This window comes from Manihot esculenta, chromosome 5 (genome assembly GCF_001659605.2).
Source record: "Manihot esculenta cultivar AM560-2 chromosome 5, M.esculenta_v8, whole genome shotgun sequence".
Taxonomy (NCBI): domain Eukaryota; kingdom Viridiplantae; phylum Streptophyta; class Magnoliopsida; order Malpighiales; family Euphorbiaceae; genus Manihot; species Manihot esculenta.
This window is the reverse complement of record NC_035165.2, coordinates 18324333-18468511: the sequence shown is the minus strand read 5'-3', so window position 1 is coordinate 18468511 and position 144179 is coordinate 18324333. Positions and strand designations below refer to the sequence as shown.

The 144179-nt window shown below is 29.7% G+C and overlaps 1 protein-coding gene across 1 annotated transcript; it reads left to right on the top strand.

The window, feature by feature from the left end:
* Window positions 1-33257: 33257 nt before the first annotated feature.
* On the top strand, window positions 33258-106152 carry LOC122723694 (glycine-rich protein 1-like). Its single transcript, XM_043956790.1, has 4 exons — window positions 33258-33477; window positions 34303-34443; window positions 97833-97961; window positions 106004-106152. The coding sequence occupies exons 1-4, from the start codon at window positions 33258-33260 to the stop codon at window positions 106150-106152; spliced, it is 639 nt and encodes a 212-aa protein (XP_043812725.1).
* Window positions 106153-144179: the final 38027 nt, after the last annotated feature.

The window sequence follows — 144179 nt, the reverse complement described above, 5'->3', positions numbered from 1 at the left end:
AAATCCATGGGAAATAATCAGAAAATATTATCCTGAGAACTGGTATTTCGCGCCAAAAGATCTTTTAAAACCCCAAGATTATTATAATAGTATTTTGGAAGAAACTGGTTCAGTTAAAATAAAACATAATTTTGATAAAAACCATAAAGAGATTATAGCATATTCTTCTATTCAAATAAAAAGGGTTATACATCCAAAAGATTGGCCAACCTCAAATCTATATGCTGCATTGACATTTAAAAATTTTAAAAAATATTGTACTTCATATAATTATTTTGATTATATTGATGCATGGACAAATATTTTCAGTATTCAAAATCTAACTACAACTCATTCGTGGTTAATATTTGGTTTTATTTCCCTTTTCTCTTCTATTTCTACCTCATTTTTTTTAAATTTTTTCTATCTTTTTTAACTGAGTACCTATACATATTAAACTTGCATTACTAAAATTATTTTGCTCTATAACCTTCTTATCTGTACTATTTTCTTTAGCTATCTTATATGGTGCACAAATTATTTCGTTATCTCCATGCATTATTTTACTAATCGTTTTAGGTGGAAAATCACTCTGAATTACTTTATCATTTACAATCCATTCTGGTCTTTTATCTCTTACAGTTATTAGATTTATACTTTTTGTCTTTCTTAACTCAAACCACTCAAAAACTTTTATTTTTCCTATTTTACTAACATTTCAAGATTTAACTTGTTATAATTGTGGAAAGAAATGACATACATCTAAATTTTGTATTGCTTTAATGACCTCCAGTGATTGGCTTAATTCTTCGATCCATAAAAAAAAGGACATACATCTAAATTTTGTAGTTTTAATAAAAAATAAAATGAATTAGGTTTAGAAGAAGTGGTAAATAAAATTCAAGAATTATATATAGATTTAGAATCTTCATAATTAGAAATAATAGAGAGTGAGAATCAGATAGATGAGTTAGGAACTAGTTTCTGAATAATCCCCACCATTTTATTTTGTGCTTTTTTACTATCACTGGAATATTTAATTCTGTAATATATTGAAAATCGAAATACCACTCGTATACCCAAGGAATAAAATGGTTTATACAAAAATACATTAAAGGAGGGATTTACTTTTCATTTTGGGCTGGCTTATAATTACTTTTAAAATACTGATATACATGAAGTACTTCCTGAGATAAAATATCTTCAGTAATACCTCTATACTGCCACCATTTTACTTCCTGAGATAAAATATCTTCAGTAATACCTCTATACTGCCACCATTTTAAAAACCAATTTGGAAATCGGGTGGTTGTTTTAATGCTATATTGGTCAAAATATATTAACCACGAATGAGTTGTGGTCGGATTTTGAATACTGAAAATATTTGTCCATGCATCAATATAATCAAAATAATTATATGAAGTACAATACTTTTTAAAATTTTTAAATATCAATGCAGTATATAGATTTGAGGCTGGCCAATCTTTTGGATGGATAACCCTTTTTATTTGAATAGAAGAATATGCTATAATCTCTTTATGATTTTTATCAAAATTATATTTTATTTTAATTGAACCAGTTTCTTCCAAAATACTATTATAATAATCCTAAGTTTTAAAATATCTTTTGGCACAAAATACAAGTTCTCAGGATAATATTTTCTGATTATTTCCCATGGATTTATATCATTAAAACCGTTTTCAACTTCAATTTCAAATTCTGAATTATGCTTTAAAAACCATTTATAAATACCAGTACTATACCCATAGGAAGATTGGATTTTTGGCAAACCCACAGCTAATTCATATTTGAAAATTTTGAAAGAATCCATATTTGAAAATTTTGAAAGAATCCATATTTGAAAATTTTGAAAGAATCCATATTTGAAAATTTTGAAAGAAGTATGTTTTGGGTATGCCAACTGAACCCGTTTTAGCCATTGTGGTAGGCGTCATAGGATATAACAGGCAATGACCGCAACATAATTCAAGATTTTTAAAATGGATCCTTTTTTGTGTAAATCGGCAAGTACAGTTAAATCATATGATTCAGAGTCCTTAGAAATTAAAAGGGTAATAAATAAAAATGAATTAATATTAGAAGATTTTGTTAAAGTCATAGATGAATGGGAAATTCCTAAGGTAGATAAGGAATATATTTATAAAATTCCAAAGTTAAATATTTTTAAAACAGATTATGTTATAAAAACAGAAGAAAGAGATTTTTAGTTAATTAAACCTTTTGAGAAAATAACTCTTTTATCAGAAAAAAACATTAAGTCATCATAGAAGTAAAAAGTATAAGTATATTCATATAGGATTAATTCAGGTAGGAATAAAACCTTTAACCCGAGAAGGATTAAATACTAGTATTTTAGCAGTAGTTAGAGATGCAAGATTTTTAAATTTTAATGATCCTTTATTAGGATCTATTGTGACTAGTTTAAGTGAAGGACCAATATCTTTTGAAGTTTATCCAGATACGACAATCTCTTTAAATGATTTAAATATTTTAGATAGTATAGTTTTAGAAATAAAAACTCATAATTATAAAATGAAGCAAGGATCTATCTCAATAGCATTAATATATAAAATTCATTATAAAGCTATGAATTCAGCATTTGGGACTAAATATAAATTACAGCCTAAGAAAGGAGAAACAAAATTTTTACAGACAGATTTGACTAAAACAAATACAGTAATTCCTAAGACCATTCAGTGGAAGGATATAGCATTACCAGATGAGTGGATTTTAGAAGGTATAGTACCTCCACCAGAACAAGAAAAAGTAAAACCAAATACAAATTTGAGTAAGATAGAGCAGTTTGTAGATGGTAAAGTCTCATTAAAGTTTAATAGAAGTGCAATTAGTAGATATACAGGATCATCATCTTCAGTAATAACAGAAGATGTAGGAAGAGTGTCAAATATACCATCAGTAATATATGCAACTGATAGAGCCAAATTTAGACCCATTTTCCATATTAATATTTATGTTAATTTACACATTTTCTACCTAATTTTGTGGTTTTAACCTTATTTTGCAGAAAATGGAGTAAAATGGTAATTTGGCAAAAATGGCCTTAAATCTGCCCAAAAGAGAGCAAAATTGCACAAGCATGGTTTGCCCAAATTGTTTGCCCAAACCAAAGTTGAAGCTGAAATGGAAGAGGAACAATCTGCTGTTTGACCAGACTGTTTGCCCAAACAGACTGGGCAAACAGACCAGCCAAGGCATAAACTTGTTTGCCCAAACAACCCGGGCAAACAGCACCAGCAACCAGCAGACAGTAAATTGCGGGAAAATCAAAATTCAAATGCTCAAGAAGTGTTTTTCCTCCCAAACACGTGTGGACAGCTCAGCAAACCCTAGAGACACCTCAGCACTCAATCCCACATATTTAGGAAGACAAATCTCATCAAAATACAATTATCTTCCAAGAATTCAACTCCAATTGGGAAAAGGAGTCCCAACTCAACAAGGAAACCCTAGGGCAGCCTCTTCAGCTATAAAAGGGCATGCAAACCAGCAGATCAATCATCTTTGGATCATCATACATCCTCGGCAGAAGCTGCACCAGCAGCCGCACCACACCAGCAGGCCAATTGGCCCTTTTTCTCCTTCTTTTTGCTTTCTTTCTTTTCTTTTTGTGTTAGTTTCAGCCATGAGTGGCTGAAACCCTTTTTCTAGTTGAAGAATAAGGTGAAACTTTGGTTGTTTATGGATTGGGAGATCTGAACCTTCATGTTATTCTTTTATTAATCAGTATTTATGCAATTTTGTGCTTAATTTATTGTTGCTTTGTTGTTTTGATCAAATTGGCCACTTGATTCTTGATTGCAAAGTAATTCTTTGTTAGTTTGGATAGTTTGAAGTCCGTAATTGCTTGAATTATTCAAACACAAGTAACCCTTGGTGTAAAAACCTAGGAAATTGCATAATCTAGCAATATCAACATACGTTTGGGTAGCTAGAATTAGGTCTCTCTTTTTCTTAATGCAATTAACAGTTGTTAGATGCCAAAGGCCCAAGGACGTTCCTTGGCAACTTGTTGATTAGTGATTAATTAGAGGACGTTCCCTAATCAATCTATGCTTAAGGAGGGATATGGTTGGTGAGAAGCGTCTTCCACCTCCATAACTAATTTATTGAGTTAAATAAGAGAATATAAGTTTCAATGATCAATCCTAACAACTAAAGTGGATCCAACTCTTCAACTAGGACTTTCTCATTATTGAATTTCTCTACTTTAATTATTTGCTTTTCTCTATTGCTTTCAATATTAGTTTAGTTTATCAAACCTCAAAACCCCCATTTTACTTTTATTGTTTGTTTCTTTACTTGGTCTTGACAAGGAAAATAAGTAAGTATCAATTCCCTATGGATTCGACCCTATTGCCACTATCTGCAAGTTTATTGTTGATTATTTAATAGGTTTATTTTTTACGGCTTCGACAATCGCTTATCAAAAATTGGCGCCGTTGCCGGGGACTTGATTTAACTTATTTGTTTTTCTTTCATGATCAGATCTGGACTCAAGAAATTGATTCATGGATGAGGTAAGTATATCTATTCTCACTGCCCGACTTTCTGAACTAACCTCCGTTGTGAGAAGTTATGTCATAGGTCAAGCTCAACAACTTCAGCAGTCTCGGCCATGTGGGATTTGCGCATATGTAGGACACCCAACTGATCAATGTCCTACACTTTATGAGGATTACCAACAAGTACATGCCTTTGGAGGATTCATTAGCCAGCCAAGACATGATCCCTACCTTGATACCTACAATCCATGTTGGAGGGACCACCCGAATTATGACTATGCAAGGGCTAACTACTACCAAAACTATCAAGCCTAAGCAACACCTCAAAACTCCTATATGGAACTTGAAGAGATGGTGAGGAGGTTGGAAATTTCTGGGCAAAAACTCCAACAGCAAGTGGATCAAGCGGTCAACTCAGTGAACGCACACATATTAAGAAAAGAGGAAGATCTTCAAGATCTATGGGATGATGACGAAGGTTCCCAAGAAACAGACCGAGCTGCTGAATCTAGCTGCAAAATTGTTGAATCAGCCGCTGTCCAAACAACACTTGTTGAAGCTCCTGCCATCAAAGAGACAACAATACATACTGCTGATGCTGAAAATATTGCAGCACCTGCTGTAAAAAATTCAGACTCTGCTGCTGTCCAAAAATCAGCAGCTACTGAAATTGCCCCAACCGAGCCTGAACCTGCTGAAACTTCCACAATTACACCATAAATTGCTGAACCCGCTGCTGTCCATAAATCAACAATTGCAGAAATTGCCCCAACTGAACCTGAAGTTACTGCACTTGCTGAACCAGCAATATACATCACAATACCAGCATCTACCAAAGCACAGTTTGCAACCCCAGCTGCTGTCCAAAAACCAGCAACTGCTGTGTTTGCCCAAACAGCACAGCCCACTACTGTGTCTGCCCAAACACCTGCTGATGTGGATCAAAATGGTGTACTAACCAATGATTTTTGTAGGGAGGACAGCCAAGAAGATGAAAGAAGCCAAGTAGAGCTGAAACGGACAGCAATGAACTGCTGCATGCAGAGGACAGATTGTTGTTTGCCCAAACAGCCTGGGCAAACAAGCAGACAGGAGGCAGAACAGGCAGATTACTGTTTGCCCAAACAGCCAGCAAAGGCAGAACAGGCAATCCTCTGTTTGCCCAAACAGGTTCAGCAGCCAACTAAGACAGAATGCAGACTGGCCAAGTCAATCCAGCAAGAAGAACTCTGTTTGCCCAAACCAGTTGGGCAAACAGCTCCAGCAGAACACTGTTCACCTGAAAAACCAGCAGAAGAAAAGAAGGTAGAATCTTGTTTGCCCGAACAGCAGCCAGCAAAGGAGCATGAGGAAAGTTGCTGTTTGCCCAAACAGCAGGGAGAAGGAGAATCCAGCTTTTCCAAACAGCAAACCAAGGCAGAATCTTGTTTGCCCAAACAAGCTATGCAGATTGTACAAGAAGATTGTTGTTTGCCCAAACAGCAAGATAAGGTATAATTTGTTTTGTCCGAATTCAAATTGCAGCCACATATGGAGAAATATGAATTGGAGTTCGAAGTACTGCCCAATCATCTCAAATATGCACACATAAGGACTAGAGGCACACCTCATCTGAAAGAGAAGAAGCTAATCATGTTACTTTATGAGTACATGAAAGAAATAGGATGGGTTGTGACCAAATCAAAAGGCACGCTACACTTTTTACTTAATGCAGTTGGAACCATTTTCCCTCCTCCAATTACTTGAGCCTTGATCAAGTCAAGAAAGTCTAGCCCGCGACTTTAAACTAAGGCGCTACTGGGAGGCAACCCAGCGGAGACATGCCCAATCAAGGAAGATTTTCCAGACGAAAAAAAAAAAACAGAGATATGTGACTGTTTGCCCAAACAGCATGGGCAAACAACCAGAGATGCAGGAACCAGAGGAGTTAACCCACTTCCAGATTTTAGCTGTTTTGTAGGTAAAGGCTGGATGACCAAACTGTTTGCCCAAACACACTGGGCAAACTGCAGAGAAGACTACCAGGGCACACTGTTTGCCCACACAAGCTGGGCAAACACCTACAGCAGATCGGCAGCAGCCCACATCAGTAGACCAACCAGCAGACAGTCCACCACCAGCCAGTAGGCCAACCACAAGCGCAACAGTACACCAGACCAGTACATCCTGCCACCTGCACACAGAAATACCTGACGCATCCAGCTGTTTGCCCAAACAGAACTGGGCAAACAACCACACCAGGGAAGTATCAGTTTTTCACTTGAACTTTAATTTTTCCATACATTGAGGACAATGCATGAGTTAGGTGTGGGGGTGCATATCTCTGAATTTTGATGCTTCATGCATACTTTTTGATTCCTCTTAATTTCTTTTAAGCTTTAATTTTCAATTAGTACACATTAGGTTGAATTTTTTTTCATTTTTAGTTATTTTTGCTTTCAACTCACACACATTCACATAGCCACAGTCTTTTCTTTTTACTGTTTTGATATGCTTTACTCAAACACACAGGCTATGGTGAATGAGTTTTCTTCTCATGACCCCATTGATGTGATGACCCTTTAAACCTAAGTTGAATCAATTGTAGTGAGTTGTATTCATTTTTGGAAATTTCCTTTTGAATTGAATCTTTGAGCTTGTCATGGTGAAAAATATATTGATGACCCTCATTAGAGAGAATAAATCGAAAGTTGTGTGAATGAACTAAATATGACTTATTTTGGCAATTGGTGTTGATTTGCCCCAATCATTGAGAAAAAGAAAAAAAAAATTCAGTAAAGGCAAAGACCTCAAAAGCACAAAGTAAAAACTGTTCCAATGGTCAAAGACTATGAACAGAGCTAGTAGCCACTTGGACAAGTGACCAACTGAGTAACTGGGGGTGGGTATCACAAATATGTACCTTCACGTCAAAAGGTTGGTGACTTTTCCAAGCAAGAATAAAAGTGCAAAAGCTGAATAAAAGAGTAAAGTGCTTCAAGAAAAGGGCAAATCACTCTGAAAGCTAGAAAGAGTCTAAAAATAAACAAATATGTGCATGATATATCTCTTGAGGAAAATAAATACTAACCATGCTAGGTAAAGGGAGACAAGGAAAAGAGGAAAGTAACCTTGGTGCATACACTCTTCACTACAATGCTTCAAAGTAGGAGTCTAGGGTATGAGCTTAAGTGGAAATAAGGATCAAGTAGTAAGAAAGCTTATTTGACTAAGTCTATTTGCTTGAGGACAAGCAAAGGGTTAGGTGTGGGGGTATTTGATAGAGCCAAATTTAGACCCATTTTCCATATTAATATTTATGTTAATTTACACATTTTCTACCTAATTTTGTGGTTTTAACCTTATTTTGCAGAAAATGGAGTAAAATGGTAATTTGGCAAAAATGGCCTTAAATCTGCCCAAATGAGAGCAAAATTGCACAAGCATGGTTTGCCCAAATTGTTTGCCCAAACCAAAGTTGAAGCTGAAATGGAAGAGGAACAATCTGCTGTTTGACCAGACTGTTTGCCCAAACAGACTGGGCAAACAGACCAGCCAAGGCAGAAACTTGTTTGCCCAAACAACCCGGGCAAACAGCACCAGCAACCAGCAGACAGTAAATTGCGGGAAAATCAAAATTCAAATGCTCAAGAAGTGTTTTTCCTCCCAAACACGTGTGGACAGCTCAGCAAACCCTAGAGACACCTCAGCACTCAATCCCACATATTTAGGAAGACAAATCTCATCAAAATACAATTATCTTCCAAGAATTCAACTCCAATTGGGAAAAGGAGTCCCAACTCAACAAGGAAACCCTAGGGCAGCCTCTTCAGCTATAAAAGGGCATGCAAACCAGCAGATCAATCATCTTTGGATCATCTTTGGATCATCATACATCCTCGGCAGAAGCTACACCAGCAGCCGCACCACACCAGCAGGCCAATTGGCCCTTTTTCTCCTTCTTTTTGCTTTCTTTCTTTTCTTTTTGTGTTAGTTTCAGCCATGAGTGGCTGAAACCCTTTTTCTAGTTGAAGAATAAGGTGAAACTTTGGTTGTTTATGGATTGGGAGATCTGAACCTTCATGTTATTCTTTTATTAATCAGTATTTATGCAATTTTGTGCTTAATTTATTGTTGCTTTGTTGTTTTGATCAAATTGGCCACTTGATTCTTGATTGCAAAGTAATTCTTTGTTAGTTTGGATAGTTTGAAGTCCGTAATTGCTTGAATTATTCAAACACAAGTAACCCTTGGTGTAAAAACCTAGGAAATTGCATAATCTAGCAATATCAACATACGTTTGGGTAGCTAGAATTAGGTCTCTCTTTTTCTTAATGCAATTAACAGTTGTTAGATGCCAAAGGCCCAAGGACGTTCCTTGGCAACTTGTTGATTAGTGATTAATTAGAGGACGTTCCCTAATCAATCTATGCTTAAGGAGGGATATGGTTGGTGAGAAGCGTCTTCCACCTCCATAACTAATTTATTGAGTTAAATAAGAGAATATAAGTTTCAATGATCAATCCTAACAACTAAAGTGGATCCAACTCTTCAACTAGGCCTTTCTCATTATTGAATTTCTCTACTTTAATTATTTGCTTTTCTCTATTGCTTTCAATATTAGTTTAGTTTATCAAACCTCAAAACCCCCATTTTACTTTTATTGTTTGTTTCTTTACTTGATCTTGACAAGAAAAATAAGTAAGTATCAATTCCCTGTGGATTCGACCCTATTGCCACTATCTGCAAGTTTATTGTTGATTATTTAATAGGTTTATTTTTTACGGCTTCGACAACCGCTTATCAGCAACCTATAGAGAAGATGAACCTGAACCTGTAATCCAGACTATAGTAAAACCCAGGTTTTCAACATCAGATATTCCTGATAGACACCTTAAAATGAAAGGAGTAAATTATAGTTCATCAGTCCCCAAGCAGTATATAATCCGGTAGAAAATTATTTAAATCAGCAGGTTGAGATGGCACCATCATGACCATCAGCATGTGCTATAACAGAAAATATAAATAATATAAATAGGGAATTGAATGTTCTTAGTAAAGAAAGGATTGAAAAGAAATTTCTAAAAGAAATAACAAAAACGAAAAATTTAAGAAAACTAAATACAATTTTTAAAGAAAATAATTTTGAAAAACTAAAAGAGGAATATTTTGAATAAGTTAGTAAAATAGGAAAAATAAAATTTTTTGAGTGGTTTGAGTTAAGAAAGACAAAAAGTATAAATCTAATAACCGTAAGAGATAAAAGACCAGAATGGATTGTAAATTATAAAGTAATTCAGAGTGGTTTTCCACCTAAAATGATTAGTAAAATAATGCATGGAGATAACGAAATAATTTGTGCACCATATAAGATAGCTAAAGAAAATGATACAGATAAGAAGGTTATAGAGCAGAATAATTTTAGTAATGTAAGTTTAATATGTATAGGTACTCAGTTAAAAAAGATAGAAGAAATTTTTAAAAAGGATGTAGAAATAGAAGAGAAAAGGGAAATAAAACCACATATTTTTAAGCCTTATCAGATATCTAGCTCGAGTCAGAAAGAATTAAAAAATAATAAAAATAAATTTTACAGAGTTTAAAAGATCAGTTAAGTAAAATAGAATCTTCAGAGTCTACTAAAAATGTAGCTCCAGAAACACCCCAGTCTAGAAATATAAATGTAATAGAAGAGGAATCAAAATCTGAAACCAAGCAAAGTCAGCCAAAATCAGAAGATATAAAGCAATTTGAAATAAATCCTATATCACATAGAGAAATAGTAAGTAGAGCACCAGATCTAGGATTATTAGATAAACCAAATAATACTTCTCAGTTTAAGTATAATGCTTCAACAGTTTATGAATGAAATATAGATGGATTGTCTGAATATAATATTTTAAGTTTATTACAACAGATAACTATGGCAGCTAATGCATATAAAACACAGTCTTTTGCTTCAGATAGCGCCATAGCTAAAATAATTATAGCAGTTTTTAATGGACAGCTAAAAGGATGGTGGGATTACCGTTTAACGGATATGCAGCAATTAGAAATTTTAAACTCAGTCCAAGTAAATAGTGAAGGTGAACCCATATATAATGAATTGAGAGAAACTATTCAGGATGCGGTATCCACATTAATTTTAACAATTTCTTTACATTTTATAGGAGACCCATCACACTTAAAGGATAAAAATGTTGAACTATTAAGTAATTTAAGATGTAAAAAATTAAGTGATTTTCAATATTATAAGACTACATTTTTAACTAGATTAATGTTAAGAGAGGACTCAAATCAGGATTTTTGGAAAGAAAAGTTTCTAGCAAGACTTACTTATTTCTTAGGAGAGAAAGTTACGAATAATATAAAACAACATTTTGAAAACCTAATACCTTATAATAAATTAACATATGGACAATTAGTAAGTATAATTCAAAAGGAAGGTTTGCAGATTTGTCATGATTTAAAACTACAGATAACATTAAAATATGAGATGCATAAGACTAAATAGGAATTAGGATCTTTTTGTAAGCAGTTTGATTATGGAATAGCCCAGGATAAAAAATTGTAATGGTCAGTACTCTAAATCTAAACCAAGAAAATATTATAAGAGAGATCAGAATTACAAGAAAAAATATATAGCAAAACCCAGTAAAGAAGAATATTATAGAAAGAAAAGTTATAAACCTTATAAAAAATATAGGAAGAAAGCCCCAATGAATAAAGTTCAGAATAAAAAATCATTTCAAGATTTAACTTGTTATAATTGTGGAAAAAAAAGACATAAATATAAATTTTGTAGGTTTAATAAAAAATTTAATGAATTAGGTTTAGAAGAAGAAGTGGTAGATAAAATTCAAGAATTATATATAGATTCAGAATCTTCAGAATCAGAAATAACCGAGAGTGAGAATCAGATAGATGAGTTAGGAACTAGTTCGTCAGAAAAATCAATAAATGTTTTGACAAAGGAATAAAGTTCATTATTATAATTAATAAATAATATAGAGGATAGTACTACAAAAGAAAAATCTCTTAAAAAAATAATCAAAAGTTTTGATGAAGCAGAAGAAGTTAAAAATTCTATTCCTAAAATAGAGAAACAAACTTATGATTTAACTAAAATATTAGGTAAAAATAAAAAACCTAAAGAGACAGTATCTATAGAAGATTTGCAAAAAGAAATCAGGATAATAAACACTGAAGTAAAAGACTTAAAGCATCAGCTTCAGAATGATTAAAAAATGATAAAATTTTTAGAAGAACAATTAATTTCTGAATCATCCTCCTCATCAGAAGAAGCAGAAGAGGAAGGAAATGAACATAGTAAAATAAGTGAATTAGAAAGTGAAGAAGTAGATAATAATTTTATACTATTACTACAAGAAATAATTTCTAGAAAATATTTAGTAAAATTAACAATTAAGTTATCAGAAGATTTTAAAATAGATACTATAGCATTGTTTGATACAGGAGCATATTTAAATTGCATAAAGTCAAGTTTGGTACCTAAGAGATTTTGGCAAGAAACTAAAAAAAAATTAAAAATGGCGAATAGGACTAATTTAAATATTCTAGGAAAGACAGAGGCCGTAATAGTAAATCAAGATTTAGAAATAAGAATTGTATTTTTATTATCTCAATAGATAAATCACATGGTAATATTAGAAACCCCGTTTATAAACCTAACAACACCTTATTCAGTAAAAGATGACTGTATAGGAATTAAAATGAAAAATAAAAAGGTTAAAATAGATTTTACAGAGAAACCTAAAATAAAAAATCTAAATTTAATAAAAGCACATTCCATTTGGACGAAGAAAATAAATTCAATAATAAAATCTATAATAGAGGATTTAAAAGATTTAAAGAATAATGTACATTTAACTAGGATTAAAAATCAATTAGGAAGTGAAATTATAAAGGCTAGAATAGAAAAATTTAAAAATTATATGGAAAAAGAATTATGTGCTGAGCACCCCAATACTTTTTGGAATAGGAAACAACATATAGTGGACCTACCTTATAAAGAAAATTTTGATGAAAAAACAATTTCTACTAAGGCAAGACCAATTCAAATGAGTCCGGAATAAATTGAACATTGTAAAAAAAAATCAAAGAATTAGAAGACAAGAAGTTAATAAGTAAATCTAGGACCCCCTTGGTCCTGTGCAGCATTCTATGTTAATAAAAATGCATAAATAGAAAGAGGGACACCTAGGTTAGTTATAATTTATAAACCATTAAATACAACATTAAAATGGATTAGGTATCCTATCCCTAATAAAAGAGATCTTTTGAATAGATTATTTAATGCAAATACTTTTAGTAAGTTTGATATGAAGTCAGGATATTGGCAAATTCAAATTCATCCTAAAGATATATATAAAACGGCATTTACAGTTTCTTTTTAGTAGTACTATCCTCTATATTATTTATTAATTCTAATAATGAACTTTGTTCCTTTGTCAAAACATTTACTGATTTTTCTAACGAACTAGTTCCTAACTCATCTATCTGATTCTCACTCTCTGTTATTTCTAATTCTGAAGATTCTGAATCTATATATAATTCTTGAATTTTATTTACCACATCTTCTTCTAAACTTAATTCATTTAATTTTTTTATTAAACCTACAAAATTTAGATGTATATCCTTTCTTTCCACAATTATAACAAGTTAAATCTTGAAATGATTTTTTATTCTGAACTTTATTCATTAGGGCTTTCTTCCTATATTTTTTATAAGGTTTATTTTTTTTCATAATATTCTTCTTTACTGGGTTTTGCTATATATTTTTTCTTGTAATCCTGATCTCTCTTATAATATTTTCTTGGTTTAGATTTCGAGCACTGACCATTACAATTTTTATCCTAGGCTATTCCATAATCAAACTGCTTACAAAAATATCCTAATTCCTGTTTAGTCTTATGCATCTCATATTTTAAAGTTCTCTGTAATTTTAAATCGTGACAAATCTGCAAACCTTCCTTTTGAATTATATTTACTAATTGTCCATATATTAACTTATTATAAGGTATTGGATTTTCAAAATGTTGTTTTATATATGGATTCACGTTCTCTCCTCAGAAATAAGGAAGTCTTGCTAGAAACTTTTCTTTCCAAAAATCTTGATTTAAGTCTTCTCTTAATATTAATCTAGTTAAAAATGTAGTCTTATAATACTGAAAATCACTTAATTTTTTACATTTTAAAATACTTAATAGTTCAGGATTTTTATCCATTAAGTGCGATGGGTCTCCTATAAAATGTAAAGAATTGTAAAATTAATGTGGATACCGCATCCTGGATAGTTTCTCCTAATTCATTATATATGAATTCACGTTCACTATTTACTTGGACTGAGTTTAAAATTTCTAATTGCTGCATATCCATTAAGTGGTAATCCCACCATCATTTTAATTGTCCTGTAAAACATGCTATAATTATTTCAGCTATCGCCCTATCTGAAGCAAAAGACTGGATTTTATACTCATTAGCTGTCATAGTCATCTGTGTTAATAAACTTAAAATATTATATTCAGACAATCCATCTATATTCCATTCATAAACTATTGAAGCATTATACTTAAACGGAGAAGTATTATTTGGTTTATCTAATAATCCTAGATCTGGTGCTCTACTTACTATTTCTCTATGTGATACAGGATTTATTTCAAATTGTTTTATATCTTCTGATTCTGGCTGACTTTGCTCAGTTTCAGATTCTGATTCCTCTTCTATTACATTTATATTTCTAGACTGGGGTGTTTCTGGAGCTACATTTTTAGTAGACTCTGAATATTCTATTTTACTTAACTGATCCTTTAAACTCTGTAAAAATTCATTTTTATTATTTTTTAATTATTTCTAACTCGAGCTAGATATCTGATAAGGCTTAAAAATAAGTGGTTTTATTTCCCTTTTCTCTTCTATTTCTACCTCCTTTTTAAAAAAATTTTCCATCTTTTTTAACTAAGTACCTATACATATTAAACTTGCATTACTAAAATTATTCTGCTCTATAACCTTCTTATTTGTATCATTTTCTTTAGTTATATTATATGGTGCACAAATTATTTCGTTATCTCCATGCATTATTTTACTAATCATTTTAGGTGGAAAATCACTCTGAATTACTTTATCATTTACAATCCATTCTGGTCTTTTATCTCTTACAGTTATTGGATTTATACTTTTTGTCTTTCTTAACTCAAACCACTCAAAAAATTTTATTTTTCCTATTTTACTAACATATTCAAAATATTCCTCTTTTAGTTTTTCAAAATTATTTTCTTTAACAATTTTATTTAATTTTCTTAAATTTTTCATCTTTTTTATTTCTTTTAGAAATTTCTTTTCAATCTTTTCTTTACTAAGAACATTTAATTCCCTATTTATATTATTTATATTTTCTGTTCTAGCTGATGCTGATGGTGATGATGGTGATGAAGGTGCTATCTCAACCTGTTGATTTAAATAATTTTCTATCAGATTATATACTGCTTGGGGGACTGATGAACTATAATCTACTCCTTTCATTTTAAGGTGTCTATCAAGAATATCTGATGTTGAAAACCTGAGTTTTACTATAGTTTGGATTATAGGTTTAGGTTCATCTCTCTATAGGTTGCATATATTACTGATGGTATATTTGATACTCTTCCAATATCTTATGTTACTACTGAAGATGATGATCATGTATCTCTACTACTTGCACTTCTATTAAACTTTAATGAGACTTTACCATCTTCAAACTGCTCTATCTTACTCAAATTTGTATTTGGTTTTACCTTTTCTTGTTTTGGTGGAGGTACTATACCTTCTAAAATCCACTAATCTGGTAATACTATATCCTTCCACTAAATGGTCTTAAGAATCACTGTATTTGTTTTAGTCAAATCTGTCTATAAAAATCTTGTTTCTCCCTTCTTAGGCTGTAGTTTATATTTAGTCCCAAATGCTGAATTCATAGCTTTATAATGAATTTTATATATTAATGCTATCGGGGTAGATCCTCTCTTCATTTTATAATTATGGGTTTATATTTCTAAAACTATACTATATAAAATATTTAAATTATTTAAAGAGATTATCATATTTGGATAAACTTCAAAAGATATTGGTCCTTCACTTAAACTAGTCTCAATAGATCCTAATAAAGAATCATTAAAATTTAAAAATCCTGCATCTCTAACTACTGCTAAAATACTAGTATTTAATCCTTCTCGAGTTAAAGGTTTTATTCCTACCTGAATTAATCCTATATGAATATACTTATACTTTTTACTTCTATGATGACTTAATGTTTTTTATGATAAAAGAGTTACTTTCTCAGAAGGTTTACTTAACTGAAAATCTCTTTCTTCTGTTTTTATGACATAATCTGTTTTAAAAATATTTAACTTTGGAATTTTATAAATCTGCTCCTTATCTACCTTAGGAATTTCCCATTCATCTATGGCTTTAACAAAATCTTTTAATATTAATTCATTTTTATTTATTACCCTTTTAATTTATGAGGACTCTGAATCATCTGATTTAACTGTACTTGCCGATTTACACAAAAAAATATTTATTTTAGAAATCTTGAATTATGTCGCGGTCACTGCCTGTTATACCCTATGACGCCTACCACAATGGCTAAAACTGGTTCAGTTGGCATACCCAAAACATACTTCTTTTAAAAATTTCAAATATGGATTCTTTCTTAAGGTGCATATCATTCTACCAAAAGCTTAAGTTGCTAGTAGAGGTGCTACCAACAAACACATAGGATCATACAACAATAGAGATTCAAGTTATAATATAAGGAAATAAAATAAATTTAACATGAGAAATAATATTATGGCCTTAACATGTCATTGGCCTTAATGGAATGAGTAATATTTCTGGCCTCTCAGGGTCATTGGCCTTTATGCTATATAATAAATTTAACAAATAAACAATAAATTCAACAAATAAACAATAAATTCAACAAATAAACAAACAAACAGTCTTTCTGATGTGGAAGATCAGGCTAAGCTGCATCCACAGAGCATCCTTAAGCAAACAACAAGTTTTAATTTGTATGGTGGGATCCCCAGAATTAAGTCAGAGTGTGGAGGAAGAAGAGAAAGGTGCCGTTAACACAGACTTACAAAGTAACAAAATATAAACAAAATAAATGATTTAATGAAATAACTTACTTTATACAAAACTTGAAACCTTTTGAGGAAATGTGAAGATAGAGAAAATACAGAGAGAGAGTTTATTGGAGTGAATATAGATCTGTGCCTTCACAAGGGGAGAGGCTCCATTTTATAGAAAAAATTCGAATTATTTCTTCACGGATTTACTGTTTCTTCACGCGTCTTTTACTGTTCATGAATAGTAATCTGTCTGCTTCTTTTTACTGTAGATGAATAGTTTGTCTGCCACTTCTGCTCCTTTTTACTATTGATGAATAGTTTGTCTGCCACTTCTCCTTTTTAATATTTCTGTCTTTACTCTGACTCTGATGATAAGGACGAAGATGAGGTGTCCTTTTTCTTGACTTTCTTCTTCAGCTTTTCTTTCTTTTCCTTTTTTACTTTTGCTTTCTATTTATCTTTTCTTTTTCCTGTTTTACTTTTGATTTTTATCGGTAGAAGAACACCATAGCAGTCGTCTTTATTGCTATCGCAGTATGAAGATGTCAGATTTTTACTGGAGGATGACCTGCTGGATGAGGTTGTCGACTCCGTTTTCGAACTGGACTGTTTCTTTCTTCTGCTGAGTGCCTTCTTTGATGCTTTTTTACCAGAGGGTTTCTTTGAAGATTCTTTACTGGAAGTTTGCTTTATCTCTTCCTTTTTTTACTGATTCTCCTGAAGCAAGATGATTGAACATTTGCTGACAAATCATTTTACATTTTTCGAGTGTTTTAGCTGCTACTAACAAGGCCTGACATTGGGCTTTCTGGGCACCAAATGAAGGTTCTCCTTGCAATGTTAATTTACTAGCATAAGAGACAGTTGGAAACTGGGCTCTCTTGATTATCCAATTGTTTACAACTTCTTCCGTGGTAGAGTTTCTGAATGATCCCCACCATTTTATTTTGTGCTTTTTTACTATCACTGGAATATTTAATTCTGTTATATATTGAAAATCGAAATACCACTGGTATACCCAAGGAATAAAAAAGTTTATAAAAAAATATATTAAATGGATATATTTTTCATTTTGGGCTGCCTTATAATTATTTTTAAAATACTGATATACATGAAGTACTTCCTGAGATAAAATATCTTCAGTAATACCTCTATACTGCCACCATTTTAAAAACCAATTTGTAAACCTGGTGGTTGTTTTAATGCTATGTCGGTCAAAATATATTAACCACGAATGAGTTGTGGTCGGATTTTTAATACTGAAAATATTTGTCCATGCATCAATATAATCAAAATAACTATATGAAGTACGATACTTTTTTAAATTTTTAAATGTCAATGCAGTATATAGATTTGAGGTTGGCCAATCTTTTGGATGGATAACCCTTTTTATTTGAATAGAAGAATATGCTATAATCTCTTTATGATTTTTATCAAAATTATGTTTTATTCTAACTGAACCAGTTTCTTCCAAAATACTATTATAATAATCCTGAGGTTTTAAAAGATCTTTTGGCGCGAAATACCAGTTCTCAAGATAATATTTTTCTGATTATTTCCCATGGATTTATATCATTAAAACCGTTTTCAACTTCAATTTCAAATTATGAATTATGCTTTAAAAACCATTTATAAATACCAGTACTATATCCATAGGAAGATTGGATTTTTGGCAAATCCACAGCCTTCAACGGATTTGATGAGTCTTTACTGTCTACCGTTTAAGACAGACTAGTCGTACCATAAATAGGTACGATCGCTTTAGTTTTAAAAATCATACCTGAGTCTCCCGAGGAAGACGCCATATTTTGTATTGCTTTAATGACCTCCGGTGATTGGCTTAATTCTTCAATCCATTTCTTTAAGTCTAATGGGCTTTTATCTTTGGTTTTGAGGGTTTTACTGAGGTCTTCTGAGTGGTCTGAAAGAGCTTTAGGGATGGAACTTGAACTGGATTTTACTTCTTTCTGCTTATTCTCCTTTCTCCCCATTTTTCTGTAAGAATTCTCTTGTCAAAAAATCTGGTATATTATTACTATTACCTTTAATATACTCAATATCAAAATAAAAAATACTTAAAAGTGCTTGCCATCTAGCAAAGATTTGTTTAGAGACAAGGTTTTTAACATCTTTTTTCAAAATATCTTTTGTTGATTTACAGTCGATTCTTACAAAAAACTTTTAATTTAATAAATCAGACTGGAATTTATTTATGCATATGACAATACTTAAAATTTCTTTTTTAATAGTCGAATTATTTGACTGGGCTGAATTCCAATGACCTGAAGTAAACTGGATTATCCTCTCTTTATCATCTATTATTTGTTTTAAGACTCCTCCATATCCTACGTCTGACGCATCTATTTCTACAATTTTAAAAGCTGTTGGATTAGGGAGATATAAACATGGGATTTCTTTTACATATAATTTTATATGTTTTATAACATTTGTATGCTCAGTAGTCCATGGACTTGCATTTTTCTTTAACCTATCATGGAGAGGCTTGATTATTCTGTTTAGATTTGGATAGAAATCAATAACATAATTTAAACATCCTAAAAATTTTTGTAACTGGGTTTTATTAGTTATCTCATCTGGAAAATTATCTCCAAAAACCATTGTTCTTTCTATAGGCTGAATAATTCCTTACTCTATATAATGTCCTAAAAATCTAACTTTAATTTGAAATAAATTCATTTTAGTTTTACTTAACGCTAGACCATTCTTTTTTATGACCATACAAAAAGATTTTAGTTGTTTAAAATGCTCTTCAATATTTTGACTAAATATTAAAACATCATCTATATAAACAATACAAAATTTTGAATGAGGATTAAAAATATCATTCATTATTCTTTGAAATTCTGAGGGTGCATTTTTTAATCCAAAAGGCATTACATTCCACTCATATTGCCCAAAGGGAACTGTAAATGCCGTTTTATATCTATCTTTAGGATGAATTTGAATTTGTCAATATCCTGACTTCATATCAAACTTACTAAAAATATTTGCATTAAATAATCTATTCAAAAGATCTCTTTTATTAGGTATAGGATACCTAATCCATTTTAATGCTGTATTTAATGGTTTATAATTTATAACTAACCTAGGTGTCCCTCTTTCTATTTCTACATTTTTATTAACATAGAAGGCTGTAAAGGACCAAGGGCTCCAAAATTTACTTATTAACTTCTTGTCTTCTAATTCTTTGATTTCTTTTTTACAATATTCAATTAATTATGGACTCATTTAAATTGGTCTTGGCTTAGTAGAAATTGTTTTTCCATCAAAATTTTCTTCATAATGTAGGTCTACTATATGCTGTTTCCTATTCCAAAAAGCATTGGGGTGCTCAGCGCATAATTCTTTTTCCATATAATTTTTTAATTTTTCTATTCTAGCCTTTATAATTTCACTTTCTATTTGAGTTTTAATCCTAGTTAAATGTACATTATTCTTTAAATCTTTTAAATCCTCTGTTATAGATATTATTATTAAATTTATTTCCATCGTCCTAATGGAATGTGTTTTTATTAAATTCAGATTTTTTGTTTTAGGTTTCTCTGTAAAATCCATTTTAACCTTTTTATTTTTCATTTTAATTTCTATACAGTCATCTTTTACTGAATAAGGTGTTATTAGATTTATAAACGGGGTTCCAAATATTACCATGTGATTTATCTATTGAGATAATAAAAATACAGTGCTTATTTCTAAATCTTGATTTACTATTATTGCCTCTGTCTTTCCTAGAATATTTAAATTAGTCTTATTTGCGTTTTTAATTTTTCTTTAGTTTCCTGCCAAAATCTCTTAGGTACCAAACTTGACTTTATGCAATTTAAATCTGTTCATGTATCAAACAATGCTATAGTATCTATTGCAAAATCTTCTGATAACTTAATTGTTAAATTTACTAAATATTTTCTAGAAGTTATTTCTCGTAGTAATAGTATAAAATTATTATCTACTTATTCACTTTCTAATTCACTTATTTTACTATGTTCATTTCCTTCCTCTTCTGCTTCTTCTGATGAGGAGGATGATTCAGAAATTAATTGTTCTTCTAAAAATTTTATCCTTTTTTAATCCTTCTGAAGCTGATGCTTTAAGTCTTTTACTTCGGTCTTTATTATCCTAATTTCTTTTTGCAAATCTTCTATAGATACTGTCTCTTTAGGTTTTTTATTTTTATCTAATATTTTAGTTAAATCATAAGTTTGTTTCTCTATTTTAGAATAGTATTTTTAACTTCTTCTGCTTCATCAAAACTTTTGATTAATTTTTTAAGAAATTTCTCTTTAGTAGTACTATCCTCTATATTATTTGTTAATTCTAATAATGAACTTTGTTCCTTTGTCAAAATATTTACTGATTTTTCTGACGAACTAGTTCCTAACTAATCTATCTTATTCTCACTCTCTGTTATTTCTAATTTTGAAGATTCTAAATCTATATATAATTCTTGAATTTTATTTACCACTTCTTCTTCTAAACCTAATTCATTTAATTTTTTATTAAACCTACAAAATTTAGATGTATGTCCTTTCTTTCGACAATTATAACAAGTTAAATCTTGAAACGATTTTTTATTCTGAACTTTATTCATTGGGGCTTTCTTCCTATATTTTTTATAAGGTTTATAACTTTTTTTTCTATAATATTCTTCTTTACTGGGTTTTGCTATATATTTTTTCTTGTAATTCTGATCTCTTTTATAATATTTTTTTGGTTTAGATTTAGAGTACTGACCATTACAATTTTTATCCTAGGCTATTCCATAATCAAACTGCTTACAAAAAGATCCTAATTCCTATTTAGTCTTATGCATCTCATATTTTAAAATTCTCTGTAGTTTTAAATCATGACAAATCTGCAAACCTTCCTTTTGAATTATACTTACTAATTATCCATATGTTAATTTATTATAAGGTATTGGGTTTCCAAAATGTTGTTTTATATTATTTGTGTTTTTACCTTTAAACCTTTTTTATAAACTCAATTCACCCCTCTTAGGTTGCTTTAAGGGACAACAAGTACTTTTTTGAAAATATAAAAACTAACTTGTTAATAATAGCAATACACAGTAACTAAATAAAGTGTTTTATTTGAGAGCAAAATTGAATTTTAAAAATTTTTCTTTATCATTTTTTATCTATTTTTAATGGAAAAGAGAATAGAATGACTATTTCGTTGACGTTGAGAAAAAATAAAAACTAACTTGTTAATAATGGTAATACACAGTAATTAAATAAAGTGTTTTATTTGAGAGCAAAATTGAGTTTTAAAAATTTTCTCTGTTATTTTTTATCTATTTTTAATGAAAAAGAGAATAAAATTACTATTTCGTTGACGTTGAGAAAAAATAAAAACGTTTTAATAGATTTTTTAAAAAGTAAAAACTAACTTGTTAATAATGGTAATATTTAGAAATTAAATAGTATATATATATATATATATATATATATATAATATAAAATACTTTAAATAATATAAAGTATTTAAAAAGGCTTAATTAAAATGTAAGAAATAAAACAAAATAAATGAAACCTTAAATATTTTATAAAAAAAAAAGATATTACATCTTTCCATTCGCCACGAGGGTAGCAGTGCAATCTCCTCCATTTTATACTTTTTATTTTAGTTAAATCAATATTACATGGATCCATCATTTCTAAAATTATTCTGATTTTATACTTCTTATTTTAGTTAAATCAATATTACATGGATCCATCATTTCTAAAATTATTCTGAACTCTCATACTTGTAGACAGAGAATCATTAATGCGGCAAAATTTTTGCTCTATTTAATATATTGAATATTTTAACTCACATCAAACTTAAATAAATGTTTTTTATAATTTTATAATTTATAAAATTTTCATTTAAAAAATTAAAATTATGCATAATTTTATAAAAATTTATTTAAATTCTTTTTTTCAAAATAATCATACCATGGAGAGATAAAAATTTTAATTTTAATGTCTATTTACAAGTCAATATTATTAACTACATGGAATTTAGTCAATATTATTTACTTTTATTAAATTTAAAACCTCTCAAATTATGGTGTAGTATAATTTAGTAAATCGAATCCGTTCATGTTCAGCAGAATAGCTGATTAATATTTATATTGTTAGCTGCAATTAATTATTAAAATTATTTTTAGTTAGACTCATGGGATGAAAATGGCAGATGGGCTTTGAACAATGGAGACTTTCTGAACTCTTTCCTTTATTTATTTATTTTTTTTTTAGTTTTGCTTTCGTTGTTTTTTAAGAGAGTTAAATGTAAACTCAACTATATTTGATGCGGAATCCAGGACCAACATGTGATCAAAGCCCCGTCACACAACTTGACAAAGATATCTTCTAGAAGGTTGCTCTACTATATCCCTAACCAACAATTGTGATTAGAAACATAGATAATGGAGCAAAAGTTGCTCTACCACACCCCTAACCAACCAGTGTGATTAGAAATATAAATAATCAAGCGAAGGTTGCTCTACTACATCCCTAATCAACAATTGTGATTGGAAACATAGATAATCAAGCGATTCCAGTTTCGAGAATGCCACAAGAAATTCTTGATAAGTTAGCTAAGCATGGAGGAGATTCATATTAGAACGCCACAAAGTTAAACCTTGATAAGTTGCTAAATAATGTAGAAGAACTAAATATTATTCATAAAATCATCTTTATGTATTGGCTAATTGTGGCTGTTACCTTAAGGGTATTTTTATAGCCTTCAAAACCCTAATTCTATTGTAGGAAGGTGTAATTACAGTATAGGAAGGGTATCTAGTCAAATAGTCAAACTTAGATTACTTTAAAGATCATTTTCCTAAATTATCTTGGAGAAATCTCTTTCCTAAATGTGCTGCACGAATTTGACTTCTAATATAGGCCAAATTAATTTAAAACAAATCCTATAAAATATTAAAATATCAAAATAATAAAACTGGCTTAAATGTAATTTGGTCATACATGCATTACGCGATCTAAAATTGTATTTTGCGTCCACATGTGTTGAAGAGAGTGTGACTTGTTTCCTTATTCTCCCATACTTCCTAAATATAGTTCTAATATCGTAAGCCTTGAATTAAGCAAAGGTAACTTGATTTGTCATGATTTGGAGTTTTTCATTTTAAATCTTTGAAGCATCGTATTATTTATTTGCTACATATCATTCTCTTCTTCTTCGAAAAAATTCATCCTCGAATCTTCAACCATAATGACAAGAAAAGAATCAACAGACATGTGATCCTCTTTAAATTTAGTATGACTTTTTGCGAATAAAACACTAAATATTGACATCTCTCCTCTTTGTTTTCCTTTTTTCTTTCTAAATCAAACAACTGAAACGATTTTTTTTCACTCTTTTTTTTATCTCACTTTTTTAAAAAAAAACTCACTACCAAAATAAAAAAATTTCCTTCTTTTTTTTTATATAAATATAGCTGAATTTTTTTTCTTTGTTTTTTTTGAGAGAAATTATAAGATAAACTGAAATAAGAAGAATAAGATAGAGTAAAAAAATAATAAAAACAACTATTACCATGCGCACTGATACCAACTGATGCGGAAACCAGGACCAATAGTGATCAAAAGCCCCGTCACACAACTTGACAAACAACATGACAAAGATATCTCCCAGAAAGTTGCTCTACTATACCCCTAACCAACAATTGTGATTAAAAACATAGATAATGGAGCAAAAGTTGCTCTACCACACCCCTAACTAACCAATGTGATTAGAAATATAGTTGCTTTACTATACCCCTAACTAACAATTGTGATTAGAAACATAGATAATAAAGCGATTCCAGCTTCGAGAACGCCACAAGAAATTCTTGATAAGTTAGCTAAGCACGGAGGAGATCCATATTAGAACACCACAAAGTTAAACCTTGATAAGTTGCAAAATAATGGAGAAAACTAAATTTTATTCATAAAATCTTCTTTATTCATTGGCTAATTGTGTCCGTTACTTTAAGGGTATTTTTATAGCCTTTAAACCCTAATTCTATTATAGGAATGTGTAATTATAATATAGGAAGGGTATCTAGTCAAATAATCAAACCTAAATTACATTAAAGATCATTTTCTTAAATTATATTGGAGAAATCTCCTTCATAAATGGGCTGCACGAATTTGGCTTCTAATATAGGTCAAATTAATTTAAAACAAATCCTACAAAATACTAAAATATCAAAATAATAAAACTGGTCTAAATGCAATTTGGCCATACATGCATTACGCGATCTGAAATTGTGTTGTGCGTTCACATGTGTTGAAGAGAGTGTGACTTATTTCCTTATTCTCCCATACTTCCCAAACATAGTTCTCATCTCGTAAGTCTTTAATTAAGCAATTGTAACTTGATTTGTCATGATTTGGAGTTTTCCATTTTAAATCTTTGAAGTATCGTATTATTTCCTTACTCGAAGCAATATTAATTTTGGTATGTATTTGGAGAAGTATAATATGAGTGAGATCGATTTAATTTAAGTAAAATTATTGATTTATCAATAAATTTTAATTGTTTTACCCTAAATAGATCGTGAAGAGATGGATTTAAAATTAACTATTGAAATATAACTAGACTGTTGTTTTTAATATTTCAATCATTGTCTTTTTAATCTTTTTTTATTTTTTAATCAAAAAATTGCAGTCATCAACTTAATTATTGATAAATATATAAATTTAATTTAATCTTCTTTGATTTTTTTTAATAAAAAAATTGCAGTTATCAACTTAATTATTGAAATGAACACAACAAATAACAAAGATAAGGTGTAATTTTTTTTTTCACTAACAACGCAATACAACCATTTTAAAATTTCGGTAAGCATTAATTAATTCAATAGTTAAAAGATATATAATTTATTTGATATAGTCCTCATTATTTTAAATTTTAAAATTAAAATTAAAATAAAATTATAATTTTATCTAAAATATAATTAATTATAAATACAATACCAAATTAATCTAATCAAACAAGCTAAACACTTCCAATAATTGATCGGTTTCACCTCTCAAAATTGTTTATTTCTCTTGAATATTGACTTATAGAGATTAAATTTACATGTGGTGTTTTTCTTTTATCTTTTTATAAAACAAAATTTAATATTTCTCATATTTAGCGTTTATACAGTTAGCTGCTATTAATTAATAATTATTTACTTAGTCTCAAGAAACAATCAGTCTCAAGCTATTCTTTCTCCTTTCTTGAATTGATATCAGAAAGAGTTAAAGGAGAAGGCATCAGGGTGCTCAAACCACCGAAAGAATTCGCATTCCACATACGCTGCAGCAGAGGTGAGTTGTTCATGTATTTCGTTGAGGGTTGTCAAAGAAAGAATTCTTTTCTTTCTTGAAAGGTTTTTTTTTTCCCTTTTCAAACAGCCATAAAAGATAATGAAAGGCCTTGAATGTTTCTGTCAAAGATCCCAAGAAACAATCGATCTCCTCCACTGTAAATGACTGAAGCTAATCTTTATTCTTTCTTGAATTGCCATAAAAAAAATTAATGAATATCCTTGTATCTCTGTCAAAGATCCCAAGAAACGATCAGTCTCCTCCACTGCAATGAATAAAGCTATCCTTCTTTCTTGAATTGACATCAGAAAGATTGAAGGGGAAGGCATCAGGGCACTCAAACCAGTGAAAGAATTCGCAATGCCAGGAAATATCTATTACAACTAAAAACACAGGCTTGCTAAATAAAATTTATAGCTGGCATATGCTGTATTTATTTATTGTTCTTTATGTCATTTTGAATTTTGTTTTTTCATTTACGTCCCTCTATTGCCAAGCAAAATTCATAACTCGTAGGTATTGTATTTATTTCTTTTCTTGTTTGAGAGGTTCTTTCTTTTTTCTTGAAGCCAAGCAAAATTCATAACTCGTAGGTATTGTATTTATTTTTTTTCTTTTTTGAGAGGCTCTTTCTTTTTTCTTGAATCTAAGTCTACGCTACAGACACATTCATATCCCACTAGGTACTATTTTTTATTAGTTTATTTTTAGTTCATGAAGTTTATTTAAATCACTCTATTAATTTTAATTTATTTTTAAACCTTTAAAAAGATTATTTGTGCTGAATTGTTGGTTTTTTTTTTCCTATGGACATGCAAAAATTAGAATGGAGAATTTTTCCGGCTTAAAATTTTGTCCACTGACAAAGAGCTGACGGGTCATTATCTCCTCCGAAGGATCACCGGTGAATTGACTGCATGGCAATATGGAGTCACTAGGGAGTGTGATTTGTATGGCACAGAAGAGCCCTGAGAGCTATGGCAAAGATAAAAGTTGAATGTTTTCTTCTTTACAAATCAATACATGTATAATTTTTTTTATTTATATGTTGAACTTTTAATAAATTTATATATTAATAATATTTTTATATATTTTTTATTTAATTAAATCGATGTTACATAAGAGCTAAAATGATGGCATCTTATTAATTTTCTATGTTAGCAAGAATCAATGGGTTTAACGGTGATGGTGGGCCAGCAACAAAAACTTTTACACCAAAATTCAAAATTTTCCGAGGACATGTGTCATCTCATATTGGCTTTTAAGTGCAACCAATGAAAATGAGGTCATTGTCTTAATCAGAGAAATGAAGTAATTAATTTTCATAACAAATTATTCTTTTTTTATCTATCTCTTAATTATTCCATTTTTATTAGCAGATTAATATAAAGAAAATAACTAAAATTAGAATAATAAAGTGAAATAAATAATAATTTAGTCTAATTAAAGAATAATTAATTCAGATGATTTATTTATTCTTTAATCGCATTATAAAAATCTTCAAAGACAAAGAAATGAGTTATATTTGTTATGGAATTTAAAACCTTTAATTAATGAATTATTTTCTATCAAATAAAAATAGTTATAATTTAGTAAATATTATTTTTATATGTAATCAAGAGATAGAAGATTAATATCTTCAATTTAAAACCTCACAAAAATACAGTGTAGTATACTTCTCATGGGATTTAATAAAAAAATTATCAATATTTCCAATTTAATGAGATAAATGAGAAATAATAAACTATTTAATTTCTATACTAAATTATCCTTTTTCTCTAGAAAAAAAAAATTACCTTACAATTCCTGCATTTCATTAAATTCAAACAAATCCTCTTTTTCTCTTTCGGTAATCACCCGCTCAAGAATCAAGTCTCTTCCTCTGCAAAAACAAAGAAAGTTCTTTATTTTTTCTTTAATTTTCATGCAAAATAGTGAAAATCTTTATCATTCCATAATAGTCATTATTTTCTTAAATTAATTCTTTATAAAATAATTTAAAAAATAGTAATTATTTTTAAAAATATATAAAAATAACATTTTAAATATAAAAATAATAGTATATTTTTATAAATGATAAAAATATAAAAAAGTAACCCTTTAAATATAAAAATAATAATAGACTTTTATAAATAATATAATAAAATAATATTTTTAAATAATAATAATATTATAAAATTATATTAATATTATATATATAATTACTCTTTTTCACATTTATAAAAAAATTAATTGGTTCCGACTTTTATATTCTGTATTAAATTTTAAATTTTGAATGATTTTTTTTTTAATTGAAAATTAGGGGAGTAGAATTTGATAAATTAAACTATTAATTGACTTTTTTATATAAAAATTATAGTTAAAATATGTATTTAACTTTATATTTATTATTTTAGTATCATAATTTTATTGTATTTATCAAAGAACTAAAATTTTGTATATATATATATTTGAAAAATTCATTTTTATTAATTTAACTTACATTTTATAAAATAATCATTTTAAAACATAAATATCATTTTTTATAAAGTTGTAGTAAATCTTATTTTTAAAAAATAAATTATCTTCTATATAATTGAAATATATTAGTGATCGGGACCGGCTTCATTTAAAAAAAAAAATTATCTTTTATATTATTGAAATTTATTAGTTATAAAAACAAACTGGCTGAAGAAAAATTATAAAGATACCACCAAGCAAATTCATTCTCCTAGTAAGTATTATTTTTCATTTTTTAATGTAATTTTGATGTTATTTTATTTAAATCACTCTATTTTAATTTATTTTAATTACTTTAATATGATAATATGTGCTGAATAATTTTTTTATATGAGATATAAAAATTAGAATGAAATATTTTTTAAACTTAAAATTTTATCCCACATATAATAAATATGCCGATATATTATTTTTTTTGAATGCGAGTATATTTTTTTCTCCTCAACACTAAACAAGAAAACTCTATTATAGAATTAATCGCAAAATATACATAATGAGTCAATCGTTTATATCCACGGTTGATATATTATAAAAAATTATTCAGTTATAAAAATCTATTAAAATTGAACAAAAATCTCTATTGAAATTTAATAGAGTACAATTTGAATATTGAAGAATCAAGTACTAGCAATTATTTTATTTTTTATCAACTATAGTAGAAATAAATTCAATCTTTAATGAGAAAATGTAGAGGTTTTTTATAATATTATTTATTACTGGAATGTCTGTCAAATAAGTGCGAGATTGACTCAAATAAATATCAAGAAAATCAAATAAATATCAAGAAAGCCGATTAATGGCAGTATTGCAAATGATAATGTAGCTTGATTTGCTTGCTTAATTATTTTATTAAAAAAATAATTTAAAGTTAAAATTTTTTATTAGTTTTACTTATTAAATATTATAAAAAAATTTAAAATATTTTTGATACTAAAAAATTAATTAATAAAATTTTAAAATTATGAGTAATTAACTAATAAATTTTTTAAAATTATAAAAATTAAATAATAAAATTAATAAAAAAATTAATAAAATATATAATAAAATTATACGTACTATATCTATTCTTTTTTTTTTATCATTTTAAAATTTATTTTATTTACATCTGTCTAATTTAATTTATTGCAACAAAGTGTAATTACAGGGATTGGTTTTTAACCACCATACAAAATAGTGAAAAATTTTATTATTTATTTTTTAAAAAATATTATATTATTTAATTTTATTTATTAAAAACTCTACATTATTTTAGTAAATTCTAAGAATAATGATTGCAGCTCATTCTTCATTGTCTTCTTATATTTTTATCCTTTTATTCATTTTTATTATTTTATTTTTTATTAGTGTAATATATTTTTCATTTCTTTTATATTTTATATTTTATTTTCAACTTTCTATATATATATATATATTAAAATAAGAAAGTATTTGTGCACATTTAAGTAAAGCAACATATAAATTAATTTAAACCTATTTTATCCCTTACTTTTATATGTTATTTGATAGATTAATTTATTTAAAATTACATGACACTTTAAATTTTTTTAAAAAATATTTTATTATTTACTTTTATTTATTTTTAGTTATTCTATTTTTATTAGCATATTAATATAAAGAGAATTATTAAATCTAAAATAATTAAATAAAATAAATAATAATTTAATCTAATTAAAAAATTATGTATAATAATTTAGATAATAGATATAGTTTAATTAAAAGTTTTAAAAAATTTCAAATAAATCAATTTAATTTGATTACTTTTAATAAAAATCAAAATATAATCAAATCGACCGTAATAAATCAATTTAATTTGATTACTTTTAAATTTCAAATAAATCAATTTAATTTGATTACTTGAAACAGAAACAAAATTGCTCTTTTCTCATTACAGGTTCTTGAAGCAAAATTACCCCTCCTCGTTGAAACTTTGCTAAGCAAGATATTAAACATGGTCGATTATAAAATCTAAAACTCATCGTCATCTCATTTTTTATTTTGAAAATTTGCTTATTACTAATTCATCTCTATAGAAGAATATCAATTTCAAGTCCACAGTATAAGTAATATAAGTTTATTACTTTTGGGTATTTTGCCCATAATGCATGTGGTAGAATTACCTTTGACTTTGGATTTAAGTCCAGATCATCGTTGTTGGGTTTCTATGTTGATAATTGATACTAATAGGTTTTTTATTTTAGTTTTCTTTATTCTATTTGTATAGATAATAAATTATCTTTATTCTATTTATGTTATTATATATTTTTTGTGCATTTCTTATTTACAGATCAAAAAACAATATTAGCACATTGTAAATTGTCTTTTGTTGGTTGGATTGAGAATTTGAATTTTATCAAACTGATATTTATGGATTCAGATCAAATCTAAAAAAGTTTATTTCTCTTTTATTAAAATTTATTATCTCTTATTTTCATATTCTTTTGATAATAAATTAGAATGGGAGTAGGAAGAGAAAAATATAGTATCTATCTTATCCTTATAGATTATTTGGCTTATGAAAATTAATATATAAACATGACGGATGTTAAATCCATCAATTTAAGATTTACTTCTCTTTTTTTCAGATAGGATCTTAACTTTGTTTAATTTAGATGACTAGTTGAAATAGAAAAGTGGTATCATACAAAAAGTGACTAGAAGAGAGTTTTTGATAAAATTGATTTTTTGCTTGTCATGCCAAAATTAAAAATAAACTTAAAATAAAATTAATAAATAATGCAATTGAAAATTGAAAAATAAATAAATAATTAAAAATTTTAGCCGAAAATAATCAAATTGAGATATTTTGCCGCTGATCATTAATTAAAAAAATTAATTTATTTTATTATTTATTGTTTGGTTACCTAATGATATCAACACGTGTGTAGATTTAATTCCTAGTTAACTAATGACATCAACACGCGTGCAGATTTAATTAGTCAACTGCATTAAGAGAGAATAATTCAAACTTTTTCAATAAAAACACGCGTTTTATTTAAATCAAATCTACTGATTCCTTAATATAAACTAATATGTTAATTGATACTTATTATTAATCCAATTACACAATTACAGATTTGATTGGATTAATTAGCAATATGTTGTCTTCCCAAGAGATTCAATGGACCCATTGAATTCTCAAGAAAATAACAATGGAAGTAGTGTTTCTCGAATTCAAAAATTAACAGAAAATAAAAATAAGATGAAAACATTGAAACACATAACCTCACAATTTGAATAAAACCTCTATTTAAATTAACATTCAACTTAAAATAATTATTTAGTCTTTAAGAGTCATAATAAAATTGCAAAACTAAAGAAAAGAAGGAGAAAAGAAGAAGATGTAGAAGAAGAGAGAGAGGGGCGACGACACCAAGAAATGTGGAAGGGGAGAGGAGGAAATATATGCGTGGGTTTAATTCTAGAAGCGCACAAAAAGATAAAATTTAATAATTTAAAATAAATTCTACTTCTCCTATCTTATCCCTATTGTGTTTGATCCAACTTAGAAACTTATCTTATCCTTTCTTATGTGACAAAATTTGCTGAGGTGGCGCTTTCTAAAACTTTCTATCGCCTTGGGTCTTCCAGTCCAAGAATTCTTCAATTTAGCCTTTTTTTTGTTCATTTCCTCAACTTCCACTCAAAAAATCTGTCTAAAATTAAACTCCAAGTAAAAATTAAATATTTATAACAAAATCATAGCAAAATTATGGAATTAAATAAGGAAAAAGTTATGAGTTTTGCAACTCATCAGATTCCTCCACACTTGCACTTTTACTTGTCCTCAAGCACATAAATTAAAATGAAACAATAAAACACAACCCTATCCTCAACCATTTTGAAATTTAATTTGTTCAAAACAAAAAACCAAATTGTCATCCAATAGGATGATAGTAGAAATAGCTTAATTTCACCAAAATTTACTTCAATAAGTTTCATATTTAAAGTGTGTTTCTCAAGACATAAAGTTGATACTCAATTTAATTTCAAGCACATAAAATATTAGAATGCCATATAATATTAAACTACCCTTTTGAAATAATAGAATCTTAAGAACTCTTGACTAGACTAATAAAATTTAAAGACTTGGGGGGATTGTTTTTTCACTCCTACTATATCTCGCCTGAAACCGATGGAGGGAACGTGAAACAAATGGTTATTGAGCCACTTGCCCCCAGGTTATTGAGCTCAGATGACTACTAGCTCCACTCATGGTTACCTAATTAAAAGGCATGGGGTTAGTTTTTAAACGGTTGAAGAGTGGTGATAAACTGCTAATACTGAAAATCATAAAAAAAATTTATTTTTTTATTTTTTATTTTTTTTAATAAAATGATGTTAATACTGAAAATCATAAAAAAATTAAATCTAAGAAACAATTTAGCAAATGCAAGTACTGATAAACTACTGAGAATCATAAAAACAGATCTAAGTGTTTATAGGTTTGGGCAAGCCTCTATCTCAAACAGTAAAAATACAAAGAAGAATTAAAAATTTTCGAAAGAAAAAAATTTTCAGAACACACACACAGCAAAATTATATCCAGAATCAATAAGCCTCATCAATCACAAAAACAATTCTATTTCTATTCCAGCCATATCTCTCCCCACACTTACTTCTCACATTGTCCTCAATGTAGAAAAAATTCAATCAAATAGGAGAATTTCATAAAATAAAATAAAAATAAGTCAAAGTAAACTTCCCTGATAAGTAAGTTGCATAGAACTGAAGCTGGAGGTGGTTGGGGTATGGACAACCTCAAGTGAGAGAGAATGGCGTCCAATTTAGTATCAATGTGATGCATGTTCTATCTTGGAGTTGCTTCAGGATCTCTGATTTCACCTCCCATTCTTCCTCATCATCATCACTCATTAAGTTATAGACAGGAGTCTTACCTTTCATTTGTGAACAAGTCTGGTGTGTGGCTGCGATCGGTGAGGAAGCTGATGGCGGTGGAGGCGGATGCAGAAGAAGTTGTGACCGGTAAGGCTGGACACGCGATTGGCGAAGAAGGTGTGGCTGGTGAGGCAATCGGCGGGGAAGACTGACGCGGAACCCTATGGCACAAGCCTCAAACCCACACGCACAAGTAGATATGGAATCCAAAGATTTGATAAACCCACCTCCTATGGCACCCCGCACTTAGAGAAGCTGAAACACCAATGATAGAAGGATTTAGATGAGAATCTGACAAACGCCACAACGAATAGCTGATAAGTAAGCCAAGATTCTTGGTGCAATTGATGAAAGCAAATCCTCACTCTCACTCAAAGCAATACACGCCAAAGGCATGAGTAGAATTATGAAATTTTGATTAAAAGCTGCCTCTTACAATTGTTTCTTATCCTTATATAGTAAGGAGAAAAACAAATAAAACCCTAAGACATTCTTCTTGGACCTGACTTAAACACATAAGGCCCAAGCCTAATCACACACTAAAATAACACATAAGTATTAAAATATAAGCCCAAAACATGGCCCAACACTCTAAAACTTAAAAGATAAAGTATGGCCAAAATACAAGCCCAAACAAAGCTAAAATAAAACAAGTGTTAAATAATAAAAATATAGCAAGCCCATCATAACAAAGCTGAATCTTCACAAAAGTCTTACTTGATCTTCACTTTAGGCTTCCCTTTGTGTAGTTTTAGCCCATAGGTTTGATTAGGCTCCCTAAGCCTATGATTGCAAGTGTTGCACCAAATCTGTCCCATATGAGTTGAAGCACGCCCCAAATATATATGGATCATATGAATATGATTTTGAACTCCTTTTAGATCCATTTGAATGACATAAGTTTGCTCCACACCATTGTTAGAAATTTGCCCTATTGGATCCATATCAAAGACGGTGTGATCAACGGAGGAGGCGTTGCATCCGGTGATGAAGGTTGCGCGGTCCTCGTGACCGGCGAAGAAGCTTGTGCTGAAGCTGCATCCGATGAGGAAGCTTCGCTCGCTGCGCATCGTGCGGTTGTCGCGTTCGATGGTGCCCCCAGCATGGTTCGGTGATGACACTACGAGCGCCGGCTCCCGATTGAAGCGTCTGCAGCGTGGGTCTCGCGGGTCGTCCTATAGATTTGAAAAATTATAGAAGATGAAGATGATAGGAGAGAGAAAGAATTAGGTTTATATATTTTTTCTTTTATATATTATTTTTTATTTTTTATTAAATAATAAATATAGAAAAATAAGATCAAGTAGAACAGCACTTACCTTTCTTTGGAAGCAATTTTAAAAATAACAACTTACCTCCAAAAAGATTCCTTAAATCCTTGAATTGCCTAGAAGGTCCAATCTGCTCCAAAAATAAAAAATAAATTAAAAATTGAAAAATTAAAAGGCAAACTTACTTGTAACTCTACAGGCTTGGGTAAGCCTGTATCCTTGGATTGCCTCCCAAGCAGCGCCCTTGTTTATTGTTCTAGTGGCACGTTAAGCTTTATCTACTTCCATCTTCGTATTCATTTAGCATCCAAATTAACTTCATTGCTTTTAAAAGATTCAACTTAGAGGAGATTATGATTGGAAGTGTGTTATTACTTCTCAAAAATGCATATTTCAAATGAGTTGGAAGCATTTTTAACTCAAGTTCTAGTGCCTCATGGCTCAAGAGATTCAATGGGCCTCTTAAATTTTCAAGAAAACAACAATGAAGGTAACAGAAAATAGAAATAAGATTAAAAGAATTGAAGCACATAACCTCACAACTTGAATAAAACCTCAATTTAAATTAACCTTTAACTGAAAATAATTGTTTAACATCTAAGAGTCATAATAAAATTGCAAAACTAAAGAAAAGAAGGAGAAAAGAAGAAAAGAAAAGAAGATGGAGAAGAAGAGAGAGAGGGGCGGCGGCACCAAGAGAGGAGGAAGGGGAGAGGAGAAAATATATGCGTAGTTTTAATTTTAGGAGCCTTTATATAGGTACAAAAAGATAAAATTTAATAATTTAAAATAAACTCTACTATAGGGATATAAATGAACCAAACTATTTGTGATCTATTCGAGGCTCGACTCGATTGGGCTCGGCTCGATCAGGCTCGATTCGATTTCTAAACGAGCCGAGCTCGAACTTAATTTTTAGGCTCGTTTATTAAACGAGCCAAACTTGAGCTCCGTAGTATTCGGCTCGTTAAGGCTCGTGAACGGGCTCGTTAAGTGGCTCGTGAATGGGTTCGTTAAGAGGCTCGTGAACGGGCTCATTAAGGGGCTCGTGAATGGGCTCGTTAAGAGGCTCATGAACGAACTCGTTAAGATGCTCGTGGAACAGATAGTTAAAAGACTCGGCTTAATTCGATTATACGCCTTGCCACTTAATCTATTTACCATATATATTGTTAATTTTTATATTTCTATCCCTTAATTATATAACTATATTATTAATTTATATATTTATTTTTCACTATATGGATAGATACTCTTTTTAAATTATTAAATCTCTTAATAAACTATTGTTACTATTATTACATTCATATGTTTATATATATATTTGTATAATTATTTTCTTATTTAATATTATTCGCTTAATTTTATAAATTAAAATTTTTATATAATTTAAATATAAATCAATATGATTCTATTGATAAAATTTGAGTATAATGTATGTATATAATAATATAATTTAAACTGATTATATTTATATTAAATGTAATACTTTATATTTATATTATATATATAGTATTTTTTATATAATAAAATAATTTAATATAAATGATATATTTAAATAAAAATAAATAATAATATATGAATAATAAAATAATAACATATGAATAATTAATGATAATATATTAATAAATTTTATATAAAAATGTCTATTGATATTAACAATAAAATTATATAGATTTAATTAAAATTATATAACTTAAAAAAAAATTCACTCTTTCTCTCACCTGTATAAATTGTTTACATATAAATTTATATATTTATTGTATATATTTCAATTAATATTTCATGTAATATAAATATTTAAATAAATAATTATTAAATTTAATATTATATGATTAATTTTATATTAAATATATTTTATATAATTAATTAAAAGTTTATAATTAGTATTTGAATAATAAATATTATTTGACATTATAAATAAATAAATATTAAAACCTAAATAATAAAAAAATAAAAGATTTAAATATTAAAATCTAAATAATGAAAAAAAATTAATCATTTATTGTCGATTAAATTTTACCTATGAGGTAAAATCACTACGCGTTATTTTATCTATGAGATATTCAAGATTACTGAAATAATATCCCCTATTCTATATCGAAAACTTATAGAGATGGAGGGTAAAGCTTCTCTATAAATAAAGATTTCAATTTCTATTGTATTTTAAATTAAGGATTTGATTACAGTAGACTTTAATTAAATTATATTTAATTTTATTAAAGTGTCTTTTGATCTTTTAGTTTAAAATTTTAAAATTTTAAAATTTAAATTAATTAAGTTTTGTTAACAAACTTTTTAATCGAGTTTTCGACTTCGAGCTTCGATTAGACTCGTTATTAGTTTAAACGTAGTATTTAATTTTTGAGTCGAGATCGAGCTCAATATTAGAGATTGAGTCGAGCTCGAGCTCGAACTTGAACTAGAGTTCTAACTTATAAAATTTTTTAATAAACGAGCCTGAGCTTTACAAAACTTGGCTTGGCTCGATTCGATTACACCCCTATTCTACTACTCCTATCTTATCCCTATCCTAATCTGATTGTGTTTGATCCAACTTGAAGTTATCTGCTGACGTGACGCTTTCTGAAGCTTTTCGTTATCTTAGGCTACAGATTTGGCCAAAGTTACATCCTTTCAGTCCAAGAATTCTTCAATTAAGCATATTTTCATTCCTTCTCTTAACTTCCGCTCAAAAAACCTGTCTAAAATTAAATTTCAAGTAAAAATTGAATATTTATATAAAAATCATAGTAAAATTATGAAATTAAATAAGGAAAAAGCTATGAGTTTTGCAACTCATCAAAACACTAATTGTTTATAAATTATTTAAAGTTTATAAATATTTAAACTTTTATTAAAAATTTAAAAAAATAAATTACATGAGACATATAAAAAATTTTAAATTAAATAAGAGTAATATATCAATTTATTTAGTCAAATTAACTTATAAATACTAAAATAAAAAGTTTTATTTTCTTTTAATTTATAAAATCTTGTAATGTTTAAATAAATAAATTATTTTATTTTTAAAATTTATGCTTATAAGTCATTATTACTCTATAGAAAATGAAATGGATTGCAGAATTCAGAAATCAAATAATAAGATATGAAAAAAGGTGGACAGGCTTAAAAGTAGGCCGGTTTGAGACAAATAGATTGTTTTCATTCACCTCTTCATATGAGAATACGAAATAACATAAAGATTTCAAAAAGAATCAGTATAATTTATTTTTAAAAAATTATTTATTTATTAAATTTTTTAATACATACGGTAATTTTTTTTTTCTTATATTTAACTTTTTTTTATTATCATTTGTACAATACTTTAAATTTTGTGTGCCTTGACCATTAAAAATGAAAATATATTATGTCAGATGATAATATATATATATATATATATATATATATTATAATATTTTTCATACATTCTTATAAAAGAATATATATTTTTATAGTAATTTTATAAAATTGTTAAATTATTAAAATCTAGTATTTTTTGATAAATATAAAAAATTCAACTTTAAATATAAAATTGTAAAACTTGTTTCAATAAAAAAACATGCTTATTTAAAAATTTTTAACTTCATACATGCATGGGAGTGATGCGGAATCTAGGATCAACATATGATTAAAAAATCCGTCACACAACTTGACAAAAAACAAGACAAAGATATCTACCAGAAAGTTGCTCTACTACACCCTAACTAACGAATGTGCTTAGAAACATAGATAATGGAGTGAAAGTTGCTCTACTACACCTATAACCAACAAATGAGATTAGAAACATAGATAATCAAGCGATTCCAACTTCGAGAACGCCACAAAAAATTCTTAATAAGTTAACTAAGTATAGAAAAGATCCATATTATAACGTCACAAGGTTAAACCTTGATAAGTTGCTAAATAATGGAGAAGAACCAAAATATTACTTAAAACATCATCTTTATTCATTGGCTTCTTGTGGCTGCCACCTTAAGGGTGGTTTTATAGCCTTCAAACCCTAATTCTATTGTAGGAATGTGTAATTACAATATAGGAAGGGTATCTAGTCAAATAGTCAAACCTGGATTATATTAAATATCATTTTTCTAAATTATATTGGAGAAATCTCCTTCCTAAATGGGGTGCACGAATTTGGCTTCTAATATAGGCCAAATTAATTTAAAGCAAATTTCACAAAATACTAAAATACTAAAATAACAAAATTGGCCTAAATGCAATTTGACCATATATGCATTATGCGATCTAAAATTGTATTGCGTGTCTACATGTATTGAAAAGTGTATTGCTTATTTCCTTATTCTCCTATGCCTCCTCAATATAGTTCTCATCTCGTAAGTCTTGAATTAAGTTATCATTTGTCATGATTTGAAGTTTTCCATTTTAAATATTTAAAGCATCGTGCAATTTCCTTGCTTGTATCATTGAGTTTTATTATTTAGTCCATGAGTATTATTATTATTAATAAGTTAGTCACTGAAATTTTTTTATGCATATAACAATACTTAAAATTTCTTTTTTAATAGTCGAATAATTTGACTGAGCTGAATTCCAATGACCTGAAGTAAACTGGATTATCCTCTCTTTATCATCTATTATTTGTTTTAAGACTCCTCCATATCCTATGTCTGACACATCTATTTCTACAATTTTTAAAGCTATTGGATTAGGGAGATATAAACATGGGATTTCTTTTACTAATGATTTTATATGTTTGATAATATTTGTATGCTCAGTAATCCATGGACTCGCATTTTTCTTTAACCTATCATGGAGAGGCTTTATTATTCTGTTTAGATTTGAATAGAAATCAATAATATAATTTAAACATCCTAAAAATCTCTGTAACTGAATTTTATTAGTTATCTCATCTGGAAATTTATCTCCAAAAACCATTGTTCTTTCTATGGGCTGAATAATTCCTTGCTCTATATAATGTCCTAAAAATCTAACGTTAGTTTGAAATAAATTCATTTTTGTTTTACTTAACGCTAGACCATTCTTTTTTATGACCATACAAAAAGTTTTTAGGTGTTTAAAATGCTCTTCAATAATTTGACTAAATATTAAAACATCATCTATATAAACAATACAAAATTTTGAATAAGGGTTAAAAATATCATTCATTATTCTTTGAAATTCTGAGCGTGCATTTTTTAATCCAAAAGGCATTACATTCCACTCATATTACCCAAAGGGAACTGTAAATGCCGTTTTATATCTATCTTTAGGATGAATATGAATTTGCCAATATCCTGACTTCATATCAAACTTACTAAAAATATTTGCATTAAATAATCTATTCAAAAGATCTTTTTTATTAGGGATAGGATACCTAATCCATTTTAATGTTGTATTTAATGGTTTATAATTTATAACTAACCTAGGTGTCCCTCTTTCTATTTCTGCATTTTTAATAACATAGAAGGCTGCACAGGACCAAGGGCTCCTAGATTTACTTATTAACTTCTTGTCTTCTAATTCCTTGATTTCTTTTTTACAATGTTCAATTAATTCCGGACTCATTTGAATTGGTCTTGCCTTAGTAGAAATTGTTTTTTCATCAAAATTTTTATTCATAAGGTAGGTCTACTATATGCTGTTTCTTATTCCAAAAAGCATTGGGGTGTTCAGCACATAATTCTTTTTCCATATAATTTTTTAATTTCTCTATTCTAGCCTTTATAATTTCATTTCCTAATTGATTTTTAATCCTAGTTAAATGTACATTGAGCGTGCATTTTTTAATCCAAAAGGCATTACATTCCACTCATATTACCCAAAGGGAACTGTAAATGCCGTTTTATATCTATCTTTAGGATGAATATGAATTTGCCAATATCCTGACTTCATATCAAACTTACTAAAAATATTTGCATTAAATAATCTATTCAAAAGATCTTTTTTATTAGGGATAGGATACCTAATCCATTTTAATGTTGTATTTAATGGTTTATAATTTATAACTAACCTAGGTGTCCCTCTTTCTATTTCTGCATTTTTAATAACATAGAAGGCTGCACAGGACCAAGGGCTCCTAGATTTACTTATTAACTTCTTGTCTTCTAATTCTTTGATTTCTTTTTTACAATGTTCAATTAATTCCGGACTCATTTGAATTGGTCTTGCCTTAGTAGAAATTGTTTTTTCATCAAAATTTTTATTCATAAGGTAGGTCTACTATATGCTGTTTCTTATTCCAAAAAGCATTGGGGTGTTCAGCACATAATTCTTTTTCCATATAATTTTTTAATTTCTCTATTCTAGCCTTTATAATTTCATTTCCTAATTGATTTTTAATCCTAGTTAAATGTACATTATTCTTTAAATCTTTTAAATCCTCTGTTCTAGATTTTATTATTGAATTTATTTCCATCATCCAAATGGAATGTGCTTTTATTAAATTCAGATTTTTTGTTTTAGGTTTCTCTGTAAAATCCATTTTAACCTTTTTATTTTTCATTTTAATTTCTATACAGTCATCTTTTACTGAATAAAGTGTTATTAGGTTTATAAATGGGGTTCCTAATATTGCCATGTGATTTATCTGTTGAGATAATAAAAATACAGTCCTTATTTCTAAATCTTGATTTACTATTACTGCCTTTGTCTTTCCTAGAATATTTAAATTAGTCCTATTCGTCATTTTTAATTTTTCTTTAGTTTCCTGCCAAAATCTCTTAGGTACCAAACTTGACTTTATGCAATTTAAATATGTTCCTGTATCAAACAATGTTATAGTATCTATTTTAAAATCTTCTGATAACTTAATTGTTAATTTTACTAAATATTTTTTAGATGTTATTTTTTGTAGTAATAGTATAAAATTATTATCTACTTCTTCACTTTCTAATTGACTTATTTTACTATGTTCATTTCCTTCCTCTTCTGCTTCTTCTGATGAGAAGGATGATTCAGAAATTAATTGTTCTTCTAAAAATTTTATCCTTTTTGAATTCTTTTGAAGCTGATGCTTTAAGTCTTTTACTTCCGTCTTTATTATCCTGATTTCTTTTTGCAAATCTTCTATAGATACTGTCTCTTTAGGTTTTTTTATTTTTACCTAATATTTTAGTTAAATCATAAGTTTGTTTCTCTATTTTAGGAGTAGTATTTTTAACTTCTTCTACTTCATCAAAACTTTTGATTAATTTTTTAAGAAATTTCTCTTTAGTAGTACTATCCTCTATATTATTTATTAATTCTAATAATGAACTTTGTTCTTTTGTCAAAACATTTACTGATTTTTCTGACCAATTAGTTCCTAACTCATCTATCTGATTCTAACTCTCTTTATTTCTAATTCTGAAGATTCTGAATCTATATATAATTCTTGAATTTTATTTACCACTTCTTCTTCTAAACCTAATTCATTTAATTTTTTATTAAACCTACAAAATTTAGATACATGTCCTTTCTTTCCACAATTATAACAAGTTAAATCTTGAAATGATTTTTTATTATGAACTTTATTAATTGGGGCTTTCTTCCTATATTATTTATAAGGTTTATAACTTTTCTTTCTATAATATTCTTCTTTACTGGGTTTTGCTATATATATTTTCTAATAATTCTGATCTCTCTTATAATATTTTTTTGGTTTAGATTTAGAGTACTGACCATTACAATTTTTATCCTGGGCTATTCTATAATCAAACTGCTTACAAAAAGATCCTAATTCCTGTTTAGTCTTATGCATCTTATATTTTAAGGTTCTCTGTGGTTTTAAATCATGACAAGTCTGCAAACTTTCCTTTTGAATTATACTTACTAATTGTCCATATGTTAATTTATTATAAGGTATTGGGTTTCCAAAATGTTGTTTTATATTATTTCTAACTTTCTCTTCTAAGAAATAAGGAAGTCCTGCTAGAAACTTTTCTTTCCAAAAATCCTGATTGGAGTCCTCTCTTAACATTAATCTAGTTAAAAATGTAGTCTTATAATATTGAAAATCACTTAATTTTTTACATTTTAAATTACTTAATAGTTCAGCATTTTTATCCTTTAAGTGCGATGGGTCTCCTATAAAATGTAAAGAAATTGTTAAAATTAATGTGGATACCGCATCCTGGATAGTTTCTCCCAATTTATTATATATGGGTTCACCTTCACCATTTACTTGGACTGAGTTTAAAATTTCTAGTTGCTGCATATCCGTTAGGTGGTAACCACACCATCCTTTTAACTGTCCTGTAAAACCTACTATAATTATTTAAGCTATCGCCCTATCTAAAGCAAAAGACTGGGTTTTATACGCATTAGCTGCCATAGTCATCTGTTGTAATAAACTTAAAATATTATATTCAGACAATCCATGTATATTCCATTCATAAACTATTGAAGCATTATACTTAAACTGAGAAGTATTATTTGGTTTATCTAATAATCCTAGATCCGGTGCTCTACTTACTATTTCTCTATGTGATATAGGATTTATTTCAAATTGCTTTATATCTTCTGATTTTGGCTGACTTTGCTTAGTTTTAGATTCTGATTCCTCTTCTATTACATTTATATTTCTAGACTGGGGTATTTCTGGAGCTACATTTTTAGTAGACTCTGAGGATTCTATTTTACTTAACTGATCCTTTAAACTCTGTAAAAATTCATTTTTATTATTTTTAATTCTTTCTGACTCGAGCTAGATATCTGATAAGGCTTAAAAATATATGGTTTTATTTCCCTTTTCTCTTCTATTTCTACCTCATTTTTTAAAATTTTTCTATCTTTTTTAACTGAGTACCTCTACATATTAAACTTACATTACTAAAATTATTCTGCTTTATAGCCTTCTTTTCTGTATCATTTTCTTTAGCTATCTTATATGGTGCACAAATTATTTCGTTATCTCCATGCATTATTTTACTAATCATTTTAGGTGGAAAATCACTCTGAATTACTTTATCATTTACAATCCATTTGGTATTTTATCTCTTACAGTTATTTGATTTATACTTTTTGTCTTTCTTAACTCAAACCACTCAAAAAATTTTATTTTTCCTATTTTACTAACATATTAAAAATATTCCTCTTTTAATTTTTCAAAATTATTTTCTTTAACAATTTTATTTAATTTTCTTAAATTTTTCGTCTTAGTTATTTCTTTTAGAAATTTCTTTTCAATCTTTTCTTTACTAAGAACATTCAATTCCCTATTTATATTATTTATATTTTCTGTTATAGCAGATGCTGATGGTGATGATGGTGATGAAGGTGCTATCTCAACCTGCTGATTTAAAAATTTTCTACCGGATTATATACTGCTTGGGGGACTGATGAACTATAATCTACACCTTTTATTTTAAGGTGTCTATCAGGAATATCTGATATTGAAAACCTGGGTTTTACTATAGTCGGGATTACATGTTTAGGTTCATCTTCCCTCTAGGTTGCATATGTTACTGATGGTATATTTGATACTCTTCCTATATCTTTTGTTACTACTGAACCCTACTGGAGCATTTGATGAGGGCTCTAGTATGGGGTTTTATGTATACAGTTATGATGCATGTATAGGTCGAGCTTGGTACATGAAAAGTTTAACATTTTTATGAAAATGTATGATCATGTATGAGATTTTATCAGGTACATAAGATGCATAGTAGGCTTGCTACGGGTTCCAGCGACCTTAAGTCGATCTGAATCCTAGCGCCGGTAGCGGTCCGGTTTCTGGGTCGTTACAATTGGTATCAGAGCTTGGGCCTCATGAGTACGGTGTGCTGAGTGAGGACGCTCAGGCCTGTATCGGGGGACAGAGCCCTATGTAGGTGGATCAAAGGTATCCCACATCGGAAAGAGGTTGAAAGGGAGAGGGCCTTATAAGCCTATACCCAGAAGACCCCAGTGGACGTGTTTTGGGAAGACAGGGTAGTAAATCCCTTGATCCGGAAACAAAACCGTGAGGAAAGATAGGGTTTTAATCCTTTGCCCCAAAGCAGACAATATTCACTGGTGTGGGTCCAGAGGATGTTACAATGACGATCCTGTATATCTACTACTTGCACTTCTATTAAACTTTAATGAGACTTTACCATCTTCAAATTGCTCTATCTTACTCAAATTTGTATTTGGTTTTACCTTTTCTTGTTCTGGTGGAGGTACTATACCTTCTAAACTCCACTCATTTGGTAATCTATATCCTTCCACTGATTGGTCTTATGAATCACTGTATTTGTTTTAGTCAAATATGTCTGTAAAAATCTTGTTTCTCCTTTCTTAGGCTGTAATTTATATTTAGTCCCAAATGCTGAATTCATAGCTTTATAATGAATTTTATATATTAATGCTATCGGGATAGATCCTTACTTCATTTTATAATTATGGGTTTATATTTCTAAAACTATACTATCTAAAATATTTAAATCATTTAAAGAGATTGTCATATTTGGATAAACTTCAAAAGATATTAGTCTTAAACTAGTCTCAATAGATCCTAATAAAGAATCATTAAAATTTAAAAATCTTGCATCTCTAACTACTGCTAAAATACTAGTATTTAATCCTTCTCGAGTTAAAGGTTTTATTCCTACTTGAATTAATCCTATATGAATATACTTATACTTTTTACTTCTATGATGACTTAATGTTTTTAATGATAAAAGAGTTATTTTCTTAAAATGTTTACTTAACTGAAAATCTCTTTCTTCTGTTTTTATAACATAATCTGTTTTAAAAATATTTAATTTTGGAATTTTATAAATCTGTTCCTTATCTACCTTAGGAATTTCTCATTCATCTATGGCTTTAACAAAATCTTTTAATATTAATTCATTTTTATTTATTACCCTTTTAATTTCTGAGGATTCTGAATCATCTGATTTAACTGTACTTGCTGATTTACACAAAAAATGATCCATTTTAAAAATCTTGAATTATGTCGCGGTCACTGCTTGTTATATCCTATGACGCCTACTACAATGGCTAAAACGGGTTCAGTTGGCATACCCAAAACATACTTCTTTCAAAATTTTCAAATATGGATTCTTTCTTATGCAAATAAACCTATGGCTCTGATACCAACAAACACACAAGAGCATACAATAATAGAGATTCAGAGTTATAATATAAGGAAATAAAATAAATTTAACATGAGAAATAATACTCTGGCCTCAACATGTCATTGGCCTTAATGGAATGAGTAATATTTCTGGCACTTTTTGGAAGTATATTAAATCCCTTCCCTCCCCGTGGCTCAAACCCGTGACCTGGCTCTGATACCATTAAGGCGCATACCATTCTACTAAAAGCTTAAGCTGCTAGTAGAGGCGCTACTTTAATCTTATATAGCCCAGGAACCCTACACACGGTAACGTCTCCACATTGGGTGCCACTTTGGGCGGCACATTTGGCACTTTTTGGAAGTATATTAAATCCCTTCCCTCCCCGTGGCTCCCTCCCTGCGGCTCGAACCCGTGACCTGGCTCTGATACCATTAAGGCGCATACCATTCTACTAAAAGTTTAAGCTGTTAGTAGAGGCACTACTTTAATCTTATATAGCCCAGGAACCCTGCACATGGTAACGTCTCCACGTTGGGTGCCACTTTGGGGCGGCACATTACATTAGGGCGCATACCATTCTACCAAAAGTTTAAGCTGTTAGTAGAGGCGCTACTTTAATCCTATATAGCCCAGAAACCCTGCACACAGTAACGTCTCCACGTTGGGTGCCACTTTGGGGCAGCACATTTTGGCACTTTTTTGGAAGTATACTAAATCCCTTCCCTCTCTGTGGCTCGAACCCGTGACCTGGCTCTGATACCATTAGGGCGCTTACCATTCTACCAAAAGTTTAAGCTATTAGTAGAGGCACTACTTTAACCTATATTGCCCAGGAACCCTGCACACGGTAACGTCTCCACGTTGGGTGCCACTTTGGGGCGGCACATTTTTGCACTTTTTGGAAGTATATTAAATCTCGTAAACTATACTATGTAAAATATTTAAATCATTTAAAGAGATTGTCATATTTGGATAAACTTCAAAAGATATTGGTCCTTCACTTAAACTGGTCTCAATAGATCCAAATAAAGAATCATTAAAATTTAAAAATCCTGCATCTCTAACTTCTGCTAAAATACTAGTATTTAATCCTTCTCGAGTTAAAGGTTTTATTCCTACCTAAATTAATCCTATATGAATATACTCGTACTTTTTACTTCTATGATGACTTAATATTTTTTATGATAAAAGAGTTATTTTCTCAAAAGGTTTACTTAACTGAAAATCTCTTTCTTCGGTTTTTATGACATAATCTGTTTTAAATATATTTAACTTTGAAATTTTATAAATCTGTTCCTTATCTACCTTAGGAATTATCATTAGGGTGCTTACCATTCTACCAAAAGCTTAAGCTATTATAGTAGAGGCACTACTTTAATCCTATATAGCCCAGGAATCCTGCACACGGTAACGTCTCCACGTTGGGTGCCACTTTGGGGCGGCACATTTTGGCACTTTTTGGAAGTATATTAAATCCCTTCCCTCCCCGTGGCTCGAACCTGTGACCTGGCTCTGATACCATTAAACACACAGGATCATACAACAACAGAGATTCAGAGTTATAATATAAGGAAATAAAATAAATTTAACATGAGAAATAATACTCTAGCCTCAACATGTCATTGGCCTTAATGGAATGAGTAATATTTCTAGCCTTTCAGGGTCATTGGCCTTTATGCTATATAATTTATAAATAAAATTAACAAATAAACAATAAATTCAACAAATAAACAAACAAATAGTCTTTGTGATGTGGAAGATCAGGCTAAGCTGCATCCACAGAGCATACTTAAGCAAACAACATTTTAATTTATATTGTTAGGGTTCCTGCAACCTTAACCTAGGGTCCCCAGAATTAAGTCAGAGTGTGGAGGAAGAAGAGAAAGGTGTTGTCAACACGGACTTACAAAGTAATAAAATATAAACAAAATAAATGATTTACTGAAATAACTTACTTTATACAAAACTTGAAACCTTTTACAGAAGTTCTGAGAAAATACAAGTGAAAGAGAATTGATTTACAGAGGAAGTGTGAAGATAGAGAAAATATAGAGAGAGAGCTTGTTGGAGTGTATATAGATCTACGCCTTCACAAGGGGAGAGACTTCCTTTTATAGAAAAAATTCAAACCATTTTTTCACGGGTTTACTGTTTCTTCACACGTCTTTTACTGTTCATGAATTATCTGTCTGTTTCTTTTTACTGTAGATAAATAGTTTGTTTGCCACTTCTGCTCCTTTTTACTGTTGATGAATAGTTTGTCTGCCACTTCTGCTCCTTTTTACTATTTCTGTCTTTACTCTGACTCTGATGATGAGGACGAAGATGAGGTGTCCTTCTTTTTCTTACCTTTCTTCTTCAGCTTTTCTTTCTTTTCCTTTTTTACTTTTGCTTTCTGTTTATCTTTTCTTTTGCCTGTTTTACTTTTGATTTTTACTGGTGGAAGAACTCCATAGTAGTCGTCTTCATTGATGTCACAGTATGAAGATGTCAAATTTTTACTGGAGGATGACCTGCTGGATGAGTTTGTCCACTTCGTTTTCGAACTGGACTGTTTCTTTCTTCTGCTGAGTGCCTACTTTGATGCTTTTTTACCAGAGGATTTCTTTGAAGATTCTTTACTGGAAGTTTGCTTTATCTCTTCCTTTTTTACTGATTTTCCTTAAGCCATATGATTGAACATTTCCTGACAAATCATTTTATATTTTTCGGGAGTTTTAGCTGCGGCTAACAAGACCTGACATTGGGCTTTCTGGGCACCAAATGAGGGTTCTCCTTGCAATGTTAATTTACCAGCATAAGAGACAATTGGAAACTAAGCTCTCTTGATTATCCAATTTTTTACAACTTCTTCCGTGGTAGAGTTTCGGAATGATCCCCACCATTTTATTTTGTGCTTTTTTACTATCACTGGAATATTTAATTCTGTTATATATTGAAAATCGAAATACCACTGGTATACCCAAGGAATAAAAAAGTTTATACAAAAATACATTAAAGGAGGGATATACTTTTCATTTTGGGCTGGCTTATAATTACTTTTAAAATACTGATATACATGAAGTACTTCCTGAGATAAAATATCTTCAGCAATACCTCTATATTGCCACCATTTAAAAATCAATTTGGAAATCTAGTGGTTGCTTTAATGCTATGTTGGTCAAAATATATTAACCACGAATGAGTTGTGGTCGGATTTTGAATACTGAAAATATTGGTCCATGCATCAATATAATCAAAATAATTATATGAAGTACAATACTTTTTTAAATTTTTAAATGTCAATGCAGTATATAGATTTGAGGTTGGCCAATCTTTTGGATGGATAACCCTTTTTATTTGAATAGAAGAATATGCTATAATCTCTTTATGATTTTTATCAAAATTATGTTTTATTTTAACTGAACCAGTTTCTTTCAAAATACTATTATAATAATCCTGAGGTTTTAAAAGATCTTTTGGCGCGACATATCAGTTCTCAGGATAATATTTTCTGATTATTTCCCATGGATTTATATTATTAAAACCGTTTTTAACTTCAATCTCAAATTTTGAATTATGCTTTAAAAACCATTTATAAATATCAGTACTATATCAATAGGAAGATTGGATTTTTAGCAAACCCACAACCTTCAATGGATTTGATGAGTCTTTACTGTCTACCATTTGAGACAGACTAGTCATACTATGAACGGGTACGATCGCTTTAGTTTTAGAAATCATACCTGAGTCTCCCGAGGAAGACGCCATATTTTGTATTGCTTTAATGACCTCCGTTGATTGGTTAATTCTTTAATCCATTTCTTTAAGTCTAATGGGCTTTTATCTTGGGTTTTGAGGGTTTTACTAAGGTCTTCTGAGTGTTCTTAAAGAGCTTTAGGGGTGAAAATTGAACTGGATTTTACTTCTTTCTGCTTATTCTTCTTTCTCCCCATTCTTCTGTAAGAATTCTCTTGTCAAAAAATCTGGTATATTATTACTATTACCTTTAATATACTCAATATCAAAATAAAAAATACTTAAAAGTGCTTGCCATCTAGCAAAGATTTGTTTAGAGGCAAGGTTTTTAACATCTTTTTTCAAAACATCTTTTGCTGATTTACAATCGATTCTTACTAAAAACTTTTGATTTAATAAATTAGATTGGAATTTTTTTATGCTTAAAACAATACTTAAAATTTCTTTTTTAATAGTCGAATAATTTGACTGGGCTGAATTCCAATGACCTGAAGTAAACTGGATTATCCTCTCTTTATCATCCATTATTTGTTTTAAGACTCCTCCATATCCTGCGTCTGACGTATCTGTTTCTACAATTTTAAAAGTTGTTAGATTAGGGAGATATAAACATGGGATTTCTTTTACTAATGATTTTATATGTTTTATAATATTTGTATGCTCAATAGTCCATGGACTCGCATTTTTCTTTAACCTATCATGGAGAGACTTTATTATTCTGTTTAGATTTGGATAAAAATCAATAACATAATTTAAACATCCTAAAAATCTCAGTAACTGGGTTTTATTAGTTATCTCATCTGAAAATTTATCTCCAAAAACTATTGTTCTTTCTATATGCTGAATAATTCCTTGCTCTATATAATGTCCTAAAAATCTAACTTTAGTTTGAAATAAATTCATTTTAGTTTTACTTAACACTAGACCATTCTTTTTTATGACCATACAAAAAGTTTTTAGGTGTTTAAATTGCTCTTCAATATTTTGACTAAATATTAAAACATCATCTATATAAACAATACAAAATTTTGAATAAGGATTAAAAATATCATTCATTATTCTTTGAAATTCTGAGGGTGTATTTTTTAATCCAAAAGGCATTACATTCCACTCATACTACCCAAAGGGAACTGTAAATGCTGTTTTATATCTATCTTTAGGATGAATTTGAATTTGCCAATATCCTGACTTCATATCAAACTTACTAAAAATATTTGCATTAAATAATCTATTTAAAAGATCTCTTTTATTAGGGATAGGATACCTAATCCATTTTAATATTGTATTTAATGGTTTATAATTTATAACTAACCTAGGTGTCCCTCTTTCTATTTCTGCATTTTTATTCACATAAAAGGCTGCACAGGACCAAAGGCTCCTAGATTTACTTATTAACTTCATGTCTTTCAATTCTTTGATTTCTTTTTTACAATGTTCAATTAATTCCAGACTCATTTGAATTGGTCTTGCCTTAGTAGAAATTGTTTTTTCATCAAAATTTTCTTCATAAGGTAGGTCTACTATATGTTGTTTCCTATTCTAAAAAGCATTGGGGTGCTCAGCACATAATTCTTTTTCAATATAATTTTTTAAATTTTCTATTCTAGCCTTTATAATTTTACTTCCTAATTGATTTTTAATCCTAGTTAAACCTACATTATTCTTTAAATCTTTTAAATTCTCTGTTCTAGATTTTATTATTGAATTTATTTCCATCGTCCTAATTGAATGTGCTTTTATTAAATTCAGATTTTTTGTTTTAGGTTTCTCTGTAAAATCTATTTTAACCTTTTTTATTTTTCATTTTAATTTCTATACAGTCATCTTTTACTGAATAAAGTGTTATTAGGTTTATAAATGGGGTTCCTAATATTGCCATGTGATTTATCTGTTGAGATAATAAAAATACAGTCCTTATTTCTAAATCTTGATTTAGTATTTCTGCCTTTGTCTTTCCTAGAATATTTAAATTAGTCCTATTCGTCATTTTTAATTTTTCTTTAATTTCCTGCCAAAATCTCTTAGGTACCAAACTTGACTTTATGCAATTTAAATATGCTCCTGTATCAAACAATGTTATAGTATCTATTTTAAAATCTTCTGATAACTTAATTGTTAATTTTACTAAATATTTTTTAGATGTTATTTTTTGTAGTAATAGTATAAAATTATTATCTACTTCTTCACTTTCTAATTGACTTATTTTACTATGTTCATTTCCTTCCTCTTCTGCTTCTTCTGATGAGGAGGATGATTCAGAAATTAATTGTTCTTCTAAAAATTTTATCCTTTTTGAATTCTTCTGAAGCTGATGCTTTAAGTCTTTTACTTCCGTCTTTATTATCCTGATTTCTTTTTGCAAATCTTCTATAGATACTGTCTCTTTAAGTTTTTTTATTTTTACCTAATATTTTAGTTAAATCATAAGTTTGTTTCTCTATTCCAGGAATAGTATTTTTAACTTCTTCTGCTTCATCAAAACTTTTGATTAATTTTTTAATAAATTTCTCTTTAGTAGTACTATCCTCTATATTATTTATTAATTCTAATAATGAATTTTGTTCCTTTGTCAAAACATTTACTGATTTTTCTGACGATCTAGTTCCTAACTCATCTATCTGATTCTCACTCTCTGTTATTTCTAATTCTGAAGATTCTTAATCTATATATAATTCTTGAATTTTATTTACCAATTCTTCTTCTGAACCTAATTCATTTAATTTTTTTTTAAACCTACAAAATTTAGATGTATGTCATTTCTTTCCACAATTATAACAAGTTAAATCTTGAAATAATTTTTTATTCTGAACTTTATTCATTGGGGCTTTCTTCCTATATTTTTTATAAGGCTTATAACTTTTCTTTCTATAATATTGTTCTTTACTAGGTTTTGCTATATATTTTTTCTTGTAATTTTGATCTCTCTTATAATATTCTCTTGGTTTAGATTTAGAGCACTAACCAATATAATTTTTATCCTGTGCTATTCCATAATCAAACTGCATACAAAAAAATCATAATTCCCGTTTAGTCTTATGCATCTCATATTTTAAAGTTCTTTGTAGTTTTAAATCATGACAAATCTGCAAACCTTCCTTTTGAATTATACTTACTAATTGTCCATATGTTAATTTATTATAATGTATTGGGTTTCCAAAATGTTGTTTTATATTATTCCTAACTTTCTCTTCTAAGAAATAAGGAAGTCCTGCTAGAAACTTTTCTTTCCAAAAATCCTGATTTGAGTCCTCTCTTAACATTAATCTAGTTACAATGATAGTCTTATAATACTGAAAATCACTTAATTTTTTACATTTTAAATTACTTAATAGTTCAGCATTTTTATTCTTTAAGTGCGATGGGTCTCCTATAAAATGTAAAGAAATTTTTAAATTAATGTGGATACCCCATCCTGGATAGTTTCTCCCAATCCATTATATATGGGTTCACCTTCACTATTTACTTGGACTGAGTTTAAAATTTCTAATTGCTGCATATCCGTTAAGTTGTAATCCCACCATCCTTTTAATTGTCTTGTAAAACCTGCTATAATTATTTCAGCTATCTCCCTATCTGAAGCAAAAGACTAGGTTTTATGCGCATTAGCTGCCATAGTCATCTATTGTAATAAACTTAAAATATTATATTCAGACAATCCATCTATATTCCATTCATAAACTGTTGAAGCATTATACTTAAACTGAGAAGTATTAGTTGATTTATCTAATAATCCTAGATCCGGTGCTCTACTTGCTATTTCTCTATGTGATACAGGATTTATTTCAAATTGCTTTATATCTTCTGATTTTGTCTGACTTTGCTTAGTTTCAGATTCTGATTTCTCTTCTATTACATTTATATTTCTAGGCTGGGGTGTTTCTGGAGCTACATTTTTAGTAGACTCTGAAGATTCTATTTTACTTAACTGATGCTTTAAACTCTGTAAAAATTCATTTTTATTATTTTTTAATTCTTTATGACTTGAGCTAGATATCTAATAAAGCTTAAAAATATGTGGTTTTATTTCCCTTTTCTCTTCTATTTCTACCTCCTTTTTTAAAATTTTTTCTATCTTTTTTAACTGAGTATCTATACATATTAAACTTGCATTACTAAAATTATTCTGCTCTATAACTTTCTTATCTGTATCATTTTCTTTAGCTATCTTATATATTGCACAAATTATTTCGTTATCTCCATGCATTATTTTAATAATCGTTTTAGGTGGAAAATCACTCTAAATTACTTTATCATTTACAATTCATTCTGGTCTTTTATCTCCTACAGTTATTGGATTTATACTTTTTGTCTTTCTTAACTCAAACCACTCAAAAAATTTTATTTTTCCTATTTTACTAACATATTCAAAATATTCCTCTTTTAATTTTTCAAAATTATTTTCTTTAACAATTTTATTTAATTTTCTTAAATTTTTCGCCTTAGTTATTTCTTTTAAAAATTTCTTTTCAATCTTTTCTTTACTAAGAACATTCAATTCCCTATTTATATTATTTATATTTTCTATTATAGAAGATGCTGATGGTGATGAAGGTGCTATCTCAACCTGCTGATTTAAATAATTTTCTACCGGATTATATACTGCTTGGGGGACTAATGAACTATAATCTACTCCTTTCATTTTAAGGTGTCGATTAGGAATATCTGATCTTGAAAACTTGGGTTTTACTATAGTCTGGATTACAGGTTTAGGTTCATCTTCTCTATAGGTTGCATATATTACTGATAGTATATTTGATACTCTTCCTATATCCTTTGTTACTACTGAAGATCATGATCCTGTATATCTACTACTTGCACTTCTATTAAACTTTAATGAGACTTTACCATCTTCAAACTGATCTATCTTACTCAAATTTGTATTTGGTTTTACCTTTTCTTGTTCTGGTGGAGGTACTATACCTTCTAAACTTCACTCATTCGGTAATGCTATATCCTTCCACTGAATGGTCTTAGGAATCACTGTATTTGTTTTAGTCAAATCTGTCTGTAAAAATCTTATTTCTCCCTTCTTAGGCTGTAATTTATATTTAGTCCCAAATGCTAAATTCATAACTTTATAATGAATTTTATATATTAATGCTATCTGGATAGATCTTTGCTTCATTTTATAATTATGGGTTTTTACTTCTAAAATTATACTATCTAAAATATTTAAATCATTTAAAGAGACTGTCATATCTCGATAAACTTCAAAAGATGTTGGTCCTTCACTTAAACTAGTCTCAACAGATCCTAATAAAGAATCATTAAAATTTAAAAATTTTGCATCTCTAACTACTGCTAAAATACTAGTATTTAATCCTTTTCGAGCTAAAGGTTTTATTCCCACCTGAATTAATCCTATATGAATATACTTATACTTTTTACTTCTATGATGACTTAATGTTTTTTTATGATAAAAGAGTTACTTTCTCAAAAGGTTTACTTAACTGAAAATCACTTCTTCTGTTTTTATGACATAATCTATTTTAAAAATATTTAACTTTGTAATTTTATAAATCTGTTCCTTATCTACCTTAGGAATTTTCCATTCATCTATAGTTTTAACAAAATCTTCTAATATTAATTCATTTTTATTTATTACCCTTTTAATTTCTGAGGACTCTGAATCATCTGATTTAACTGTACTTGCCGATTTACACAAAAAAGGATCCATTTTAAAAATCTTGAATTATGTCGCGGTCACTGCCTATTATACCCTATGACGCCTACCACAATGGCTAAAACGGGTTCAGTTGGCATACCCAAAATATTCTTCTTTCAAAATTTTCAAATATGGATTCTTTCTTATGCAAATAAAAGTATAAGATAGCTAAAGTGCCAAAGTGGATTCTTTCTAAAACAACTCAGATATTCCTGATAGCTATAGTAGATATAATGTACTCCTTTCATTTTAAGGTATCTATAAGGAATATCTGATGTTGAAAACCTGGGTTTTACTAGAGTCTGGATTACAGGTTTAGATTCATCTTCTCTATAGGTTGCATATATTACTGATTGTATATTTGATACTCTTCCTATATCTTCTGTTACTACTGAAGATGATGATCCTATATATCTACTACTTGCACTTCTATTAAACTTTAATGAGATTTTGTCATCTTCAAACTGCTCTATCTTACTCAAATTTGTATTTGGTTTTACCTTTTCTTGTTCTGGTGGAGGTACTATACCTTCTAAAATCCACTCATCTAGTAATGCTATATCCTTCCACTGAATGATCTTAGGAATCACTGTATTTGTTTTAGTCAAATCTATCTGTAAAAATCTTGTTTCTCCCTTCTTAGACTGTAATTTATATTTAGTCCCAAATGCTGAATTCATAGCTTTATAATGGATTTTATATATTAATGCTATCGGGATAGATCCTTGCTTCATTTTATAATTATGGATTTTTATTTCTAAAACTATACTATCTAAAATATTTAAATCATTTAAAGAGATTGTCATTAAAATATCTAAAATATTTAAATCATTTAAAGAGATTGTCATTAAAATATTTAAATCATAGTATACTATCTAAAACTATACTATCTAAAACTATACTATCTGGATAAACTTCAAAAGATATTGGTCCCTCACTTAAACTAGTCTTAATAGATCCTAATAAAGAATCATTAAAATTTAAAAATCTTGCATCTCTAACTACTGCTAAAATAGTAGGTTTTATTCCTACCTGAATTAATCCTATATGAATATACTTATACTTTTTACTTCTATGATGACTTAATGTTTTTTATGATAGAAGAGTTATTTTCTCAAAAAGTTTACTTAACTGAAAATCTCTTTCTTTTGTTTTAAAAATATTTAACTTTGAAATTTTATAAATCTGTTCCTTATCTACCTTAGGTAGTCTATCGCAAACGGTAGACAGTAAAGACTCATCAAATCCGTTGAAGGCTGTGGATTTGCCAAAAATCCAATCTTCCTATGGATATAGTACTGGTATTTATAAATGGTTTTTAAAGCATAATTCAGAATTTAAAATTGAAGTTGAAAACGGTTTTAATGATATAAATCCATGGGAAATAATCAGAAAATATTATCCTGAGAACTGGTATTTCGCGCTAAAAGATCTTTTAAAACCTCAGGATTATTATAATAGTATTTTGGAAGAAACTGGTTCAGTTAAAATAAAACATAATTTTGATAAAAATCATAAAGAGATTATAGCATATTCTTCTATTCAAATAAAAAGGGTTATCCATCCAAAAGATTGGCCAACCTCAAATCTATATACTGCATTGATATTTAAAAATTTTAAAAAATATTGTACTTAATATAATTATTTTGATTATATTGATGCATAGACAAATATTTTCAGTATTCAAAATCTAACCACAACTCATTTGTGGTTAATATTTGCTTTTATTTCTCTTTCCTCTTCTATTTCTACCTCATTTTTTAAAATTTTTTCTATCTTTTTTAACTGAGTACCTATACATATTAAACTTGCATTACTAAAATTATTCTACTCTATAACCTTCTTATCTGTATCATTTTCTTTAGCTATCTTATATTGTGCACAAATTATTTCGTTATCTCCATGCATTATTTTACTAATCGTTTTAGGTGGAAAATCATTCTGAATTACTTTATCATTTACAATCCATTCTGGTCTTTCATCTCTTACAGTTATTAGATTTATAATTTTTGTCTTTCTTAACTCAAACCACTCAAAAAATTTTATTTTTCCTATTTTACTAACATTTCAAGATTTAACTTGTTATAATTGTAGAAAGAAATGACATACATCTAAATTTTGTATTGCTTTAATGACCTCCGGTGATTGGCTTAATTCTTCGATCCATGAAAAAAAGGACATACATCTAAATTTTGTAGGTTTAATAAAAAATTAAATGAATTAGGTTTAGAAGAAGTGGTAAATAAAATTCAAGAAATATATATAGATTTAGAATCTTCAGAATTAGAAATAATAGAGAGTGAGAATCAGATAGATGAGTTAGGAACTAGTTTCTGAATAATCCCCACCATTTTATTTTGTGCTTTTTTACTATCACTGGAATATTTAATTCTGTTATATATTGAAAATCGAAATACCACTCGTATACCTAAGGAATAAAAAGGTTTATACAAAAAAACATTAAAGGAGGGATATACTTTTCATTTTGGGCTGGCTTATAATTACTTTTAAAATACTGATATACATGAAGTACTTCCTGAGATAAAATATCTTCAGTAATACCTCTATATTGCCACCATTTTACTTCCTAAGATAAAATATCTTCAGTAATACCTCTATACTGCCACCATTTTAAAAAACCAATTTGGAAATCTGGTGGTTGTTTTAATGCTATATTGGTCAAAATATATTAACCACGAATGAGTTGTGGTCGGATTTTGAATACTGAAAATATTTGTCCATGCATCAATATAATCAAAATAATTATATGAAGTACAATACTTTTTTAAAATTTTAAATGTCAATGCAGTATATAGATTTGAAGTTTGCCAATCTTTTGCATGGATAACCCTTTTTATTTGAATAGAAGAATATGCTATAATCTCTTTATGATTTTTATCAAAATTATATTTTATTTTAACTGAACCGGTTTCTTCCAAAATACTATTACAATAATCCTAAGTTTTAAAAGATCTTTTGGCACAAAATACCAATTCTCAGGATAATATTTTCTGATTATTTCCCATGGATTTATATCATTAAAATCGTTTTCAACTTCAATTTCAAATTCTGAATTATGCTTTAAAAACCATTTATAAATACCAGTACTATATCCATAGGAAGATTGGATTTTTGGCAAACCCACAGTTAATCCATATTTGAAAATTTTGAAAGAATCCATATTTGAAATTTTTGAAAGAAGTATGTTTTGGGTATGCCAACTAAACCCGTTTTAGCCATTGTGGTAGGCGTCATAGGATACAACAGTCAGTGACCGCGACATAATTCAATATTTTTAAAATGGATCATTTTTTGTGTAAATCGGCAAGTACAGTTAAATCAGATGATTCAGAGTCCTCAGAAATTAAAAGGGTAATAAATAAAAATGAATTAATATTAGAAGATTTTGTTAAAGTCATAGATGAATGGGAAATTCCTAAGGTAGATAAGGAACATATTTATAAAATTCCAAAGTTAAATATTTTTAAAACAAATTATGTCATAAAAACAGAAGAAAGAGATTTTCAGTTAAGTAAACCTTTTGAGAAAATAACTCTTTTATCAGAAAAAACATTAAGTCATCATAGAAGTAAAAAGTATAAGTATATTCATATAGGATTAATTCAAGTAGGAATAAAACCTTTCACTCGAGAAGGATTAAATACTAGTATTTTAGCAGTAGTTAGAGATGCAAGATTTTTAAATTTTAATGATTCTTTATTAGGATCTATTGTGACTAGTTTAAGTGAAGGACCAATATCTTTTGAAGTTTATCCAGATACGACAATCTCTTTCAATGATTTAAATATTTTAGATAGTATAGTTTTAGAAATAAAAACCCATAATTATAAAATGAAGCAAGGATCTATCTCGATAGCATTAATATATAAAATTCATTATAAAGCTATGAATTCAGCATTTGGGACTAAATATAAATTACAGCCTAGGAAGGGAGAAACAAGATTTTTACAGACAGATTTGACTAAAATAAATATAGTGATTCCTAAGACCATTCAGTGGAAGATATAGCATTACCAGATGAGTGGATTTTAGAAGGTATAGTACCTCCACCAGAACAAGAAAAAGTAAAACCAAATACAAATTTGAGTAAGATAGAGCAGTTTGAAGATGGTAAAGTCTCATTAAAGTTTAATAGAAGTGCAAGTAGTAGATATACATGATCATCATCTTCAGTAGTAACAGAAGATGTAGGAAGAGTATCAAATATACCATCAATAATATATGCAACCTATAGAGAAGATGAACCTAAACCTGTAATCCAGGCTATAGTAAAACCCAGGTTTTCAATATCAGATATTCCTAATAGACACCTTAAAATAAAAGGAGTAAATTATAGTCCATCAGTCCCCCAAGCAGTATATAATCCGATAGAAAATTATTTAAATCAGCAGGTTGAGATAGCACCATCATGACCATCAGCATCTGCTATAACAGAAAATATAAATAATATAAATAGGGAATTGAATGTTCTTAGTAAAGAAAAGATTGAAAAGAAATTTCTAAAAGAAATAACTAAGACGAAAAATTTAAGAAAATTAAATAAAATTGTTAAAGAAAATAATTTTGAAAAACTAAAAGTGGAATATTTTGAATATGTTAGTAAAATAGGAAAAATAAAATTTTTTGAGTGGTTTGAGTTAAGAAAGACAAAAAGTATAAATCCAATAACTGTAAGAGATAAAATACCAGAATAGATTGTAAATGATAAAGTAATTCAGAGTGATTTTCCACCTAAAATGAGTAGTAAAACAATGCATGTAGATAACGAAATAATTTGTGCACCATATAAGGTAACTAAAGAAAATGATACAGATAAGAAGGTTATAGAGCAGAATAATTTTAGTAATGCAAGTTTAATATGTATAGGTACTCAGTTAAAAAAGATAGAAGAAATTTTAAAAAATGATGTAGAAAAATAGAAGAGAAAAGGGAAATAAAACCACATATTTTTAAGCCTTATCAGATATCTAGCTCGAGTTAAAAAATAATAAAAATGAATTTTTACAGAGTTTAAAAGATCAGTTAAGTAAAATAGAATCTTCAGAGTCTACTAAAAATGTAGCTCCAGAAACACCCCAGTCTAGAAATATAAATATATTAGAAGAGGAATCAAAATCTGAAACCAAGCAAAGTCAGCCAGAATCAGAAGATATAAAGCAATTTGAAATAAATCCTATATCACATAGTGAAATAGTAAGTAGAGCACCAGATCTAGGATTATTAGATAAACCAAATAATACTTCTCAGTTTAAGTATAATGCTTCAACAGTTTATGAATGGAATATATATGGATTGTCTGAATATAATATTTTAAGTTTATTATAACAGATGACTATGGCAGCTAATGCGTATAAAACCCAGTCTTTTGCTTTAGATAGCGCGATAGCTGAAATAATTATAGCAGTTTTTATAGGACAGTTAAAAGGATGGTGGGATTACCACTTAATAGATATGCAGCAATTAGAAATTTTAAACTCAGTCCAAGTAAATAGTGAAGGTGAACCCACATATAATGAATTAGGAGAAACTATCCAGGATACGGTATCCACATTAATTTTAACAATTTCTTTACGTTTTATAGGAGACCCATCGCACTTAAAGGATAAAAATGCTGAACTATTAAGTAATTTAAGATATAAAAAATTAAGTGATTTTCAGTATTATAAGACTACATTTTTAACAAGATTAATGTTAAGAGAGGACTCAAATCAGGATTTTTGGAAAGAAAAGTTTCTAGCAGGACTTCCTTATTTCTTAGGAGAGAAAGTTACGAATAATATAAAACAACATTTTGCAAAACTAATACCTTATAATAAATTAACATATAGACAATTAGTAAGTATAATTCAAAAGGAAGGTTTGCATATTTGTCAGGATTTAAAACAACAGAGAACTTTAAAATATGAGATGCATAAGACTAAACAAAAATTAGGATCTTTTTGTAAGCAGTTTGATTATGGAATAGCCCATGATAAAAATTGTAATGGTCAGTGCTCTAAATTTAAACCAAGAAAATATTATAAGAGAGATTAGAATTACAAGAAAAAATATATAGCAAAACCCAGTAAAGAAGAATATTATAGAAAGAAAAGTTATAAACCTTATAAAAAATATAGGAAGAAAGCCCCAATGAATAAAATTCAGAATAAAAAAATCATTTCAAGATTTAACTTGTAATAATTGTGGAAAAAAAGGACATACATCTAAATTTTGTAGGTTTAATAAAAAATTTAATGAATTAGGTTTAGAAGAAGAAGTGGTAAATAAAATTCAAGAATTATATATAGATTCAGAATCTTCAGAATCAGAAATAACAGAGAGTGAGAATCAGATAAATGAGTTAGCAACTAGTTCGTCAGAAAAATCAGTAAATGTTTTGACAAAGGAACAAAGTTCATTATTAGAATTAATAAATAATATAGAGGATAGTACTACAAAAGAGAAATTTCTTAAAAAAATAATCAAAAGTTTTGATGAAGCAGAAGAAGTTAAAAATACTATACCTAAAATAGAGAAATAAACTTATGATTTAACTAAAATATTAGGTAAAAATAAAAAACCTAAAAAGACAGTATCTATAGAAGATTTGCAAAAAGAAATCAGGATAATAAAGACTGAAGTAAAAGACTTAAAGCATCAGCTTCAGAAAGATTCAAAAAGGATAAAATTTTTAGAAGAACAATTAATTTCTGAATCATCCTCCTCATTAGAAGAAGCAGAAGAGGAAGGAAATGAACATAGTAAAATAAGTCAATTAGAAAGTGAAGAAGTAGATAATAATTTTATACTATTACTGCAAGAAATAACTTCTAGAAAATATTTAGTAAAATTAACAATTAAGTTATCAGAATATTTTAAAATAGATACTATAGTATTGTTTGATACAGGAGCAGATTTAAATTGCATAAAGTCAAGTTTGGTACCTAAGATATTTTGGCAGGAAACTAAAGAAAAATTAAAAACGGCAAATAGGACTAATTTAAATATTCTAGGAAAGACAGGCAGTAATAGTAAATCAAGATTTAGAAATAAGGATTGTATTTTTATTATCTCAATAGATAAATCACATGGTAATATTAGAAACCCCATTTATAAACCTAATAACACCTTATTCAGTAAAAGTTGACTATATAGAAATTAAAATGAAAAATAAAAAGGTTAAAATAGATTTTACAGAGAAACCTAAAATAAAAAATCTGAATTTAATAAAAGCACATTCCATTTGGACGATGGAAATAAATTCAATAATAAAATCTATAACAGAGGATTTAAAAGGTTTAAAGAATAATGTACATTTAACTAGGATTAAAAATCAATTAGGAAGTGAAATTATAAAGGCTAGAATAGAAAAATTAAAAAATTATATGGAAAAAGAATTATGTGCTGAGCACCCCAATGCTTTTTGGAATAGGAAACAACATATAGTAGACCTACCTTATAAAGAAAATTTTAATGAAAAAATAATTTCTACTAAGGCAAGACCAATTCAAATGAGTCCGGAATTAATTGAACATTGTAAAAAAGAAATCAAAGAATTAGAAGACAAGAAGTTAATAAGTAAATCTAGAACCCCTTGGTCATGTGCAGCCTTCTATGTTAATAAAAATACAGAAAAAGAAAGAGGGATACCTAGGTTAGTTATAAATTATAAACCATTAAATACAGCATTAAAATTGATTAGGTATCATATCCCTAATAAAAGAGATCTTTTGAATAGATTATTTAATGCAAATATTTTTAGTAAGTTTGATATGAAGTCAGGATATTGGCAAATTCAAATTCATCCTAAAAATAGATATAAAACGACATTTAGAATTTCTTTTTAGTAGTACTATCCTCTATATTATTTATTAATTCTAATAATGAACTTTGTTCCTTTGTCAAAACATTTACTGATTTTTCTGACGAACTAGTTGCTAAATCATCTATCTGATTCTCACTCTCTGTTATTTCTGATTCTGAAGATTCTGAATTTATATATAATTCTTGAATTTTATTTACCACTTCTTCTTCTAAACCTAATTCATTAAATTTTTTATTAAACCTACAAAATTTAGATGTATGTCCTTTTTTTCCACAATTATTACAAGTTAAATCTTGAAATGATTTTTTTATTCTGAATTTTATTCATTGGGGCTTTCTTCCTATATTTTTATAAGGTTTATAACTTTTCTTTCTATAATATTCTTCTTTACCGGGTTTTGCTATATATTTTTTCTTGTAATTCTAATCTCTCTTATAATATTTTCTTGGTTTAGATTTAGAGCACTGACCATTACAATTTTTATCCTGGGCTATTCCATAATCAAACTGCTTACAAAAATATCTTAATTCCTGTTTAGTCTTATGCATCTCATATTTTAAAATTCTCTGTAATTTAAATCGTGACAAATCTGCAAACCTTCCTTTTGAATTATATTTACTAATTGTCTATATATTAATTTATTATAAGGTATTGGGTTTCCAAAATGTTGTTTTATATTATTCCTAACTTTCTCTCCTCAGAAATAAAGAAGTCCTGCTAGAAACTTTTCTTTCCAAAAATCTTGATTTAAGTCTTCTCTTAACATTAATCTAGTTAAAAATGTAGTCTTATAATACTGAAAATTACTTAATTTTTTACATTTTAAAATACTTAATAGTTCAGGATTTTTATCCATTAAGTGCGATGGGTCTCCTATAAAATGTAAAGAAATTGTTAAAATTAATGTGGATACCGCATCCTGGATAGTTTCTCCCAATTCATTATATATAGATTCACCTTCACTATTTACTTGGACTAAGTGTAAAATTTATAATTGCTGAATATCCATTAAGTGGTAATCCCACCATTATTTTAACTGTCCTATAAAACCTGCTATAATTATTTCAGCTATTGCTCTATCTGAAGCAAAAGACTGGGTTTTATACGCATTAGCTGTCATAGTCATCTGTGTTAACAAACTTAAAATATTATATTCAGACAATCCATCTATATTCCATTCATAAACTGTTGAAGCATTATACTTAAACGGAGAAGTATTATTTGGTTTATCTAATAATCCTAGATCTGGTGCTCTACTTACTATTTCTCTATGTGATACAGTATTTATTTCAAATTGCTTTATATCTTCTGATTCTGGCTGACTTTACTCAGTTTTACATTCTGATTCCTCTACTATTACATTTATATTTCTAGACTGGGGTGTTTCTGGAGCTACATTTTTAGTAGACTCTGAAGATTCTATTTTACTTAACTGATCCTTTAAACTTTGTAAAAATTCATTTTTATTATTTTTTAATTATTTCTGACTCGAGCTAGATATCTGATAAGGCTTTAAAATATGTAGTTTTATTTCCCTTTTCTCTTCTATTTCTACCTCCTTTTTTAAAATTTTTCTATCTTTTTTAACTGAGTACCTATACATATTAAACTTGCATTACTAAAATTATGATGCTCTATAACCTTCTTATTTGTATCATTTTCTTTTGCTATCTTATATGGTGCACAAATTATTTCGTTATCTCCATGCATTATTTTACTAATCATTTTAGGTGGAAAATCACTCTGAATTACTTTATCATTTACAATCCATTCTGGTCTTTTATCTCTTACAGTTATTAGATTTATACTTTTTGTCTTTCTTAACTCAAACCACTCAAAAAATTTTATTTTTCCTATTTTACTAACATATTCAAAATATTCCTCTTTTAGTTTTTCAAAATTATTTTCTTTAACAATTTTATTTAATTTTCTTAAATTTTTCGTCTTAGTTATTTCTTTTAGAAATTTCTTTTTAATCTTTTCTTTACTAAGAACATTTAATTCCCTATTTATATTATTTATATTTTCTATTCTAGCAGATGCTGATGGTGATGATGGTGATGAAGGTGCTATCTCAACCTGCTGATTTAAATAATTTTCTACCAGATTATATACTGCTTGGGGGACTGATGAACTATAATCTACTCCTTTCATTTTAAGGTGTCTATCAGGAATATCTGATGTTGAAAACCTGGGTTTTACTATAGTTTGGATTATAGGTTTAGGTTCATCTCTCTATAGGTTGCATATATTACTGATGGTATATTTGATACTCTTCCAATATCTTCTGTTACTACTGAAGATGATGACCATGTATCTCTACTACTTGCACTTCTATTAAACTTTAATGAGACTTTACCATCTTCAAACTGCTCTATCTTACTCAAATTTGTATTTGGTTTTACTTTTTCTTGTTTTGATGGAGGTACTATACCTTCTAAAATCCACTCATCTGGTAATGCTATATCCTTCCACTAAATGGTCTTAGGAATCACTGTATTTGTTTTAGTCAAATCTGTCTGTAAAAATCTTGTTTCTCCCTTCTTAGGCTGTAATTTATATTTAGTCCCAAATGCTGAATTCATAGCTTTATAATGAATTTTATATATTAATGCTATCGGGATAGATCCTTGCTTCATTTTATAATTATGGGTTTATATTTCTAAAACTATACTATCTAAAATATTTAAATCATTTAAAGAGATTGTCATATTTGGATAAATTTCAAAAGATATTGGTCCTTCACTTAAACTAGTCTCAATAGATCCTAATAAAGAATCATTAAAATTTAAAAATCCTGCATCTCTAACTACTGCTAAAATACTAGTATTTAATCCTTCTCGAGTTAAAGGTTTTATTCCTATCTGAATTAATCCTATATGAATATACTTATACTTTTTACTTCTATGATGACTTAATGTTTTTTATGATAAAAGAGTTACTTTCTCAAAAGGTTTACTTAACTGAAAATCTCTTTCTTCTGTTTTTATGACATAATCTGTTTTAAAAATATTTAACTTTGGAATTTTATAAATCTGCTCCTTATCTACCTTAGGAATTTCCCATTCATCTATGGCTTTAACAAAATCTTTTAATATTAATTCATTTTTATTTATTACCCTTTTAATTTCTGAGGACTCTAAATCATCTGATTTAACTGTACTTGCCGATTTACACAAAAAATGATCTATTTTAAAAATCTTGAATTATGTCGCGGTCACTGCCTGTTATACCCTGTGACGCCTACCACAATAGCTAAAACGGGTTCAATTGGCATACCCAAAACATACTTCTTTTAAAAATTTCAAATATGGATTCTTTCTTAAGGCGCATACCATTCTACCAAAAGCTTAAGTTGTTAGTAGAGGCGCTACCAACAAACACACAGGATCATACAACAATAGAGATTCAAGTTATAATGTAAGGAAATAAAATAAATTTAACATGAGAAATAATATTTTGGCCTCAACATGTCATTGGCCTTAATGGAATGAGTAATATTTCTGGCCTCTCAGGGTCATTGGCCTTTATGCTATATAATAAATTTAACTAATAAACAATAAATTCAACAAATAAAAAACAAACAGTCTTTCTGATGTGGAAGATCAGGCTAAGCTGCATCCACAGAGCATCCTTAAGCAAACAACAAGTTTTAATTTATATGGTTAGGGTTCCTGCAACCTTAACCTGGGATCCCCAGAATTAAGTCAGAGTGTGGAGGAAGAAGAGAAAGGTGCCGTTAACACAAACTTACAAAGTAACAAAATATAAACAAAATAAATGATTTAATGAAATAACTTACTTTATACAAAACTTGAAACCTTTTACAGAAGCTCTGAGAAAATATAAGTGGAAGAGAATTGATTTACAGAGGAAGTGTGAAGATAGAGAAAATACAGAGAGAGAGTTTATTGGAGTGAATATAGATCTGTGCCTTCACAAGGGGAGAGGCTCCATTTTATAGAAAAAATTCAAACTATTTCTTCACGGATTTACTGTTTCTTCACGCGTCTTTTACTGTTCATGAATAGTAATCTGTCTTCTTCTTTTTACTGTAGATGAATAGTTTGTCTGCCACTTCTGCTCCTTTTTACTATTGATGAATAGTTTATCTGCCACTTCTGCTCCTTTTTACTATTGATGAATAGTTTGTCTGCCACTTCTACTCCTTTTTACTATTTCTGTCTTTACTCTGACTCTGATGATAAGGACGAAGATGAGGTGTCCTTCTTTTTCTTGACTTTCTTCTTCAGCTTTTCTTTCTTTTCCTTTTTTACTTTTGCTTTCTATTTATCTTTTCTTTTGCCTGTTTTACTTTTGATTTTTACCGGTAGAAGAACACCACAACAGTCGTCTTCATTGCTATCGCAGTATGAAGATGTCAGATTTTTACTGGAGGATGACCTGCTGCTAACAAGGCCTGACATTGGGCTTTCTGGGCACCAAATGAAGGTTCTCCTTGCAATGTTAATTTACCAGCATAAGAGACAGTTGGAAACTGGGCTCTCTTGATTATCCAATTTTTTATAACTTCTTCCGTGTTAGAGTTTCTGAATGATCCCCACCATTTTATTTTGTGCTTTTTTACTATCACTGGAATATTTAATTCTGTTATATATTGAAAATTGAAATACCACTGGTATACCAAAGGAATAAAAAAGTTTATACAAAAATACATTAAAGGAGGGATATATTTTTCATTTTGGACTAGCTTATAATTATTTTTAAAATACTGATATACATGAAGTACTTCCTGAGATAAAATATCTTCAGTAATACCTCTATACTGCCACCATTTTAAAAACCAATTTGTAAATCTGGTGGTTGTTTTAATGCTATGTTGGTCAAAATATATTAACCACGAATGAGTTGTGGTCGGATTTTGAATACTGAAAATATTTGTTCATGCATCAATATAATCAAAATAATTATATGAAGTACAATACTTTTTTAAATTTTTAAATGTCAATGTAGTATATAGATTTGAGGTTGGCCAATCTTTTGGATGGATAACCCTTTTTATTTGAATAGAAGAATATGATATAATCTCTTTATGATTTTTATCAAAATTATGTTTTATTTTAACTGAACCAGTTTCTTCCAAAATACTATTATAATAATCCTGAGGTTTTAAAAGATCTTTTGACGCGAAATACCAGTTCTCAGGATAATATTTTCTGATTATTTCTCATGGATTTATATCATTAAAACCGTTTTCAACTTAAATTTCAAATTCTGAATTATGCTTTAAAAACCATTTATAAATACCAGTACTATATCCATAGGAAGATTGGATTTTTGGCAAACCCACAGCCTTCAATGGATTTGATGAGTCTTTACTGTCTACCGTTTGAGACAGACTAGTCGTACCATGAACGGGTACGATCGCTTTAGTTTTAGAAATCATACCTGAGTCTCCCGAGGAAGATGCCATATTTTGTATTGCTTTAATGATCTCCGGTGATTGGCTTAATTCTTCGATCCATTTCTTTAAGTCTAATGGGCTTTTATCTTGGGTTTTGAGGGTTTTACTGAGGTCTTCTGAGTGGTCTGAAAGAGCTTTAGGGATGAAACTTGAACTGGATTTTACTTCTTTCTGCTTATTCTCCTTTCTCCCCATTTTTCTGTAAGAATTCTCTTGTCAAAAAATCTGGTATATTATTACTATTACCTTTAATATACTCAATATCAAAATAAAAAATACTTAAAAGTGCATGCCATCTAGCAAAGATTTGTTTAGAGACAAGGTTTTTAACATCTTTTTTCAAAACATCTTTTGCTGATTTACAGTCGATTTTAATAAATCATACTGGAATTTATTTATGCATATAACAATACTTAAAATTTCTTTTTTAATAGTCGAATAATTTGACTGGGCTGAATTCCAATGACCTGAAGTAAACTGAATTATCCTCTCTTTATCATCTATTATTTGTTTTAAGACTCCTCCATATCCTACGTCTGAAGCATCTGTTACTACAATTTTAAAAGCTGTTGGATTAGGGAGATATAAACATGGGATTTCTTTTATAAATGATTTTATATGTTTTATAAATATTTGTATGCTCAGTAGTCCATGGACTTGCATTTTTCTTTAACCTATCATGGAGAGGCATTATTATTCTATTTAGATTTGGATAGAAATCAATAACATAATTTAAACATCCTAAAAATTTCTATAACTGGGTTTTATTAGTTATCTCATTTGGAAAATTATCTCCAAAAACCATTGTTCTTTCTATAGGCTGAATAATTCCTTACTCTATATAATGTCCTAAAAATCTAACTTTAATTTCAAATAAATTCATTTTAGTTTTACTTAATGCTAGACCATTCTTTTTTATGACCATACAAAAAGTTTTTAGGTGTTTAAAATGCTCTTCAATATTTTGACTAAATATTAAAACATCATCTATATAAACAATACAAAATTTTGAATAAGGGTTAAAAATATCATTCACTATTCTTTGAAATTCTGAATGTGCATTTTTTAATCCAAAAGGTATTATATTCCACTCATACTGCCCAAAGTGAGCTGTAAATGCTGTTTTATATCTATCTTTAGGATCAATTTAAATTTGCTAATATCCTGACTTCATATCAAACTTACTAAAAATATTTGCATTAAATAATCTATTCAAAAGATCTCTTTTATTAGGTATAGGATACCTAATCCATTTTAATGTTGTATTTAATGGTTTATAATTTATAACTAACCTAGATGTCCCTCTTTCTATTTCTACATTTTTATTAACATAGAAGGCTGCACAGGACCAAGGGCTCCAAGATTTACTTATTAACTTCTTGTCTTCTAATTCTTTGATTTCTTTTTTACAATATTCAATTAATTTCGGACTCATTTGAATTGCTCTTGTCTTAGTGGAAATTGTTTTTCCATCAAAATTTTCTTCATAAGGTAGGTCTACTATATGTTGTTTCCTATTCCAAAAAGCATTGGGGTGCTCAGCGCATAATTCTTTTTCCATATAATTTTTTAATTTTTCTATTCTAGCCTTTATAATTTCACTTCCTAATTGATTTTTAATCCTAGTTAAATGTACATTATTCTCTAAATCTTTTAAATCCTCTGTTATAGATTTTATTATTGAATTTATTTTCATCGTCCTAATGGAATGTGCTTTTATTAAATTCAGATTTTTTATTTTAGGTTTCTATGTAAAATCCATTTTAACATTTTTATTTTTCATTTTAATTTCTATACAGTCATCTTGTATTGAATAAGGTGTTGTTAGGTTTATAAACGGGGTTCCAAATATTACCATGTAATTTATCTATTCAGATAATAAAAATACAGTCTTTATTTCTAAATCTTGATTTACTATTATTGTCTCTGTCTTTCTTAGAATATTTAAATTAGTCTTATTCGCCGTTTTTAATTTTTCTTTAGTTTCCTACCAAAATCTCTTAGGTACCAAACTTGACTTTATGCAATTTAAATATGCTCCTGTATCAAACAATGCTATAGTATCTATAGTAAAATCTTCTGATAACTTAATTGTTAATTTTACTAAATATTTTCTAAAAGTTATTTCTTGTAGTAATAGTATAAAATTATTATCTACTTATTCACTTTCTAATTCACTTATTTTATTATGTTCATTTTCTTCCTCTTCTGCTTCTTCTGATGAGGAGGATGATTCAGAAATTAATTGTTCTTCTAAAAATTTTATCCTTTTTTAATCCTTCTAAAGCCGATGCTTTAAGTCTTTTACTTCAGTCTTTATTATCCTGATTTCTTTTTGCAAATCTTCTATAGATACTGTCTCTTTAGGTTTTTTATTTTTATCTAATATTTTAGTTAAATCATAAGTTTGTTTCTCTATTTTAGGAATAGTATTTTTAACTTCTTCTGCTTCATCAAAACTTTTGATTAATTTTTTAAGAAATTTCTCTTTAGTAGTACTATCCTCTATATTATTTATTAATTCTAATAATGAACTTTGTTCCTTTGTCAAAACATTTTCTGATTTTTCTGACGAACTAGTTCCTAACTCATCTATCTGATTATCACTCTCTGTTATCTGAAGATTCTGAATCTATATATATTTCTTGAATTTTATTTATCACTTCTTCTTCTAAACCTAATTCATTTAATTTTTTATTAAACCTACAAAATTTAGATGTATGTCCTTTCTTTCCACAATTATAATAAGTTAAATCTTGAAACGATTTTTTATTCTGAACTTTATTCATTGGGGCTTTCTTCCTATATTTTTTATAAGGTTTATAACTTTTCTTTCTATAATATTCTTCTTTACTGGGTTTTGCTATACATTTTTTCTTGTAATTCTGATCTTTTTTATAATATTTTTTTGGTTTAGATTTAGAGCCCTGACCATTACAATTTTTATCCTAGGCTATTCCATAATCAAACTGCTTACAAAAAAGATCCTAATTCCTGTTTAGTCTTATGCATCTCATATTTTAAAGTTCCCTGTAGTTTTAAATCATGACAAATCTGCAAACCTTCCTTTTGAATTATACTTACTAATTGTCCATATGTTAATTTATTATAAGGTATTGGGTTTCCAAAATGTTGTTTTATATTATTTGTGTTTTTACCTTTAAACCTTTTTTATAAACTCAATTCACCCCTCTTAGGTTGCTTTAAGGGACAACAGGTACACAGTAACTAAATAAAGTGTTTTATTTGAGAGCAAAATTGAGTTTTAAAAATTTTTCTTTATCATTTTTTATCTATTTTTAATGGAAAAGAGAATAGAATGACTATTTCGTTGACGTTGAGAAAAAAATAAAAATTAACTTGTTAATAATGGTAATACACAGTAATTAAATAAAGTGTTTTATTTGAGAGCAAAATTGAGTTTTAAAAATTTTCTCTATTATTTTTTATCTATTTTTAATGGAAAAGAGAATAAAATTACTATTTCGTTGACGTTGAGAAAAAATAAAAACGTTTTAATAGATTTTTTAAAATGTAAAAACTGACTTGTTAATAATGGTAATATTCAGAAATTAAATATTAAATCTCTCAAAATATATATATATATATATATATATATATATATATATATATAAAATACTTTAAATAATATAAAGTATTTAAAAAGGCTTAATTAAAATGTAAGAAATAAAACAAAATAAATGAAACCTTAAATATTTTATAAAAAAAAAGATATTACGTCTTTCCATTCGCCACGACGGTAGCAGTGCAATCTCCTCCATTTTATACTTCTTATTTTAGTTAAATCAATATTACATGGATCCATCATTTCTAAAATTATTCTGATTTTATACTTCTTATTTTAGTTAAATCAATATTACATGGATCCATCATTTCTAAAATTATTCTGAATCCCCTGAACTCTCATACTTGTAGACAGAGAATCATTAATGCGGCAAAATTTTTGCTCTATTTAATATATTGAATATTTTAACTCACATCAAACTTAAATAAATGTTTTTTATAATTTTATAATTTATAAAATTTTCATTTAAAAAATTAAAATTATGCATAATTTTATAAAAATTTATTTAAATTCTTTTTTTCAAAATAATCATAGCATGGAGAGATAAAAATTTTAATTTTAATGTCTATTTACAAGTCAATATTATTAACTACATGGAATTTAGTCAATATTATTTACTTTTATTAAATTTAAAACCTCTCAAAATATGGTGTAGTATACTTTAGTAAATCGGATCCGTTCATGTTCAGCAGAATAGCTGATTAATATTTATATTGTTAGCTGCAATTAATTATTAAAATTATTTTTAGTTAGACTCATGGGATGAAAATGGCAGATGGGCTTTGAACAATGGAGACTTTCTGAACTCTTTCCTTTGTTCATTTATTTTTTTTTAGTTTTGCTTTCGTTGTTTTTTAAGAGAGTTAAATGTAAACTCAACTATATTTGATGCGGAATCCAGGACCAACACGTGATCAAAGCCCCGTCACACAACTTGACAAAGAACATGACAAAGATATCTTCTAGAAGGTTGCTCTACCATACCCCTAACCAACAATTGTGATTAGAAACATAGATAATGGAGCAAACGTTGCTCTACCTCACCCTAACCAACCAGTGTGATTAGAAATATAAATAATCAAGCGAAGGTTGCTCTACTACATTCCTAACCAACAATTGTGATTGGAAACATAGATAATCAAGCAATTCCAGCTTCGAGAACGCCACAAGAAATTCTTGATAAGTTAGCTAAGCATGGAGGAGATTCATATTAGAACGCCACAAAGTTAAACCTTGATAAGTTGCTAAATAATGGAGAAGAACTAAATATTATTCATAAAATCATCTTTACTCATTGGCTAATTGTGGCTATTACCTTAAGGGTATTTTTATAGCCTTCAAAACCCTAATTCTATTGTAAGAAGGTGTAATTACAGTATAGGAAGGGTATCTAGTCAAATAGTCAACCCTAGATTACTTTAAAGATCATTTTCCTAAATTATCTTGGAGAAATCTCTTTCCTAAATGGGCTGCACGAATTTGACTTGTAATATAGGCCAAATTAATTTAAAACAAATCCTACAAAATACTAAAATATGAAAATAATAAAACCGACTTAAATGCAATTTGGTCATACATGCATTACGCGATCTGAAATTGTGTTTTGCGTCCACATGTGTTGAAGAGAGTGTGACTTGTTTCCTTATTCTCCCATACTTCCCAAATATAGTTCTAATATCGTAAGCCTTGAATTAAGCAAAGGTAACTTGATTTGTTATGATTTGGAGTTTTTCATTTTAAATCTTTGAAGCATCGTATTATTTCTTTACTACGTATCATTCTCTTCTTCTTCGAAAAAATTCATCCTCGAATCTTCAACTATAATGACAAGAAAAGAATCAACAGACATGTAATCCTCTTTAAATTTAGTATAACATTTTGCGAATAAAACACTAAATATTGACATCTCTCCTCTTTTTTTTTCTTTTTTTCTTTCTAAATCAAACAACTGAAACGATTTTTTTTCACTCTTTTTTTTTATCTCACTTTTTAAAAAAAAAAACTCACACTACCAAAATAAAAAAATTTCCTTCTTTTTTTTTATATAAATATAGCTGAATTTTTTTCCTTGTTTTTTTTAGACAAATTATAAGATAAACTGAAATAAAAAGAATAAGATAGAGTAAAAAAATAATAAAAAAAACTTACGAAATAAATAAATATAGATAAATAGGAATTTATCTATTACCATGCACTGATACCAACTGATGCGGAACCCAGGACCAACAGTGATCAAAAGCCCCGTCACACAACTTAACAAACAACATGACAAAGATATCTTCCAGAAGGTTGCTCTACTATACCCCTAACCAACAATTGTGATTAGAAACATAGATAATAAAGTGATTCCAGCTTCGAGAACGCCACAAGAAATTCTTGATAAGTTAGCTAAGCATGGAGGAGATCCATATTAGAACGCCAAAAAGTTAAACCTTGATAAGTTGCTAAATAATGGAGAAAAACTAAATTTTGTTCATAAAATCATCTTTATTCATTGGCTAATTGTGTCCGTTACTTTAATGGTATTTTTATAGCCTTCAAACCCTAATTCTATTATAGGAATGTGTAATTATAATATAGGAAGAGTATCTTGTCAAATAATCAAACCTAAATTATATTAAAGATCATTTTCCTAAATTATCTTGAAGAAATCTCCTTCATAAATAGGCTGCACGAATTTAGCTTCTAATATAGGTCAAATTAATTTAAAACAAATCCTAACAAATACTAAACTATCAAAATAATAAAACTGGTCTAAATGTAATTTGGCCATACATGCATTATGCGATCTGAAATTGTGTTGTGCGTCCATATGTGTTGAAGAGAGTGTGACTTATTTCCTTATTCTCCCATACTTCCCAAATATAGTTCTCATCTCGTAAGTCTTGAATTAAGCGATTGTAACTTGATTTGTTATGATTTGGAGTTTTCCATTTTAAATATTTGAAGTATCGTATTATTTCCTTACTCGTATCAATATTAATTTTGGTATGTGTTTGGAGAAGAATAATATAAGTGAGATCGGTTTAATTTGAGTAGAATTATTGATTTATCAATAAATTTTAATTGTTTTACCCTAAATAGATCGTGAAGAGATGGATTTAAAATTAACTATTGAAATATAACTAGACTGTTGTTTTTAATATTTCAATCGTTGTCTTTTTAATTTTTTTTATTTTTTAATCAAAAAATTGCAGTCATCAACTTAATTGTTGATAAATATATAAATTTAATTTAATCTTCTTTGATTTTTTTTAATAAAAAAATTGCAGTTATCAACTTAATTATTGAAATGAACACAACAAATAACAAAGATAAGGTGTAATATTTTTTTTTTTCACTAACAACGCAATACAACCATTTTAAAATTTCGGTAAGCATTAATTAATTCAATAGTTAAAAGATATATAATTTATTTGATATAGTCCTCATTATTTTAAATTTTAAAATTAAAATTAAAATAAAATTATAATTTTATCTAAAATATAATTAATTATAAATACAATACCAAATTAATCTAATCAAACAAGCTAAACACTTCCAATAATTGATAGGTTTCACCTCTCAAAATTGTTTATTTCTCTTCAATATTGACTTATAGAGATTAAATTTACATGTGGTGTTTTTCTTTTATCTTTTTATAAAACAAAATTTAATATTTCTCATATTTAGCGTTTATACAGTTAGCTGCTATTAATTAATAATTATTTTTACTTACTCTCAAGAAACAATCAGTCTCGAGCTATTCTTTCTCCTTTCTTGAATTGATATCAGAAAGAGTTAAAGGAGAAGGCATCAGGGTGCTCAAACCACCGAAAGAATTCGCATTCCAAATACGCTGCAGCAGAGGTGAGTTGTTCATGTATTTCGTTGAGGGTTGTCAAAGAAAGAATTCTTTTCTTTCTTGAAAGGTTTTTTTTTCCCTTTTCGAACAGCCATAAAAGATAATGAAAGGCCTTGAATGTTTCTGTCAAAGATCCCAAGAAACAATCGATCTCCTCCACTATAAATGACTGAAGCTAATCTTTATTCTTTCTTGAATTGCCATAAAAAAATTAATGAATATCCTTGTATCTCAGTCAAAGATCCCAAGAAACGATCAGTCTCCTGCAATGACTAAAGCTATCCTTTCTTCTTTCTTGAATTGACATCAGAAAGATTGAAGGGGAAGGCATCAGGGCACTCAAACCAGTGAAAGAATTCGCAATGCTAGGAAATATCTATTACAACTAAAAACACAGGCTTGCTAAATAAAATTTATAGCTGGCATATGCTGTATTTATTTATTGTTCTTTATGTCATTTTGAATTTTGTTTTTTCATTTACGTCCCTCTATTGCCAAGCAAAATTCATAACTCGTAGGTATTGTATTTATTTCTTTTCTTTTTTGAAAGGTTCTTTCTTTTTTCTTGAATCTAAGTCTACGCTATAGGCACATTCATATCCCACTAGGTACTATTTTTTATTAGTTTATTTTTAGTTCATGAAGTTTATTTAAATCACTCTATTAATTTTAATTTATTTTTAAACCTTTAAAAAGATTATTTGTGCTGAATTGTTGGTTTTTTTTCCTATGGACATGCAAAAATTAGAATGGAGGATTTTCCCGGCTTAAAATTTTGTCCACTGACAAAGAGCTGACGGGTCATTATCTCCTCCGAAGGATCACCTGTTCCTGAAATAAGGATCAGAATCAAAGAAAAACTCAAATTTAATTTCTTAGGATGATCAGGTATTTGTAAACAAAGGAGGATAAGATTTAGTTTCAAAATATTCAAGATAGTTGTCTGCAATATATTTTCCTCATTTCATTTATTTGTTGAAACATAATTTTTTTATTATTTAATTTTAATTTTAAAAATAAAATAGGTTAATAAATTTATATACAGAAATTTTAATAAAAATCATAAAGTATCATAAAGTGTAAAAATTGACTTTTTCTTTTTTAAAACTTGAAATCATTTACATTAAAATGACTTAATAATATTTTGAGGTGAAAATGTCTTAATCTGAAAATGGCTTTACCATTAACTTCTTGAGATGGTCATAATAATATTTTTTGTTCCTTATAATTCCTAATGCGTTGAAAAAACGGTGAGTTGAATTAATATAGAAGGTAAAACACCAACGTCTCCAAAACAATGATAGGGTGCATGCAATGATTACGGCCTTTAAATTACTTTAAAGATGCAAGATAATTTTTAGAAATTAATCTAAGATAGATACTAATTTGCTTGCATATTATCTAATCAAATAAATATTATTTTTTAATTTTTTTTAACTTTAAATTTTATTTTTTACTAAATAAATATATAATTGGATCATAATAGTTGACAAATTATAAATTGCCAATACATATAATAAATAGGCCGATATATTATTTTGGTTTAAAAATATTATTAAATTAATCCCTTAAAAATATAGAGTAATCAAATAATTTAATTTTTAATGAGAAAATGTAGAGGTTTTTTATAATATTATTTATTACTGGAATGTCTGTCAAATAAGTGCGAGATTGACTCAAATAAATATCAAGAAAATCAAATAAATATCAAGAAAGCCAATTAATGGCAGTATTGCAAATGATAATGTAGCTTGATTTGCTTGCTTAATTATTTTATTAAAAAAATAATTTAAAGTTAAAATTTTTTATTAGTTTTACTTGTTAAATATTGAAAGAAAATCTAAAATATTTTTTATACCAAAAAATTAATTAATAAATTTTTAAAATTATGAGTAATTAACTAATAAATTTTTTAAAATTATAAAAATTAAATAATAAAATATATAATAATAAAATTAATAACAAAATTAATTACTAGACTTTTTTAAATATTATAAAAATTTTAATACATTTTTAAAAATTAACTAATAAATTTTCTCACATTATAAAAACTAAATAATTCATTCCTTTTCTAAATAGTATATATATATATATATATAAATAATTCATGTATATTTTAAATTTTTTTTTAAATTATCTTTTTTTATTTAATCAAATTGAGGTTTATTTTATACACTTTAAAATAATATAAAAATATAGATATTTTTTAGTTTTGTTTTAATTAAATGATTATTAAATTTTAAATTTAAATTAAATACTTATAATGAATTTTAATAATTTAGTTTATAAATAAAGTTACTTTTATTTATCATCCTAAAAAATAATTTATTCAAAATTATATATCCTTTCAATTCAAAATTAATTTTAATAGTTAAATAAATTTATACGTACTATATCTATTTTTTTTTATCATTTTAAAATTTATTTTATTTACATCTGTCTAATTTAATTTATTGCAACAAAGTGTAATTACAGGGATTGGTTTTTAACCACCATACAAAATAGTGAAAAATTTTATTATTTATTTTTTAAAAAATATTATATTATTTAATTTTATTTATTAAAAACTCTACATTATTTTAGTAAATTCTAAGAATAATGATTGCAGCTCATTCTTCATTGTCTTCTTATATTTTTATCCTTTTATTCATTTTTATTATTTTATTTTTTATTAGTGTAATATATTTTTCATTTCTTTTATATTATATATTTTATTTTCAACTTTCTATATATATATATATATTAAAATAAGAAAGTATTTGTGCACATTTATGTAAAGCAACATATAAATTAATTTAAACCTATTTTATCCCTTACTTTTATATGTTATTTGATAGATTAATTTATTTAAAATTACATGACACTTTAAATTTTTTTTAAAAATATTTTATTATTTACTTTTATTTATTTTTAGTTATTCTATTTTTATTAGCATATTAATATAAAGAGAATTATTAAATCTAAAATAATTAAATAAAATAAATAATAATTTAATCTAATTAAAAAATTATGTATAATAATTTAGATAATAGATATAGTTTAATTAAAAGTTTTAAAAAATTTCAAATAAATCAATTTAATTTGATTACTTTTAATAAAAATCAAAATATAATCAAATCGACCGTAATAAATCAATTTAATTTGATTACTTTTAAATTTCAAATAAATCAATTTAATTTGATTACTTGAAACAGAAACAAAATTGCTCTTTTCTCATTACAGGTTCTTGAAGCAAAATTACCCCTCCTCGTTGAAACTTTGCTAAGCAAGATATTAAACATGGTCGATTATAAAATCTAAAACTCATCGTCATCTCATTTTTTATTTTGAAAATTTGCTTATTACTAATTCATCTCTATAGAAGAATATCAATTTCAAGTCCACAGTATAAGTAATATAAGTTTATTACTTTTGGGTATTTTGCCCATAATGCATGTGGTAGAATTACCTTTGACTTTGGATTTAAGTCCAGATCATCGTTGTTGGGTTTCTATGTTGATAATTGATACTAATAGGTTTTTTATTTTAGTTTTCTTTATTCTATTTGTATAGATAATAAATTATCTTTATTCTATTTATGTTATTATATATTTTTTGTGCATTTCTTATTTACAGATCAAAAAACAATATTAGCACATTGTAAATTGTCTTTTGTTGGTTGGATTGAGAATTTGAATTTTATCAAACTGATATTTATGGATTCAGATCAAATCTAAAAAAGTTTATTTCTCTTTTATTAAAATTTATTATCTCTTATTTTCATATTCTTTTGATAATAAATTAGAATGGGAGTAGGAAGAGAAAATATAGTATCTATCTTATCCTTATAGATTATTTGGCTTATGAAAATTAATATATAAACATGACGGATGTTAAATCCATCAATTTAAGATTTACTTCTCTTTTTTTCAGATAGGATCTTAACTTTGTTTAATTTAGATGACTAGTTGAAATAGAAAAGTGGTATCATACAAAAAGTGACTAGAAGAGAGTTTTTGATAAAATTGATTTTTTGCTTGTCATGCCAAAATTAAAAATAAACTTAAAATAAAATTAATAAATAATGCAATTGAAAATTGAAAAATAAATAAATAATTAAAAATTTTAGCCGAAAATAATCAAATTGAGATATTTTGCCGCTGATCATTAATTAAAAAAATTAATTTATTTTATTATTTATTGTTTGGTTACCTAATGACATCAACACGTGTGTAGATTTAATTCCTAGTTAACTAATGACATCAACACGCGTGCAGATTTAATTAGTCAACTGCATTAAGAGAGAATAATTCAAACTTTTTCAATAAAAACACGCGTTTTATTTAAATCAAATCTACTGATTCCTTAATATAAACTAATATGTTAATTGATACTTATTATTAATCCAATTACACAATTACAGATTTGATTGGATTAATTAGCAATATGTTGTCTTCCCAAGAGATTCAATGGACCCCTTGAATTCTCAAGAAAATAACAATGGAAGTAGTGTTTCTCGAATTCAAAAATTAACAGAAAATAAAAATAAGATGAAAACATTGAAATACATAACCTCACAATTTGAATAAAACCTCTATTTAAATTAACATTCAACTTAAAATAATTATTTAGTCTTTAAGAGTCATAATAAAATTGCAAAACTAAAGAAAAGAAGGAGAAAAGAAGAAGATGGAGAAGAAGAGAGAGAGGGGCCATGACACCAAGAAATGTGGAAGGGAAGAGGAGGAAATATATGTGTGGGTTTAATTCTAGAAGCGCACAAAAAGATAAAATTTAATAATTTAAAATAAATTCTATTACTCCTATCTTATCCCTATTGTGTTTGATCCAACTTGAAACTTATCTTATCCTTTTTTATGTGACAAAATCTGCTGAAGTGGCGCTTTCTAAAACTTTCTATCGCCTTGGGTCTTCCAGTCCAAGAATTCTTCAATTTAGCCTTTTCTTTGTTCATTTCCTCAACTTCCACTCAAAAAATCTGTCTAAAATTAAACTCCAAGTAAAAATTAAATATTTATAACAAAATCATAGCAAAATTATGGAATTAAATAAGGAAAAAGTTATTAGTTTTGCAACTCATCAGATTCCTCCACACTTGCACTTTTACTTGTCCTCAAGCACATAAATTAAAATGAAACAATAAAACACAACCCTATCCTCAACCATTTTGAAATTTAATTTGTTCAAAACAAAAAACCAAATTGTCATCCAATAGGATGATAGTAGAAATAGCTTAATTTCACCAAAATTTACTTCAATAAGTTTCATTTTTAAAGTGTGTGTCTCAAGACATAAAGTTGATACTCAATTTAATTTCAAGCACATAAAATATTAGAATGCCATATAATATTAAACTACCCTTTTGAAATAATAGAATCTTCATAACTCTTGACTAGACTAATAAAATTTAAAGACTTGGGGGATTATTTTTTCACTCCTACTATATCTTGCCTGAAACCGATGGAGGGAACGTGAAACAAATGGTTACGAGCCACTTGCCCTAGGTTATTGAGCTCAGGTGACTACTAGCTCCACTCATGGTTACCTAATTAAAAGGCATGGGGCGAGTTTTTAAACGGTCCAATAGTGGTGATAAATTGCTAATACTGAAAATCATAAAAATTTTTATTTTTTTATTTTTTTAATAAAATGATATTAATACTGAAAATCATAAAAAAAATAAATCTAAGAAACAATTTAGCAAATGCAAGTACTGATAAACTACTGAGAATCATAAAAACAGATCTAAGTGTTTATAGGTTTGGGCAAGCCTCTATCTCAAACAACAAAAATACAAAGAAGAATTAAAAATTTTCGAAAGAAAAAAAATTTTCAGAACACACACACAGCAAAATTATATCCAGAATCAATCAGCCTCATCAATCACAAAAACACTTATATTTCTATTCCAGCCATATCTCTCCCCACACTTACTTCTCACATTGTCCTCAATGTAGAAAAAATTCAATCAAATAGGAGAATTTCATAAAATAAAATAAAAATAAGTCAAAGTAAACTACCCTGATAAGTAAGTTGCATAGAACTGAAGCTGGAGGTGGTTGGGGTATGGACAACCTCAAGTGAGAGAGAATGGCATCCAATTTAGTATTAATGTGATGCATGTTCTATCTTGGAGTTGCTTTAGAATCTCTGATTTCACCTCCCATTCTTCCTGATCATCATCACTCATTAAGTCATAGACAGGAGTCTTACCTTTCATTTGTTAACAAGTCTGGTGTGTGGCTGTGATCGGTGAGGAAGCTGATGGCGGTGGAGGCGGATGCGGAAGAAGTTGCGACCGGTAAGGCTGGACACGCGATTGGCGAAGAAGGTGTGGCTGGTGAGGCAATCGGCAGGGAAGACAGTGCGATCAACGGATGAGGCGTTGCATCCGGTGATGAAGGTTGCACGGTCCTCGTGACCGGCGAAGAAGCTTGTGCTGAAGCTGCATCCGATGAGGAAGCTTCGCCCGCTGCGCATTGTGCGGTTGCCGCGTTCGATGGTGCCCCCGGCGTGGTTCGGTGATGACACTACGAGCGCTGGCTCCCGATTGAAGCATCTACAGCGTGGGTCTCGCGAGTCATCCTATAGATTTGAAAAATTATAAAAGATGAAGATGATAGGAGAGAGAAAGAATTAGGTTTATATATTTTTTCTTTTATATATATATATTTTTATTTTTTTTTATTTTTTATTAAATAATAAATATAGAAAAATAAGATCAAGTAGAACAACACTTACCTTTCTTTGGAAGCAATTTTAAAAATAACAACTTACCTCCAAAAAGATTCCTTAAATTCTTGAATTGCCTAGAAGGTCCAATCTGCTCCAAACATAAAAAATAAATTAAAAACTGAAAAATTAAAAGGAAAACTTACTTATGACTCTACAAGCTTGGGTAAGCCTGTAACCTTGGATTGCCTCCCAAGCAGCACCCTTGTTTATTATTCTAGTGGCACGTTAAGCTTTATCTACTTCCATCTTCGTATTCATTTAGCATCCAAATTAACTTCATTGCTTTTATAAGATTCAACTTAGAGGAGATTCAACTTAGAGGAGATTATGATTGGAAGTGTGTTATTACTTCTCAAAAATGCATATTTCAAATGAGTTGGAAGCATTTTTAACTCACGTTCTAGTGCCTCATGGCTCAAGAGATTCAATGGGCCTCTTAAATTTTGAAGAAAACAACAATGAAGGTAACAGAAAATAGAAATAAGATTAAAAGAATTGAAGCACATAACCTCACAACTTGAATAAAACATCAATTTAAATTAACCTTTAACTGAAAATAATTGTTTAGCATCTAAGAATCATAATAAAATTGCAAAACTAAAGAAAAGAAGGAGAAAAGAAGAAAAGAAAAGAAGATGGAGAAGAAGAGAGAGAGGGGCGGCGGCACCAAGAGAGGAGGAAGGGGAGAGGAGAAAATATATGCGTAGTTTTAATTTTAGGAGCCTTTATATAGGTACAAAAAGATAAAATTTAATAATTTAAAATAAACTCTACTATAGGGATATAAGCGAACCAAACTATTCGTGATCTATTCGAGGCTCGACTCGATCGGGCTTGGCTCGATTGGGCTCGGCTCGATCAGGCTCGATTCGATTTCTAAACGAGCCGAGCTCGAACTTAATTTTTAGGCTCGTTTATTAAACGAGCCAAACTTGAGCTCCGTAGTATTCGGCTCGTTAAGACTCGTGAACGGGCTCGTTAAGTGGCTCGTGAATGTGTTCGTTAAAAGGCTCGTGAACGGACTCATTAAGGGGCTCGTGAATGGGCTCGTTAAGAGGCTCATGAACGAACTCGTTAAGATGCTTGTGGAACAGATAGTTAAAAGACTCGGCTTAATTCGATTACACCCCTTGCCACTTAATCTATTTACCATATATATTGTTAATTTTTATATTTCTATCCCTTAATTATATAACTATATTATTAATTTATATATTTATTTTTCACTATATGGATAGATACTCTTTTTAAATTATTAAATCTCTTAATAAACTATTGTTACTATTATAAACATTAATTATTTTCTTATTTAATATTATTCGCTTAATTTTATAAATTAAAATTTTTATATAATTTAAATATAAATCAATATGATTCTATTGATAAAATTTGAGTATAATGTATGTGTATAATAATATAATTTAAACTGATTATATTTATATTAAATGTAATATTTTATATTTATATTATATATATAGTATTTTTTATATAATAAAATAATTTAATATAAATTATATATTTAAATAAAAATAAATAATAATATATGAATAATAAAATAATAATATATGAATAATTAATAATAATATATTAATAAATTTTATATAAAAATGTCTATTGATATTAACAATAAAATTATATAGATTTAATTAAAATTATGTAATTTAAAAAAAAATCACTCTTTCTCTCACCTGTATAAATTATTTATATATAAATTTACATATTTATTCTATATATTTCAATTAATTTTTCATGTAATATAAATATTTAAATAAATAATTATTAAATTTAATATTATATGATTAATTTTATATTAAATATATTTTATATAATTAACTAAAAGTTTATAATTAGTATTTGAATAATAAATATTATTTGACATTATAAATAAATAAATAAATAAATATTAAAACCTAAATAATAAAAAAATAAAAGATTTAAATATTAAAATCTAAATAATAAAAAAAATTTAATCATTTATTGTCGATTAAATTTTACCTATGAGGTAAAATCACTACGCGTTATTTTATTTATGAGGTATTCAAGATTACTGAAATAATATCCCCTATTTTATATCGAAAACTTATAGAGATGGAGGGTAAAACTTCTCTATAAATAAAGATTTCAATTTCTATTGTATTTTAAATTAAGGATTTGATTATAGTAGACTTTAATTAAATTATATTTAATTTTATTAAAGTGTCTTTTGATCTTTTAGTTTAAAATTTTAATATTTAAAAATTTAAATTAATTAAGTTTTATTAACGAACTTTTAATCAAGTTTTCGACTTCGAGTTTCAATTAGACTCGTTATTAGTTTAAACGTAGTATTTAATTTTTGAGTCGAGATCGAGCTCAATATTAGAGATTGAGTCGAGCTCGAGCTCGAACTTGAACTAGAGTTCTAACTTATAAAATTTTTTAATAAACGAGCCTGAGCTTTACAAAACTTGGCTTGGCTCGATTCGATTACACCCCTATTCTACTACTCCTATCTTATCCCTATCCTAATCTGATTGTGTTTGATCCAACTTGAAGTTATCTGCTGACGTGACGCTTTCTGAAGCTTTTCGTCATCTTGGGGTACAGATTTGGCCAAAGTTACAACCTTACGGTCCAAGAATTCTTCAATTAAGCCTCTTTCCATTCCTTCTCTTAACTTCCGCTCAAAAAACCTGTCTAAGATTAAATTTCAAGTAAAAATTGAATATTTATATAAAAATCGTAGTAAAATTATGAAATTAAATAAGGAAAAAGCTATGAGATTTGCAACTTATCAAAACACTAATTGTTTATAAATTATTTAAAATTTATAAATATTTAAAATCTTATTAAAAATTTAAAAAAATAAATTACATGAGACATATAAAAAATTTTAAATTAAATAAGAGTAATATATCAATTTATTTAGTCAAATTAACTTATAAATACTAAAATAAACATTTTTATTTTCTTTTAATTTATAAAATCTTGTAATGTTTAAATAAATAAATTATTTTATTTTTAAAATTTATGCTTATAAGTCATTATTACTCTATAGAAAATGACGGGCTTAAAATAGGCCGGTTTGAGACAAATAATTAAAATAGATTGTTTTCATTCGCCTCTTCATACGAGAATAAGAAATAATTTATAAATAAATTAAACAAATAAACAATAAATTCAACAAATAAACAAACAAACAGTTTTTCTGATGTGGAAGATCAGGCTAAGCTGTATCCACATAGCATACATAGGCAAACAACAAGTTTTAATTTATATTGTTAGGGTTCCTGCAACCTTAACCTGGGATCCCCAGAATTAAGTCAGAGTGTGGAGGAAGAAGAGAAAGGTGCCGTCAAAACGGACTTACAAAGTAACAAAATATAAACAAAATAAATGATTTACAGAAATAACTTACTTTATACAAAACTTGAAACCTTTTACAGAAGTTCTGAGAAAATATAAGTGAAAGAGAATTGATTTACAAAGGAAGTGTGATGATAGAGAAAATACAGAGAGAGTTTATTGGAGTGTATATAGAGGCTTTATTATTCTGTTTAGGTTTGAATAGAAATCAATAACATAATTTAAACATCCAAAAAATCTCTGTAACTGGATTTTATTAGTTATCTCATTTGGAAATTTATCTCCAAAAACTATTGTTCTTTCTATAGGCTGAATAATTCCTTGCTCTATATAATTTCCTAAAAATCTAACGTTAGTTTGAAATAAATTCATTTTAGTTTTACTTAACGCTAGACCATTCTTTTTTATGACCATACAAAAAGTTTTTAGGTGTTTAAAATGCTTTTCAATAATTTGACTAAATATTAAAACATCATCTATATAAACAATACAAAATTTTGAATAAGGGTTAAAAATATCATTCATTATTCTTTGAAATTCTGAGCATGCATTTTTTAATCCAAAAGGCATTATATTCCACTCATACTGCCCAAAGGGAACTGTAAATGCCGTTTATATCTATCTTTAGAATGAATATGAATTTGCCAATATCCTGACTTCATATCAAACTTACTAAAAATATTTGCATTAAATAATCTATTCAAAAGATCTCTTTTATTAGGGATAGGATACCTAATCCATTTTAATGCTGTATTTAATGGTTTATAATTTATAACTAACCTAGGTGTTCCTCTTTCTATTTCTGCATTTTTATTAACATAAAAGGCTGCACAGGACCAAGGGCTCCTAGATTTACTTATTAACTTCTTGTCTTCTAATTCTTTGATTTCTTTTTTACAATGTTCAATTAATTTCAGACTCATTTGAATTGGTCTTGCCTTAGTAGAAATTATTTTTTCATCAAAATTTTTATTCATAAGGTAGGTCTACTATATGTTGTTTCTTATTCCAAAAAGCATTGGGGTGCTCAGCACATAATTCTTTTTCCATATAATTTTTTAATTTCTCTATTTTAGCCTTTATAATTTCACTTCCTAATTGATTTTTAATCCTAGTTAAATGTACATTATTCTTTAAATCTTTTAAATCCTCTGTTCTAGATTTTATTATTGAATTTATTTCCATCATCCTAATGGAATGTGCTTTTATTAAATTCAGATTTTTTGTTTTAGGTTTCTCTGTAAAATCCATTTTAACCTTTTTATTTTTCATTTTAATTTCTATACAGTCATCTTTTACTGAATAAGGTGTTATTAGGTTTATAAACGAGGTTCCTAATATTACCATGTGATTTATCTATTGAGATAATAAAAATACAGTCCTTATTTCTAAATCTTGATTTACTATTACTGCCTTTGTCTTTCCTAGAATATTTAAATTAGTCTTATTCGCCGTTTTTAATTTTTCTTTAGTTTCCTGCCAAAATCTCTTAGGTACCAAACTTGACTTTATGCAATTTAAATCTGCTCCTGTATCAAACAATGCTATAGTATCTATTTTAAAATCTTCTGATAACTTAATTGTTAATTTTACTAAATATTTTTTAGAAGTTATTTTTTGTAGTAATAGTATAAAATTATTATCTACTTCTTCACTTTCTAATTGACTTATTTTACTATGTTCATTTCCTTCCTCTTCTGCTTCTTTTGATGAGGAGGATGATTCAGAAATTAATTGTTCTTTTAAAAATTTTATCCTTTTTGAATTCTTCTGAAGCTGATGCTTTAAGTCTTTTACTTCAGTCTTTATTATCCTTATTTCTTTTTGCAAATTGTCTATAAATACTGTTTCTTTAGGTTTTTTATTTTTACCTAATATTTTAGTTAAATCATAAGTTTGTTTCTCTATTTTAGGAATAGTATTTTTAACTTCTTATGCTTCATCAAAACTTTTGATTAATTTTTTAAGAAATTTCTCTTTAGTAGTATTATCCTCTATATTATTTATTAATTCTAATAATGAACTTTGATCCTTTGTCAAAACATTTACTGATTTTTCTGACGAAATAGTTCCTAACTAATCTATCTGATTCTAACTCTCTTTATTTCTAATTCTGAAGATTCTGAATCTATAATTCTTGAATTTTATTTACCACTTCTTCTTCTAAACCTAATTCATTTAATTTTTTATTAAACCTACAAAATTTAGATACATGTCCTTTCTTTCCACAATTATAACAAGTTAAATCTTGAAATTATTTTTTATTATGAACTTTATTAATTGGGGCTTTCTTCCTATATTTTTTATAAGGTTTATAACTTTTCTTTCTATAATATTCTTCTTTACTGGGTTTTTCTATATATTTTTTCTTATAATTCTGATATCTCTTATAATATTTTCTTGGTTTAGATTTAAAGCACTGACCATTACAATTTTTATTCTGGGCTATTCCATAATCAAACTGCTTACAAAAAGATCCTAATTCCTGTTTAGTCTTATGCATCTTATATTTTAATTTATTATAAGGTATTGGGATTCCAAAATGATGTTTTATATTATTCCTAACTTTCTCTCCTAAGAAATAAGGAAGTCCTGCTAGAAACTTTTCTTTCCAAAAATCCTGATTTGAGTCCTCTCTTAACATTAATCTAGTTAAAAATGTAGTCTTATAATATTGAAAATCACTTAATTTTTTACATTTTAAATTACTTAATAGTTCAGAATTTTTATCCTTTAAGTGCGATAGGTCTCCTATAAAATGTAAAGAAATTATTAAAATTAATGTGGATACCGCATCCTGGATAGTTTCTCCCAATTTATTATATATGGGTTCACCTTCACTATTTACTTGGACTGAGTTTAAAATTTCTAGTTGTTGTATATCCGTTAAGTGGTAATCCCACCATCCTTTTAATTGTCCTGTAAAACCTACTATAATTATTTAAGCTATCGCCCTATCTAAAGCAAAAGACTGGGTTTCATACGCATTAGCTGCCATAGTCATCTGTTGTAATAAACTTAAAATATTATATTCAAACAATCCATCTATATTCCATTCATAAACTGTTGAAGCATTATACTTAAACTGAGAAGTATTATTTGGTTTATCTAATAATCCTAGATCCAGTGCTCTACTTACTATTTCTCTATGTGATATAGGATTTATTTCAAATTGCTTTATATCTTCTATTTGGTATTTTATCTCTTACAGATATTTGATTTATACTTTTTGTCTTTCTTAACTCAAACTACTCAAAAAATTTTATTTTTCCTATTTTACTAACATATTCAAAATATTCCTCTTTTAATTTTTCAAAATTGTTTTCTTTAACAATTTTATTTAATTTTCTTAAATTTTTCGTCTTAGTTATTTCTTTTAGAAATTTCTTTTCAATCTTTTCCTTACTAAGAACATTCAATTCCCTATTTATATTATTTATATTTTCTGTTATAGCAGATGTTGATGGTGATGATGGTGATGAAGGTGCTATCTCAACCTGCTGATTTAAATAATTTTCTACCGGATTATATACTGCTTGGGGGACTGATGAACTATAATCTACACCTTTTATTTTAAGGTGTCTATCAGGAATATCTGATATTGAAAACCTGGGTTTTACTATAGTCTGAATTACATGTTTAGGTTCATCTTCCCTATAGGTTGCATATGTTATTGATGGTATATTTGATAGTCTTCCTATATCTTCTGTTACTACTGAACCCTACTGGAGCATTTGATGAGGGCTCTAGTATGTGGTTTTTATGTATACAGTTATGATGCATGTACAGGTCGAGTTTGGTACATGAAAAGTTTAACATTTTTATGAAAATGTATGATCATGTATGGGATTTTATCAGATACACAAGATGCATAGTAGGCTTGCTACGGGTTCCGGCGACCTTAAGTTGATCTGAATCCTAGCGCCGGTAGCGATCCGGTTTCCGGATCGTTACAATTGGTATCAGAGCTTGGGCCTTATGAGTACGGTGTGCTGAGCGAGGACGCTCAGGCCTGTATCGAGGGAAGGAACCCTATGCAGGTGGATCAAAGGTATCCCACATCGGAAAGAGGTTGAAAGGGAGAGGGCCTTATAAGCCTATGCCCAGAAGACCCCAGTGGACGCGTTTTGGGAAGACAGGATAGTAAATCCCTTGATCCGGAAAAAAAACCGTGAGGGAAGACAGGGTTTCAATCCCTTGACCCAAAGCGGACAATATTGACTGGTGTGGGCCCAGAGGATGTTACAATGATGATCCTGTATATCTACTACTTGCACTTCTATTAAACTTTAATGAGACTTTACCATCTTCAAACTGCTCTATCTTACTCAAATTTGTATTTGGTTTTACCTTTTCTTATTCTGGTGGAGGTACTATACCTTCTAAACTCCACTCATTTGGTAATGCTATATCCTTCTACTGAATGGTCTTAGGAATCACTGTATTTTTTTTAGTCAAATATGTCTATAAAAATCTTGTTTCTCCTTTCTTAGGCTGTAATTTATATTTAGTCCCAAATGCTGAATTCATAGCTTTATAATGAATTTTATATGTTAATGCTATCGGGATAGATCCTTGCTTCATTTTATAATTATGGGTTTATATTTTTAAAACTATACTATCTAAAATATTTAAATCATTTAAAGAGATTGTCATATCTGGATAAATTTCAAAAGATATTGGTCTTTCACTTAAACTAGTCTCAATAGATCCTAATAAAGAATCATTAAAATTTAAAAATTTTGCATCTCTAACTACTGCTAAAATACTAGTATTTAATCCTTCTCGAGTTAAAGGTTTTATTCCTACTTGAATTAATCCTATATGAATATACTTATACTTTTTACTTCTATGATGACTTAATGTTTTTAATGATAAAAGAGTTATTTTCTTAAAAGGTTTACTTAACTGAAAATCTCTTTCTTCTGTTTTTATAACATAATCTGTTTTAAAAATATTTAACTTTGAAATTTTATAAATCTGTTCCTTATCTACCTTAGGGATTTCTCATTCATCTATGGCTTTAACAAAATCTTCTAATATTAATTCATTTTTATTTATTACCCTTTTAATTTCTGAGGACTCTGAATCATCTGATTTAACCGTACTTGCTGATTTACACAAAAAAGGATCTATTTTAAAAATCTTGAATTATGTCGCGGTCACTGCTTGTTATACCCTATGACGCCTACCACAATGGCTAAAATGGGTTCAGTTGGCATACCCAAAACATACTTCTTTCAAAATTTTCAAATATGGATTCTTTCTTATGCAAATAAACCTATGGCTCTGATACCAACAAACACACAGGAGCATACAATAATAGAGATTCAGAGTTATAATATAAGGAAATAAAATAAATTTAACATGAGAAATAATACTCTAGCCTCAACATGTCATTGGCCTTAATGGAATGAGTAATATTTCTAGCCTCTCAGGGTCATTAGCCTTTATGCTATATAATTTATAAATAAAATTAACAAATAAACAATAAATTCAACAAATAAACAAACAGTCTTTCTGATGTGGAAGATCAGGCTAAGCTGCATCCACAGAGCATACTTAAGCAAACAACAAGTTTTAATTTATATTGTTAGGGTTCCTGCAACCTTAACCTGGGATCCCCAGAATTAAGTTAGAGTGTGGAGGAAAAAGAGAAAGGTGCCGTCAACACGGACTTACAAAGTAATAAAATATAAACAAAATAAATGATTTACTGAAATAACTTACTTTATACAAAACTTGAAACCTTTTACAGAAGTTCTGAGAAAATATAAGTGAAAGATAATTGATTTACAGAGGAAGTGTGAAGATAGAGAAAATATGGAGAGAGAGTTTGTTGGAGTGTATATAGATCTGCGCCTTCACAAGGGGAGAGGCTCCCTTTTATAGAAAAAATTCGAACTATTTCTTCACGGGTTTACTGTTTCTTCACACGTCTTTTACTGTTCATGAATAGTAATCTGTCTGTTTCTTTTTACTGTAGATGAATAGTTTGTTTGCCACTTCTGCTCCTTTTTACTGTTGATGAATACTTTATGTGCCACTTCTGCTCCTTTTTACTATTTCTGTCTTTACTCTGACTCTGATGATGAGGACGAAGATGAGGTGTCCTTCTTTTTCTTGCCTTTCTTCTTCAGCTTTTCTTTCTTTTCCTTTTTTACTTTTGCTTTCTATTTATCTTTTCGTTTGCCTGTTTTACTTTTAATTTTTACCGATTGAAGAACTCCATAGCAGTCGTCTTCATTGCTGTCACAGTATGAAGATGTCAGATTTTTACTAGAGGATGACCTGCTGGATGAGTTTGTCGACTTTGTTTCCAAACTGGACTGTTTTTTTCTTTTGCTGAGTGCCTACTTTGATGCTTTTTTACCAGAGGATTTCTTTGAAGATTCTTTACTGGAAGTTTGCTTTATCTCTTCATTTTTTACGGATTTTCCTTAAGCAATATGATTGAACATTTCCTGACAAATCATTTTATATTTTTCGGGAGCTTTAGCTATTGCTAACAAGACCTAACATTGGGCTTTCTGGGCACCAAATGAGGGTTCTCCTTGCAATGTTAATTTACCAGTAGCTCTCTTGATTATCCAATTTTTTACAACTTCTTCCGTGGTAGAGTTTCTGAATGATCCCCACCATTTTATTTTGAGCTTTTTTACTATCACTGAAATATTTAATTCTGTTATATATTGAAAATCGAAATACCACTGGTATACCCAAGGAATAAAAAAGTTTATACAAAAATACATTAAAGGAGGGATATACTTTTCATTTTGGGCTGGCTTATAATTACTTTTAAAATACTAATATACATGAAGTACTTTGATAAGCGGTTGTCGAAGCCGTCAAAAATAACCTATTATCAATCAACAAATAAATTTGCAGATAGTGGCAATAGGGTCGAACCACAGGGAATTGACACCAAGTATCTTCCTAATAATGACTAAGGCAAGTAATAACGAATAAGTAAAAGAGGGGGGTTTGTTTTGATGAGTTAAAATCTAAAAGCAAAAGAGAACAATAATTTAATTGAAAAGGTAAATCAATGAGAAAGAGATTCTAGCTGAAGTGTGAGTCTAATTCAATTTGTTCAGAATTGATCATTGATTATTAAAGACTCCTATTTGATTTCAATAAATCAGTTTTGGTTGTGGAAGACGCTTCTCACGATCCAAATTCCTCCTTAGTTCTAGTTTTATTAGGAAATGTTCGCTAATCAAACACTGATCAACAAGTTGCCAAGGAACGTCCTTGGGGCATTTAGCATCGAACAACCGTTGATCGCATTAAGACTTAGAGAAACCCAATTCTATCCTTGCCAACCGCTTGGTCAAGGCTAGGTTATGCAACTGATTATATTTATGTTCAAACAATTTAAGCAATTACGGATCTAAATCATTCAAACAATTTATCACTTAAGCAATTTAAAAGCAATGGGCCCTTATTGATTCTAAAAGCAAAGTAATAATTATGGAAAAGATCAGATTGCATAAATATTGAAACAAGCAAGGGTTCAACAATGGAGTATTAAACCTCCCAATTCATCACAAATCTGAATATTCTCAACTACAACTAGAAAATAAAGAATTTAGCCACTCATGGTGACTAAAATACAAAAATAAAGAAGAAAAGAAAGAAGGAAAGTTTATGCTGTGTTGCTGGAGAATTTCTGAGGATGGCAGATGCTGAAAGAGATCTCCCTTTGCTGGTTTGGAGGTTGCTCTTTTATAGTTGGAGAATCTCATCCATCTAGGGTTTTGAAATCCCTTCTTGACTTGGTCTTTGATTCCTCTTTGGATGTGGATTTTAATTGTAAAAGGAATTCCTTAGGTGAGAAATTGTCTCGTGGCTCCTGGAATTATGTTGGTAGTGATTGAGTTGGATTTGGACTTCTGATAATTCGAATTTCTAATTTCTGCACTTTTCTCGCTCTGCTGTCAACTTCTGCTGTCAAGGTGATTTGGGCAGTTTCTGCGAGTGATTTGGGCAAATCACTTGCCCAATCTGCCCCAATCGCTTTCTGGGATTCAGTCCAGTTTCTGTCTCTGTCTCTGCGAGTGATTTGGCCAGTTTCTGCGAGTGATTTGGCCAAATCACTCCGACCCAGTCACTTTTCCAGCTTTTTCTTCACTTTTTCTCTAACTTCCCAATTTCTTCCTTTTCTGTAAAAACATAACAAAAACACAAATTAAGCTAGAAAAATGTGTAAATAAACAGTAATAAATATAATAAAAATGTGGCTAAATTATGCTTGATCAAATACCCCCACACCTAGCTTTTTGCTTGTCCTCAAGCAACAAACAACTTAGTCAATCAAGCCCCTTTTTCTTTTGAGCCTAAGTACCACTTAATCAGCCCCCCTAGACTCCTAAATTGAAGTATCACAGTATAGAGTACATGCACCAAGGTTGTTTCTTCTTTTCCTTGTTTCCCCTCACCTACCATGATCAAGAAAAAGGTTTTTGATTTAATCATGCTTATTCTCTTTATATGAGCTCAATGCAACCTCTAAGAGTGACTTGCCCTTCTTTGAGTGTTTTATTTTATTTTATTCAGCAGCACTTTTTATTCTTGCTTGAAAAAGTCACTAACCTTTTTACGCGAAGGTGTATATTGGTGATACCCACCCCCGGTTACTCAGTCAGTCACTTGTTCAAGTGGCTACTAGCTCTGTTCATAGCTTATTTGGCCATTGGAACAGTTTTTATGATTTGTGCTTTGTGCTAGTTTTTCTTTTTCTTTTCTTTTCATAATAGTTTGGGCAAATCAGCTCTCAGGGGGCTACACCAACTTTTTATTTGCATGTATTTATATTTTTATTTCCCTTGACCACAACAAGTTTAAGGATTCAATTCAAGAAAAGAACTCCCTAAGTGAAGGTATTAAACTGTGAATGATTCAAATTAGGCTTAAAGGGGTGGAAAATCAATGGGGTCATGAGATAGGAAGCTCTTTTAACTTTGTTATCTATGCTGAGTAGGGCAAAAGCTAAGTCAAAATTCTGTGTGTGTGTGTGAAAAAAAATGTGTGAAAGAAGAAAAAATTTTGGTGTGTGTTTATGGGGCAAAAAGATGCAAAATGAAACAAAAAAGAAAGCAAAAAGATAATGTAAACAATGCAAAAATATAACCTAGCAGTAAATACCCCCACACCTATCCCAAACATTGTCCTCAATGTTTAAACATAAATATGAAAAAATTAATAAGGAGAAGGAAAGGGACTGCCTGGGATGTGGGTGATTTGAGCAGGTGATTTGGGCAAATCACCCAGCCAAATCACTGGCTGTCATGGTCTGTGGGCAGAAAGTGTTGAACCAGCAGCTGCAACATGCTTTCCATGTGCTGCATCCTGTCTTGAGCCTCCACCGAATGGTCTTGAGGTGCCTTTTATGTCCTCCAAGGTCCACCCAATTGCTTTCTTGTGCTTCCTCAACACATCAATGAGCTTTTCCTCTTCTTCTTGGCTGAGCTGGTTGAAAATAATTACTGGAAGTGTATTTCCAGCCCCCAAGTAGGCATATTTGAGGTGATCTGGCAGGGGCTTCAGATCTGGTGCACTTTCTGTCTTTGTCTCAGCCTGCTGTCTGCTGGTTGATTGGGGCAGATTTCCTGTTGACTTGGGCAAATCATCTGGTGATCTGGGCAAATCTCCTTCTGTCATGTATGTCTGCTCACTGATTTGGGCAGATTGTCTGGGTGATTTGGGCAGATCACTCTCAGAAACTGCCCACATCACTGTCTGGTCTGTCTCTGAGCGGTTTCTGTGCATCTCTTCATATTTGCACAAATCAGCATGGAGTGTTTCCTCTAGATCAAAATCAAAGACTTCTTGGCTCAAGTCATCAATGACATCAAGGCCATAAACAGGAGAAACATCTTTAGGGAATTTCATAGCTTCATAAACATTGAATTTGATAATCTCCCCTTCAAACTCCATGGTTAATGTGCCATCATGCACATCAATTTTGGTTCTTGCTGTGCTCAAGAATGGTCTCCCAAGTAGGATGTCAGAGGTGATTTTGCCCTTATCCTCCTCCATGTCAATCACATAAAAATCTGCTGGGAAGACTAGTTGGTCAACTTGTACCAACACATCTTCTAGCACTCCCTTGGGATGGACGATGGATCGATCAGCCAATTGGATCACAATGCTGGTGCCCTTGAGTGTACCTGCATTCAACAAGTTAAAAATGGAAAGGGGCATGACATTGATTGAAGCTCCAAGGTCACACATGGCTTTCTTTATCCTCACGTTGCCTATCTTGCATGAAACAACGAACATCCCTCTATCCTTGCATTCGACTGGAAGTTTTCTTTGAATAACAGCTGAGACACACTCCCCCACACTCACCTTTTCACGTTCAGCAAGTTTCCTTCGGTTGGTGCATAGCTCTTTGAGAAACTTGGCATACCTTGGAATTTGCTTTACAGCATCAAGTAGGGGAATGTTGATTTCCACCTTGCGAAAAGTCTCAAGTATTTCTTTCTCCTCTTTTTCTTTTTGAGACCTTGCAAATCTTTTGGGGAAGGGAGGAGGTACCTTGAATTTTTCTGCTGGTGGCTGTTTCTGCTTCTGACTGGAATCTGCCTCATCTATTGTTTTGGGCAGATCAAGTTCTGCCTTCTCTAGCGATTGGGGCAGATTACCGCAGGTGATTTGGGCAGATCGATCGCAGAAACTGCCCTGATCACTTTCTGGTAGATTTTCCTCCATGGCCTGTTTTTGCAAGTTTTCAGACCTACTGTCTTGCAACTCCTTTCCACTCATCAATGTGATGGCACTAACATTTTGTCTTGGATTTATCTCAGTTTGGGAGGGTAGCTTCCCTTGAGACTCAATTTGCTCATTGAGGAGGCCATTTGACTCACCTGTTTCTCAAGACTTTGCACAGTATTTGCTAAATTTTGCACAATCTCTTCAAGAGGTACTTTGGAGTTCTGAGGTGCAGCTTGAGCTTGATTCCTTTGCTGATAGCTTGGATATTGATTTCCCCTTGCATAGCTAAAATTTGGATGGTCCCTCCAACCTGGATTATAAGTATTTGCATAGGGATCATACCTTCTTTGCCCATTGAAACCCCCAACAGCATTGACTTGCTGGTCCTCCTCTTGAAGGGAAGGACATAGATCAGTTGGGTGGTTGTTGGCACATATTCCACATGGCTTAGGCTGCTGAATCTGCTGGACTTGTTGGGTTTGACTCACAAAAAGGCTACGGACAGCATTGGTGAGTTCAGAAAGTTGGGATGATAAAATGGAATTACTCACCTCATTTACATTCCTTGTTGGCAGCTCTTGGTCTCCAAATTGTTGAGAAGCTGCAGCCATGAAGGAAATTAAGTCCCTTATCTCTCGAGGTGATTTTTTTTTCAATTGTTCCTCCACATGCTGCGTCAATAAATTTTCTCTCTGAGGGTAGCAAACCTCCATAGAAGTACTCAATGAGAGATTGGTCAGAAATATCATGCCGAGGGCAGCTTGTACACAACTTTTTGAACCTTTCCCAATACTCATACAAGCCTTCAGAGTGCTTTTGCTTTATGCCACTTATTTCTCGACGGATGCTTATGGCTTTTGAGGTTGGAAAGAATTTTCTCAAGAATGCTCTTACCATATCAGCCCATGATGTGATGGATCCGGGTGGCAAGTAGAATAGCCATTCTTTGGCATAGTCTTCAAGGGAAAAAGGGAAGGCTCTAAGCTTGATATCGTCTTCTGGAATGCCTTGGGGTCTCATGGTTGAGCACACAACGTGGAATGCCTTCAAATGCTTGTGAGGATCTTCATTTTCTAGGCCTCTGAATTTAGGAAGGAGATGAATCAGTCCTGTCCTTAGCTCGAATGGTGCTGTCAATAGGGGATATTCAATGCATAAGGGTGCTTGATCTCCTGTTGGTTCAGCTAACTCTCCGAGAGTTCTTTCCCGTGGCTGGGGTGCTTGGATGGGCACGTTTCCAGCTTGTATTTCAGCTTCTACATGTGCAGCAGGTGGTGCTGCCATTGCTGGATTTTCTGCCATAACCTGGAATCGGGTATCAGGTTCAAATGCAGTAGTGGCCGTAGGAGAGTCTGCTGGTGCAAAGATTTCTGCAGCAGGGGCAGATGTGACAGCAAGTGCTTCAGCTGGTGTAGAAGTAGGTGAATTTGCTGGTGCAGAAAAATCAGCAGGTGTAGCAACAGCTCTGTGAGATGGTGTTGCTGATGAAGATGCTTTTGAGGCTTGGTTCCTCAAATTTGCTTGCTTCCTTAAGTGCTTGGCAGTTTTTTCAATCTCAGGGTCGTAAAGAAGAGTGTCTTTACGGCCAGACCTGGTCATAAAGGGAAAATACGCTAGTTAGATCAATTCCCCGGCAACGGCGCCAATTTTTGATAAGCGGTTGTCGAAGCTGTCAAAAATAACCTATTATTAATCAACAAATAAATTTGCAGATAATGGCAATAGGGTCGAATCACAGGGAATTGACACCAAGTATCTTCCTAATAATGACTAAGGCAAGTAATAACAAGTAAGTAAAAGAGGGGGTTTGTTTTGATGAGTTAAAATCTAAAAGCAAAAGAGAACAATAATTTAATTGAAAAGGTATTTCAATGAGAAAGAGATTCTAGCTGAAGTGTGAGTCTAATTCAGTTTGTTCAGAATTGATCATTGATTATTAAAGACTCCTATTTGATTCCAATAAATCAGTTTTGGTTGTGGAAGACGCTTCTCACAATCCAAATTCCTCCTTAGTTCTAGTTTGATTAGGAAACGTTAGCTAATCAAACACTGATCAACAAGTTGCCAAGGAACGTCCTTGGGGCATTTAGCATCGAACAACCGTTGATCGCATTAAGACTTAGAGAAACCCAATTCTATCCTTGCCAACCGCGTGGTCAAGGCTAGGTTATGCAATTGATTATATTTATGTTCAAACAATTTAAGCAATTATAGACCTAAATCATTCAAACAATTTATCACTTAAGCAATTTAAAAGCAATGGGCCCTTATTGATTCTAAAAGCAAAGCAATAATTATGGAAAAGATCAGATTGCATAAATATTGAAATAAACAAGAGTTCAACAATGGAGTATTAAACCTCCCAATTTATCGCAAATCTGAATATTCTCAACTTCAACTAGAAAATAATGATTTTAGCCACTCATGGTGACTAAAATATAGAAATAAAGAAGAAAAGAAAGAAAGAAAGTTTTTGCTGTGTTGCTGGAGAATTTCCGAGGATAGCAGATGCTGAAAGAGATATCTCCTTGCTGGTTTGGAGGTTGCTCTTTTATAGTTGGAGAATCTCATCCATCTAGGGTTTTGAAATCCCTTCTTGACTTGGTCTTTGATTCCTCTTTGGATGTGGATTTTAATTGTAAAAGGAATTCCTTAGGTGAGAAATTGTCTCGTGGCTCCTGGAATTATGTTGGTAGTGATTGAGTTGGATTTGGACTTCTGATAATTCGAATTTCTAATTTCTGCACTTTTCCCGCTCTGCTGTCAACTTCTGTTGTCAAGGTGATTTGGGCAGTTTCTGCGAGTGATTTGGGCAAATCACTTGCCCAATCTGCCCCAATCGCTTTCTGGGATTCAGTCCAGTTTCTGTCTCTGTCTCTGCGAGTGATTTGGCCAGTTCCTGCGAGTGATTTGGCCAAATCACTCAGACCCAATCACTTTTCCAGCTTTTTCTTCACTTTTTCTCCAACTTTCCAATTTCTTCCTTTTCTGCAAAAACATGACAAAAACACAAATTAAGCTAGAAAAATGTGTAAATAAACAGTAATAAATATAATAAAAATGTGGCTAAATTATGCTTGATCATACTTCCTGAGATAAAATATCTTCAGTAATACCTCTATATTGCCACCATTTTAAAAACCAATTTGGAAATCTAGTGGTTGCTTTAATGCTATGTTGGTCAAAATATATTAACCACGAATGAGTTGTGGTCGGATTTTGAATACTGAAAATATTTGTCCATGCATCAATATAATCAAAATAATTATATAAAGTACAATACTTTTTTAAATCTTTAAATGTCAATGCAGTATATAGATTTGAGGTTGGCCAATCTTTTGGATGGATAACCCTTTTTATTTGAATAGAAGAATATGCTATAATCTCTTTATGATTTTTATCAAAATTATGTTTTATTTTAACTGAACCAGTTTCTTCCAAAATACTATTATAATAATCCTGAGGTTTTAAAAGATTGATAAGCGGTTGTCGAAGCCGTAAAAAATAACCTATTATCAATCAACAAATAAATTTGCAGATAGTGGCAATAGGGTCGAACCACAGGGAATTGACACCAAGTATCTTCCTAATAATGACTAAGGCAAGTAATAACGAATAAGTAAAAGAGGGGGGTTTGTTTTGATGAGTTAAAATCTAAAAGCAAAAGAGAACAATAATTTAATTGAAAAGGTATTTCAATGAGAAAGAGATTCTAGCTGAAGTGTGAGTCTAATTCAATTTGTTCAGAATTGATCATTGATTATTAAAGACTCCTATTTGATTTCAATAAATCAGTTTTGGTTGTGGAAGACGCTTCTCACGATCCAAATTCCTCCTTAGTTCTAGTTTTATTAGGAAACGTTTGCTAATCAAACACTGATCAACAAGTTGCCAAGGAACGTCCTTGGGGCATTTAGCATCGAACAACCGTTGATCGCATTAAGACTTAGAGAAACCCAATTCTATCCTTGCCAACCGCTTGGTCAAGGCTAGGTTATGCAACTGATTATATTTATGTTCAAACAATTTAAGCAATTACGAACCTAAATCATTCAAACAATTTATCACTTAAGCAATTTAAAAGCAATGGGCCCTTATTGATTCTAAAAGCAAAGTAATAATTATGGAAAAGATCAGATTGCATAAATATTGAAACAAGCAAGAGTTCAACAATGGAGTATTAAACCTCCCAATTCATCACAAATCTGAATATTCTCAACTTCAACTAGAAAATAAAGAATTTAGCCACTCATGGTGACTAAAATACAAAAATAAAGAAGAAAAGAAAGAAGGAAAGTTTCTGCTGTGTTGCTGGAGAATTTCTGAGGATGGCAGATGCTGAAAGAGATCTCCCTTTGCTGGTTTGGAGGTTGCTCTTTTATAGTTGGAGAATCTCATCCATCTAGGGTTTTGAAATCCCTTCTTGACTTGGTCTTTGATTCCTCTTTGGATGTGGATTTTAATTGTAAAAGGAATTCCTTAGGTGAGAAATTGTCTCGTGGCTCCTGGAATTATGTTGGTAGTGATTGAGTTGGATTTGGACTTCTGATAATTCGAATTTCTAATTTCTGCACTTTTCTCACTCTGCTGTCAACTTCTGCTGTCAAGGTGATTTGGGCAGTTTCTGCGAGTGATTTGGGCAAATCACTTGCCCAATCTGCCCCAATCGCTTTCTGGGATTCAGTCCAGTTTCTGTCTCTATCTCTGCGAGTGATTTGGCCAGTTTCTGCGAGTGATTTGGCCAAATCACTCCGACCCAGTCACTTTTCCAGCTTTTTCTTCACTTTTTCTCTAACTTTCCAATTTCTTCCTTTTCTGTAAAAACATAACAAAAACACAAATTAAGCTAGAAAAATGTGTAAATAAACAGTAATAAATATAATAAAAATGTGGCTAAATTATGCTTGATCAAATACCCCCACACCTAGCTTTTTGCTTGTCCTCAAGCAACAAACAACTTAGTCAATCAAGCCCCTTTTTCTTTTGAGCCTAAGTACCACTTAATCAGCCCCCTAGACTCCTAAATTGAAGTATCACAGTATAGAGTACATGCCCAAGGTTGTTTCTTCTTTTCCTTGTTTCCCCTCACCTACCATGATCAAGAAAAAGGTTTTTGATTTAATCATGCTTATTCTCTTTATATGAGCTCAATGCAACCTCTAAGAGTGACTTGCCCTTCTTTGAGTGTTTTATTTTATTTTATTCAGCAGCACTTTTTATTCTTGCTTGAAAAAGTCACTAACCTTTTTACGCGAAGGTGTATATTGGTGATACCCACCCCCGGTTACTCAGTCAGTCACTTGTTCAAGTGGCTACTAGCTCTGTTCATAGCTTATTTGGCCATTGGAACAGTTTTTATGATTTGTGCTTTGTGCTAGTTTTTCTTTTTCTTTTCTTTTCATAATAGTTTGGGCAAATCAACTCTCAGGGGGCTACACCAACTTTTTATTTGCATGTATTTATATTTTTATTTCCCTTGACCACAACAAGTTTAAGGATTCAATTCAAGAAAAGAACTCCCTAAGTGAAGGTATTAAACTGTGAATGATTCAAATTAGGCTTAAAGGGGTGGAAAATCAATGGGGTCATGAGATAGGAAGCTCTTTTAACTTTGTTATCTATGCTGAGTAGGGCAAAAGCTAAGTCAAAATTCTGTGTGTGTGTGTGAAAAAAAATGTGTGAAAGAAGAAAAAATTTTGGTGTGTGTTTATGGGGCAAAAAGATGCAAAATGAAACAAAAAAGAAAGCAAAAAGATAATGTAAACAATGCAAAAATATAACCTAGCAGTAAATACCCCCATACCTATCCCAAACATTGTCCTCAATGTTTAAACATAAATATGAAAAAATTAATAAGGAGAAGGAAAGGGACTGCCTGGGATGTGGGTGATTTGAGCAGGTGATTTGGGCAAATCACCCAGCCAAATCACTGGCTGTCATGGTCTGTGGGCAGAAAGTGTTGAACCAGCAGCTGCAACATGCTTTCCATGTGCTGCATCCTGTCTTGAGCCTCCACCGAATGGTCTTGAGGTGCCTTTTATGTCCTCCAAGGTCCACCCAATTGCTTTCTTGTGCTTCCTCAACATATCAATGAGCTTTTCCTCTTCTTCTTGGCTGAGCTGGTTGAAAATAATTACTGGAAGTGTATTTCCAGCCCCCAAGTAGGCATATTTGAGGTGATCTGGCAGGGGCTTCAGATCTGGTGCACTTTCTGTCTTTGTCTCAGCCTGCTGTCTGCTGGTTGATTGGGGCAGATTTCCTGTTGACTTGGGCAAATCATCCGGTGATCTGGGCAAATCTCCTTCTGTCATGTCTGTCTGCTCACTGATTTGGGCAGATTGTCTGGGTGATTTGGGCAGATCACTCTCAGAAACTGCCCACATCACTGTCTGGTCTGTCTCTGAGTGGTTTCTGTGCATCTCTTCATATTTGCACAAATCAGCATGGAGTGTTTCCTCTAGATCAAAATCAAAGACTTCTTGGCTCAAGTCATCAATGACATCAAGGCCATAAACAGGAGAAACATCTTTAGGGAATTTCATAGCTTCATAAACATTGAATTTGATAATCTCCCCTTCAAACTCCATGGTTAATGTGCCATCATGCACATCAATTTTGGTTCTTGCTGTGCTCAAGAATGGTCTCCCAAGTAGGATGTCAGAGGTGATTTTGCCCTTATCCTCCTCCATGTCAATCACATAAAAATCTGCTGGGAAGACTAGTTGGTCAACTTGTACCAACACATCTTCTAGCACTCCCTTGGGATGGACGATGGATCGATCAGCCAATTGGATCACAATGCTGGTGCCCTTGAGTGTACCTGCATTCAACAAGTTAAAAATGGAAAGGGGCATGACATTGATTGAAGCCCCAAGGTCACACATGGCCTTCTTTATTCCCACATTGCCTATTTTGCATGAAATCGCGAACATTCCTCTATCCTTGCATTTGGTGGGAAGTTTCCTTTGAATGACAGCTGAGACACACTCTCCCATACTTACCTTTTTATGTTCAGCAAGTTTCCTCCTATTGGTGCATAGCTCTTTGAGAAATTTAGCATACCTTGGTATTTGTTTGATAGCATCAAGTAGAGGTATATTGATTTCCACCTTGCGGAGTGCCTCAAGGATCTCTTTCTCCTCTTTTTCTTTTTGAGATCTTGCAAATCTTTTAGGAAAGGGAGGAGGTACCTTGAATTTTTCTGCTGGTGGCTGTTTCTGCTTCTGACTGGAATCTGCCTCATCTATTGTTTTGGGCAGATCAAGTTCTGCCTTCTCTAGCGATTGGGGCAGATTACCGCAGGTGATTTGGGCAGATCGATCGCAGAAACTGCCCTGATCACTTTCTGGCAGATTTTCCTCCATGGCCTGTTTTTGCAAGTTTTCAGACCTACTGTCTTGCAACTCCTTTCCACTCCTCAATGTGATGGCACTAGCGTTTTGCCTTGGGTTTATCTCAGTTTGGGAGGGTAGCTTCCCTTGAGACTCATACTTGCTCATTGAGGAGGCCATTTGACTCACCTGTTTCTCAAGACTTTGCACAGTATTTGCTAAATTTTGCACAATCTCTTCAAGAGGTACTTTGGAGTTCTGAGGTGCAGCTTGAGCTTGATTCCTTTGCTGATAGCTTGGATATTGATTTCCCCTTGCATAGCTAAAATTTGGATGGTCCCTCCAACCTAGATTATAAGTATTTGCATAGGGATCATACCTTCTTTGCCCATTGAAACCTCCAACAACATTGACTTGCTGGTCCTCCTGACGCGGAACCCTATGGCACAAGCCTCAAACCCACACGCACAAGTAGATATGGAATCCAAAGATCTGATAAACCCACCTCCTATGGCACCCCACACTTAGAGAAGCTGAAACACCAATGATTGAAGGATTTAGATGAGAATCTGACAAACGCCACAACAAATAGTTGATAAGTTAATCGAGATTCCTGGTGCAATTGATGAAAGCAAATCCTCACTCTCACTCAAAGCAATACACGCCAAAGGCATGAAAATAATTCTGATAATTTGATTTCAAAGCTGCCTCTTACAATTGTTTCTTATCCTTATATAGTAAGGAGAAAAAGAAATAAAACCCTAAGACACTCTTCTTGGGCCTGACTTAAACACATAAGACCCAAGCCCAATCACACACTAAAATAACATATAAGTATTAAAATATAAGCCCACAACATGGCCCAACACTCTAAAACTTAAAAGATAAAATATGGCCAGAATACAAGCCCAAACAAAACTAAAATAAAACAAGTGTTTAAATAATAAAACTAGCAAGCCCATCATAACAAAGTTGAATCTTCACAAAAGCCTTACTTGATCTTCACTTTAGGCTTTCCTTTATGTAGTTTTAGCCCGTAGGTTTGATTAGGCTCCCTCAGCCTATGATTGCAAATGTTGCACCAAATCTGTCCCATATGAGTTAAAGCACGCCCTAAGTATATATGGATTATATGAATATGATTTTGAACTACTCTTGGGTCCATTGGAATGATATAAGTTTGCTCCACACCATTGTTAGAAATTTGTCCTATTGGATCCGTATCACCTCCTCTTGAAGGGAAGGACATATATCAGTTGGGTGGTTGTTGGCACATATTCCACATGGCTTGGGCTGCTGAATCTGCTGGACTTGTTGGGTTTGACTCACAACAAGGCTACGGACAGCATTGGTGAGTTCAGAAAGTTGGGATGATAAAATGGAATTACTCACCTCATTTACATTCCTTGTTGGCAGCTCTTGGTCTCCAAATTGTTGAGAAGCTGCAGCCATGGAGGAAATTAAGTCCCTCATCTCTCGAGGTGATTTTTTTTCAATTGTTCCTCCACATGCTGCGTCAATAAATTTTCTCTATGAGGGTAGCAAACCTCAATAGAAGTACTCAATGAGAGATTGGTCAGAAATATCATGCCGAGGGCAGCTTGTGCACAACTTTTTGAACCTTTCCCAATACTCATACAAGCCTTCAGAGTGCTTTTGCTTTATGCCACTTATTTCTCGACGGATGCCTATGGCTTTTGAGGTTGGAAAGAATTTTCTCAAGAATGCTCTTACCATATCAGCCCATGATGTGATGGATCCGGGTGGCAAGTAGAATAGCCATTCTTTGGCATAGTCTTCAAGGGAAAAAGGGAAGGCTCTAAGCTTGATATCGTCTTCTGGAATGCCTTGGGGTCTCATGGTTGAGCACACAACGTGGAATGCCTTCAAATGCTTGTGAGGATCTTCATTTTCTAGGCCTCTGAATTTAGGAAGGAGATGAATCAGTCCTGTCCTTAGCTCGAATGGTGCTGTCAATAGGGGATATTCAATGCATAAGGCTATTTGATCTCCTGTTGGTTCAGCTAACTCTCCGAGAGTTCTTTCCCGTGGCTGGGGTGCTTGGATGGGCGCGTTTCCAGCTTGTATTTCAGCTTCTACATGTGCAGCAGGTGGTGCTGCCATTGCTGGATTTTCTACCATAACCTGGAATCGGGTATCAGGTTCAAATGCAGTAGTGGCCGTAGGAGAGTCTGCTGGTGCAAAGATTTCTACAGCAGGGGCAGATGTGACAGCAAGTGCTTCAGCTGGTGCAGAAGTAGGTGAATTTGCTGGTGCAGAAGAATCAGCAGGTGTAGCAACAGCTCTGTGAGATGGTGTTGCTGATGAAGATGCTTTTGAGGCTTGGTTCCTCAAATTCGCTTGCTTCCTTAAGTGCTTTGCAGTTTTCTCAATCTCAGGGTCGTAAAGAAGAGTGTCTTTACGGCCAGACCTGGTCATAAAGGGAAAATACGTTAGTTTAAATCAACTCCCCGGCAATGGCGCCAATTTTTGATAAGCGGTTGTCGAAGCCGTCAAAAATAACCTATTATCAATCAACAAATAAATTTGCAGATAGTGGCAATAGGGTCGAACCACAGGGAATTGACACCAAGTATCTTCCTAATAATGACTAAGGCAAGTAATAACGAATAAGTAAAAGAGGGGGGTTTGTTTTGATGAGTTAAAATCTAAAAGCAAAAGAGAACAATAATTTAATTGAAAAGGTATTTCAATGAGAAAGAGATTCTAGCTGAAGTGTGAGTCTAATTCAATTTGTTCAGAATTGATCATTGATTATTAAAGACTCCTATTTGATTTCAATAAATCAGTTTTGGTTGTGGAAGACGCTTCTCACGATCCAAATTCCTCCTTAGTTCTAGTTTTATTAGGAAACGTTCGCTAATCAAACACTGATCAACAAGTTGCCAAGGAACGTCCTTGGGGCATTTAGCATCGAACAACCGTTGATCGCATTAAGACTTAGAGAAACCCAATTCTATCCTTGCCAACCGCGTGGCCAAGGCTAGGTTATGCAACTGATTATATTTATGTTCAAACAATTTAACCAATGACGGACCTAAATCATTCAAACAATTTATCACTTAAGCAATTTAAAAGCAATGGGCCCTTATTGATTTTAAAAGCAAAGTAATAATTATGGAAAAGATCATATTGCATAAATATTGAAACAAGCAAGAGTTCAACAATGGAGTATTAAACCTCCCAATTCATCACAAATCTGAATATTCTCAACTTCAACTAGAAAATAAAGAATTTAGCCACTCATGGTGACTAAAATACAAAAATAAAGAAGAAAAGAAAGAAGGAAAGTTTCTGCTGTGTTGCTGGAGAATTTCCGAGGATCTTAGATGCTGAAAGAGATCTCCCTTTGCTGGTTTGGAGGTTTCTCTTTTATAGTTGGAGAATCTCATCCATCTAGGGTTTTGAAATCCCTTCTTGACTTGGTCTTTGATTCCTCTTTGGATGTGGATTTTAATTGTAAAAGGAATTCCTTAGGTGAGAAATTGTCTCGTGTCTCCTGGAATTATGTTGGTAGTGATTGAGTTGGATTTGGACTTCTAATAATTCGAATTTCTAATTTCTGCACTTTTCCCGCTCTGCTGTCAACTTCTGCTGTCAAGGTGATTTGGGCAGTTTCTGCGAGTGATTTGGGAAAATCACTTGCCCAATCTGCCCCAATCGCTTTCTGGGATTCAGTCCAGTTTCTGTCTCTGTCTCTGCGAGTGATTGGCCAGTTTCTGCGAGTGATTTGGCCAAATCACTCCGACCCAGTCACTTTTCCAGCTTTTTCTTCACTTTTTCTCTAACTTCCCAATTTCTTCCTTTTCTGTAAAAACATAACGAAAACATAAATTAAGCTAGAAAAATGTGTAAATAAACAGTAATAAATATAATAAAAATGTGGCTAAATTATGCTTGATCAAAGATCTTTTGGCGCGAAATACCAGTTCTCAGGATAATATTTTCTGATTATTTCCCATGGATTTATATCGTTAAAACCGTTTTCAACTTCAATCTCAAATTCTGAATTATGCTTTAAAAACCATTTATAAATAACAGTATTATATCAATAGGAAGATTGGATTTTTGGCAAACCCACAGCCTTCAACGGATTTGATTAGTCTTTACTGTCTACCGTTTGAGACAGACTAGTCACACCATGAACGGGTATGATCGCTTTAGTTTTAGAAATCATACCTGAGTCTCCCGAGGAAGACGCCATATTTTGTATTGCTTTAATGACCTCCGTTGATTGGCTTAATTCTTCGATCCATTTCTTTAAGTCTAATGAGCTTTTATCTTGGGTTTTGAGGGTTTTATAACTGAGGTCTTCTGAGTGTTTTTAAAGAGCTTTAGGGGTAGAAATTGAACTAAATTTTACTTCTTTCTACCTATTCTTCTTTCTCCCCATTCTTCTATAAGAATTCTCTTGTCAAAAAATCTGGTATGTTATTACTATTACCTTTAATATACTCAATATCAAAATAAAAAATACTTAAAAGTGCTTGCCATCTAGCAAAGATTTGTTTAGAGGCAAGGTTTTTTTAACATCTTTTTTCAAAATATCTTTTGCTGATTTACAGTCGATTCTTACCAAAAACTTTTGATTTAATAAATCAGACTAGAATTTTTTTATGCATATAACAATACTTAAAATTTCTTTTTTAATAGTCGAATAATTTGACTGAGCTGAATTCCAATGACCTGAAGTAAACTGGATTATCCTCTCTTTATCATCTATTATTTGTTTTAAGACTCCTCCACATCCTACGTCTGACGCATCTGTTTCTACAATTTTTAAAGCTATTGGATTAGGGAGATATAAACATGAGATTTCTTTTACTAATGATTTTATATGTTTTATAATATTTGTATGCTCAGTAGTCCATGGACTCGCATTTTTCTTTAACCTATCATGGAGAGACTTTATTATTCTGTTTAGATTTGCATAGAAATCAATAACATAATTTAAACATCCTAAAAATCTCTGTAACTGGGTTTTATTAGTTATCTCATCTAGAAATTTATCTCCAAAAACCATTGTTCTTTCTATAGGCTGAATAATTCCTTGCTCTATATAATGTCCTAAAAATCTAACTTTAGTTTGAAATAAATTCATTTTAGTTTTACTTAACGCTAGACCATTCTTTTCTATGACCATACAAAAAGTTTTTAGGTGTTTAAATTGCTCTTCAATATTTTGACTAAATATTAAAACATCATCTATATAAACAATACAAAATTTTGAATAAGAATTAAAAATATCATTCATTATTCTTTGAAATTCTAAAGGTGTATTTTTTTAATCCAAAAGGCATTATATTCCACTCATACTGCCCAAAGGGAACTATAAATGCCTTTTTATATCTATCTTTAGGATGAATTTGAATTTGCCAATATCCTGACTTCATATCAAACTTACTAAAAATATTTGCATTAAATAATCTATTCAAAAGATCTCTTTTATTAGGGATAGGATACCTAATCCATTTTAATATTGTATTTAAGGGTTTATAATTTATAACTAACCTAGGTGTCCCTCTTTCTATTTCTGCATTTTTATTAACATAGAAGGCTGCACAGGACCAAGGGCTCCTAGATTTACTTATTAACTTCTTGTCTTCTAATTCTTTGATTTCTTTTTTACAATGTTCAATTAATTCCGGACTCATTTGAATTGGTCTTGCCTTAGTAGAAATTGTTTTTTTCATCAAAATCTTCTTCATAAGGTAGGTCTACTATATGCTGTTTCCTATTCCAAAAAGCATTGGGGTGCTCAGAACATAATTCTTTTTCCATATAATTTTTTAATTTTTCTATTCTAGCCTTTATAATTTTACTTCCTAATTGATTTTTAATCCTAGTTAAATGTACATTATTCTTTAAATCTTTTAAATTCTCTCTTCTAGATTTTATTATTGAATTTATTTCCATCGTCCTAATGGAATGTGCTTTTATTAAATTCAGATTTTTTGTTTTAGGTTTCTCTGTAAAATCTATTTTAACATTTTTATTTTTCATTTTAATTTCTATACAGTCATCTTTTACTGAATAAGATGTTATTAAGTTTATAAACGGGGTTCCTAATATTACCATGTGATTTATCTATTAAGATAATAATAATACAGTCCTTATTTCTAAATCTTGATTTACTATTACTGCCTTTGTCGTTCCTAGAATATTTAAATTAGTCCTATTCGTCGTTTTTAATTTTTCTTTAGTTTCCTGCCAAAATCACTTAGGCAACAAACTTGACGTTATGCAATTTAAATCTGCTGCTGTATCAAACAATGCTATAGTATCTATTTTAAAATCTTCTGATAACTTAATTGTTAATTTTACTAAATATTTTCTAGAAGTTATTTCTTGTAGTAATAGTATAAAATTATTATCTACTTCTTCACTTTCTAATTGACTTATTTTAATATGTTCATTTCCTTCCTCTTCTGCTTCTTCTGATGAGGAGGATGATTCAGAAATTAATTGTTCTTCTAAAAATTTATCCTTTTTGAATCCTTCTGAAGCTGATGCTTTAAGTCTTTTACTTCAGTCTTTATTATCCTGATTTCTTTTTGAAAATCTTTTATAGATACTGTATCTTTAGGTTTTTTATTTTATCTAATATTTTAGTTAAATCATAAGTTTGTTTCTCTATTCTAGGAATAGTATTTTTAACTTCTTCTGCTTGATCAAAACTTTTGATTAATTTTTTAAGAAATTTCTCTTTAGTAGTACTATCATTTATATTATTTATTAATTCTAATAATGAACTTTGTTCCTTTGTCAAAACATTTACTGATTTTTCTGACGATCTAGTTCCTAACTCATCTATCTGATTCTCACTCTTTGTTATTTCTAATTCTGAAGATTCTGAATCTATATATAATTCTTGAATTTTATTTACCATTTCTTCTTCTAAACCTAATTCATTTTATTTTTTATTAAACCTAAAAAATTTAGATGTATGTCATTTCTTTCCACAATTATAACAAGTTAAATCTTGAAATGATTTTTTATTCTGAACTTTATTCATTAGGGCTTTCTTCCTATATTTTTTATAAGGCTTATAACTTTTCTTTCTATAATATTCTTCTTTACTGGGTATTGCTATATATTTTTTCTTGTAATTTTGATCTCTCTTATAATATTTTCTTGGTTTAGATTTAGAGCACTAACCAATATAATTTTTATCCTGGGCTATTCCATAATCAAACTGCATACAAAAAGATCATAATTCCTGTTTAGTCATATGCATCTCATATTTTAAAGTTCTCTGTAGTTTTAAATCATGATAAATCTGCAAACCTTCCGCTTGAATTATATTTACTAATTGTCCATATGTTAATTTATTATAAGGTATTGGGTTTCCAAAATGCTGTTTTATATTATTCCTAACTTTCTCTCCTCAGAAATAAGGAAGTCCTGCTAGAAACTTTTCTTTCCAAAAATCCTGATTTGAGTCCTCTCTTAACATTAATCTAGTTAAAATTATAGTCTTATAATACTGAAAACACTTAATTTTTTACATTTTAAATTACTTAATAGTTCAGCATTTTTATTCTTTAAGTGCGATGGGTCTCCTATAAAATGTAAAGAAATTTTTAAAATTAATGTGGATACCGCATCCTGGATAGTTTGTCCCAATTCATTATATATGGGTTCACCTTCACTATTTACTTGGACTGAGTTTAATATTTCTAATTGATGCATGTCCGTTAAGTGGTAATCCCACCATCCTTTTAACTGTCCTGTAAAACCTGCTATAATTATTTCAGCTATCTCCCTATCTGAAGCAAAAGATTTGGTTTTATACGCATTAGTTGCCATAGTCATTGGTGTTAATAAACTTAAAATATTATATTTAGACAATCCATCTATATTCCATTCATAAACTGTTGAAGCATTATACTTAAACTGAGAAGTATTATTTAGTTTATCTAATAATCCTAGATCCGGTGCCCTACTTACTATTTCTCTATGTGATACAGAATTTATTTCAAATTGCTTTATATCTTCTGATTCTGGCTGACTTTGCTCAGTTTCATATTCTGATTTCTCGTCTACTACATTTATATTTCTATACAGGGCGTTTCTGGAGCTACATTTTTAGTAGACTCTGAAGATTCTATTTTACTTAACTGATCCTTTAAACTCTGTAAAAATTCATTTTTATTATTTTTTAATTCTTTCTGACTCGAGCTAGATATCTGATAAGGCTTAAAATTATGTGGTTTTATTTCCCTTTTCTCTTCTATTTCTATCTCTTTTTTTAAAATTTTTTCTATCTTTTTTAACTGAGTACCGATACATATTAAACTTGCATTACAAAAATTATTCTGCTCTATAACCTTCTTATCTGTATCATTTTCTTTAGCTATCTTATATGGTGCACAAATTATTTCATTATCTCCATGCATTATTTTACTAATCGTTTTAGGTGGAAAATCACTCTGAATTATTTTATCATTTACAATCCATTCTGGTCCTTTATGTCTTACAGTTATTGGATTTATACTTTTTGTCTTTCTTAACTCAAACCACTCAAAAAATTTTATTTTTCCTATTTTACTAACATATTCAAAATATTCCTCTTTTAATTTTTCAAAATTATTTTCTTTAACAATTTTCTTTAATTTTCTTAAATTTTTCGTCTTAGTTATTTCTTTTAGAAATTTCTTTTCAATCTTTTCATTACTAAGAACATTCAATTCCCTATTTATATTATTTATATTTTCTATTATAGCAGATGCTGATGGTGATGATGGTGATGAAGGTGCTATCACAACCTGCTTATTTAAATAATTTTCTACCGAATTATATACTGCTTGGGGGATTGATGAACTATAATCTACTCCTTTAATTTTAAGGTGTCTATCAGGAATATCTGATGTTGAAAACTTGGGTTTTACTATAGTCTGGATTACAGGTTTAGGTTCATCTTCTCTATAGGTTGTATATATTACTCATGGTATATTTGATACTCTTCCTATATCTTCTGTTACTACTGAAGATGATGTTCCAGTATATCTACTACTTGCACGTCTATTAAACTTTAATGAGACTACCATCTTCAAACAGCTCTATCTTACTCAAATTTGTATTTGGTTTAACCTTTTCTTGTTCTGGTGGAGGTACTATAGCTTCTAAAATCCACTCATCTGGTAATGTTATTGACTCGCGATTGTCGAAGCCGGTGAAAAATAACCTTTCTGGTTATCAACAATCTTACAACTATAGGTAGTGGTGAAAGGATCGAATCCACAGGGAATTGAAAAGTTACCTACCTTCCTTATCAAGATCAAGAGAACACGCTGAAAGTAAACTGAGAACAAATAAACTGAAAGAAAAGTAAACTGACAATAAAAGTAAAAGGGGGGGTTTGAGATCGATTCAATGGATCTAAAACTGAAAGCAATAAAAGTAAAGCGAATAATAAAAATAAAGGGAAATTAATAATGAGAAAGCTCTAGTTGAAGAACTGGATCCACTTCAGTTGTTGGGATTGATCATTGAAACTTAGGTTCTTTTGATTGATTCAATAGATTAGTTATGGAGATGAAAAATGCTTCTCACCATCATATCTCTCCTTAATCATAAACCAATTAGGGAACGTCCTCTAATTAATCACTAATCAACAAGTTGCCAAGGAACGTCCTTGGGCCTTAGGCATCAAAACAACTGTCAATTGCATTAAGAAATAGAGAGATCCAATCCTAGCTACCCAAATGTATGGTGATAATGCTAGATCATACAATTTCCTTAGTTTTTACACCAAGTGTTCTTGTGTTTGAACAATCCAAGCAATTACGGACTCAAAATTATTCAAACTAACAATATATTACCTTGCAATCAAGAATCAACTGGCCACATTGATCAAAATAACAAAGCAATAATGGAATCAAGCATGAAATTGCATAAATATTGAATAAACCAAAGACAAACAATGTATGTTTAGATCTCACAATCCATAAGACAACTAAAGTTTCAACCAATCTTCAACTAGTATAAAATGTTTCAACCACTCATGGCTGATACAAAACCGAAATTAGAGAAGAAAGGTAGAAGAAGGAGAGAGACCGAAGCCTTGCTTGGAGAAGATGGAGGTGTCTTGCGCAAAATTGAAGAGTAGGAGAGCAGAAGATGTGGTCGGCTGGTTTAGGGATCCTTATATAGGATTTATGTGCTGCCCTAGGTGATACTTGCTGCCCAAGTTGTTAAGTTGCTGCCCAAGAGGCTGCCCTACCTCAACTTGCCGCCCAAGTTGCCTTTGAAGGGAGAGAGAGGCGTGCGGCTTGCTTCAGAAGGAGTGGGTGTTGAATGTGAGAAGAGGGAAAGAGGATCGTTGCCTTGACTTGCCTTATTAGGTGGAGCCTTCTTTTGAATTTCGAAATCTGAGTCTTGATTGCTTGAGAGGCAAGTGCCTCTTCTTGAGATTTGGCTTCCTGAATAGGCAGGACTGACTGCTGAGGTGTCTTCACACTCAAAATAAGGAAAGAAAGATTTGCAATTTGAATTTCAAATAATCTGCTGACTGCGCTTTCCTTATTTGACTTTGCTTCTGCACTTTCCATATTTGGCACTTTCCATATTTGTCATTTTTCTGCAACTTGACTTGTGCAACAAGCTTGTTCTCTTTTGTCCCTTTTTAGGCAGTTTTAAGAGCATTTTCACCAGATTGTCTCTTTATACCATTTTCTGCAGAACAAGATCAAAACCACAAAATTAAGCAGAAAAAGTGTATATTATCTATAACATCATGATAAAATGGTCTAAATTATGCTCTATCAACTATATCCTTCCACTGAATGGTCTTAGGAATCACTGTATTTATTTTAGTCAAATATGTCTGTAAAAATCTTGTTTCTCCCTTCTTAGGCTGTAATTTATATTTAGTCCCAAATGCTGAATTCATAGCTTTATAATGAATTTTATATATTAATGCTATCGGGATAGATCCATGCTTCATTTTATAATTATGGGTTTTTATTTCTAAAACTATACTATCTAAAATATTTAAATCATTTAAAGAGATTGTCATATCTGGATAAATTTCAAAAGATATTTGTCTTTCACTTAAACTAGTCTCAATAGATTCTAATAAAGAATCATTAAAATTTAAAAATCTTGCATCTCTAACTTCTGCTAAAATACTAGTATTTAATCCTTCTTGAGTTAAAGGTTTTTTTCCTACCTGAATTAATCCTATATGAATATACTTATACTTTTTACTTCTATGATGACTTAATGTTTTTTATCATAAAAGAGTTATTTTCTCAAAAGGTTTACTTAACTGAAAATCTCTTTATTCTGCTTTTATGACATAATCTATTTTAAAAATATTTAACTTTAAAATTTTATAAATCTGTTCCTCTTTTAATTTTTCAAAATCTCTTTGTATTGCTTTAATGACCTTCGGTGATTGGCTTAATTCTTCGATCCATTTCTTTAAGTCTAATGGGCTTTTATCTTGGATTTTAAGGGTTTTACTGAGGTCTTTTGTGTGCTCTGAAAGAGCTTTAGGGGTGGAACTTGAACTGGATTTTACTTCTTTCTGCTTATTCTTCTTTCTCCCCATTTTTCTGTAAGAATTCTATTGTCAAAAAATATGGTATATTATTACTATTACCTTTAATATACTCAATATCAAAATAAAAAATACTTAAAAGTGCTTGCCATCTAGCAAAGATTTGTTTAGAAGCAAGGTTTTTAACATCTTTTTTCAAAACATCTTTTGCTGATTTAGAGTTGATGCTTACCAAAAACTTTTGATTTAATAAATCAGACTGGAATTTATTTATGCATATAACAATACTTAAAATTTCTTTTTTAATAGTCGCATAATTTGACTGGGCTGAATTCCAATGACCTGAAGTAAACTGGATTATCCTCTCTTTATCATCTATAATTTGTTTTAAGACTCCTCCATATCCTACGTCTGACACATCTGTTTCTACAATTTGAAAAGCTGTTGGATTAGGGAGATATAAACATGAGATTTCTTTTACTAATGATTTTATATGTTTTATAATATTTGTATGCTCAGTAGTCCATGGACTCGCATTTTTCTTTAACCTATCATGGAGAGACTTTATTATTCTGTTTAGATTTGCATAGAAATCAATAACATAATTTAAACATCCTAAAAATCTATGTAACTGGGTTTTATTAGTTATCTCATCTAGAAATTTATCTCCAAAAACCATTGTTCTTTCTATAGGCTGAATAATTCCTTGCTCTATATAATGTCCTAAAAATCTAACTTTAGTTTGAAATAAATTCATTTTAGTTTTACTTAACGCTAGACCATTCTTTTCTATGACCATACAAAAAGTTTTTAGGTGTTTAAATTGCTCTTCAATATTTTGACTAAATATTAAAACATCATCTATATAAACAATACAAAATTTTGAATAAGAATTAAAAATATCATTCATTATTCTTTGAAATTTTGAAGGTGTATTTTTTAATCCAAAAGGCATTACATTCCACTCATACTGCCCAAAGGGAACTATAAATGCCTTTTTATATCTATCTTTAGGATGAATTTGAATTTGCCAAAATCCTGACTTCATATCAAACTTACTAAAAATATTTGCATTAAATAATCTATTCAAAAGATCTCTTTTATTAGGGATAGGATACCTAATCCATTTTAATATTGTATTTAAGGGTTTATAATTTATAACTAACCTAGATGTCCCTCCTTCTATTTCTGCATTTTTATTAACATAGAAGGCTGCACAGGACCAAGGGCTCCTAGATTTACTTATTAACTTCTTGTCTTCTAATTCTTTCATTTCTTTTTTACAATGTTCAATTAATTCCGGACTCATTTGAATTGGTCTTGCCTTAGTAGAAATTGTTTTTTCATCAAAATCTTCTTCATAAGGTAGGTCTACTATATGCTGTTTCCTATTCCAAAATGCATTGGGGTGCTCAACACATAATTCTTTTTCCATATAATTTTTTAATTTTTCTATTCTAGCCTTTATAATTTTACTTCCTAATTGATTTTTAATCCTAGTTAAATGTACATTATTCTTTAAATCTTTTAAATTCTCTCTTCTAGATTTTATTATTGAATTTATTTCCATCGTCCTAATGGAATGTGCTTTTATTAAATTCAGATTTTTTGTTTTAGGTTTCTCATTAAAATCTATTTTAACATTTTTATTTTTCATTTTAATTTCTATACAGTCATCTTTTACTGAATAAGGTGTTATTAAGTTTATAAACGGGGTTCCTAATATTACCATGTGATTTATCTGTTAAGATAATAATAATACAGTCCTTATTTCTAAATCATGATTTACTGTTACTGCCTCTGTCTTTTCTAGAATATTTAAATTAGTCCTATTCATCGTTTTTAATTTTTCTTTAGTTTCCTGCCAAAATCACTTAGGCAACAAACTTGACGTTATGCAATTTAAATCTGCTGCTGTATCAAACAATGCTATAGTATCTATTTTAAAATCTTCTGATAACTTAATTGTTAATTTTACTAAATATTTTCTAGAAGTTATTTCTTGTAGTAATAGTATAAAATTATTATCTACTTCTTCACTTTCTAATTGACTTATTTTACTATGTTCATTTCCTTCCTCTTCTACTTCTTCTGATGAGGAGGATGATTCAGAAATTAATTGTTCTTCTAAAAATTTTATCCTTTTTGAATCCTTCTGAAGCTGATGCTTTAAGTCTTTTACTTCAGTCTTTATTATCCTGATTTCTTTTTGCAAATCTTCTATAGATACTGTCTCTTTAGGTTTTTTATTTTTATCTAATATTTTAGTTAAATCATAAGTTTGTTTCTCTATTCTAGGAATAGTATTTTTAAATTCTTCTGCTTAATCAAAACTTTTGATTAATTTTTTAAGAAATTTCTCTTTAGTAGTACTATCATTTATATTATTTATTAATTCTAATAATGAACTTTGTTCCTTTGTCAAAACATTTACTGATTTTTCTGACGATCTAGTTCCTAACTCATCTATCTGATTCTCACTCTTTGTTATTTCTAATTCTGAAGATTCTGAATCTATATATAATTCTTGAATTTTATTTACCACTTCTTCTTCTAAACCTAATTCATTTAATTTTTTATTAAACCTACAAAATTTAGATGTGTGTCATTTCTTTCCACAATTATAACAAGTTAAATCTTGAAGATCATGATCCTGTATATCTACTACTTGCACTTCTATTAAACTTTAATGAGACTTTACCATCTTCAAACTGATCTATCTTACTCAAATTTGTATTTGTTTTTACTATTTCTTGTTCTGGTGGAGGTACTATACCTTCTAATATTCACTCATCTGGTAATGCTATATCCTTCCACTGAATGGTCTTAGGAATCACTGTATTTGTTTTAGTCAAATCTGTCTGTAAAAATCTTGTTTCTCCCTTCTTAGGCTGTAATTTATATTTAGTCCCAAATGCTGAATTCATAACTTTATAATGAATTTTATATATTAATGCTATATGGATAGGTCCTTCATTTTATAATTATGGGTTTTTACTTCTAAAATTATACTATCTAAAATATTTAAATCATTTAAAGAGATTGTCATATCTCGATAAACTTCAAAAGATATTGGTCATTCACTTAAACTAGTCTCAATAGATCCTAATAAATAATCATTAAAATTTAAAAATCTTGCATCTCTAACTACTGCTAAAATAGTAGGTTTTACTCCTACCTGAATTAATTCTATATTAATATACTTATACTTTTTACTTCTATCACAACTTAATATTTTTTATGATAAAAGAGTAATTTTCTTAAAACGTTTACTTAACTGAAAATCTCTTTCTTCTCTTTTTATGACATAATCTGTTTTAAAAATATTTAACATTGGAATTTTATAAACATGTTTCTTATCTACCTTAGGAATTTCCCATTCATCTATGGCTTTAACAAAATCTTCTAATATTAATTCATTTTTATTTATTACCCTTTTAATTTCTGAGGACTCTGAATCATCTAATTTAACTGTACTTGCCAATTTATACAAAAAAGGATCCATTTTAAAAATCTTGAATTATGTTGCGGTCACTGCCTGTTATACCCTATGACGCCTACCACAATGGCTAAAACGGATTCAGTTGGCATACCCAAAATATACTTCTTTCAAAATTTTCAAATATGGATTCTTTCTTATGCAAATAAAAGTATAAGATAGCTAAAGTGCCAAAGTGGATTCTTTCTAAAACAACTTAGATATTCCTGATAGCTACAGTAGATATAATCTACTCCTTTCATTTTAAGGTATCTATTAGGAATATCTGATGTTGAGAAATTGGGTTTTACTATAGCCTGGATTACAAGTTTAGATTCATCTTCTCTATAGGTTGCATATATTACTGATGGTATATTTGATACTCTTCCTATATCTTCTGTTACTACTGAAGATGATGATCCTATATATCTACTACTTGCATTTCTATTAAACTTTAATGAGACTTTGTCATCTTCAAACTGCTCTATCTTACTCAAATTTGTATTTGGTTTTACCTTTTCTTGTTCTGGTGGAGGTACTATACCTTCTAAAATCCACTCATCTGGTAATGCTATATCCTTCCACTGAATGGTCTTAGGAATCACTGTATTTGTTTTAGTTAAATCTATCTGTAAAAATCTTGTTTCTCCCTTCTTAGACTGTAATTTATATTTAGTCCCAAATGCTGAATTCATAGCTTTATAATGAATTTTATATATTAATACTATCGGGATAGATCCTTGCTTCATTTTATAATTATGGGTTTTTATTTCTAAAACTATACTATCTAAAATATTTAAATCATTTAAAGAGATTGTTATATCTGGATAAATTTCAAAAGATATTGGTCCCTCACTTAAACTAGTCTCAATAGATCCTAATAAAGAATCATTAAAATTTAAAAATCTTGCATCTCTAACTACTACTAAAATAGTAGGTTTTATTCCTGCCTAAATTAATCCTATATGAATATACTTATACTTTTTACTTCTATGATGACTTAATGTTTTTTATGATAAAAGAGTTATTTTCTCAAAAGGTTTACTTAACTGAAAATCTCTTTCTTTTGTTTTAAAAATATTCAACTTTGGAATTTTATAAATTAGTTCCTTATCTCCCTTAGGTAGTCTGTCGCAAACGGTAGACAGTAAAGGCTCATCAAATCCGTTGAAGGCTGTGGGTTTGCCAAAAATCCAATCATCCTATGGATATAGTACTGGTATTTATAAATGGTTTTTAAAGCATAATTCAGAATTTAAAATTGAAGTTGAAAACGATTTTAATGATATAAATCCATGGGAAATAATCAGAAAATATTATCCTGAGAACTGGTATTTCGCGCCAAAAGATCTTTTAAAACCTCAGGATTATTATAATAGTATTTTGGAAGAAACTGGTTCAGTTAAAATAAAACATAATTTTGATAAAAACCATAAAGAGATTATAGCATATTCTTCTATTCAAATAAAAAGGGTTATACATCCAAAAGATTGGCCAACCTGAAATCTATATGCTGCATTGACATTTAAAAATTTTAAAAAATATTGTACTTCATATAATTATTTTGATTATATTGATGCATGGACAAATATTTTCAGTATTCAAAATCTAACTACAACTCATTCGTGGTTAATATTTGGTTTTATTTCCCTTTTCTCTTCTATTTCTACCTCATTTTTTTAAATTTTTTCTATCTTTTTTAACTAAGTACCTATACATATTAAACTTGCATTACTAAAATTATTTTGCTCTATAACCTTCTTATCTGTACCATTTTCTTTAGCTATCTTATATGGTGCACAAATTATTTCGTTATCTCCATGCATTATTTTACTAATCGTTTTAGGTGGAAAATCACTCTGAATTACTTTATGAAACAGTTTGATATATTCAAGATACTTTTTGTATATTTAATGATCAGGTATGTACACACTTATATACTTGTACAAATAGAGAGATTAGGCTAAGCTAACAGAATGAGTTAGGATAACAGCTGTACAACTACAAACTAGCAAATTAGTTATTCTCATCCTTATCAGGCCCCCGCGATTCGAGATGTTCTGGAAGAGCTCGAATCGTAAGATGAAACATGAGCGCACGATGCCGGTTTTTGGAGAGAGGTTTCGTTAAGACGTCTGCCAGCTGATCTTTGGAACATAAAAATTGGACTCTGACTTCTTGTTTTTGAACTTTGTCTCGCACAAAATGATAATCAACTTCTAAGTGCTTCGTTCTATGAAAAACAGGATGAACCGAAAGATACGTAGCTCCAATATTGTCACACCATAAATTAGGAGTTGCAGTGGAACAGTAACCGATATCACGTAATAATGATTGAATCTAAGTTAATTCCAGGACAGCAACACCTATGGCTCGGTATTCTGCTTCCGTTGAGGAACGCGCAACAGTCTGCTGCTTCTTAGAGTTCCAGGATATGAGATTTGTTCCTAAAAATATTGCAAAGCCGGTGATGGATTTCCGGTCAGCCGAATTACTAGCCCAGTCTGCATCCGAATAAACATTGAGATTTAGTGTCTTTGATTTTGTAAGAAGAAGACCATGATGTGCTGTGGCCTTTAAATATCTCAATATCCGTTTAACAGAGTTCCAATCATCTTCTGTCGGTTGGTGCAAAAATTGAGAAACACGATGAATTGCAAAGCAGGCGTCCGGACGAGTTAAACTCAAGTACTGCAATCCGCCAACTATCGTGCGATACAAAGTAGGGTCTGAAAATTGTTGACTCTCCTCAACATGTAATTGCCGTTTGACAGCGGCAGGTGTTTATAAGCCCTTACAATCATTCATTCGTGCTTTCAAAAGCAGATCATGAATGTATTTTTGTTGTGTGAGTAACAACCCCTCCTTGGACCAAACAGCCTCCATACCAAGAAAATATTCTAGTTTCCCAAGATCTTTCAGCAAAAATTCCTTTTGTAAGGAGGCAATAGTCTGATTAATTGTTGATGTACAGGTACCAGTTAAAACAATGTCATCAACGTAAACTAAGAGAAACAATATTACCCCATTTTTGACATAATGAAATAACGAAGGATCGGCAGGAGACACCCGAAACCCATGCTTGTTCAAGGCAATAAATAGACGTTTATACCATTGACGAGGGGCTTGCCGCAAACCATATAGAGATCGTTTTAAACGACAGACATAATCAGGCCTGGTTGAATCACAAAAACCCGGAGGTTGCTCCATATAAACCTCATCATCTAAATCTCCATGCAAAAAGGCATTTGAAACATCCAATTGTTTGACCAACCAATCTTTGGAGATGGCTAAGGACAGAATGATTCTGATCGTTGTTGGTTTTACAACAGGAGAAAATGTTTCAAGATAGTCAATTCCGGGCCGTTGATGATAACCTTTGGCGACCAGCCGAGCTTTGTAGCGTTCAATACTGCCATCTGATTTCTGCTTCACCCGAAAAACCCACTTACAGCCGACAATGTTCTGTGCTTTATGACGCGGAACTAAGTCCCATGTTCCGGTTTGAATCAACGCATTAAGTTCATTTATCATAGCCTCCCGCCAATGTAACTCTTTTATAGCTTGTGTGTAACAGGTAGGTGTAGGAACCGAAGGAGCAGCTGCTTGATTTGCTTTTGGAGTCCAAGGTACCCTTGTTTTCAATTTGCCCGTTTGCTGTCGAGTAACCATGGGATGTGTTTTTAGTGCAAGTGGAGCAGGCTGTTCAATTGGAGCAATCTCAGTAGGATGATCAAGAGGAGCTGAAACTGGTGAGTGCAAAGAAAGTTCAAGAGGGACAAGTTCAGCCTGTGTACAAGACTGCGATTGAAGCTCTGGACTAGATGAAGCATTATGTGTGTCACCAATTTCAGCAGACCCATGACGCAAAGGTACCACTGGACTTAGTTGTTGCTGCTCATTAACAAAACTTTGAACAGAACCGTGTGGTGCCGGCCCAAGAAGACCATTTCCTGAATTGGAAAAGACTGGAACAGGTGGTAAAGGAATGGACGTTGGACTCTCTTCTTGTGTTGACGAAGCACCATTATCATTTAGTTGCTCAAACGGAAATACCTGTTCAAAAAATAACACATGACGTGAGACAAATATACGGCCAGAGGACAATTCTAAACAAGTGTACCCTTTATGAACTTTACTGTACCCAAGAAAGACACATTTGGACGATTTGGGTGCTAGTTTGTGTGGTGAGTACGGCTTAAGCCAAGGATAGCACAATGAACCAAACACACGCAATTCATCATAGTTCGGAGAATTTTGAAACAAAACCTCATATGGTGTTCGATTATTAATCAAGGAAGAAGGAAGTCGGTTGATTGTGTAAACAGCTGTTTCAAAGGCAAAATTCCAATATGAATAAGGGACAGAGGCATGATTTAATAAAGCTCTTCCTAACTCGACAATGTGTCTGTGCTTTCGCTCGGCACACCCATTTTGTTCAGGAGTGTGTGGGCAAGAAATACGTTGTGTAATACCATTGGAGTTAAGATAAGCAGTCAATGATCTAAATTCCCCACCCCAATCAGATTGAAAGTTCTTAATAGGCACACCAAAATATTTTTCGACTAAAGTTCGAAATCGAATAAATACAGGAAGAACCTCAGATTTCTGTTTAAGAAAATAGACCCAACAATACTTGCTGAAATGATCAAAGAAAATGACGTAATAACGAAAACCATCAACAGAAACAAAAGGGGAAGGACCCCAAACATCCGAACAAATCAATTCTAAGGGCCGTTTAGCATGATAAAAAGACGCTGGAAAAGATAACTTATGTGATTTGCTCACATTACAGGCATTACAAAAATGACCCAATTTATTCAACGAATGAGAAATGTTATTTCTCCGAAGAACTTCTTGAACGACACGAACGTTAGCATGACCAAGGCGCTCATGCCACAAAGAAACAGTTGCTGGAAACGCCTGTGGTGAAAAGGAACGAACTTGGTGCTGCATGGGAAAAATATAGAGACCATCCTTACTCTGGCCTTGGTATAACACCTGCCTCGTGGGGATATCCTTCACAAAATATTTGTCAGGGAAAAATTCAATTGATGTATTATTTTGTGATGTAAAGGCAGATACTGATAACAAATTGTTAGTAACGGCAGGAGAATATAAGACATCATTCATCACAAAATTATGACCATTAATGGATGGAAAAACAAAACCCTGAGATAAGATTGGAAGTTGTTTACCATCAGCAATTGTCAAGGCAGGAGTGTTGTGAACTGGAGCAGGTTGTGCAAGTATTTCCTTATGAGCAGCTAAATGATAATTAGCGCCGGAGTCCACAGTCCAAGTAGGAGCAGAGTCTGTTCCAGTAGCAGCAGCATTTGCTTGAGGTGGAGGTTTAGGAGATGGGCACTGTCGTGAAACATGACCAGTACCGTTGCAGTTATAACAAACCAATTCAGAAATGGGGGACGCATTATAAGACTGAAAACTACGCCCAGAATTATATCCCCTGCCTTGATATTGAGTGGAGTAACGGCCACCACGACCGCGATAACCACGACCACGCCCTCTGCCTTGGCGTCCAGAACTCGCATATTGGGCAGTGGGTGGTACAGCAGACGAAATAGTTAAATTATCAAATTGAAGTTGCGCTTCTTCACTAAGCAGCAACGCATACAATTCATCAAATGAAATTGATGAGTGCCGAGCTTCTTGAACTCTAGCAAAGGGACGATACTCAGGTCCCAAACCAGCAAGTACATCACAGACTAAACTTTCATCAGTAATAGGACAACCAAAAGCACGCAATTGATCAGAAATGGATCGAGCTTTACGCATATAAACATCAATAGTATCATTACCACGAGATAAGTGTTTAAGTTGTTTGCGAAGCTGTTGTACCTTAGTTTTTGCGCCTTTGGAATTGATTACCTCAAGCGTATCCCAAGCATCTTTCGCTGTGTGGCAGTGAACAATCTGGGTCATAATAGTTTCAGAGACAGAAGAATTAATCCAACTGCGTACAATCTGATCATTACAGAACCAATCCATATATGCAGGATTTGGTTCAACCGTTGTTAGGGTTTCTGGAGGCGCAGGCTTCGAACCATCAACATAAGAAGCAAGTCGATATCCATTGAGTAGAGGCTGGATTTGAGCCTTCCAAAGCAAATAGTTGGAGGTCGTAAGTTTCACAGTAATAAATTGTGAAATATTCGGCATGGAGGTAGGAATTGGGGAAGCGCCCGAAACATTAGTTCCAGAAACAGAGGATGTAGTTTCTGACATTTTGAAAGATTAAGAAGAAGAAGATCTGATCAAAGGAGGGAAGAATTTGATAGAGAAAGAATTTGATAGGTGGCTAAAGAGCCCTTTAATGCTCTGATACCATGAAACAGTTTGATATATTCAAGATACTTTTTGTATATTTAATGATCAGGTATGTACACACTTATATACTTGTACAAATAGAGAGATTAGGCTAAGCTAACAGAATGAGTTAGGATAACAGCTGTACAACTACAAACTAGCAAATTAGTTATTCTCATCCTTATCACTTTATCATTTACAATCCATTCTGGTCTTTTATCTCTTACAGTTATTAGATTTATACTTTTTGTCTTTCTTAACTAAAACCACTCAAAAACTTTTATTTTTCCTATTTTACTAACATTTCAAGATTTAACTTGTTATAATTGTGGAAAGAAATGACATACATCTAAATTTTGTATTGCTTTAATGACCTCCAGTGATTGGCTTAATTCTTCGATCCATAAAAAAAAGGACATACATCTAAATTTTGTAGTTTTAATAAAAAATAAAATGAATTAGGTTTATAAGAAGTGGTAAATAAAATTCAAGAATTATATATAGATTTAGAATCTTCAGAATTAGAAATAATAGAGAGTGAGAATCAGATAGATTAATTAGGAACTAGTTTCTGAATAATCCCCACCATTTTATTTTGTGCTTTTTTACTATCACTGGAATATTTAATTCTGTAATATATTGAAAATCGAAATACCACTCGTATACCCAAGGAATAAAAAGGTTTATACAAAAATATATTAAAGGAGGGATTTACTTTTCATTTTGGGCTAGCTTATAATTACTTTTAAAATACTGATATACATGAAGTATTTCCTGAGATAAAATATCTTCAGTAATACCTCTATACTGCCACCATTTTACTTCCTGAGATAAAATATCTTCAGTAATACCTCTATACTGCCACTATTTTAAAAACCAATTTGGAAATCGGGTGGTTGTTTTAATGCTATATTGGTCAAAATATATTAACCACGAATGAGTTGTGGTCAGATTTTGAATACTGAAAATATTTGTCCATGCATCAATATAATCAAAATAATTATATGAAGTACAATACTTTTTAAAATTTTTAAATATCAATGCAGTATATAGATTTGAGGTTGGCCAATCTTTTGGATGGATAACCCTTTTTATTTGAATAGAAGAATATGCTATAATCTCTTTATGATTTTTATCAAAATTATATTTTATTTTAATTGAACCAGTTTCTTCCAAAATACTATTATAATAATTCTAAGTTTTAAAAGATCTTTTGGCACAAAATACCAGTTCTCAGGATAATATTTTCTGATTATGTCCCATGGATTTATATCATTAAAACCGTTTTCAACTTCAATTTCAAATTCTGAATTATGCTTTAAAAACCATTTATAAATACCAGTACTATATCCATAGGAAGATTGGATTTTTGGCAAACCCACAGCTAATCCATATTTGAAAATTTTGAAAGAATCCATATTTGAAAATTTTGAAAGAAGTATGTTTTGGGTATGCCAACTGAACCCGTTTTAGCCATTGTGGTAGGCGTTATAGGATATAACAGGCAATGACCGCGACATAATTCAAGATTTTTAAAATGGATCTTTTTTTGTATAAATCGGCAAGTACAGTTAAATCATATGATTCAGAGTCCTCAGAAATTAAAAGGGTAATAAATAAAAATGAATTAATATTAGAAGATTTTGTTAAAGTCATAGATGAATGGGAAATTCCTAAGGTAGATAAGGAATATATTTATAAAATTTCAAAGTTAAATATTTTTAAAACAGATTATGTTATAAAAACAGAAGAAAGAGATTTTTAGTTAATTAAACCTTTTGAGAAAATAACTCTTTTATCAGAAAAAACATTAAGTCATCATAGAAGTAAAAAGTATAAGTATATTCATATAGGATTAATTCAGGTAGGAATAAACCTTTAACTCGAGAAGGATTAAATACTAGTATTTTAGCAGTAGTTAGAGATGCAAGATTTTTAAATTTTAATGATCCTTTATTAGGATCTATTGTGACTAGTTTAAGTGAAGGACCAATATCTTTTGAAGTTTATCCAGATACGACAATCTCTTTAAATGATTTAAATATTTTAGATAGTATAGTTTTAGAAATAAAAATCCATAATTATAAAATGAAGCAAGGATCTATCTCAATAGCATTAATATATAAAATTCATTATAAAGCTATGAATTCAGCATTTGGGACTAAATATAAATTACAGCCTAAGAAAGGAGAAACAAGATTTTTACAGACAGATTTGACTAAAACAAATACAGTAATTCCTAAGACCATTCAGTGGAAGGATATAGCATTACCAGATGAGTGGATTTTAGAAGGTATAGTACCTCCACCAGAACAAGAAAAAGTAAAACCAAATACAAATTTGAGTAAGATAGAGCAGTTTGAAGATGGTAAAGTCTCATTAAAGTTTAATAGATGTGCAAGTAGTAGATATACATGATCATGATCTTCAGTAGTAACAAAAGATATAGGAAGAGTATCAAATATACCATCAGTAATATATGCAACCTATAGAGAAGATGAACCTAAACCTGTAATCCAGACTATAGTAAAACCCAGGTTTTCAACATCAGATATTCCTAATAGACACCTTAAAATGAAAGGAGTAAATTATAGTTCATCAGTCCCCAAGCAGTATATAATCCGGTAGAAAATTATTTAAATCAGCAGGTTGAGATGGCACCATCATGACCATCAGCATGTGCTATAACAGAAAATATAAATAATATAAATAGGGAATTGAATGTTCTTAGTAAAGAAAGGATTGAAAAGAAATTTCTAAAAGAAATAACAAAAACGAAAAATTTAAGAAAATTAAATAAAATTTTTAAAGAAAATAATTTTGAAAAACTAAAAGAGGAATATTTTGAATATGTTAGTAAACTAGGAAAAATAAAATTTTTTGAGTGGTTTGAGTTAAGAAAGACAAAAAGTATAAATCTAATAACTGTAAGAGATAAAAGACCAGAATGGATTGTAAATTATAAAGTAATTCAGAGTGATTTTCCACCTAAAATGATTAGTAAAATAATGCATGGAGATAACGAAATAATTTATGCACCATATAAGATAGCTAAAGAAAATGATACAGATAAGAAGGTTATAGAGCAGAATAATTTTAGTAATGTAAGTTTAATATGTATAGGTACTCAGTTAAAAAAGATAGAAGAAATTTTAAAAAAGGATGTAGAAATAGAAGAGAAAAGGGAAATAAAACCACATATTTTTAAGCCTTATCAGATATCTAGCTCGAGTCAGAAAGAATTAAAAAATAATAAAAATAAAATTTTACAGAGTTTAAAAGATCAGTTAAGTAAAATAGAATCTTCAGAGTCTACTAAAAATATAGCTCCAGAAACACCCCAGTCTAGAAATATAAATGTAATAGAAGAGGAATCAAAATCTAAAACCAAGCAAAGTCAGCCAGAATCAGAAGATATAAAGCAATTTGAAATAAATCCTATATCACATAGAGAAATAGTAAGTAGAGCACCAGATCTAGGATTATTAGATAAACCAAATAATACTTCTCAGTTTAAGTATAATGCTTCAACAGTTTATGAATGGAATATAGATGGATTGTCTGAATATAATATTTTAAGTTTATTACAACAGATAACTATGGCAGCTAATGCATATAAAACCCAGTCTTTTGCTTCAGATAGCGCCATAGCTAAAATAATTATAGCAGTTTTTACAGGACAGTTAAAAGGATGGTGGGATTACCGTTTAACGGATATGCAGCAATTAGAAATTTTAAACTCAGTCCAAGTAAATAGTGAAGGTGAACCCATATATAATGAATTGGGAGAAACTATCCAGGATGCGATATCCACATTAATTTTAACAATTTCTTTACATTTTATAGGAGGCCCATCACACTTAAAGGATAAAAATGTTGAACTATTAAGTAATTTAAGATGTAAAAAATTAAGTGATTTTCAATATTATAAGACTACATTTTTAACTAGATTAATGTTAAGAGAGGACTCAAATTAGGATTTTTGGAAAGAAAAGTTTCTAGCAAGACTTCCTTATTTCTTAGGAGAGAAAGTTACGAATAATATAAAACAGCATTTTGAAAACCCAATACCTTATAATAAATTAACATATGGACAATTAGTAAGTATAATTCAAAAGGAAGGTTTGCAGATTTGTCATGATTGAAAACTACAGATAACATTAAAATATGAGATGCATAAGACTAAACAGGAATTAGGATCTTTTTGTAAGCAGTTTGATTATGGAATAGCCCAGGATAAAAATTGTAATGGTCAGTGCTCTAAATCTAAACCAAGAAAATATTATAATAGAGATCAGAATTATAAGAAAAAATATATAGCAAAACCCAGTAAAGAAGAATATTATAGAAAGAAAAGTTATAAACCTTATAAAAAATATAGGAAGAAAGCCCCAATGAATAAAGTTCAGAATAAAAAATCATTTCAAGATTTAACTTGTTATAATTGTGGAAAAAAAGGACATAAATATAAATTTTGTAGGTTTAATAAAAAATTTAATGAATTAGGTTTAGAAGAAGAAGTGGTAGATAAAATTCAAGAATTATATATAGATTCAGAATCTTCAGAATCAGAAATAACAGAGAGTGAGAATCAGATAGATGAGTTAGGAACTAGTTCGTCAGAAAAATCAATAAATGTTTTGACAAAGGAACAAAGTTCATTATTAGAATTAATAAATAATATAGAGGATAGTACTACAAAAGAGAAATTTCTTAAAAAAATAATCAAAAGTTTTGATGAAGCAAAAGAAGTTAAAAATTCTATTCCTAAAATAGAGAAACAAACTTATGATTTAACTAAAATATTAGGTAAAAATAAAAAACCTAAAGAGACAGTATCTATAGAAGATTTGCAAAAAGAAATCAGGATAATAAACACTGAAGTAAAAGACTTAAAGCATTAGCTTCAGAATGATTAAAAAATGATAAAATTTTTAGAAGAACAATTAATTTCAGAATCATCCTCCTCATCAGAAGAAGCAGAAGAGGAAGGAAATGAACATAGTAAAATAAGTCAATTAGAAAGTGAAGAAGTAGATAATAATTTTATACTATTACTACAAGAAATAACTTCTAGAAAATATTTAGTAAAATTAACAATTAAGTTATCAGAAGATTTTAAAATAGATACTATAGCATTGTTTGATACAGGAGCATATTTAAATTGTATAAAGTCAAGTTTGGTACCTAAGAGATTTTGGCAAGAAACTAAAAAAAAATTAAAAATGGCGAATGGGACTAATTTAAATATTCTAGGAAAGACAGAGGCAGTAATAGTAAATCAAGATTTAGAAATAAGGATTGTATTTTTATTATCTCAATAGATAAATCACATGGTAATATTAGAAACCCCGTTTATAAACCTAATAACACATTATTCAGTAAAAGATGACTGTATAGAAATTAAAATGAAAAATAAAAAGGTTAAAATAGATTTTACAGAGAAACCTAAAATAAAAAATCTAAATTTAATAAAAGCACATTCCATTTGGACGAAGGAAATAAATTCAATAATAAAATCTATAATAGAGGATTTAAAAGATTTAAAGAATAATGTACATTTAACTAGGATTAAAAATCAATTAGGAAGTGAAATTATAAAGGCTAGAATAGAAAAATTAAAAAACTATATGGAAAAAGAATTATGTGCTGAGCACCCCAATACTTTTTGGAATAGGAAACAACATATAGTGGACCTACCTTATAAAGAAAATTTTGATGAAAAAACAATTTCTACTAAGGCAAGACCAATTCAAATGAATCCGGAATAAATTGAACACTGTAAAAAAAAATCAAAGAATTAGAAGACAAGAAGTTAATAAGTAAATCTAGGACCCCCTTGGTCCTGTGCAGCCTTCTATGTTAATAAAAATGCAGAAATAGAAAGAGGGACATCTAGGTTAGTTATAAATTATAAACCATTAAATACAATATTAAAATGGATTAGGTATCCTATCCCTAATAAAAGAGATCTTTTGAATAGATTATTTAATGCAAATATTTTTAGTAAGTTTGATATGAAGTCAGGATATTGGCAAATTCAAATTCATCCTAAAGATATATATAAAACGGCATTTACAGTTTCTTTTTAGTAGTACTATCCTCTATATTATTTATTAATTCTAATAATGAACTTTGTTCCTTTGTCAAAACATTTACTGATTTTTCTAACAAACTAGTTCCTAACTCATCTATCTGATTCTCACTCTGTTATTTCTAATTCTAAAGATTCTGAATCTATATATAATTCTTGAATTTTATTTACCACATCTTCTTCTAAACTTAATTCATTTAATTTTTTATTAAACCTACAAAATTTAGATGTATATTCTTTCTTTCCACAATTATAACAAGTTAAATCTTGAAATGATTTTTTATTCTGAACTTTATTCATTGGGGCTTTCTTCCTATATTTTTTATAAGGTTTATAACTTTTCTTTCTATAATATTCTTCTTTACTGGGTTTTGCTATATATTTTTTCTTGTAATCCTGATCTCTCTTATAATATTTTCTTGGTTTAGATTTCGAGCACTGACCATTATAATTTTTATCCTAGGCTATTCCATAATCAAACTGCTTACAAAAATATCCTAATTCCTGTTTAGTCTTATGCATCTCATATTTTAAAGTTCTCTGTAATTTTAAATCGTGACAAATCTGCAAACCTTCCTTTTGAATTATATTTACTAATTGTCCATATATTAACTTATTATAAGGTATTGGATTTTCAAAATGTTGTTTTATATATGGATTCACGTTCTCTCCTCAGAAATAAGGAAGTCCTGCTAGAAACTTTTCTTTCCAAAAATCTTGATTTAAGTCTTCTCTTAATATTAATCTAGTTAAAAATATAGTCTTATAATACTGAAAATTACTTAATTTTTTACATTTTAAAATACTTAATAGTTCAGGATTTTTATCCATTAAGTGCGATGGGTCTCCTATAAAATGTAAAGAATTGTAAAATTAATGTGGATACCGCATCCTGGATAGTTTCTCCTAATTCATTATATATGGATTCACGTTCACTATTTACTTGGACTGAGTTTAAAATTTCTAATTGCTGCATATCCATTAAGTGGTAATCCCACCATCATTTTAATTGTCCTGTAAAACATGCTATAATTATTTCAGCTATCGCCCTATCTGAAGCAAAAGACTGGGTTTTATACTCATTAGCTGTCATAGTCATCTGTGTTAATAAACTTAAAATATTATATTCAGACAATCCATGTATATTCCATTCATAAACTGTTGAAGCATTATACTTAAACGGAGAAGTATTATTTGGTTTATCTAATAATCCTAGATCTAGTGCTCTACTTACTATTTCTCTATGTGATACAGGATTTATTTCAAATTGCTTTATATCTTCTGATTCTGGCTGAATTTGCTCAGTTTCAGATTCTGATTCCTCTTCTATTACATTTATATTTCTAGACTGGGGTGTTTCTAGAGCTACATTTTTAATAGACTCTGAATATTCTATTTTACTTAACTGATCCTTTAAACTCTGTAAAAATTTATTTTTATTATTTTTTAATCATTTGTGACTTGAGCTAGATATCTGATAAGGCTTAAAAATAAGTGGTTTTATTTCCCTTTTCTCTTCTATTTCTACCTCCTTTTTAAAAAAAATTTCCATCTTTTTTAACTGAGTACCTATACATATTAAACTTGCATTACTAAAATTATTCTGCTCTATAACCTTCTTATTTGTATCATTTTCTTTAGCTATCTTATATGGTGCACAAATTATTTCGTTATCTCCATGCATTATTTTACTAATCATTTTAGGTGGAAAATCACTCTGAATTACTTTATCATTTACAATCCATTCTAGTCTTTTATCTCTTACAGTTATTGGATTTATACTTTTTGTCTTTCTTAACTCAAACCACTCAAAAAATTTTATTTTTCCTATTTTACTAACATATTCAAAATATTCCTCTTTTAGTTTTTCAAAATTATTTTCTTTAACAATTTTATTTAATTTTCTTAAATTTTTCGTCTTTTTTATTTCTTTTAGAAATTTATTTTCAATCTTTTCTTTACTAAGAACATTTAATTCCCTATTTATATTATTTATATTTTCTGTTCTAGCTGATGCTGATGGTGATGATGGTGATGAAGGTGCTATCTCAACCTGTTGATTTAAATAATTTTCTATCAGATTATATACTGCTTGGGGGACTGATGAACTATAATCTACTCCTTTCATTTTAAGGTGTCTATCAAGAATATCTGATGTTGAAAACCTGGGTTTTACTATAGTTTGGATTATAGGTTTAGGTTCATCTCTCTATAGGTTGCATATATTACTGATGGTATATTTGATACTCTTCCAATATCTTCTGTTACTACTGAAGATGAAGATCATGTATCTCTACTACTTGCACTTCTATTAAACTTTAATGAGACTTTACCATCTTCAAACTGCTCTATCTTACTCAAATTTGTATTTGGTTTTACCTTTTCTTGTTTTGGTGGAGGTACTATACCTTCTAAAATCCACTAATCTGGTAATGCTATATCCTTCCACTAAATGGTCCTAAGAATCACTGTATTTATTTTAGTCAAATATGTCTATAAAAATCTTGTTTCTCCCTTCTTAAGCTGTAATTTATATTTAGTCCCAAATGCAGAATTCATAGCTTTATAATGAATTTTCTATATTAATGCTATCGGGATAGATCCTCGCTTCATTTTATAATTATGGGTTTATATTTTTAAAACTATACTATCTAAAATATTTAAATTATTTAAAGAGATTATCATATTTGGATAAACTTCAAAAGATATTGGTCCTTCACTTAAACTAGTCTCAATAGATCCTAATAAAGAATCATTAAAATTTAAAAATCCTGCATCTCTAACTACTGCTAAAATACTAGTATTTAATCCTTCTCGAGTTAAAGGTTTTATTCCTACCTGAATTAATCCTATATGAATATACTTATACTTTTTACTTCTATGATGACTTAATGTTTTTTATGATAAAAGAGTTACTTTCTCAGAAGGTTTACTTAACTGAAAATCTCTTTCTTCTGTTTTTATGACATAATCTGTTTTAAAAATATTTAACTTTGGAATTTTATAAATCTGCTCCTTATCTACATTAGGAATTTCCCATTCATCTATGGCTTTAACAAAATCTTTTAATATTAATTCATTTTTATTTATTACCCTTTTAATTTATGAGGACTCTGAATCATCTGATTTAACTGTACTTGCCGATTTACACAAAAAATTATCTATTTTAGAAATCTTGAATTATGTCGCGGTCATTGCCTGTTATACCCTATGACGCCTACCACAATGGCTAAAACGGATTCAGTTGGCATACCAAAAACATACTTCTTTTAAAAATTTCAAATCTGGATTCTTTCTTAAGGTGCATACCATTCTACCAAAAGCTTAAGTTGTTAGTAGAGGTGCTACCAACAAACACACAGGATCATACAACAATAGAGATTCAAGTTATAATATAAGGAAATAAAATAAATTTAACATGAGAAATAATATTATGGCCTCAACATGTCATTGGCCTTAATGGAATGAGTAATATTTCTGGCCTCTCAGGGTCATTGGCCTTTATGCTATATAATAAATTTAACAAATAAACAATAAATTCAACAAATAAACAAACAAACAGTCTTTCTGATGTGGAAGATCAGGCTAAGCTGCATCCACAGAGCATCCTTAAGCAAACAACAAGTTTTAATTTATATGGTGGGATCCCCAAAATTAAGTCAGAGTGTGGAAGAAGAAGAGAAAGGTGCCGTTAACACGGACTTACAAAGTAACAAAATATAAACAAAATAAATGATTTAATGAAATAACTTACTTTATACAAAACTTGAAACCTTTTGAGGAAGTGTGAAGATAGAGAAAATACAGAGAGAGAGTTTATTGGAGTGAATATAGATATGTGCCTTCACAAGGGGAGAGGCTCCATTTTATAGAAAAAATTTGAATTATTTCTTCACGGATTTACTGTTTCTTCACGCGTCTTTTACTGTTCATGAATTGTAATCTGTCTGCTTCTTTTTACTGTAGATGAATAGTTTGTCTGCCACTTCTGCTCCTTTTTACTATTGATGAATAGTTTGTCTGCCACTTCTCCTTTTTACTATTTCTGTCTTTACTCTGACTCTGATGATAAGGACGAAGATGAGGTGTCCTTCTTTTTCTTGACTTTCTTCTTCAGCTTTTCTTTCTTTTCCTTTTTTACTTTTGCTTTCTATTTATCTTTTCTTTTGCCTGTTTTACTTTTGATTTTTACCGGTAGAAGAACACCATAGCAATCGTCTTTATTGCTATCGCAGTATGAAGATGTCAGATTTTTACTGGAGGATGACTTGCTGGATGAGGTTGTCAACTCCGTTTTCGAACTGGACTGTTTCTTTCTTCTGCTGAGTGCCTTCTTTGATGCTTTTTTACCAGAGGGTTTCTTTGAAGATTCTTTACTGGAAGTTTGCTTTATCTCTTCCTTTTTTACTGATTCTCCTGAAGCAAGATGATTGAACATTTGCTGACAAATCATTTTACATTTTTCGAGTGTTTTAGCTGCTGCTAACAAGGCCTGACATTGGGCTTTCTGGGCACCAAATGAAGGTTCTCCTTGCAATGTTAATTTACCAGCATAAGAGACAGTTGGAAACTGGGCTCTCTTAATTATCCAATTTTTTACAACTTCTTCCGTGGTAGAGTTTCTGAATGATCCCCACCATTTTATTTTGTGCTTTTTTACTATCACTGGAATATTTAATTCTGTTATATATTGAAAATCGAAATACCACTGGTATACCCAAGGAATAAAAAAGTTTATAAAAAAATATATTAAAGGAGGGATATATTTTTCATTTTGGGCTGCCTTATAATTATTTTTAAAATACTGATATACATGAAGTACTTCCTGAGATAAAATATCTTCAGTAATACCTCTATACTGCCACCATTTTAAAAACCAATTTGTAAACCTGGTGGTTGTTTTAATGCTATGTCGGTCAAAATATATTAACCACGAATGAGTTGTGGCCGGATTTTGAATACTGAAAATATTTGTCCATGCATCAATATAATCAAAATAACTATATGAAGTACAATACTTTTTTAAATTTTTAAATGTCATTGCAGTATATAGATTTGAGGTTGGCCAATCTTTTGGATGGATAACCCTTTTTATTTGAATAGAAGAATATGCTATAATCTCTTTATGATTTTTATCAAAATTATGTTTTATTCTAACTGAACCAGTTTCTTCCAAAATACTATTATAATAATCCTGAGGTTTTAAAAGATCTTTTGGCGCGAAATACCAGTTCTCAAGATAATATTTTCTGATTATTTCCCATGGATTTATATCATTAAAACCGTTTTCAACTTCAATTTCAAATTATGAATTATGCTTTAAAAACCATTTATAAATACCAGTACTATATCCATAGGAAGATTGGATTTTTGGCAAACCCACAGCCTTCAACGGATTTGATGAGTCTTTACTGTCTACCGTTTAAGACAGACTAGTCGTACCATGAACAGGTACGATCGCTTTAATTTTAGAAATCATACCTGAGTCTCCCGAGGAAGACGCCATATTTTGTATTGCTTTAATGAGCTCCGGTGATTGGCTTAATTCTTTGATCCATTTCTTTAAGTCTAATGGGCTTTTATCTTGGGTTTTGAGGGTTTTACTGAGGTCTTCTGAGTGGTCTGAAAGAGCTTTAGGGATGGAACTTGAACTGGATTTTACTTCTTTCTGCTTATTCTCCTTTCTCCCCATTTTTCTGTAAGATTTCTCTTGTCAAAAAATCTGGTATATTATTACTATAACCTTTAATATACTCAATATCAAAATAAAAAATACTTAAAAGTGCTTGCCATCTAGCAAAGATTTGTTTAGAGACAAGGTTTTTAACATCTTTTTTCAAAACATCTTTTGCTGATTTACAGTCGATTCTTACAAAAAACTTTTGATTTAATAAATCAGACTGGAATTTATTTATGCATATAACAATACTTAAAATTTCTTTTTTAATAGTCGCATAATTTGACTGGGCTGAATTCCAATGACCTGAAGTAAACTGGATTATCCTCTCTTTATCATCTATAATTTGTTTTAAGACTCCTCCATATCCTACGTCTGACACATCTGTTTCTACAATTTGAAAAGCTGTTGGATTAGGGAGATATAAACATGAGATTTCTTTTACTAATGATTTTATATGTTTTATAATATTTGTATGCTCAGTAGTCCATGGACTCGCATTTTTCTTTAACCTATCATGGAGAGACTTTATTATTCTGTTTAGATTTGCATAGAAATCAATAACATAATTTAAACATCCTAAAAATCTCTGTAACTGGGTTTTATTAGTTATCTCATCTAGAAATTTATCTCCAAAAACCATTGTTCTTTCTATAGGCTGAATAATTCCTTACTCTATATAATGTCCTAAAAATCTAACTTTAATTTGAAATAAATTCATTTTAGTTTTACTTAACGCTAGACCATTCTTTTTTATGACCATACAAAAAGTTTTTAGTTGTTTAAAATGCTCTTCAATATTTTGACTAAATATTAAAACATCATCTATATAAACAATACAAAATTTTGAATGAGGATTAAAAATATCATTCATTATTCTTTGAAATTCTGAGGGTGCATTTTTTAATCCAAAAGGCATTACATTCCACTCATATTGCCCAAAGGGAACTGCAAATGCCGTTTTATATCTATCTTTAGGATGAATTTGAATTTGCCAATATCCTGACTTCATATCAAACTTACTAAAAATATTTGCATTAAATAATCTATTCAAAAGATCTCTTTTATTAGGTATAGGATACCTAATCCATTTTAATGCTGTATTTAATGGTTTATAATTTATAACTAACCTAGGTGTCCCTCTTTCTATTTCTACATTTTTATTAACATAGAAGGCTGTACAGGACCAAGGGCTCCAAAATTTACTTATTAACTTCTTGTCTTCTAATTCTTTGATTTCTTTTTTACAATATTCAATTAATTCTGGACTCATTTAAATTGGTCTTGGCTTAGTAGAAATTGTTTTTCCATCAAAATTTTCTTCATAATGTAGATCTACTATATGCTGTTTCCTATTCCAAAAAGCATTGGGGTGCTCAGCGCATAATTCTTTTTCCATATAATTTTTTAATTTTTCTATTCTAGCCTTTATAATTTCACTTCCTATTTGATTTTTAATCCTAGTTAAATGTACATTATTCTTTAAATCTTTTAAATCCTTTGTTATAGATATTATTATTGAATTTATTTCCATCGTCCTAATGGAATGTGCTTTTATTAAATTCAGATTTTTTATTTTAGGTTTCTCTGTAAAATCCATTTTAACCTTTTTATTTTTCATTTTAATTTCTATACAGTCATCTTTTACTGAATAAGGTGTTATTAGATTTATAAACGGGGTTCCAAATATTACCATGTGATTTATCTATTGAGATAATAAAAATACAGTGCTTATTTCTAAATCTTGATTTACTATTATTGCCTCTGTCTTTCCTAGAATATTTAAATTAGTCTTATTTGCCGTTTTTAATTTTTTTTTAGTTTCCTGCCAAAATCTCTTAGGTACCAAACTTGACTTTATGCAATTTAAATCTGCTCCTGTATCAAACAATGCTATAGTATCTATTGCAAAATCTTCTGATAACTTAATTGTTAAATTTACTAAATATTTTCTAGAAGTTATTTCTTGTAGTAATAGTATAAAATTATTATCTACTTATTCACTTTCTAATTCACTTATTTTACTATGTTCATTTCCTTCCTCTTCTGCTTCTTCTGATGAGGAGGATGATTCAGAAATTAATTGTTCTTCTAAAAATTTTATCCTTTTTTAATCCTTCTGAAGCTGATGCTTTAAGTCTTTTACTTCGGTCTTTATTATCCTAATTTCTTTTTGCAAATCTTCTATAGATACTGTCTCTTTAGGTTTTTTATTTTTATCTAATATTTTAGTTAAATCATAAGTTTGTTTCTCTATTTTAGAATAGTATTTTTAACTTCTTCTGCTTCATCAAAACTTTTGATTAATTTTTTAAGAAATTTCTCTTTAGTAGTACTATCCTCTATATTATTTATTAATTCTAATAATGAACTTTGTTCCTTTGTCAAAATATTTACTGATTTTTCTGACGAACTAGTTCCTAACTAATCTATCTGATTCTCACTCTCTGTTATTTCTGATTCTGAAGATTTTGAATCTATATATAATTCTTGAATTTTATTTACCACTTCTTCTTCTAAACCTAATTCATTTAATTTTTTATTAAACCTACAAAATTTAGATGTATGTCCTTTCTTTCCACAGTTATAACAAGTTAAATCTTGAAACGATTTTTTATTCTGAACTTTATTCATTGGGGCTTTCTTCCTATATTTTTTATAAGGTTTATAACTTTTCTTTCTATAATATTCTTCTTTACTGGGTTTTGCTATATATTTTTTCTTGTAATTCTGATTTCTTTTATAATATTTTTTTGGTTTAGATTTAGAGTATTGACCATTACAATTTTTATCCTAGGCTATTCCATAATCAAACTGCTTACAAAAAGATCCTAATTCCTGTTTAGTCTTATGCATCTCATATTTTAAAATTCTCTGTAGTTTTAAATCATGACAAATCTACAAACCTTCCTTTTGAATTATACTTACTAATTATCCATATGTTAATTTATTATAAGGTATTGGGTTTCCAAAATGTTGTTTTATATTATTTGTGTTTTTACCTTTAAACCTTTTTTATAAACTCAATTCACCCCTCTTAGGTTACTTTAAGGGACAACAGGTACTTTTTTGAAAATATAAAAACTAACTTGTTAATAATAGCAATACATAATAACTAAATAAAGTGTTTTATTTGAGAGCAAAATTGAGTTTTAAAAATTTTCTCTGTTATTTTTTATCTAGTTTTTATTGGAAAAGAGAATAAAATTACTATTTCGTTGACGTTGAGAAAAAATAAAAACGTTTTAATAGAGTTTTTTGAAAAGTAAAAACTAACTTGTTAATAATGGTAATATTCAGAAATTAAATAGTAAATCTCTCAAAATATATATATATATATATATATATATATATATATATATATATAATATAATATAATATAAAATACTTTAAATAATATAAAGTATTTAAAAAGGCTTAATTAAAATGTAAGAAATAAAACAAAATAAATGAAACCTTAAATATTTTATAAAAAAAAAAAGATATTACATCTTTCCATTCACCACGACGGTAGCAGTGCAATCTCCTCCATTTTATACTTTTTATTTTAGTTAAATCAATATTACATGGATCCATCATTTCTAAAATTATTCTGATTTTATACTTCTTATTTTAGTTAAATCAATATTACATGGATCCATCATTTCTAAATTTATTCTGAACTCTCATACTTGTAGACAGAGAATCATTAATGCGGCAAAATTTTTGCTCTATTTAATATATTGAATATTTTTACTCACATCAAACTTAAATAAATGTTTTTTATAATTTTATAATTTATAAAATTTTCATTTAAAAAATTAAAATTATGCATAATTTTATAAAAATTTATTTAAATTCTTTTTTTCAAAATAATCATACCATGGAGAGATAAAAATTTTAATTTTAATGTCTATTTACAAGTCAATATTATTAACTACATGGAATTTAGTCAATATTATTTACTTTTATTAAATTTAAAACCTCTCAAATTATGGTGTAGTATAATTTAGTAAATCGAATCCGTTCATGTTCAGCAGAATAGCTGATTAATATTTATATTGTTAGCTGCAATTAATTATTAATATTATTTTTAGTTAGACTCATGGGATGAAAATGGCAGATGGGCTTTGAACAATGGAGACTTTCTGAACTCTTTCCTTTATTTATTTATTTTTTTTTTAGTTTTGCTTTCGTTGTTTTTTAAGAGAGTTAAATGTAAACTCAACTATATTTGATGCGGAATCCAGGACCAACATGTGATCAAAGCCCCGTCACACAACTTGACAAAGATATCTTCTAGAAGGTTGCTCTACTATATCCCTAACCAACAATTGTGATTAGAAACATAGATAATGGAGCAAAAGTTGCTCTACCACACCCCTAACCAACCAGTGTGATTAGAAATATAAATAATCAAGCGAAGGTTGCTCTACTACATCCCTAATCAACAATTGTGATTGGAAACATAGATAATCAAGCAATTCCAGTTTCGAGAATGCCACAAGAAATTCTTGATAAGTTAGCTAAGCATGGAGGAGATTCATATTAGAACGCCACAAAGTTAAACCTTGATAAGTTGCTAAATAATGTAGAAGAACTAAATATTATTCATAAAATCATCTTTATTTATTGGCTAATTGTGGCTGTTACCTTAAGGGTATTTTTATAGCCTTCAAAACCCTAATTCTATTGTAGAAGGTGTAATTACAGTATAAGAAGGGTATCTAGTCAAATAGTCAAACTTAGATTACTTTAAAGATCATTTTCCCAAATTATCTTGGAGAAATCTCTTTCATAAATGTGCTGCACGAATTTGACTTCTAATATAGGCCAAATTAATTTAAAACAAATCCTATAAAATATTAAAATATCAAAATAATAAAACTGGCTTAAATGTAATTTGGTCATACATGCATTACGCGATATCTAAAATTGTGTTTTGCGTCCACATGTGTTGAAGAGAGTGTGACTTGTTTCCTTATTCTCCCATACTTCCCAAATATAGTTCTAATATCGTAAGCCTTGAATTAAGCAAAGGTAACTTGATTTGTCATGATTTGGAGTTTTTCATTTTAAATCTTTGAAGCATCGTATTATTTCTTTGCTACGTATCATTCTCTTCTTCTTCGAAAAAATTCATCCTCGAATCTTCAACCATAATGACAAGAAAAGAATCAACAGACATGTGATCCTCTTTAAATTTAGTATGACTTTTTGCGAATAAAACACTAAATATTGACATCTCTCCTCTTTTTTTTTTCCTTTTTTCTTTCTAAATCAAACAACTGAAACGATTTTTTTTCACTCTTTTTTTTATCTCACTTTTTTAAAAAAAAAACTCACACTACCAAAATAAAAAAATTTCCTTCTTTTTTTTTATATAAATATAGCTGAATTTTTTTTCTTTGTTTTTTTTTGAGAGAAATTATAAGATAAACTGAAATAAAAAGAATAAGATAGAGTAAAAAAATAATAAAAACAACTTACGAAATAAATAAATATAGATAAATAGGAATTTATCTATTACCATGCGCACTGATACCAACTGATGCGGAAACCAGGACCAATAGTGATCAAAAGCCCCGTCACACAACTTGACAAACAACATGACAAAGATATCTCCCAGAAGGTTGCTCTACTATACCCCTAACCAACAATTGTGATTAGAAACATAGATAATGGAGCAAAAGTTACTCTACCACACCCCTAACTAACCAATGTGATTAGAAATATAGTTGCTTTACTATACCCCTAACTAACAATTGTGATTAGAAACATAGATAATAAAGCGATTCCAGCTTCGAGAACGCCACAAGAAATTCTTGATAAGTTAGCTAAGCACGGAGGAGATCCATATTAGAACACCACAAAGTTAAACCTTGATAAGTTGCAAAATAATGGAGAAAACTAAATTTTATTCATAAAATCTTCTTTATTCATCGGCTAATTGTGTCCGTTACTTTAAGGATATTTTTATAGCCTTTAAACCCTAATTCTATTATAGGAATGTGTAATTATAATATAGGAAGGGTATCTAGTCAAATAATCAAACCTAAATTACATTAAAGATCATTTTCCTAAATTATCTTGGAGAAATCTCCTTCATAAATGGGCTGCACGAATTTGGCTTCTAATATAGGTCAAATTAATTTAAAACAAATCCTACAAAATACTAAAATATCAAAATAATAAAACTGGTCTAAATGCAATTTGGCCATACATGCATTACGCGATCTGAAATTGTGTTGTGCGTCCACATGTGTTGAAGAGAGTGTGACTTGTTTCCTTATTCTCCCATACTTCCCAAACATAGTTCTCATCTCGTAAGTCTTGAATTAAGCAATTGTAACTTGATTTGTCATGATTTGGAGTTTTCCATTTTAAATCTTTCAAGTATCGTATTATTTCCTTACTCGTAGCAATATTAATTTTGGTATGTATTTGGAGAAGTATAATATGAGTGAGATCGGTTTAATTTGAGTAGAATTATTGATTTATCAATAAATTTTAATTGTTTTACCTAAATAGATCGTGAAGAGATGGATTTAAAATTAACTATTGAAATATAACTAGACTGTTGTTTTTAATATTTCAATCATTGTCTTTTTAATCTTTTTTTATTTTTTAATCAAAAAATTGCAGTCATCAACTTAATTATTGATAAATATATAAATTTAATTTAATCTTCTTTGATTTTTTTTAATAAAAAAATTGCAATTATCAACTTAATTATTGAAATGAACACAACAAATAACAAAGATAAGGTGTAATATTTTTTTTTTCACTAACAACGCAATACAACCATTTTAAAATTTCGGTAAGCATTAATTAATTCAATAGTTAAAAGATATATAATTTATTTGATATAGTCCTCATTATTTTAAATTTTAAAATTAAAATTAAAATAAAATTATAATTTTATCTAAAATATAATTAATTATAAATACAATACCAAATTAATCTAATCAAACAAGCTAAACACTTCCAATAATTGATAGGTTTCACCTCTCAAAATTGTTTATTTCTCTTCAATATTGACTTATAGAGATTAAATTTACATGTGGTGTTTTTCTTTTATCTTTTTATAAAACAAAATTTAATATTTCTCATATTTAGAGTTTATACAGTTAGCTGCTATTAATTAATAATTATTTTTATTTAATCTCAAGAAACAATCAGTCTCAAGCTATTCTTTCTCCTTTCTTGAATTGATATCAGAAAGAGTTAAAGGAGAAGGCATCAGGGTGCTCAAA

Excerpts from the sequence above, each read along its gene's own strand:
- LOC122723694 (XM_043956790.1), top strand. The coding sequence starts at position 33,258 with ATGTTCTATCTTGGAGTTGCTTCAGGATCTCTGATTTCACCTCCCATT. Across the intron at positions 34,444-97,832 it reads TGCGGTTGTCGCGTTCGATG|GTTCAAATGCAGTAGTGGCC; the intron begins GTGCCCCCAGCA and ends ATCGGGTATCAG. Across the intron at positions 97,962-106,003 it reads TGGTGCAGAAAAATCAGCAG|GTTCAAATGCAGTAGTGGCC; the intron begins GTGTAGCAACAG and ends ATCGGGTATCAG.